The sequence below is a fragment of the Thunnus albacares genome, chromosome 14 (assembly GCF_914725855.1).
Source record: "Thunnus albacares chromosome 14, fThuAlb1.1, whole genome shotgun sequence".
NCBI lineage: Eukaryota > Metazoa > Chordata > Actinopteri > Scombriformes > Scombridae > Thunnus > Thunnus albacares.
The window spans coordinates 29,397,220-29,541,398 of NC_058119.1; the positions used below are offsets into that span (position 1 = coordinate 29,397,220).

A 144,179-nucleotide genomic window follows, 5' to 3' on the forward strand; every position below is an offset into this window, starting at 1 on the left:
ACACAGACTATAACGTCCCCCCCCAACACACACACACACATGTACATATTCAGAACATGAGAAAACACACACACACACACACACACTCAGTAATATGACAGTGCCCTAATCTAGTGTGAAAAGAAACACCAGGAGTTAAAGAGGCTTTAAATCCAACACGCTGCTCACATTTCTGCTGCAACACCGTGTCCTTCTGCACTCAGACCTGAACGTATCACCTGTCCCGTAAACACGGTGACACCCGAATGTCTCACAGCTGAAGTGAATCCTTGTGCAAACAGCAAGAAAAGAAAACAAGCGTGATGATGGTGAACTAACTGTTACCAGGAACTGAAACCTGTTGGTTCATGTTTGTCATGTGATTGTTATCTATTATACCAGCCCAACTGTCTTTTAAAATACTGATTAGCAACCTTTTCAAACGGTCGGGAAACTATCTTGACTCTTTTGAGAGTAATTATTCTCTATTGTTATTACTTCCTGGTTTGTGTTTCTGCAGAAGTTAGTTAGAAACTGGCTGGTGAGGAAAGTTATAAATATCTAGCAGCTGTGTTTCCCAGAAGGCTGATAACATGATGGAGAAATCCATTTAAGAAACCTTCTTAAGCTGAAGAAATGTTTCCTAAAAGCATCGTAACTAAAGACGCTCATAGAAATGATCTTTCTCCCCATTCGTAGGAGGTTGAGATCGTTTTTTCCTCAAGTTTTGTTTATTTTAAGTTTAAACTTTTATCCTGAGCACTGATGGTCTTTAAGTGACGTTTGATATAAGATGAATCATAACCTGTAAATTAAAATATAAGAAAACAAAACTAAACTGTTTTATTCTCTCTCTTTCATAATATTCATGTTCGTCTCTTCTGGCTACTTTGCTTTGATATTTTAAGGTCTCATATCTTTTCTATTTTTATATATATATGGTGTTTACATTGTTTGCTGCATGCATATGTTTCTATAATACAGTAACGCATCGATCAGCAGCAAAATCAACCAGCTTCCACACAGGAACATGAATCATAAAGACTGTAGTTAGTTGTTTACTGCACATGAAGCTTCAACAATTCCAAGTAGAAAACATTTCTTTGTGTCATTTACAACACTTTGTGATCTGTGTATTTTAATGTAAAGTAGCAGAACTTACACACAGTTAAACATGCAAAGTTACTTTAAAGCGATCATCATCATCTTCATCACCACAGAGAGCCGACGTTAAGAAGCTCTTAACGGCGTGTTTGTGAAGTTCTGCTTTTGGGAACCGTGCGAAGAAATCAGAGCGTTCATAGAAATAATATTAATGTATAGAACAAGTTTCTAAAACAGGGTTAATAAAGAGAATAAAAACAAAATAAACCATCGAACAAAATAGAGACACAACTGAAAATCACAACCGAACAAAAACACAAGTTTAATACATGGATAAAAGAACACAGTCAGCAAAAAATGTGATTTAAAAGATGAGCAGGAACAAATAATGACTCAGCTTAGTTAGAACATGACTCAGATCTGCTCATCGCATCATCAACATTTCAGCTGCTGTTTCTCTGAGTAAAGCCTGCACGTCTTTATTTTATCTCAACATTATCTCAGTTTCTGTTTTTATTAAAGCTGCAATCATTCGGTTTTTGTTGTTGTTGTTGTTTTGGCCACCAGGGGGCAGAAAACAAGCTGACAGATCATGATCACCACATTCAGCTGTTTGCAGCCTAATATTCTCTCCCCTTTTAGCTCTAGTTTGGTCTCCACCAACTCCTGAGAAATATTATAGTTTATATTGAACCTTTTTTTTTAAAACAATTATTTCAAAATGCAGCCGCCAGGATTTTAACAGGCGCCAGAAAACAAGAGCACATCACAGCCTTTCAAGCATCTTTACACTGTCAATTTTAGGATTCATTTTAAAATGTTTATTACATTAAAGCCCAGATGGTTCTGGCCCTCCGGCTACGTTTCAGACCCTTTAACTCCATACGTGCCGTCTGTTCTCTGAGGGTTCACAGAGCTCTCCTGGCTGTTCAACAGTCTAGACTGATAAACAGAAGAGACAGAGACGTCGCAGTCAGTGGTTCAGTCTGTCCGGCACGTATGGAGTTAAAGGGTCTGAAACGTAGCCGGGGGGCCACAACCATCTGTTAAAATCCTGGCGGCTGCATTTTGAAATAATTGTTAAAGAAATAATAAATAAGATAAATTATAATATTTCTCAGGAGGTGGTGGAGACCAAACTAGAGCTAAAAGGGGAGAGAATATTAGACTACAAACAGCTGAATGTGGTGATCATGCTCTGTCAGCTTGTTTTCTGCCCCCTGGTGGCCAAAACAACAACAAAAACTGAATGAAAACAGCTTTAATAAAACAGAAAGTGAGATAATGTTGAGATAAAATAAAGACGTGCAGGCTTTACTCAGAGAAACAGCAGCTGAAATGTTGATGATGCGATGAGCAGATCTGAGTCATGTTCTAACTAAGCTGAGTCATTATTTGTTCCTGCTCTGTGCTGATGGCTTTAACCTTGACTTCTGCATAACCTGCACACACACACACACACACACACACACACACACACACACACACGCACACACACACACACTCAGCTGTTACTGGTCTCACTCCCACCTCAGGCTCAGTGTACTAAACTGGAGCTTTTTGGCTTTTGCCTGAAGACCAGTTCCAGAAGTGGGAGACTGAGTGTGTGTGTGTGTGTGTGTGTGTGTGTGTGTGTCGCCAGCTGAATCAGCTCCAGAAGTCAAACTGTCGAGTCTGACTGGTCGTCGCCTGGAACATCAGTAGCACACGTTACTGTTGTCACTTTTTGAAAAAGTCAAGTTCAAACAGATTCAAACTAACAAGTAATTTGTTCAGATTAATTCAAACGCAACCCGTATACCGTAACGTGTCGGAGATACAGTTTGCTGTGACTGTCGTAAGCACATATATGGGCACAGTCTTACTGTTCAGTATAATCTTTATATTTTCTGCTTGGTGTCATAAAGCTGTAGCAGGTTTGTAGAGTTGATGCTGCTCCGCTCTGCTGTCTCACCTGACAGGTAAACTAGCTGCTGATTCCTCAGATGTGTTGTCGTTGTAGAGTACCGAAGCTGCTTTTTACAAAGTTGCTTTTCTTTGTTGGTAATTTTGCAACCCGGTCGCTTGAAGAAAACGTTGAATATATACGTTTCAACACATGAATTACGTATCATATTAACATTTCTATCCGTTGAATAAAGATGTTTTATGATGTGACAACGCTGTGGTTAAGGTCTGGTTAGGTTTAGGGGGAAAGATCATGGTTTGGGTTCAAATAAAAATAAAAAATAAAATAAAAATGGCCGATGTCTCACTAACAAAAAGACGGTTTTCTCGCTAGAAAAACAGCTGCAAATGTCCCGACGTCTCGCCAAAAACACCCGCTTTTGTCGGTTGAAACAGGAAGCGGACACTGGTTTCGGTTTCGAGGTGGTCTCGAACCGTGTTCTCTGCCAAGAAACTTACTAACCATCCACCTGCTCCTCCTCCTCCTATATAGGAACGATCAACTCATACTGATCATGTGAACTACGTCACTTTAGAAATGTTGAGATGATACATATTTCACGTGTTGAAACGTAGATATTCAACGTTTCTGTGAAACGTACAATGCCAACGTTTTATTCTGGCGACCAGGCTGTAATTTTGCCGTCTACGATGTAGAACCCAAAATACTGAACGCCTGGGACACACTGGATGCCTGAACTTCCGCAGTGTTTGTGTGTATGTCGCTGAACCGCTGCGTCTCGCATACACAGGAAGCGTGTCTGCTGCGGCGTTTCTGCCACTGGCGGCTCTATTCTGCTTACCTTGCACGCACCACGTGGAGAAAATAGGCGAGACCTTGAATCTCTAGATGGCGCGAGGCTGCTGCTGGGCTGCGTCTGTTAACATGGGCGCCGAAATGAAAAGCAAGAGGTTCCTCGACGCACACACGCTGCTCAGATGCTTCGATGTCATGATTATCCAATCAGTGCGTCTTTGCTCACTACTGTCCGTGTCCATTTTTATTTATTAGCTTAGTTTACTGGCAGGTCAAAGAGCTGCGATGGTCAAGCTGATTTAAAGAGCGCCCTCTGCTGGATCAGAAGTTAAACTACTTCAAATGGTCTGTTGTGTTTATAGAATAAATTTGAATTTGAACAGTTCGAATATTTAATTTTCCCCTGCATTCGAATGAAAGTTTGTATTTCAAATTAAAAGTGACGCTATAAAGCACACACACACACTCAGCCTCCATACTGTTCATTAATGTAACGTCCTTTAAAACTGATAAAACTACCTGTAAAAACAGCGACATCACCGCCCGCTGATACATTTTTGCTGTGACAGTCAGACTGATCTGCAGTACCTGCAAGAACCTGCGTTCTAAATATAGTAAACAGTATTCAGTTTTGTATGCACAACAGTTCAGACTCAGTTAAAGCTTCAGACATTCATAGAAAATAAGACAGATTTCAGTTAACGGCTTGTCAGTCTGAATCCTGAAGGACGCCAATCCCAACAGGAGCCAGGAGGTCAGAACGTACCGGAACATCAAGTACATACAGCACGCCTCAACACACACACACACACACACACACACACACAACCTGCATCCCAGTATACAGCCCTGTACATCGTCAGCAGGGATTGAAATCAAAGGAACAGCTGAAACATGAAAAATACACAGAGACATAATGTAATGTTACACAAATAGATGTACAGAACTCTCTAACATTTTACTTCCCTCTCCGTCGCTCCGCATCCTTTTTACTGGCGGCGTTATGTGTCGGACTTCAGAAAGTCACAGCTCCCAGCCAAAATAATAGTCTGACATGTTAACCCCCCCCCCCCCATTAGAAACACAGAACGTTGTTTTTACGCTGCAGTTTTTGAACAGATTAAACAAACGATAAATGATGTGTTAGTGAGTGTTAGAGATGCTGCCTTGAGGCAGTCTAACTGTTTCCTCCTGACTGTTTTCAGTCTTTGAGTTAAACTAAACTAACTAGCTGGTGACTTTAGCTTCATATATGAGAGAGGTGTCACTCTTAATTTAAAGAGTTTAAATTTAGGGAAAATGGGAAATAAACTATTATTATATTTTAGTTTTCAGGACAATAAGACCATTTTTAAATGTTAAAAAGGAAGCTGATAAAACAAATTGGATATTAAAATGACAAATTTTGAAATTAAAGAGTAAAGATTAAAATCCTGAAATGGACCCAAAAAAAAAGATTCAGTTTGTCTGATGAAGAGCTGAAGATCAAAACACTGTTAATACATTTAATTTATTCAGTTTTTATCTGATGCACCTGCAAGAACACAGAGAAAAGAGAACATGTTGTTGCATGTTATCCATTTCCATGTGACGTTTAGTATTATGTAAATGTGACAGTATGCACACAGACATAATCCACTCAGCAGTAATGTGGTGGTGCAGTAAACATTTATTTTTTAACCTCCGGTAAACAATTTGGCCCCTTGTGGACAGTGGAAACAAGCTGAGAAGATAATATTCATCACTTTTTTAAGTTGATATGTTGAACTTGTTAGCAAACAGTTGCTTTATTTCCACATCCAGCAGTTACGGAGCAACATTATCATTCATGTGGAGTCGTGTTTCTGTCCACCTGGTGAATGTAAGTCCAATATTCACTCTCTTTTAGCTCTGTTTTTACTCTCTACCAACTCCTGAGGGAAATATCTGGCTCTTTATCTGCTAAATGCTCCACTATGTTCACCAGCTAGTCTACAGCTAACTGTGTCTGTTTGGTGCTGAGCAGGTAGTGTAAAGTGACTTTTTAGAGATTTATCTCTGAAAACAGCTGCCTGCTGCGGCCCAAAACGACGCTATGAGACGCTGAGAGTGAACCAGAACAGTAAAGTTGCAGCCGGACAGATAAACAACGAGCTGAAACTCACTATAAAGCTCCGTAAAGCCGAGAGGAGCTGCAGAGTCTCTGATAATTCTCTGTAGGTTCATCACTATAAGCCACAACCAACACATTACACACTGACAGATCATATATTGTTATATAAATATCAATTATAGCCTCTTTAAGATTAAGTTCTCATCAGATTACCTCAGATAAACATGGTTTGTTTGTGTTTGGAAGCTGATTTGTTCTGTTGTTCTGATGACATTCATGATATCAGTGGATGAGATGGCTGATTGAAGGACATCCCACGCAGCTCACTTTTTAAAATTAGCTCCATCTTTCCGGTCTCGTTTCCACTGCTGGTCTTTAGGACAGCACACACCGCCGGGAAGCACGGGGCCGCGGTTTTTCTTGCTCTCGCTGTCTCTCTCTGCCAGGGGCCGGTGTTGTGCTGACAGCCGGGGACGCTGACATGAAGCTAAGATGATCGCTCCTGTAGAAATATTTACTATACACAACCACAACACACACACAACCACCTCCCCCACACAGCCACACACATACCGAACATATCTCCAAACACACACACACACATACTGTATACAAGAAACACAAGAGTGTTAACATGGCCTTTTAGAAGAGTGTGGTGAAGTTTTTTGTTAGATCTGTATGTGTGTGTGTGTGTGTGTGTGTGTGTGTGTGTGTGTGTGAAATCAGTCTTCAGGGATGATCACAAAGAGCTGTAAAGGTAGATGTTGATGAACCACAGACTGTATATAAAGATGGACGACATCTCCACTTCCTGCCGCTGTGCAAAAGTGAAGCCGATATATCTCGTTTTCAGGAGCTGCCATCTTGCTTGGGAAGGTTGGAGAGCAGTTGTCACAGCTGTCAATCATGATGTCACGTCCCCTTTTTATATCATCAAATAACTAATTAAAAACAAACGTATCAGAAAAATGAGCACTTGAACAAACATCAGCGCGATAAGAGATATTTAAAATGATAGAAACCATCGTTGGGCAAAATGTATTTGACGTATACTTTGATATTTTAGTTTGGCCGACGTCCTATCAGCTAACACGGAGGGGGCGGGACTTATGACCTATACTGCAGCCAGCCACTAGGGGGCGATCAAGATATTTTAGCTTCATTTTTGGGGAGTTGTCATGTCCTCCATCTCTATATACAGTCTATAGTACAAACAATAAAAATTCTGCATCGTTGAATAAAAATTTTTGGTTAGGTGTTGACAGCAGCTGGGGGAGGGAGTGTGTCGGTGTCTGTGTTTGATTGACAGCAGCTGGAAGAGGGAGTGTGTCGGTGTCTGTGTTTGATTGACAGCAGCTGGGGGAGTGAGTGTGTCGGTGTCTGTGTTTGATTGACAGCAGCTGAGAGAGGGAGTGTGTCGGTGTCTGTGTTTGATTGACAGCAGCTGAGAGAGGGAGTGTGTCGGTGTCTGTGTTTGATTGACAGCAGCTGGGGGAGGGAGCGTGTCGGTGTCTGTGTTTGATTGACAGCAGCTGGGGGAGGGAGCGTGTCGGTGTCTGTGTTTGATTGACAGCAGCTGGGGGAGGGAGCGTGTCGGTGTCTGTGTTTGATCGACAGCAGCTGGGGGAGTGAGTGTGTTGGTGTCTGTGTTTGATTGACAGCAGCTGGCAGGCTACCGGTGTAACACTGACAACAGAGACAATGTAAACAAACTGCTGTAGCTACAAGTCATGTACAGACAGCGTGTTGAGGTATGTTTACATGCTGTATAATGTGCTGCCACTGAGCAGCCAGTTAGCTATCTGGCTGCCAACTGACGTTAGCGGTACATTCTTCCCTGGTGAATGTTTGTTTGTTGGCTCGTTCAACAAGCTAAGCTGCAGGACAAGACGTGTGTTCATGTTTGTAAGTTAGATAAGAAGGAGACTTTAGCAGGAAAGCTAATGTGAGTTGTTCAGAGTCTTGTGTTGTGTAGCAGGATGCAATCAGGCTCAGTGTGACCGTCTGCTCTGACTGTGTTAGAGCGATATGTTATCATTTTCTGCTGTATGGAAATAAGGACTCCAGCTAAAATATAAATGTCTCCCTTTTGCAGAACACACGACAAGTGATTTACAGAGCAGATATGTTGCTGTAGGAGACAAAAAAAGGCAGTTTCCTTTCAGTTGGAGTTCAAAAAGTGACTCAAAACGATAAATGGATTATCAGAATAGTAGGTGATTCATTTTCTTTCAGTCAGCTATTCAACCAATCGTTGCAGCACTACATGACAACACAGTTTAAAGTCCAGAGTAGTTCACAGACATTTGTGTTTCCTCACCTGTAATATCAGTCAGCGCAAAGGTGGAGGACTTTGTTTGCACACATACGGTAAACTGTGTGTCAGAAGTGTCTCTATTATTCTATTCAAGTGTGTCAATTTGTGTGTTAACATGTCTGCATCTGCTGTGTGTGTGTGTGTGTACACGTGGTCTGTGTGTGTGTGTTCACACTCGTCCCTATATGCTTCACTGTGTGTGTGTGCGTGTTTACACTTGGATGAGCCTTCTGTTCGGCGTGCAGTCGCTCTCAGTGAGCTGGGTTTTTAGGTCGCAGTGTTCTTTCTGCCGCAGCCACACACACACACACACACACACACACACACACACACACACACGTCAGATGAAGATGTTGGGCGCTATTAGATTAGTCGCCGGGCTGCCGAGTTTGGGTGGGTGGGGGGGGGGGGGCGTTTTGTGTGTGTGTATGTATATATATGTGTGTGTGTGTGTGTGTGTGTGTGTTTAGGGGGTCCCAGAGGTCTTGTCATGCATACGGGCACAGAGCCAAGCTGAGAGGCTGAGTGTGTGTGTGTGTGTGTGTGCGCGTGTGTGTGTTTGTGTGATGCTGGAGGGTTTAAAGCCTCCACTGCTGTGTAACATGTCGACTCTTTTTAGTAATGTCATCCAACACACACACACACACACACACACACACACACACACAGCTCCATGAGATAACAGACAGACACACACACTCAGTAAGTGAAACAATAAGCAGTGAAGACTCTCTGATTCGATGTGACAGCAGCAGCGTACAGTCTCAGATGCATCCAGGCTACAGCACGTATATTAGATACATTACGGTTATCGAGTTCATACTCGTCATCCTTTACCCTATATTACACTCTGTTTAGCCACATGGGTCTCTGATGTTACAGTCTGCACATTTAGTGATGTAACTGGCTCTGCGGCGGCCATGTTGGAGGTCTGGGAGCAGCTGGTTGTGTTTATGTTCGTCTCTGACTGGAAACTGATGATCTTACCTCTGATCCATCCGACTGACTGGTTTCACTCCGGTAAATCTGAGCCGGGTGTGTCGATTCTGTTGTGGGTGTGACATGAATAGCACATCTACTGACCCACGTTATGTACAGCAGATAGAAAATACTGTCTGTTATAGCTGTAGGGGCGTAAGTAGTTTAACACTGTAACGTATGTAAAGGATTTCACTTTTTAGGTGCTCCAGTAGAACCAGTTGAACATATAGTTCTCAAATGCCATTAAAATGAAGGTTATAATCTAAAAAAACTTATATATATCTAGACTGTTCTGTTAGCAGCTGCTCCAACAACTAACTGAAGCTTTCAGAAAGTAAAATCCACAAGCTTCTGCTGCATGAAATCAATTTTACTTTCATAAATTTCCACTAAATCCTCGATTGAATTCTGCTCAGCATGTCGACAAAGGATCCTATACAAAGCAAAATCCCACTTTCACAGTATCATGTGTTTCAGATTGTTATGCACTTATGCATTTCTCCTGATTACAATGACAGGAATCATGAGTTTGATGATTGAAAGTAATTCCTGCCGGTTTAAATGACTCCAAACAGCACTTTCACATCCAGACTGTGGAGGTCGGACAGAAGTTACGTTCATGTTATTTTTTTTAACAAAGACTGCGTCATAATTCATTTCAGACTAGTGTTTTAAGACTGAACATCTTCCAGATTCACACAGACGACCTTCATTCACTTTCATGGCAGCAGCTCAATGTTATCCACCGAGGCGCTGCTTTGGCCAGTCACATACTTTGTAAAGTGAACGCCGTGTTTCTGCTGTTTAGCTTGCGATTGTCGTGAGGAAAGATGAAACAGTTGCCGCCATGATAACTTTCCAGAGCTGTAAAATCCTGTCTGTGAGTATTACAAACTGCTTTGTGGTGCTTTGGCGTCTGATAAGCCTTTAAACGCATTAATCTGTAGCTCCAACTAAACTTCCTGGATCAAATTTCATTGTGTCACCAGTACCAACACGCCCCGACCAACGCAGCCCCGTGTGCATTGTCTGAACACGGCCTAAGAATCTACAGCTAAGCTAGCGGCTTTTTGAGGCTAACGAGAGCATGCTAAGCTTACACTGACAATTCTAGCATGATGGTGGTTAGCGGGTGTAATGTTTATCATGTTAATAATCTTGAGTTAGTGTCACAGACTGTATATTAAGCTGGACGTAGTGAAGTGTGACGTCACCTGCAGCTTTTGGTCGGCGGCGTCTTTTCCGTTTGGAGTCAGGAGCTTCTGAATAAGGAGTGCGGCACGTTGCCTTTCACGCTCTGGAAACATGCCCCGCTACCTCGGACCCAAGCTAACGCTAGCTAACTGGGAACACTGAGCAGTTAGGTGACATTAAACTTGAAATATTAGTCTGACTCAGTGCGAGTCCTGGAGTCAACTGTCAATCACAGCTGTCAATCAACACCCACACGGCAGACACGGTAAATCTCCAGATCTTATTAATGGCGCAATAATTTCCAAAATGACCACCAGCACACTTATTAGAGCGTCTGAATCTAGAGATTGAGACCATAATGACTCGTATTTCTAGAAAAAAGTTGAGGCTTTTTGACTGGGAGTCAGTTGGAGCAGCTAGCGGCTGTCTTTAACTTTAAGGTACATGGTAGCCGCTGTTTGGTTAGCATGTTAGCATGCCAACATTTGCTAACTGGCACTAAACAAAGTACAGCTGAGGTTGATGGGAACATTTTTAGTTTTGCAGGTAATTGGTCATAAACAATAAGTCATTAGATCAGTTGTCCTTATATTTACTTCTTTTTTAAAGTCCATTTCACCTGCGTGGATGAATAAATAAATATCCAAATTAAATAGCTTTGCCCGAGAGCTCATGATGAATCTAAACTAGCAGGAATTTCATCGGTCAAAATGATGTTTTCTTGGTTTGCAAGATGTAACAGAGGACATAACTGCTTGTTTTTGTGCAAATATCTTGCATGTGTGGAAATAACAGATTTAATTTACAGATTTAATTTGTAATATTTTAACTGTCACTCATATAACGAGGCACGCACTGTTTTAAAACCATTATGGAAATCTTGTTTTTCTGTTTGTATGACACATAATCCTCCTCATTATTGTTCTGGTCAAAAGTGAACATGTCACCAAACACTACGATGTATTCATGTATATACACACACACATTTATTTAGAGATACAGATGAATGAGGCGGCGTTGTATGGTTGACTTGGCTCAGTACAAATGTATGTATGTAAGTGTGTGTGTGTGTGTGTGTGTGTGTGTGTGTGTGTGTGTGTGAGGATGTGTTGCCAACCCTAGTTACCAAATTGACCTTAATCAAAGGACACAGGAGCAGTGGGCCGCTATAATACAGACAAATCTGGAGGGTGGGAGAGAATGGACACACGCACAGTGATCACTCACACACACACACACACACACACACACACACACACACACAGCTGAGTATTAGCCAGCGGGAGTGTTTGAGAGGAAGAGCAAAAGAACATTTGTCCGGTCAGTTGGTGTCTGACTCCTCAGAGTCCAAACAGGACACAGCATGCCAGTGTGTGAGTGTGAGTGTGTGTGTGTGTGAGTGTGTGTGTGTGTGTGTGTGGCGTGAGATGAAGGATGCTCATCCTTTTTATCATTTTAATATAATCAAATAACTAAAATAAAATCCAGTTTATTTGTGTAGCTCAGTGTTTTATATATATATAAAGTCTTAATGGTCTGTAGAGCCAGACAGCATCACAGACTGTTGAAGAAGAAAACTCACACAACATGATGGGAAAATGTGTTTTTTTAATGTTCACTGTTGGTAAAATACGTGATACTGTATGAACAACAGTCTCAGTTTTAACAGCACGCTACAGTAACTCCCCCTCAGCCACAAAACGCTCTCGTCAGATCAACCTAAACATACGTTATCTCAGGCGTTTGAACAACCAACGCTTCTGGTTGTTCTCGTGAGAGAGCACAGACTCACAAACTGTGTTTACATAGATCACAAATTTTAATGACCGCAGCCCAACGAATACATATAATGATGAGCAGTCGTGCAACCAGCTATGAGTTACTGTAGTGCTCTGTATGTCAGTCACTAGAAGCATATTTATGCTTCCTGTGTTCGTACCTGTGGAGTCGGTCCTCCCAAGCAAAACCACAGTCACCCAAAGGCGAACTATAGGTACATTTGAGTGACAGCTGCCATCTAGTGGTCGTAGTAATTGTGACCCGGAGCAGTGGTGCAGTTCAGATGACGTGTATATATGTGGACACATTTCATCATTCAGAGGAGGAGGATGGATGGAGGCTTTAACCCGACAGAGACCGCCGTTCGTTTCCTGTTTCCAACCGTGAGTTGGGAACTAAAAAGCGTAACTACGATCGTCCCCCAACCTGAACCACGTGGTTATTATTGTAGCCATGACGACGAAGGTGGCCTAACTTTAAGGAAGTAGTAACAAATGATTTTATTCTGCTGATAGAGACGCCAGATTAGAGAACGCTCCTGTGTGTCGTTCTGGAGTCACATGATCAAACAACGTACTTGGTTGTTTAATTTGGAGGATTTATTGCACCTGATGTGTTGTAACTGTGAGAGACTCTCCCAGTGTGTGTGTGTGTGTGTGTGTGTGTGTGTGCCATGTTGTTGATCATGGTTAACATACTGTTCATCCACCCAAATATCTTGTCATAGCAAAGTTTACGTTGGGGCCAGTGTGTTGTGTTTACTGTCACAGAGGAGGAATAAATCTCTTGTTCATTTACAGTCTCGTCTACAGTACATGTCAGCGCTTGTGAAGGTTTGCTAATATAACATATAATAATATCTCGATGGCTGAAGAGCAAAACCTCTGATCTGAAAAATGCGCCTTTTTGAGAAAACTAAAAAAAACTTGTTTTGTTGCAGAATGCTATTTGTTAAGGAATATCCAAAACATAATACACTGTTTTTGGACTATATTATTATATTATGTGTTATAGATATTAATGCCTCACAAAGTGCAGATAGGAGCTTTTGCACTTGGTGCAAGTTGGAAGAGGTTCTACAAAACGATGCTCTAAATTAAGTTAACAATTAAAATTAAATTAAAAATAAAATTAAGTTTGTTTTCGGGTAAAAAGATGTAGTAAATGTAATAGTTACATTGTAGTATACTAGGAACAGAACTCCTTAAATTCAGTGTATTTGCTTCCTCGTCCGCTGGAGATGAATGTTCAGTGATTCGTGCTGCAGCCTCTCTACACATCAGGGACTCTGTGTTGTGTTTTTGTTTTGTTGTGTGACTTTTCTGTCACAATGAAGGGCGGGATTATCTTACAGACAGACTGAATATGAGCAAAACCTTCCTTGTTCTCATCATCCAAAGTGAAATCCGCCAATCAGAACATTCTGCAGACGGAAGGTTTTGCGCTTTGGCCATCGATCTGGTAAAAACTCAGTCAGCCTGTGTTCTGTTGCTTCCTCTTTATCGCTTTAATGACAAAATATCATTTAAAGTTTATCCGTGATGAGACAACAGAAAATCTTCCTCACCGTCAGTATTTTCCTCCGATACGTCTCATGCAGCAGTTACAAAACATCACACAACCATTGTGGCTCTTTCTGTAACTAAAAATCCATCAGTTCAGCAGACAGATGAAGGCAGCGATGTCACATATTCTTTATTTGAAACAGACATTTGATTCTAATCTCAGTCTATGTTGTTCACTTCTCTGCAGACCAAAGAAAGATACTCCACACCCTTGATATAAAAAGGCAACGTAACACAGTTTTTACAAATCTCTTCTTCTGAAGAAATGACAAATATTCACAATAGTTGTAGTATTATTATAGTTTGACCTATTGACCTCTCCCCCTTTTAACAGATTTGTGAGAACCATCAACTTTCTAAGTAAATGTTAAAGATTCTGAAATAACATTTTTACATACTTAGAGTGTAAAATGAGCTCACACAGGAGGACATGATGGTCTTTAAACCTCTCAACGAAATGCACAACATCTGGAAAAACAAGCTGTTTTCCACCATAATATAAAAGCGTTTTTTTATAAAAGCACTGGCATCATGTTGACAGGTGTTCTGTCTTCTGTCTGTCTGAAATAAATCTTGTCGTCAGGTAGAATCCACCTCCCCGCTCTGCCCTGGCTGTGACCCAGCCCTCTGACCTCAGCTAAACCCGGCAGGTAAATCCTGAGCTGTAGGTCAAGGAGCTAACGCAGCGAACAGTTGGTCCCGCCGCGCCGCTGCAGCTGCACCATCATGAATAAGTCAGATACTGTACCGCCTGGCTGGTGACGATCGAAATGCCCCAGCAGCGGCGGCGCAAACGTTCACGCCGTGATGCATAATTCACCGTGTCCATAATCTATATTTCAGAGGAGAGTATGGTGCTTCACACAACCGTTTAACTTTTTCATTTTCTGTTCGGTTACTACAAGAAACAGCACAGAGAAATTCACACACACATATACATGCAGCAGAATGTAGAGTTTTGGTGATTAGTAACGTGTTAGTTAAGAGCTGTAGAGCTGATGTGACTCTTAGTGATCACATGACGGTGCAGACTGACACAAGATCCTCAAAAAAAGACACTTTTTAAATGCATTAATCATCCCATGTCCTCCAGACACTGCAGAGTTATGCTGTGCAGCTTCTGCAAGAACATTTTCATATTGATACGGATGTAATGTCTGAAATTGTTCACTTTTCACTAGTCCACTATTTACTGTGTTTGCAGTGATTCTGCAGGGTTTAAAGATCCCCTCCAGACATGTTTTAATCATAGACTGTATAAAAATATGGACGTAGTTACCGTGACGTCACCCGTTGGTTTCTGAAGAGCGGTTTTAAAGCTCAAAGTGAGCCGCTCCGGCCGTCGCCATCTTGGCAGTGCGTGACTCTGCCTAAATCTCAGCCAATCAAAAATGGGCAAAGAGGCGGGCCGAACGGCTGAAACAAGCCATCTAGCGGCTGGCAGGCCTGTCACTCAAAGCAGCCATGTCCTTCATTATGCAGAACTTTACGGCTTAATAAAAAAATTAGTTATAGAGACCAAAACCGTTGTTTGTATCAGACTGTAAACATGTTTATTACTGCTGTAAAGTTGGACATTTTAACATGGAGGTCTATGGGGATTGACTCTCTTTTAGAGCCTCAAGTGGTCGTTCAAGGAACTGCAGTTTTTGCCCCGGAGGTTGCCGCTTGGTTTTAATACATGTAAAAGATGTAAGTTTTCCTGTTAGGACATGAAATGACTCCTTCATTCTCAATATTTGTGCACTGGAGGCTTCAAGTTTACACATCACACTTAAGTGTAAGTTGCACACTGGACCACGATTGGCTCCAAACTAGTTGGTGATATTTAAGTCAAACACAGAGACTGAATGTGAGAACAAACTCTGCACAGAGAAGAGAACAAACATCCAACTGAAGGAACAAGAAGAAAAAAACATATTCTTCAAACCCACAGATACCAAAATATGACAGATTAATTTAAGGGGAATGTGTATAAAACAATGCATGTGCATGTGTAGAATATTATAATTTGATTTAATGGTGCAGCAGTGCTGCCTATTGTCACGCAAAAATCAAAATAATCCTAAAATAGCTTTTGTGTTTTTCATGGCGTCTCCCAGCAGTGTAGGCAGAAATCACAGTGTGGGCGGGCACAGAGAAGGTGGACCCGGCCCGTCCAAGACCCGTCGTACTTAACAGGTTCTGAAACGCATATGTTCACCAAAATAGGCCGTTTACAATTATACAAGCCTGAATGCACCACTGTTTAATCATAGACGCCTCATACATCATGAGAGGTGATGTTATGGGCACCAAGACGAACATTGACAGCATCACATAGCCTGACACAGCGCTCACACACACACACACACACACACACACACACACACACAGCTGACAGATGTCACAGCATCATTAATCAAGTGTATGAATAGAGGTACACTGGCAGCAACATGCTCACACATACACACACACACACACATACAGATGGCAGACCAAGCAACATCTGCGTTAAATCGATTGTACACCCAACAAAAACTACACCTGATAACCAATAATATGAAATAGATAACAGGCTACTACAGTCTGATACTGTAAATTAACTTACTTGCCAACGGGACTTATTGGTGTTGAACACTGAAATTATTTCATTATAGTCCGTCAGGTCTCTTTCGAAGGAGAACAGCGACAAAGAGTTCAGTCTGTATGTCGTCATTGATGCTCTGATGACAGTTTTTTATCCGACTGACAGTTGAGAAGAGTCAGTGCAGCTTGTTATGGGTGACGAGGGGCCCGTAGGAGACGAAACATTTGGGGAAATATGTCAGCTAGCTAGCAGGAAGTAGCTTCTGCTGAACACAGAGTGACAGAGGAGCAGCTGCCACTCAAAAAACCTGACCTATCGACATCATCATATGGTAAACAAGAAGCAAGAAATGTTTTATTTTTATTGGTCACGTAGTCATATAATTGAAACAGTATTCATTGACTGCTGATTGGATGAGGCCGGGCCCACCGAGGCCCACCCACACAGCTGAGTGACAAGCTAACGTACCTCTAAGACAGCCTCACCTTTATCCATGATTTATTAGCTCTACTAACAAATCCAAAGGGTTTTCACACATTACCTCTCAGAGCGTGTGCGGCTTTATGAGCTTTACGTCCCCGTTAAAGTGTTGTCATCACAGGCAGACAGTAAACTAAAGGAGACGCTGCACATGACGCACTGAACTACTACGAAAAACAAGGAAGGACTGAATGTTACAGGTATCGTACCTGTGTGACTTGAGCTGTTTTCACATTTTATTTACTTGTTTTTATGACAGATTTCTGCAGTTTTGTTATTTTATTGTTCTCTTCTTGTTTGCACCTCTGTTGTGTGTGTGTGGTGTTCTTCTGGTTCTGTGTTTCCATCTCTGTTCCGTCGATAGTGTTTTCCAGTAGAGCGACTCCGGCTCTCCCTCCTCCCTCCGTCTTCGCTCGGCTGAACTCTGCCTGAACCTTCACTTGAACCCTGGATGAACTTAGCTAAACTGACCCATTAATCTACTTTGGGTGTAAAGCAGGCTATACGGTGGCGCACGAGGTACACCTCGAGCCAGTACAGAGTGAGTCAGCGGCAGCAAGCAGCAGCAGAAACACCTGCTAATCACTGAACACGTGCACGTCAGCCGACAACACACAATAGCAGAGCGGATTGCATAAGAAGAGGAGGAGGGGGGGAAGATGAAGGACGGAGGAGAGAGAGAGAGAGAGAGAGAGGGGGAATTAATTTACTCTATGATGAGGCATGAAAACAGTCAACTGAAGCACACAAAAGCTGATTTTAAATCTCAGAAACGTGTGATTCAAATGGTCTCTGGCTGTTTTAGTTCATCTCTCTTCCTTTTGTCTTGCACAATAATACATCTGAAAGTTTGTTATTTGTTTTAAAATACAAATTAGGATCATTTTAGCAAACCACTTCATATTAATAACCACTGTAATCCAATTACAGATAAGCTTGCTAGCAGAAACAGCTACAGAAATGTATGAAATACAAATTATCACACTATATATATATATATATATATATATATATATATATATATATACACATATATATATATATATATATATCTAAGTGTTTAAGGATGGAGGCAGGAACTATAGGTGTCATCAATCTTTCTGCTAAATGTTATAATTTGTTTATTTCTTGTTGAAGTTGAATGAGCAGCTGGGAGGCGGTTAGAGGGTAAAGACTGTGTTCAACACAATATCACAGCAGTTCAGTTCAAATCAGATTTATTTATATAGCAGCAAATCAACACAGGAGTTATCTCAGGGCGGTTCTCACATAGAGCAGGTCTAGACTGAACTCTTTAATTTATAGAGACCCAACATTCCCCTCATAAGCAGCACTCGATGACGCCATCTGCCTTGACCAGTTGGGTTGAGAGAGAAAGAGGGAGAGAGAGAGAGAGAGAGACACAGAGCATAATAACAATGATAATAATAATAGAAATATGACTAATAATAATAATAATAGTGTCATATCAGTAATACTGGGTCTCTGTTGAAAAAAGTCAAGGCCAAACTTCTCTTTGTTGTTCAAAAATCAGGAGTTTCTGAGCAGCAAAAATGTACTTTAATGCCGGGCAATGAAGAAGAGCAATCCAGTGTTCATAATAGACCGCCCCGTTGCTCTGAGTTTCGGGCGTTGTCTTACATACCCTAGGGTCGGTAGAGGTCACGCCTTGTGTCCATCCTCTTCGTACTTGGCCAAACACACCATTATTATTTTTTTACGTCACCTGTTGTTGGCCCAACATCTCTGAGATAGGTTTTGGCCCGAGCTGGTCATATCTGGCATGAGCACTTCCATCCAGTTATGCTCTTTTATTTTTTATAACTGCTAAGGATCATATCATACTGTTATTGTCAGAGCTTCCCCTGGCTCTCTCTCTCCACTGCCATACTCGCCTCCTCACACCTCCCTCCTTTCCCACAGCCGCTTCAAAGTGAAGTTTAACACAAACATACCCTCCAGTTTATCCAGTGCATTAAGTGAGATTCTTTTGATTGATTATATGTGGTCTGTGAGCTTATATATTCATTATAATGACAATTCAACACACTACTACTTATTACTAATGATACTTGTCATAATCATTCTGCGCCATCAGGTTCTTTTCTGTTTAGCAACTCATGAGTCTTTATAAAATTACACCACAATAGCAGATGTGGTCGTCAAGCAGGTCCTTTGAAGCCCAGTATCCGTAACTAGGACGGTGGAAAAAGTAACAAAATTTAATCTATAGATTTGTGTAAATAGACACGACTTTCAAACTAAAATACTTCAGTTGGAAGTAAGTTTCGTGCCTGCACCAGGTTTTTTTCCTGTTAGTCGAGACTCAGCAACACAGAAGCCGTATTGTTTTTTTCTCATTAAAACAGTTTAATCACAAGATTTTATCCTTGTTTTTATTTCTTAATTTGACTTTTATCAGTGTGATGTGCTGATCACAGTTATATCTGCAGGAAAATATTAGTAGACAATAAAGAGAACAACACTCGCATGAGGCCGTCCGCCATTGTTGTTGTTGTGTTTTTTTCTTCTTCTTCCTTTGAAACGTGGCGACACCGCCACCGTCTGTTTTGTCGCCAATATGACAACATTTTACGTTTAACTTTTACGTGAAACCAGCCTACTTCAGTGTAATATGTTACCACATCATCACACTTACATATATCCCACTGAGAAATAACGGATATGTGTGATCGAGTCTCTAAATCGGAGAAATTAATTAGTTCAGGTGGATGATTTATGCGTACACGTGGATTCGGATGACATCAGAGTCGATCTGCGCATCACTACAGATCAACTACAACAAATTTTATATTCACAGATCCAAATTCTTTAGCAAAACTCTCCAGAGCTGACTGCTTATATCAAACAACACATTTCTTCAGTGTTCAAATGTACAAACATAAAAGCTGTTAAAACGTAAAACCACTTTAAGCTGTACAAAGTATTTATTTAACTATTTCTTACCTTTGTCTTTATTATTAACCTTTAGTCTCTCTGCAGTATTTGTGACTGTCTTCAAGTTGTATCCACAAAGTGTTGTGAACGTGTTGTTGTTGTTGTTGTTGTGTACACTTGTAGTTCTATGTGTTGTTATTGTGCATTCTCATTTAATAAAGTTATTAATAAATACTTTAAAAAAAGTTAATGGTCAATGACCTGTGGACCGGGAAGCATATGATCACTGTCAGCTGACATCCTCAATATCTCTCAACACAAAAACATTACTTCACCTTTGATTCAGAGAAATAAAGTTTTTTGTTCTTGATAGCAGAATGTCAAGGAAGAGCAGTGTATTGTGGGTAGATGTGGCGCCTTCGACTACTGTTTCGGGTTGTCTGCCGTCGGTCGGCCACAACCTGAATCCAAACGCCACGATCTCTGTTAATAAAAGGTGTTTTATAGTCTGTGATTGTAAAATGTGAAGTTGCTCATTTAATCGCCACGTCATGAAATTAAAGCAGTGGTCCCCAACCTCCGGGCCGCGGACCGGTACCGGTCCATAGGTCATTTGGTGCCGGGCTGCAGAGAAAGAATAAATAACTGACATTATTTCCGTTTTATTTATTATCTAAGTCTGAATGATGTTTTATTTTGAAAAATGAGCGGATTCTCTCCATTACATCCGTCTATGTCATAGACGTTGCAGAGAAACAAGCTCAGGGTTCCCACTGATTCAGCGTTATGTCCAGTTGTATTGTTCATGCACTTTATATTTGTTTTTGTGGTGTATCTTATTTTGAAGGCATGTTTAAATGTTACCATAGCGACCAGAGAGTGTTGGAGGGAAGAGAGGATGTTACTCATGTGATGTTGTTGGCGCAATGTTATGAGGACGCTGCTAATAAAGTTGCATACGAGTTCACAGTGGATTTATTATTATATTTAGAAAATATTGTCTGAAATTAAACCGGTCCTTGGCGCAAAAAAGGTCGGGGCCCTCTGCAATAAAGCACTCCAACATTGTTTGTGTGTGTGTGTGTGTGTGTGTGTGTGTGTGTGTGTGTGTGAATCTTGTACCATGGTAATAAAGACGGGATGAAGACGAGGTTTTCAAACTGGACTTCACATTTCACATCCCTCATTTAATCCCTGAACTTGTCACTTCCACATATTTCATTGTACATCACGTTCAACCTCCACTGTTATCTACATAATTTAATTATTTATGCACATGTCACACTTCATTTCTTCGTCCGTAACACGGTCCATATTTCCTTTGTAGAGTCAATATTTCATTTCAAGTTTTATATCCCATTTCAAAACTGTTACTATTCCTTTTGTGTAAAGAGATTTTTAAATTTTAATTTAATTTTATGTAATGATTTAATTTTAATATTACTTTGTTTATTTAATTATTATTAATATTACCTTACTTTTTTTTAATATCTTTTATTCTCCTGTGTTGTGTTTTTTGGGAGCCGACACCAAGACATTCTGTATGTGCTTGAACTGACTAATAAAACAGGTTCTGATTAAATGTCATGCTGACGATGATAAAATCCCAAAAACCAAGAATCATAAAGATGTCTGAAGATTCTCAGTCATCCAGGTCGTGTTCATCCAAGGAGGGTTGAATAAAGGACAACTGGACTTCTTGTTTGTAGACACTTCAGGGGCTTCTTCAGTTCTAATTGGCTGGTGGGGAGTCTCAGTTATTTAACCTCCGTGAGGTTAAACAATCAATCAAGATCATTGATACCACTTGGTTTGTTAGTGCTGCTGGCTGTTATAATCACAGTCGTTGGAGTCACATGAGGCCAAATGTCAATGGTTGTTAAATCTCCTGTGAAGGGATGAAAGGGCAGCGTTGTAAGCGGGGGATAAGTGGCGTCAGAGCCCTCCCCCTCTGTTGAGGGATGGTTTCTTTACTATTAGTAGACAGTGTAATAATAGTCGATAGTTGTATTAATAGACAAACCATGATTGCAGTCACAGCCCATCGTTGGTTCTACACTGAGTGTCGCTTGTGCACCAAGTGAAGAATAAACCTCATAGATCTCTTATTTTATTGTCTTGATCCCAGAACTGCTGTCAAAGCATCATGGGAGCTGTAGTTGCTGTGTGTCCATCACAGCACAGGTTACCAAATACAGTCAGTGAGCACAGGTTTTGGTCAGTGGTACCAAATTTGGTAACCTCACTGTGATGACAAAACCTCAGGAAGCTGCACTAGCATTCAAGTATTTAGGTTTTAACATTTCTTGTTTGTGTATGAATTAAACAAACTAGATATAACATGTTAATCAGTGAGCTTTAGAGGTGTTGGTAGGTGTATTTTTTAACTTAGGACAGATCCAGGTTAGCTGTTTTCTCTTGCTTCCAGTCTTTATGCTAAGCAAAGTAGAGCTGCAACGCTTAGTGGAATAAAATAATGAATCATTTTTTAAGTAAAAATGCCAAATATCTGCTAGTTCCAGCTTCTCAAATGAGAGGATTTGATGCTTTTCATCATCATACATGATAGTAAACTGAACATCTTTTGGTTTTTGACTGATGGTCGAACAAAATAAGACATTTAAAGATGTAACCTTGAACTGTGGGCAAAATCATTAATCGATTTATCAAGAAGATATTCAGCAGATTAACCGATAATGAAAATAACCATTAGTTGCAGCCCTAAAGCTAGCTCTGTACTGAACACACAGACATGAGATTGATGTCAGCTGCACATTTGACTCTCGGGGAGAAAGCAAATAAACATGTCCACCGAAACACTGAACTATTCCTTTAATGCTGTGTTTTGGCAGCACTTACTGTGACCCTGGTAAGATTAACGCCGCAGCAGGTTTCACTGCATGCTGTCACATCTTAAAGAAGTCTTAAAACACACACACACACACACACACACACATGCAAACATTTAAACACATGTACACAGATGCACAAACATACACGCACTCGCTAACCTGGCGCCGTCTACCACACACACAACCTCACAATCCTGATTTCATCACTGTTTTGCCAATGTAGGTCAGTGTGTGAGCATCCCAAACACACCAGAGGGAAGGGGGGGAGGGGGGAGGAGTGGGGGGAGAGAGGGGGGAGGGAGAGGAGAGGAAAGAAAACATCCCAGAATGAATCAACCAAATGTTTTGATTTGTAACGGACGCTCCGTTGTCTCTGCCTCGTGGCAACGTGGGAGCTCTGTCGCTGTGCCAACCAGGCCTGCCTTCCTCCTTCTCCTCCTCCTCCTCCTCCTCATTCTCTCAGTGACAAGTGTGTACATTTTCCCTTTCACTGTTGTGTGTGGGAAAAGCCTTGAGGGGGGGATGCTGCATGTATGAGTGTGTGTGTAGCTGTGGTATGGGAGGAGCGGTGTGTGTGTGTGTTAGGTGGGTTTTTTTTTTTTTTTTACTCTAACACCCCGTGCTATTAATAGCTGTAAACTCTAGGTGACCCCGATGCTGCCGGCGAGTCAGCCTGATTTAGTTTGGCGTCTCTTGGTGCAAGGTCTGGGGCTGTAATAATATCGCAAACATGGAGGACCAGGACCCATCTCCTCCCTGCACTGTACTCTCCAGAGGGAGTTACCACGGAACAGTGCGGCCGCCTCGCTCTTAACGTGCTTTGACAGAAAGTAAGTTCCTGTCCACTGTCCTCATTCCTCCTCTGAGACTCCCTCCTCCTCCTCTTCCTCCTATTTTGTGCTGGATCACGTCATGCCCGATAAGCGAATATGAAACCGTTCGCCGACGATGCTGTCATATCTGTCACAATCTGTTTAAAACCGAGGCGGGTGACAGACGGGCGTAGATACCTGAAAAGAAAAAAAAAAAAATACCGGTCCAGAGGTCTTTGTCAAATATCCAGCGAGGGCGTCTGTGATCCTGGAAGATCCGGTTGGTGGACGACGACGGAGGCTACGACGGCGCGACCTTCAAAACTGAGATGACAGAGGTCAATCAAAGACCCGACACAGAGGTCAAAGACGTGGCGGTGGAGTTTGAGGAGGCAGCTCATGCTTGAAAAACAGCGTCAGTGATCCCTCATACTGACAGACAGACTGTCAGATCTCATCATAGTTTTCCAAAAACTATCGATGAATTACTTGACATCACTTCCCTTGTTTACAAAATAATGTGGCCTCTATGAAGAAAATCGAGGAATCTTTAGAACAATACTTCTAAAGTTTGATGGCATTCAAGTTTCTATCACTTTGTAGTCACAATAAAGTTCCCCATGAGTTTTTTTTTCTGATAAATGTTTCATTAAAAGTTGAACTGAACCCTCAGAAAGCTGCATTAAAGTGACATTCCACCCAAAAATGAGTTTCAAACACTCATCTCTTGCAGGCTGTGAGACGTTTGTAGTTTCTGTTGAAGCTGTGGGGAATAAAAATGAGGTTTTGTGGATGAAGTTCTAAAGTTTTTAAGGAATACGGTCAGTAAAAGGTAGTAAAATATGCCCGCTTTACCACTGATGGCTAAAAACACAGCTATTCTTTTACATGTTTGAGCTTCAAGAAGGGTGAAAATGTATTCTAATAATGTATTCACCATATTTTGGTGGAGTGTACTAATTATATGGACTTTTTTTTATTGTAAGGAACCCTTTAAAGGGCTGATTCACAATTTTTCAAGTCTGTCTTAAAACAGCTCCAACAGTCAGGACACCAAATGAACACTGAAACCTGTTTTTCTTACTGTAATCATCCCTCCTGTTCACACTGACCATTAGAAGATCCCTTCATAATCCACATAATCCTCCTTCTGTGCAAAAAAAGTATTTAAAAGTTTATCTGAAGCTAATATGAAGCTTCAGCGTCCAAATGAGTCAAATCAAGTAGATATCTTTCAACGTTACAGTCTTTTTAGTGCCAAAGTCCCTCTTTTTGTTACTATACTTCCACCTGCAGCTCAACAGGGAAACACTGTCTGAGGAAACACAAAGAGGGAATTTGATGCTATAAAGACTGTAAATGTGTCAGATATCCACTTGATATGACTAACTGATAGGTAAAAATTACCAAATAGACTGAGGTTGGTTGAAGTCAAGCGTCTCTTTAATCCAAACCAAACATATATTGTAGACACGGAGAGTACGCAGAGTCTCTGTGGAGAATTCTGACAAGACAAAGGAAAGTCACTAGTATATATTGACGGCCTTGATGCCCTGGGGAGGCACCTCTAGTTGTTTACAGATTCCTTCTAACAGACCTAGACAAAGCTTTACAGAGCTCTCACTTTCACATGATGACCATGATGTCCATATGTCTATTATAGTGTTCCCCTCAAGGCCCTGCCGCCAAATACATACATACATATGACCATATCTACTTAACTAATACATGGATTTTTCTATCACTAACTCAGACTGCTGAAGCTGACTAGAAGCTTCGCATCAACTTTTAAAGAGAGAGTTAATGTTCATGTTCACGCCATGTAGGCTGGATGAGGAAGAGTCCCATGTTAACGATTCACATCATCTGACAACAGAAGGAGGTTGTATGATAACTGAGTCGGTCTTGTGAGGGTTTGAAATACTGTGAATTGATAAAATTACATTAGATCCATTAAATTTGGGTTTCATTACATTGAATGAGGCTGACATGAGGTGTCCATGTTTGTTTGGTTTTCAGGCACTTCCATATTAAATGCCTATATATATATATATATATATATATATATATATATATATATATATATATATATATATATGTATAATATACCATAGCTTTTAGAAAATGTTTCCCAGTTGTAATAACGACAAGTTGGGAATTCGTAATTACGATATTTCCAGTATTACAAGAACATTTCACTGGATACTTTATGTAACTACCTCTGTGTTCAAGATGTAACAAGATAATTGAATAACGAACACAAGAACATTTTATTTCACTGTTTCTTTAAGGGTATAATGTTTTTTTATGCAAGCATGTACAGTTTTTGTCGTGCACTGTGCATCGGTCCCTGCAGACAACTGAAACGTTGCATGCGATTTATTTGCATTAAACTGAAACGTTTTGCGACCAACTTCACACAGAAGCCATCGCGGTCATGGATTTTATGTCGCACACTCGCTTGAAGCCAAAATAAATGGACATAACAGATCTGAGGCGATACATACTTAACAGGATGTGTATGTAGTTTGTTGGATGTTTCATACAAGCTGCCAAAACATATGAAGGCTGAGAGACACTCAAAGAACCAGCTGGTCTCAGTGGGAACTGGGCCTGTAATCCTGCCAGTGTTAATGCCTTGCTCTATCCATTTAGCTCCACTTACACGTGTAGCCCTCAATATATATACATACATGCGTGGGTGGCTGTGACATCATTATTTTATACAGTGATATCATTATTTTATAAGCACATTAATGATTTACTGGTACTACATTGCACACACACACACATAAAGAAAGCTTTTCTGGCTTTAAGATATTTGCAGCACAAGCTTTTTTATTTTTACGTATGTGTTCTTTGAGTCAATCAATTGTTTCTTAGGGTTTTTTTTTTTTATTTCAAGTGAAAGATTACTCTGCAGACCAACATGCAACTCTTAAGCACTTAATCCAGGTGATGTTGGAGTTGCAGAATGACGTAAAGATCTAATTTCTGGACCCCATTTCCATCTGGTATTAACATGTGTGATCTGTATCTGTGTGTCTTATCTGGATAAGAAAAACCTCACATCCATGCAGGTGTAAATACACGCAGAAGACAGATAAATACCATGAGGGGATTATTCCAGGACAGATGTTGTTCAAAGACAAGGAGTCAAAATAAAATGACACATCAAAGTAATACTGAGCCAAGAACTCCCATAATGTTCCCATGATGATAAAAAAAAAGGCCAGAAAGTCTATATAAGAGTAACTGATAAAGTACATTAGGCACATACTCTAAATACACAACTATGAAAATCAAAGCTGCATCTCGAGGGACCGCTATGACGTGCAGAACGGGGGGGTCACGTGACCGGTGAGGTAGCAGAGCTAGCAGCAGTACTAGCTAGCTTCTCCACTAGCTCTGATTACCTTCTTTTACAGTATTTAACGTTAGCCTAGTTAGCAAGGCTAGCAGCTGCCTCCAGTGAATCTCACATCGCTGCCTTTGATCTGAGTCCGTCTGCTCCCCCTTCCTCACCTGCGTACTGAGATCTGATGACAGTGGCGGCAGGATGGAGATAATGAGAAAACCAGGTGTAAAAGCAAAATCAGATAGTATTATAAAGGCTCTGCAGTTATTCGAAAAGTAACTTACACTGATATAATGTCACTCATATCTATTCATTCTTTCATGCAGGCTGCCTTCATACTTCAGCTCCTCACATACGAGTCTTAGAGGTCCAGTAAGGCTGTGTTACATGAAAACTGCAGAACTGTGGACATGATGTGACTCCTTCATTTTGTAACAGAGTCCTTTAACTCGAGCATAAAAAGCTGCGATGGTCAGGTGTGAGTGTTCATTAATGAGTCTTGATATCACGACTTTATCTGGTTCAGTTTTGAGGTTTTTCCTTCCTGTTTTAGGGGATAGTTTTGCTCAGAACAGGCACGTTTAGTGTCGTTTCATTGTTTCAGTGCCACTGTTTCATTGCAAATCAAGCACAATGTTCTCATGTTTCCCCTCGGGGCAAAATGAATGTGTATTTGTCAGTCCAGTCATCCTTAAACACACAGTTTTCAATGTCATCCTTGCCTTTCTTTTTTTTTTGGCTAGTTTCCAAACAAGCCATTTAACAACAACCTTGCTAACTGCAGTGACTAGCGGGTAGCTGAGTGATGACAGCTGAGTTGATGTCATAGTGATATATCACTCAAAAGCAGTCTGGGTCACGTTGTGGTGAAAGTTCGCTGTGTGGGGTTTTATATTTCATAAGTGGAGTCGGCATTGTTTCACCTGCAGTTTGAAGTGATGTAATTAACCAAACGTGTCCAGTTTAGACAAAACAAAACGACTGAAGTGTTGGAGGAATGCAGCTGGTGGCAGGTATAGAAGAGAGGAAGCTGGTGTAGAGAAGAAGATGTTTTCTCAGGTGGATTGGCCCATTTTTACGGTGGCCCTGAAATGCCAATCACAACGGCAAATAACAAAACACGACAACAAATCACAGTCAAATTTGTTATTTTGCTGTTGTGTCTTGTGATTTGTCGTTGTGATTTGCACTTCAGGGCCACCGTACATTTTGGCTTCATGATACAGGGAGAAAAAAAAAAGCTAAATGGAAATACAGTCGGTTCACTTGAAAAATTGTCCTTTAATAAAAACCTTTTGTGTATTTATACTGTGTACAGATCAGGCAGAAAGTGTTTATTTATTCATATCTGCATTTATTGATATTCTGATTGTACATTCATTGTTTAATAACCCAGATTATGATGAGAACATCTTATAAACTACATCAGTTATTTATTAGCAAGCAAGCAAGCAAAGTTTATTTATATAATTCACAAACACCAGTTACAAAGTGCTTCACAGTCAAAGAAATAAAATAAAGTGAAATAAAAGCAGAATAAATAAAAAGCAAAGACACCAGATAAAATACACAAGCCGAGCAGATAAAATGGACAAATTAGGATAAAATATCACATACTAGCCAAATGCCTGTCTGAATAAATGGGTTTTTAAAGGAGTCTACATTATCCAAGGACCTTCAGCTTGTTGGAAGACTGTTCCAAAGCTTTGGGGCTGCTGACTGGAAGGCACAGTCATCCCCCCCCCCCCCCCCCCGGCTTGTGTTAAAAGCCGAGCAGCAGCAGCAGCAGCAGCGTTTTGGACAGTTTGTAAGTGTTATATGGAAGATTTATTAAGACAGGTAAAAAGAGAGTTACAGTAGTCCAAACGTATTAACATCTCCATTTCATTTCCTGATACCACAGACTGGAGTTTGGCTGTTTCTCAGGTGAAAGAAACATGATTTAGTTAACGTCTTAACATAACGTGCTTCAAAACTCATTCTACAGAAAGTGGACATTATGTATAGTTTCTACTGACGCTCAGGAAGTTTCGACTTCACTGAATAGAAATGAAGATAAAGAATTAAAATATGTTTCTTACTGACAGTCAGCAGACTCTTCTCATCTCACTGACTATAATATCATCCATCATCAAAGTTAATGTGGGAAATAACATCATGAAGAGAAAAATCTTCCTAATGAATGAAGAGACTTTCACTAATGAGACCTACGTTTTTAACTAGATGGTGAATCAGAACACAAATTAAATATAAAATTTGGGAGCAATAAACTTTTTGTTTGTCCACTCCGCAGCATCCAATCAATAACTGATTTACAAGAAAAAAGGTGATCGAGCAGTGAAAAATGATCCAATAAGAAAACTTGCATGTAACCGGGGAAACATGGGAGATATTCAGGGATGTACCTTGAATCTTTAACTCTCCTTCCTTCCAGTGTCTCCTCTCCCTGATGACTAAATCGGATTTAACAGGTGAAATCAATAAGAGACGAGCGCTTCACTGAGACTCACCTCTTCCAAGAAAACAGCGGTAGGTCCTGAAGTTCAGAGGGAGGTGTACTGTAAAGAACTGTAAAGTGAAAGCCAGGGGGTGGTTGCATCAGGTTTCTGTCCCCCCTCCTCGGCGGAGAGAGCTTACGAGAACGAGGAGTCAGCCAAGTTCATGTTTTGTGAGAGCAGACTCATGATAATCTAACTCTTAAAAGCTGCTTATAAATACTTGCGCTGTTTTGGCAACAGTGCTGTAATCTGTGCAGCTGGTCGGCGAGCTCAGCCAGCGGAAAAACTGACACCACCGACCGACGCTGAAACTGTCCGACTGTGGAGATGAAGCAGGAGCAAAGAGGAGAAGAAGAGTTCTGCAAGGTTCTTCTGTCGGAGCAGAAACACAGAAAACTCTGATTTGGTTTGTTTGAGCTGCTGTGGAGCAAACGAGACAGACTCGGTCTCAGTCAGTGATGGAAAGTTACTACATCAGTACTCAAACCTGCAGAAAATGTACTTTTGTCATAGTAGTGAACATGACACTCACACATCATCAGCTTTTTAAGTTGGTATGTTGAACTTGTTAGCAAACAGTTGCTTATTTCCACATCCAGCAGTTACGGAGCAACATTATCATTCATGTGGAGTCGTGTTTCTGTCCACCTGGTGAATGTAAGTCCAATATTCACTCTCTTTTAGCTCTGTTTTTGTTCTCCACCAGCTCCTGAGAGGAAATATCTGGCTCTTTAGCTGCTAAATGCTCCACTATGTTCACCAGCTAGTCTACAGCTAACTATGGGGTCCAACGGATCACAAAACTCTCGGTTCAGTTCGATCACGGATTTCAGTCACGGATCGGATCGTTTTTCGGATCAGCAAAAAAAAAGAAAAAAAAAAGGGGTGACAAAACTTCCATATATCTGTAAAATACTTAGGTTACAGCAAGAAACATTTGCCCATGGTTCTAAATGAAGACAACATTCAAGATGTCCGATGTTAAAATCTTAAAATATATAAAATATTCAAAGCTCAATTGTTAAATTGAATTGCAACATGAAACATGATACCTTCCTTTTAAACACGGTAGTGAATGAAACAACAGTCTGTGTCCACATCATCAAAACTTCATAACTTAAAAATGTGAACACACGTCTTGTCCTGCAGCTTGTTGAACGAGCCACCAAACAAACATTAATCAGATTAAAAGTGCATCGCTAACGTCAGTTAGCAGCTACGTAGCTAATTAGCTGCTCAGCTGCAGCACATTAAACAGCGTGTAAACATACGCTGTCTGTCCATGACTTGTACTTACAGCAGTTTACTTTATTTTAAATGAGATATTAAATTTTGCAATTAATCCGCTGTTCACATGTGTGCCAAACCATGGGGGGGGGGGGGGGGATCCGTACTGATCACGGATCAACTATAATCTGTTGCAACCCTACAGCTAACTGTGTCTGTTTGCTGTTTGGTGTTGAGCAGGTAGTGTACAGTGGCTTTTTACAGCTTTTACTCTGAAAACGACGCTATGAGACGCTGAGAGTGAAGCAAAAGAGTAAAGTTGCAGCCAGACAGATAAACAATGAGCTGAAACTCACTACAAAGCTCCGTAAAGCCGAGAGGAGCTGCAGAGTCACTACGAGCCACGACCAACACATTACACACTGACGGCTCAGACTGTGGAGGTAAAATATCGATTGATTGATTGATGTTAGCATACTGATGTTAGCATTTAGCTCAAATCAGCTGCTAGCCTAGTCTTGTTTTCACATCAAAGATAGTTTACTTTTAAGAGGAATTGTTGTTCCACTATCAAACCATCAGAAAATTAGTAAAACATCTTTCATGATTAACTTCAGTTCTGCTTTTAGAATCAAAATTTCATCTATGGTGAAAAATCGTGGGAATCCCAAGAAAAAGTGTGACATATTCTCTGGAGGTTATCATTTTAAACTCACCGGAAATCCTTCAGCTCAACTCAGTTGAATCCAAACGTCCAGACTTTCCCGCTCTTGTGGGCTTGCGTATCTAACTGATGCGTTCCCTGGAAGTCTGAGAGTGTCAACGTCTAAATCCACAATTCCTCAAGTGCACAAGAGACCTGAGAGTCTGCCTGAGCTGCAGACTTCACTCTGAAGATTACACATAGTTCATAGAAGGTGTACGGCAACGTAAAAGTTAGAGTCATTTCAAAATATAATATATTTTTTACGTAGGCCTGTAAGTTAACAGATGCAGTGAGGTTTATATTGCATAAGTCAGTACCACTAAAAACATTCAACAACGTTCTTTCAAATGAATCACAGGGTCATAAAATTTTGATTGATCGTAATGGAAACGAGTGAAGTCGTAGTGAAACAGAAGTTTGAGTGGTGTGTTTAAATCAAATACTTCACATTTAATTGGTTAAATGTTTAAAAGTGTTGAGTTTGGTGCGATACTCCGCTACAGAGGACAGACCTCTCTCACCTGTCGTTAGATCAGGAGGACGACGAGGGAGACGTGAATGAATCAGACTTCAGCAACATTATCTTGCAAATGAAACACAGTTTTTGTTTCTCTGATATCCAAACACACATCTCTTCCCGTCTCTCTCCATATTGCTCTGTTAGCTGCTACGACTCACAAACAGTACAGTGCTGTTTTATGTTATATGATGCTTGCGGTTAACTAGACTCACATTTGATTGGTAGAATTTTTGAGTTCAAGATGAGTCATCAAACATTTGAAAAACATTTTATAGGAAGTGAAAAGACAGAGGTTGCTGTAAAAACACTGAAAAATTATTTATTGTACATATATGTGTCATATAACAAGAGATACATGACCAGTTAATACAGGGACACAGGATTAGAACTGGGAATATGTATTTTCCTTCAGCCCCCGACTAATAAAGCCTGTTATGGCCTCACAGACGGTGAACACGTCACAGCACGTCGGTCTGCGAGTCTAGACGTTGGGATTCATCCTGTGTCCTTCCACATGTGTCGGGGTTAAACTCTTCCTCTCATCCAGTAGGTCAGACCCCCCCCCCCACCCACCCACTGCAACCCTGCTCAGGATAATCAGGTAATGACAACGGATAGATGAATGGAGTTTCCCCTTATGGTGCAAGCTTACAGTGCAGGCTGCTTACCTTATGGTAAGTGGTTAAGCCCATAATCATTAATGTAAGAGCACATTGAGTCCTATAAGCAACATTTGTTGTCATTGTCTGTTGAGCGTCTTTTTAAAGTTACCTTCTCCATCCTGTTAATGTTCACCGACAGATCGTTCCAGATGACGAGACGACGTGTAACTCGGGTGTTATTTTCCTCACCAGGTTAATCGCTGAGATCTGGCAACATGCTGACGTCACTAAAAAGAAGTCTGGTGGGTCCAGCAATGTAATCAGATGATCAGATCGGAAAACCAGTTTGTTTGGAGGTTGAACTGAAAGCTCTGAGGACACGAGTACAATTACGGCAAGTACAGTAGGTCAAAGTTGAAGCAGGAAGTGACAGATTGGGTAAAAGTTTTATTGCACATTTAAAACCAGGTGTTGACTAAACTGCTTTACAGAGAAATTTAGAAAATAAGACAAGTTTAAAATAGTTTTATCGTTATAGTAACGATTAAGGAGACTCAAATACAATCATATTCAGTTGGGTCTTTAGCCGGGATTTAAAGGTGCTAATTGAAGGGGAAGATCTGGCAGTTCAGGGCAAACTGGTCCACAATCTGGTGGCAGAAATGGAAAAAAGCTTTTGGATTTTGACTGGGAAGATGGAAGAGAGAGGAATAACCGATCAGAGAGTCTGGAAGTTGAATATGGATTGAGGAGATCAGAGAATCTACGCAGAGCGTTAAAAACAAATAAAAACATGTTAAAATCAGTTCTATATCTCAGTGGGAACCAGTAAAGGGAGGCCACGCTTATTGGTATCAGTGAGGACTCCAGCTGCTGCATTTTCAACCAGCTTCAGGTGAATTATGGGAAAGACTGAAACATTAAAGAGAGTTAATAGAGACGACTCTCCAGATCTCCAAATCGACCTAATGCAGGGAAAGCCACTGCTAATGCTTATTTATATGTTTGTCAAATTTTAACACAGAGTCAAAAATGACAGACATGTTTCTCTTTAGTGATGTCACCACGTTCACAGATCACAGATATTAAAGGAGACATATTCTGCTTTTTGTGGTTTTCTGTCATTTATATCCTGTTATGATGTCAGATGTTAAACATGGTTAAAGTTCCAAAACTTGAGGTGCCTGCAAGTCAAAAGTCGGGGCTTCAACCTGACCTGAACGCTTCGTTTGTGTTGTTTTTTTCTACCTTCCTGAAGCTGACCAATCAGAACAGAGCGGGCTCATCAGGAGGGGGGCATTAAAGAGGACCTATTATGCTCATTTCAGCTCTAAATTTTTACTTCTGGACTCCGTTAGAGTAGCTCTGCATGATTCAAAAGTTAAAAAAAAACTCCTTATTTATCTTCTACTGGTCCTTTATGCAGCCCCTCAGTTCAGCCTCTGTCTGAAACAGGCCGTTTTAGCTCCTGTCTCTTTAAGGCCCCGCCCTCCTGATGAGCCCACTCTGTTCTGATTGGTCAGCTTTACGTATCAGAGTTGTGTCCAAACATTTCCTGCTTTACTGCTTCAAATTAAAAGCTTTTAATGACTAACCAACTGGAGACTTTTATTGGGAAGAATTTACAGGAAGTAAAAACGTGTTCCTCACTGACTGACTTAGCGGAGCTTCGTTAGTGGCGCTAAAAACCGCTCGAAAAAACGACATATGGAGCTATTTGGAGTTATTTGTTGAGCGGGTCAGTTAGAAATAACGCAGGGAGGAAGAGTAGAAGCAGACACAGCCACAGTGATGATGATGTATGATGAAGAGCTGCAGACGACCAGCACACCTCCAACAGGTGTGAACTACTTATTTTACTTTGTTGTGGTGTGTAATGGCGTCGAGGCTCTGTGCAACTACTCCCTGAGCAGAGCAGCGAACTCGTGCATGTAGCAGATGTCCATATAAAGAAATCCGTCACGAAATGACATCAGCTCGGGCTGAAAGTAGAAAAAAACGTTGGAAACTTAGCGTTCAGAGCAGTCTGAAGCTCACAGGGATTACTGCTACATACGTTTACCTCGTTATTTGACACGTCAGCCACTTTTAACATGAACATCCGACATTGTGACATTATATGTATGTCTGAAAATAAGGAAAATACTAATAATACGTCCCCTTTAAAGAGACAGGAGCTAAAACGGCTTGTTTCAGACAGAGGCTGAACTGAGGGGCTGCATAAAGGACCAGTAGAAGATAATTTTAACTGGAAATCATGCAAAGATATTTCAGTAGAGCCCCAGAATATACATATATACCTGTAAATGTGCAGAATATGTGTCCTTTAAACTGGTGAAAAAAGTGTTATTATTAGTGACAAAACTACAAAAATCCATCTCATAACAAATCGTATCAAATTGTCTTTAATCTCATGTTTTAGGGTATCAGAAGTAGTGTGTGTGTGTGTGTGTGTGTGTGTGTGTGTGTGCGTGTGTGTGTGTAGCCCAAACAGAGCCTTTGTTGGAGGTACAGATCTGGTTAAAGTTAAACAGAAGCACCATCTGGCACTAAAACACAGCAGAGATTTAATACGGCAGATTGGAGGAGGAAGGCCTCGTGTGTGTGTGTGTGTGTGTGTGTGTGTGTTCGCGTGTGTGTGTGTGTGTGTGTGTGTGTGTGTGTGTGTGTAATCTGGATTTCAGCTTTGTTGTCATACAAAATCTGCAGTGAGTGCAAACAAACAGTGATCACGGAGCTCAGTGTGTGAGACACTGAAGGCAGTTTGTGAAATCTGTTCAAATTTTAACAACATGTTTTGTTTCAGATAAACGTTTTTTTTTTTTTTTCTTGCGACTCCAAACTGTGAAATTAAACTGAAAAATTAAAAACATCACTTAAAAAAACTTTGGTGTGATTTTAAGAGTTTTGATCTTTGACTGATGAACCAGTGACATGAAACTGATGAAAGGAGGAAACATCACAGAGGAGAAGCTGCAACCAGGAGAAAAAAATGACAAATATGTGATTTTTTTTTAAAAAACTGCATTAAACTGGAATTTATGTAACAAATAAATATAAATAATTGTGACTAGTCTGTGTTACTGTCAGTCAACAAACTGTATTTTTTAACTGTAAAAGGTGAAACTTTCTTTAAAAACACAGTTCAGTTCAACTAAAGGATGAAAAGTTCTGTCAGGTTTGTTCTTTCGGCTGCGACTCCAAAAAAAAAAAAAATTAAATCATTTATTGTGTTTTGGAAAAATATGTTTAGAAGAATGTTTGCTGTTTATTTTAACTGCCTAAAAGTGCTTCACTCGCCTGCAGCCAGCAGCAGCAGAGCTGGATTAACAAGCAGGCAAATCTCCAGGAGCCCTAAAAGCTGCAGGCTTACTGTAAGTCTGCTGGACTCGCTTAACTTCACTGGAAATTTGGGGGAAAATGAAGCCATAAAGCAGGACATGAATCAATCAGTCGATCGACAGAAAATCAATCGGAAGCTATTTTGATGATTGATTCATCTTTCTAAATGAGTTTCCAGCCTCTCAAACGTGAGGAAACAAGTTATTTGAATACATAACTTTTTCATTTTCAATACTTCCTGATGTTTTATAGACAAAAATGATTAATTGATAACATGATCGACCTGCTAGAGCTGCGATTAGTCGACTGATGGTTTTATTCATCTTGTAAGGAAAAATATTTACTGGTTGCTTCTTTAATAAACTGAATATGTTTTATATGTTTTTTGGACTGTTGATCAGACAAAACAAGATATATGAAACCATCACCTCGGGCTCAAAACCATTGACTAATTGAGAAAATAATCTGCTTTAATTGATGAGTAAAAGGCTTTAAGAGTCGCTGCGTCAAAATCGAGTTTATTTACCTTCATTGTTTAAGTTTTGTGCTTATATGTTGCATATTTCTACATTAATGTTTAATCTGGGTGTGTTATTCCAGTTTAGAGACACAGAGCAGGGAGGTGAGGAGGGGGTTAACGGGGGTCCAGCAGCTCTTTTATGATCCATATGTTCAGTCTGGTGATATAATATGAAATGATGTAAACAACAACAATCTGAACAGCCGTAAACAAACCAATACAGACAACAAACTGCAGTAATACATTCATTAAAAAAAAGTTGTATTAAATCTGTAGCAGAGCGGAGCCTCCACTTTAAACACCTGTACTCACCTGCAGGACACGCGCATGCGCCGGGCGGTGCGTTGAATTATCGATGGATGAAGTTATTGACTCCTGTGCAGAGGTCACGTGACGATGATTATAATGTGTATTATATATGAAAAAACGTACCGATTCATTAATAGTTGGGAACAAAGAGATGCACGTGCTCAAGGCCTGCCCCCCTCTATATGGCCCGCGGGCCCGGCCGAGGACGCCACGAGACCGCAGCGCCGGAGTCCTGATCCGGTTTTATGATTTAATATTCACGTATGTAGGAAAACAATCTGAGACGCAACGTTTTAACAGGAAGTTACGTCATGTTTAGATAAATAAAGGCCTAAAGAAAGATTTTTATTTTAGAATGTCAGCTACTAACAGCAGCTTAACACTCACACACACACACACACACACACACACACACACACAAAGTTGATATTTTAATTGATACATTAAATGAGGACGATGTAAATATAGAAAATATGTTAAGTGCCAACATTATTTAAACTCTCAGTCACAGTTTCATGTGGTCAAGTTTTAATAATAGACTTGTATCTTCCACCACTCTAAGAAGTTAAAAACATTCTTTTTACATTATATTAGTTCATTTAACTGTTCAGATTTATTTTATATAACGTCTTTATGTTCTAAAAACTGTTTCCTCACACAGCCTGGAATATAATTCTGCTGTAGAATCACTAATTCTCCTCATTTTATTGTCATTTAACATATTGTTTTGCATTAAAAACGCACCTTAAAACCAGCGGAGTAATTTATGTTTTATTATAAAACCTCAGTATCTTCAATGGCAGCTAAAGTGCTAAATATGGAGTCCTGAGTTTGACTCAGTGTAAACATGTGACAGAATATGTGACACTGAAACACTGGAGAAAGTTTTTTTTACTGCATTTAAAACCAACTGAAGGAAAAAAATTAGGAGAAAAATCAGGTTTTAAGAGCTTAACGAACAAGATGGATCATCTATAATAATAACAATGATAATAATAATAATGATAAATTAATAAGTATAATTATTATTAAGTTTACTTACAGCAGTCAGAAAATAAACAGATTCATTTGTAATCCTGACTGCTGCCAACAGGAGGCGCTCTGGTTACAGCGTCAGACCTGCTGCCTGTGTGTGTGTGTGTGTGTGTGTGTGTGTGTGTGTGTGTGTGTGTGTGTGTGTGTGTGTGTGCTTGCGTGCCTGTGCGCGCGCGCTCATGCTTCCTGCCTGGCACAATGATTTTTATTAGTAGACAATGCTTCACCCCGCCTCCTCCTCCTCCTCCTTTCCCAAAAACCACACACATGAGCGCACACTGACCGTGCACGCGCTGTGTTTGCCGACATGAATTCAAACTATTATTGTCGTTGAGAAAACAAAGCCGAGGAGGCTGCCTGCCCCGAATGCCTGCATGCGCGCTTTTACGCACACGCACAGGCGCGCGCGCACACACACAGAGAGAGAGAGAGAGACGTGCGCTTTTACGCACAAGCTCAGGACGGGATTTTACGCACACATGCGCTGAGAGGAGGGTGATGCGTGACGCACGGCACAATTACAAGAGCGAATTTAGGGGGAGAAGGTGCACGCGCGTAAACACCGACGGGAAGAGGGGAGATTAAAGAGAGCAGATAAAAATGACAGGTTTGTGTTTTTTGGAGACATTTAAGGTCGTCAGAGTCTCCGTTTGAAGACGGAGAGACGGAGAGGAAGAAGCAGAAAAGAGGATTTGTTGACAAAATCACCAAGTTGGAGAAGCTCCTCCTCTCCGTGATGTAGCCGCGAGTCGGAACCTCCTTAATTACTAATTTCTCCACATCCAAGCCACGCTCTCTCTCTCTCTCTCTCTCTCTCTCTCTCTCTCTCTCTCTCTCTCTCTCTCTCTCTCTCTGTCTCTTTTCTCTCTCTCCACTCCTCCATCCATGCATCTCTCATCCTGACCCTCCTTTCTCTCTCCTGTCTGTCTCTCTTTCGTTTCCAGCCCGGATAACGGAGGTGGACGAGCTTGGAGTTGTTGTTGTTGTTGTTGTTGTTATTTTTTTTATTATTATTTATTCCTCGTATTTTTTGGGAGACCTGCCACCGGGCATGGAGGATGTAAAAGACCCGCCGACCGTCCACCGGTCCTCCTCCTTCAGCATCAAGAGCCTCCTGCTGCCCTCCAAGTGCGACAGAACGGACTCCGCTGCTGCTGCTGCCGCCGCCGCCGCCGCCGCCGCGGTCATCGGCATCCCCGGGACCCTCTCTCCCTCTCCGGGTTCTGACTCTGAGAAGTCGCTGGACCCACCGGAGGTAGACTCCACAGCCGGCGCGCTGGACCCGGAGAAACCGGGCAAGGAGGAGCAGGGGGAAGAGGAGGAGGAGGGCGGTGGGGGAGGCGGAGGAGGGGACGGCGCCAAGGCAACACCGGAGCAGAATAATAACGGCAATAATAGCGGGAAAAACGGGAAATATGACAAGCCTCCGTTCAGCTACAACGCCCTGATCATGATGGCCATCCGGCAGAGCCCCGAGAAGCGGCTCACGCTGAACGGCATCTATGAGTTTATCATGAAAAACTTCCCGTATTACCGGGAGCACAAGCAGGGCTGGCAGAACTCCATCCGGCACAACCTGAGCCTCAATAAGTGCTTTGTCAAGGTGCCCAGGCACTACGACGACCCGGGGAAGGGGAACTACTGGATGCTGGACCCGAGCAGCGATGATGTTTTCATCGGGGGGACTACCGGGAAGCTCCGCAGGCGCTCCGCCACCTCCCGGGGCAAGCTGGCGATGAAACGCGGTCTGCGCTTCGCTCCACTCGGCTTGGGGATTAACGAGCGGGCGAACAACCCGCTCTACTGGCAGATTTCTCCGTTTCTCTCCCTGCACCATCACCACCACCATCACCCGCACTACAACGGATCCTCACCCGGATTTTTGAACCAGGCTGCCGGCTACGGGTCGCTGCTGCCCGCGGTGGAGCAGCTGAGCAACGGGGACCTGGGGCGCTCCATCCTCGGCGGGTCAGCCGCCGGGGCGCTGGGCTTGACGAACAGTTACGGGATGAGCACGTCGCCGGTCGGGCTGCTGTCCGGACAGACTGCCGGGTATTTTGTCTCAGGGACCCAACACGCGGCTGCAGCGGCACCGGGGCAGCCTGGAGGAGGGCCGCCGCATCCGCCGCATCCGCCGCCGCCGCATCTCCAGCAGGGCGCACCGGGATACGGCGGCCTGGCGACCAGCAGCTCGCCGCAGTCTCTGCTATCGGACTCGCTCAGAAACAGCTCCCTACCGGCCTTCTCCCCGGGCGTGTCCGCGGGGTTCCCCGGGGTGCTGTCCCATCAAAAGAGGGTGACCCCAAACGCTTTCCTAAACTGAACTCCCCCCCCCCTCCTCCTCCTTCCTCTCTCCCCTCCTCCCCCCTCCTCCTCCCCCTCACCGTCACCTCTCCGTGGATGGCACCGGGACGAGGACGCACAAAAGACGTCATGTTAAGGGCAAATAATAAGTGGTAAATATCAAACATTGATCGCAAAAAAATATATATATGAAGTGAAACTTTTTTGGCCATATTCTGCCCCGAAGTGCAACGGGGTTATTTTGATTATTTCTTCGCATTTTATTGAAAAAGGGACAAACTTTTGTTACCCGCGGGTTGTACAACTGTAAACTAGACTTGCCAAAGGTAACGCTATAAGTATATTTCAAGCTATTTATATCTTGTACAAAGATTTTCAGTACTTTCTTTGAGTCTTTTATTTATGTTTTGTATTTATTGTACAATGTATTTAAATTCTATTTGTTAGTGTATACTCATCAGTATTGAGGAAGCGGTGGGGGGAGGGGGAGGGGGGGAGGGAGGGGGGGTCGAAACAAGACATACAGGGTTAATAATTAGCCTATTTATGAATTTTGAGATAATCAAGGAGAGAGAAAAAAAAAGACAATCAAAACTTTTTCTTTGCTCTTTTTCTTTTTTTTTTTTTTTTTTTGGGAGGAAGTCAATGAACAAATAAAGCCTTAAAATCAGCAGAAACAATCAGGGGTTTGAGAGGAAAAATAAGCCTACAAATCATATCTCTACTCAGGTTTGACCCCGGAATATTCATAATAATAATAATATTAATAATGATGATTTAAAAAAAAAACTTCTCTCTGTGAAGAGTTTCCTTCCAAAATGATAATATCCAAAATATGAACTTTTTTCAATGTGGGAGAGCAAAAAAAAAACAAACCTTACTGCTGCTTTTCAGCATAAATAATAATAATAATGTTTGACTTTAAGCCCCTTTAAATAAATACATGGATATATGTATTTGGAAAAGAACTCTTCATATGTAAAATTATGCAAAACAACGCAGCTGAAATAAGAGTTTTTTTGTGTTTTCTGTTCATTATAAGCCCACATTGTCCCTTTCAGTTTTAGAGTGTGTGTGTGTGTGTGTGTGTGTGTGTGTGTGTGTAGGCCTGTATGAGCATGAAACCTCCTGCGCATGTGCGCCAAGTGCCGCTGTATGGGCTAAACAAATAACCTCCTAATTATTAATTTTTATTAAAAAAAAAAAAAAAGGAAGAAACAACAACAACAACAAAAAAAACAAAAACATGACTTTTTGTCGTCTCCATCCCGTTTTATTTTTTTTTGAAACCTCCGGTTTCCCGGTAAAAGTTGTGTAACAGTGACCGGAGGAGGCCTCGACATGCTGGGACGTAGTTCTGCAGGTTTTTGGGGCTTCAGGCCTTCAACACACACATACAGCTGCTGTCAGGATGAAAACTTCTAACTCCAAAACAAATACTTGTATTTAAAAAAAAACACACAAATATAAACAGTTTTATTGAGTAAAGAAAAAAGTAATTTTTTGGGGGGGAAAAAAATAAAAATCTTACTTACGGATTCTTTCCGGAGCTTTCAACCTAATCTCACGGTCTTTGACTCACTATAGAGTTGCCTCAAGTCGCTCACTTTTAGTTCAGTTTCATTTTAGATGGATTAAAGTGCATATTTTTGGAATTATCTAAACAATTTTATTCACTTGAGGAGCTGAAAAAATAAATGATCAATCAGATCTTTGAAATGTTTCAGTTTGCACTAAAATCAACAAATAGAAACGGAGATAAGAGGTTTTCAGCCAGCTGGTGGCTTATATGTGCAACATTTAAATTAAATGTAATTTAATTTAATTTTTTGGGAGTAAAAGGTGCAGCTTGTGTATCATCTTTATAATGTGCATCAGCTGACATCGACAGGCCGCCATATTCAATCTGCTCCCGATATTAATGTTGTCATGTGACGATCTGATCGATACCGCGGTCTGACTGAAGACACGACTTGTTGTTTTAAGGTAAAAAAAAAAAAAAAAAAGGAAAAATATGGTTTAAATAATAGAACTTTTTTTTTTTTGCACATTTTTGTTTAATGAAGTGTAATTTTAGCTTCATTTCAACATGCGGCAGGTTTGTAGCTCAGCACTTAAAACTTATTTATTATTTTTATACACAATTCATTTTAAAAAAGTCCCCAAATTTAAACATGCAGCTGAAGATGCTGAGTTTCACCACATTCATGTTCATTTGGAAATGCTGCTTGTATCAATCTGAGTTTTATTTCTCAAACTGATAAAAAAAACAAAAATTCCTCAATAAATCATTTAAAATAATTTTTAATTGGTAACATTTGAAGTCACATGACACTAACTGGCCTCCGTAACAGATTAAAAGCACAAAATAATTCTATAAAACACCAACAAGAGACAAATAAGATCAGATAAACACACAGAAAACATGTTTTGATGCTGATTTTGCAGATTTTCCTGATTGTTTACAAAGAAAAACATAAAAAAATATTAAAGTGCAGAAATGCATTTTTACATCATTGAGTCTTGCGACTGCGTTAAAATAACTTGTCGTACATCCAACCAGCAGCGTTTTTGACTATCAAAGTATCGATCGCTGCGGTATCGATCGATCGGTTTCCCCCTCAGATCTCAGTCAGGTCAGTGATGTCTGAGCTCTGCAGCAACACAATCAAATAAATGTCGCCTCTGCAAAAATAAAGCAAATCAAACCTCCGAGAGAGAAAACACGACGCAGCAGATGATGATATTTTTTACAGAACAGACATTTATGGTCGATGTGCAGACGAGCAAATGAATAGATTTAAAAAATTGGGGAAAAAAGTACAATTTAAAGGAAATAAAGACTCCAGATACTGGATGCTGGCATGAATATGAAAGTGCACTGATTATTGAGTATTATTAAAACTATCAGCCACGTTGGGCCTTTTATTGTGAAGTAAATATCATCTGCAGCTTGTGGGTTGGATTTAATTCAAATATATTTCATTTTGAGTCTTTGAATTTTTTTGAGAAATGAGCCTTTTTCTGTATTTGTTTGTTGATATTTTAAACAGCTGAGCATGCAAACTGCAAACTGCTGAATGGTAGTTTTTTTTTTTTCTTCCCCACACCCTCATTTTTTACAGTGTAAATCAGAAAACCTAAAATAACCTCTGACCAAAATAAAAAAATAAAAAAAAAAACCTCCTCAAGCTCCACAAACAGGCTGAACCCCGTCAACACACGTTCAGATATGATTATAGGCCCATAAATAAAAACATTAATACATTTTTAGCAGCAAAATAAAAAGCGGAAACACTCGAAATGTTTAAATCTTCAGCAGAAGAAGTGAAAACAGGAAGTGATCCAGACTTGTTTGTTTTTTTTTTAAATCGCTCTCCGTGTCACTTTTTTTTTTTCCAGTTTGGTTTTTGTATAAATTACTTTTTGGGAGTTTTATTTTGTTTGTTTTGATTTTTTTTTGCACTTTTGTTGTTAGCGTTCACTTGTATGAAGTCTGTACTGTCTGTTTCGTTGCTGTCTGTTTGTTTTTGTTTTTGTTTTTGTTTTTTTTTTTTGTTTTTCAGAGAAACTAAACTTGATTAAAAAGGATGAAATAACCTGAAACTTTTTTCTGTCTGATTGATGTTTGTTTGCAAACCAGCTGAAGACATAATTCATTCATTCATGTAGAAAGACTTTAAAACATATTTTTATCATATTTTACACACAACAGAAACTTTAAGTCTTGTTAATGAATTTCACTTTATGTATTTTTTTTGAATTACATGAATGTTTATTTAAGATATTTAAAAGTTTTTAAGTGACTTGTTTTTTTTTTCAATATTTATTATTTTTCATTTTATTATAATTAGTATTTGTTGTTACAGACTTGCTATTAGTGACTATTTATTTGTCTATTGATTATTATAAACAGCAGGTTTTTACTTGTTTTGTGACTTTTTAGGATGATTTTAAACGTCTCGTTTTCAGATAGATTTTTTATTTTTAGGTTTAATGTGAGCAACTCGTCTCTTGATTATCAGTCTAACATACGTCTGTTTAATCAATATTATTTTATGTTCTCAGTATTTCAGGAGTATTTAACGTTTCACATATTAAGTTTGATTTTTAGAAAACTCACCGTATGACAGATGATTTATTCACATTAATGGTTATTATGAGAGGAGGTGTTTAATAGCTTCTTACAAGGTTTCTGAAAGTGTTTCTGAAAGAATATCTACATCTTTAATTTTAGAGGTTTGCCTTCATACTGGAATATTTGTGGAGGTTTATTAGATACATTTTACTCACCAGACTACTGTATCGTTTTATTATTCATCTAGATTTGAACGTGTGCTTCGGTTCAGTAGTGAGAAGAAGGTTTTTTTTTTACATTTCCTGCAGGTCTCATCATGCAGCAGCTTCACTCTGTGTGTCCACACTTTGCGTCTTTGGCTTTTTTTTATAATTATGATGATTGAAAGAGTTTGAGGTTAACGTCAGCAGGTCTTTGCATGTTTTGTTCCTCTGCTGTCTGATTTCAGTGCTGTCTGTTAAAAAAAGTCCAGAATGAACTGAGTGAATGTGGAGATTACACACGTCGAGCTCTGCTGCTGCTCACACTCAGCAGCGTGTGTGTGTGTGTGTGTGTGTGTGTGTGTGGCGTCACGTGATCGACATGTATGTGTGTTCATCCACCAACGTTCAGCTGTACTGACCTAAAAATAAAAAACGGGCTAAAATTAGATGAAGTCCTGCGTAAAAATACGAACGTGGCAGCAGATGAGTTTTACTGAAGCAGATACACAAACCTGAGAGCTCGTCAATTAAACCTGATTATTGTCGTTATTATCACAGTTTTATGAAATTTTCCTTAAAAATTGTAAAATATTTTAGCAGATAAATATTCACCAGATCAACCTAACGCCACTAATTCAGCATCACTTACTAATTCATATTGTTAATTTATCATATTATTACAGCTAATGTCTCCAAAACTGTGCCTGAACCTTCATAATATATCTGTAATATTAAAGTTTTATTCATTCTCATAACATTTCTATCATCATATATTCAATTACTAGTTTTATATGGATGTGATTTGAGGGTTCAGTGAGTTTTTGTCCTCTTTTATCCTTAATTTAATATTTTTTACTGTGTAAACGGTATAAAAGTAAAAATAATAATAAAAGTAAAAAGATGCAGAAGACAAACTTCAAACAAGCCAAACTATCAATCATTTAATCAATATTCCATAATTTGGAGGATGTGAGAAGTTATTGGTCGTGTCAGACCGATGATACCGAACATCTCACAGTCCACAAAGTATTAATAATAATAATAATAATTGGTTATTGATCAGAGTTTGCTGCATTTTCACACCAGAATCTACAAATCAAAACCAGGTTTCGGTGAAAAATATGATAAATATAATAAGAATGAAGACGCTGTCTCCGTCTGTCGCCTCTATATGTCTTCCTGTGTCCGTCTTTGTCTGTATTTTTCTGTCTCTGTCCGTGTTTTTGTATTTTTCTGTCGGTGTTTTTGTATTTTTCTGTCTCTCTCCGTCTGCGTCTCTTCAGTCTTTGTCTCTGAACGTCTCCGTCTGCGTCTCAGACTCGACGCTCGTGTCTCTCCGTCTCTCAGTGGTGTCTGTCTGTCTGTCTGTGTCTCTGCCGCTTTAAGAGCAGTCTCGCTGGGAGAATTTAGGTCAGGGCAGCGCCTCGGTCCGCTCGCTTGTTTTGGCAGCTGGGGCGGCCCAGACGGGCGGGGTCAGGCCAGGAGGAGGAGGAGGAGGAGGAGGAGGAGGAGGAGGAGGAAGGGGGGGAAGGATTTGTGGTGATGTAATTTTGTGGCTGAGACAGTGATGTCACACCCACCCAGAGAGTGGTCCCAAACCAGGCGGGAAGCTGCGGGTCTGACAAATGAGGCCAATGCGGAAGTGACTTAAACCGACTCCAGCGGTCCGACTGTATGGAAGTCGACGTCTCACTTCATTTATTACCTCAGTAAAGACTTTCCTGATGAGTTTTTGGTCTCAATCGCGAGTTTCAAGTCTTCTTCAATACAGCATGATGTTCATTTTATAAATTATGGTCCAATTTAGAGTAAAAGAGACAATAAAGCAGGGTTTCGCTACCACGGCAACCACGTTGGTTGTCACCATAGACTGTATAAAAATATGGGCGTAGTTACCGTGACGTCACCCGTTGGATTCTGAAAAGCAGTTTTGAAGCTCAAAGCGAGCCGCTCCGGCCGTCGCCATCTTGGCAGTGTGTGACGCTGCCTAACTCCCAGCCAATCAAAAACGGACAAAGAGGTGGGGCCGAATGGCTGAAACAAGCCACCTAGCGGCTGGCGGACCTGTCACTCAAAGTAGCCATGTCCTTCATTATGCAGAACTTTACGGCTTAATAAAATTTAAACGGGTGAGTTATAAAAAAATTCACCCCCCGTACAGTTGTCATGAAAGAGGAAATTAACTACAGAGACCAAAACCGTTGTTTGTACCAGACTGTAAACATGTTTATTTCTGCTGTAAAGTTGGACATTTTAACATGGAGGTCTATGGGGATTGACTCGCTGTTGGAGCCTCAAGTGGTCGTTCAAGGAACTGCAGTTTTTGGTACTTCTGCATTGGCTTCATTTTTCAGTCCTGGATGTTGCTGCTTGGTTGTTACGTAATGTAACGTAACCCCAGATTAGCAGTACAGGCGTAACTGTCACTATTTTAGTGTGTTTTCAGTTCATGTAACGTTTTGGTCGCCTAAAAAAGTTTTGTTAAGTGTTTGATTGAACTAAAAGACCCTCTAAGGACTCAGATGTTCAGTTTTTATGGTGAGTACATTTTGTTTTAAGCCTGTTTTTTGCTAGCCAAAATTAGCATTAGCATTAGCAATATCACAGTTAAATGTAGACTGTACATGCACCGTGCTAACTAGGCTAGCTGTTAGCGCTAGCGTTAAGGTCAGCCCCACCCTCTCATCCAAATATGGTCACATCTAGCTCCAAAAAATCAAGATGGCGACGGTCAAAACACTGAACTCAAGGCTTCAGAACGGGAGTCCACAAACCAACGGTTGACTCGCCATTAAAAACATCTTTATACTTTTCTTAATATTTATTTCTTTACATTTAAATATACATTTAACGGTAAAACTATATTTTCTATGATTTGCATCTCTCTATTTGATGTTTTAAATGTGGTTTCAGAGCCAGGATGTCAGGATTTCTGACTCAGTGTGTTATTTATTAACATGGTCGTGGCCTCACAGTCACACTGAGTCATAAAGACAGTATGACATGAATTACAGGACTTTCTTTGGTAGGAATTGTTTGCACCTTTTTTTTTTACTTTATTTTCAATTGCCAAGGAAAGAATGAAAAACAGCTGTTCACAACACAGATGTATCCAGCAGTTTTTAGTTTGGGGGAAGATCACCGCCTTCAAGGCTCAATGCTACGGAGCAAGAGGGTCAAATAAGGAGAAAAGAAAAGGTTCAGCAATTAATCTGCCCATTATTTTCTCAATTAATCACTTAATTGTTTTGACAGATGATGTCTTTTATAATTTCAAACAGCCCTGAGGCACATTCTTCTTTCATTCAACCGATGACTGAAGACACAGATCATATATGACAAAGCAAAGCATAAAATCTTCTTATTTAGGAGGCTGGAACCAGTGAATATCTGGCGATTAACTGACTAATCACTGCTCTAGTCTAATATCAGTATTTTATGATAAAGGTAAAACCTTCATCAGGGCAAAACGTTGGACAAGACGAACTCCCGGAGCTTCTAGACCTGAGCTTTGTCATGCAAGTACACATAGGAGACGTTTCCAAGGTCCATATATGTTTGTAGGAAACCGTATCACCAGATACGGGTTGAAACCCGGCTGTAAGTTACAACAGGGAGACTCAGTGTGTACAACATCGCTTGTTAATGTCTTCTCTATTGTTAAGGCTTGGTTGGATTTAGGTATAAAAACTATTAGATTAAGGTTAGAGAAAGATTGTGGTCATGGTTAAAAGACGCCAACATTGACCACGATAGGAAACAAACTACTTTCTTTCTTTCTACTTCTGCCTGTTGAGAAAATAGTCTTGAAATCTTTGATCTTAAATATATTATATGTGCTGTTTCATTATAGAAAGGCAGACAAAAAAAGTCATTTAAATTCATCATTTCAGGAATTTATCTGTTGATGATTCTACAAAACCTCCAAATTACGTTTAATAACAACATCTTTGTGATGTCATTTCCAGCGTTTTTACAGTTCCTCCTGTCTACAGTATCTGTGTGTGACTACACAAAAACTACAGTACGGCTACAATACGGTTCAGGTTAGAGAAAGAATGTGGTTTTTAAAAAAGAAAACACTGAAGGTTGGTGGTGAGACCCATCCACCATCCTGACATCCACCCGTTAATTTGTCTCAATACATAAAGGAGTCACTCATTCCTGTATTGACACTGTGAACGTTGGTATTCAATATAAAATCATCCAAATCGTCCATAACTCATAACTAAAAGAGCTGCTGAAGGTTTTGAAGCCACAGAGGAGAGAGAGTGTTTGTTGGAACATGTGAATCAGCAGACTGGAGACACTGTGTGTTTCTCACCTGACAGTGATGGCGTGTTGAGAATGGCGGGAATGGAGACGCTGCCACCCTGCAGGGCTGATAAGTGATGGTGATTGAGCGTTTGGACCGTCACTGTCCCCTGCAGGAACGCAGTTTTACACTCAGTCAGCACACACACACACACACACACACACACACACACACACACTGTGCTCTCACCAGCTGCTTGCTCCGATGTAGAACCAGACGACAGGACAGGATGTGGACGACAAAACGCTGATCTGATCGACTCTCACTGACGGCTGTCCTGATGATGTGCGACTCTCCCTTTAACACAACAAACATCTAAATGTTTGAATCACAGAGCGTCCACACATCCAGAGAGACTTCGGGTTTTTCTGTATGACATTTTGGAGCAAACAAGATGGAGACTGGCGGCTTCGATGAGGTATTTCTCATTAAAGTTGAACTCCACAGATGTTTCCAGGTGTTTTCTGTATAAGAAGTCATATAAAGTCTTTTGTGTCTCCAGAGGAAGCTGTGTGAGATGTGATAAATTGACTCAAGTGATGTCACCTGAGACTACCAATTTGAAAAGTTAAAAAAAAAACAATCTGAGGGTGAGGAGTTAGAGAGAAGTGAGGTTATCAGACCTCTGTAGCTCCTCATGTCTGTTAGCCGCTACTAGCATAACGTACCAGAATCTCTACAGTTGATTGTATCGAGTCCAGTTGAATTGTGGGTAATGTAGGAGCCAGATTATAACATATTTGCAAAAAGTTTTCACATAGACACACATGTATCCCCAAATGCTTGGCTGAGGCGGAAAACTTGAGCTGTGTCTCAAATCATATACTTCTGTTAGTACACTGTGTACACTATGTACTTACTGGCGTAGTGTGAGAATTTTGACAAGATAGTGTCGTTTCAAATCAAACACAGTCATTGTGCACTTACCGGAAATGACGATTGCAAATTATCATTAGCTAGCGTTAGCATTTGTGTTATCGTTAGCGCTACCAAATCATCACAGACTGCTAAATTAACCCAAAAAACATACTGACGGCTTATATCCAACAGTATAGTGGTACTTAGTGCTAAAAACACATGTATAACTTACATTTGTATAATGTGGTGATGTTCACTGTAGTTACAACATACTCGGCCACCATTTCCCGTTTGAAAGGTGGTCTCTCCCCTTCTGCTACGTAGCCAAGATGGCGACCATTGAGGGCGAGAAGTGTCCATAGTTCCAATGTAAGTTATACATGTGTTTTTTAGCACTAAGCACCACTATTCTGTTGTCGGATAATGTCTGTAATGATTCAGTAGCATGAGTGATAACGCGAATGCTAACGCTAGCTAATGCTAATTTGCGATCGTCATTTCCAGTAAGTGCACAACGGCTGTGATTGATTTGAAACAAAGCAAGTATTTTTGCTTTGTTTTTGTTTTTTTATCAAGGTTATCAGACTTTTAGATGAAATTGGTTTAAGTTACAACTTCATAAAATGGACGTTAATCAAATCCAATTTTGGACTGACAGTAACTTTGCTGAGTCTAAACTGAATCCAATCACTGCTGTAATATGTGTCATTATGTATATATTTGTGTCATTATGCCACAAAATTAAATCACTCCGCAGAAAGATAAATACAAATATTTGTCTCAGTCTATGCACAGTTCAGAATTTTCCATCTTTAAGTAAATAATTGTGGACTAAAACCACAGAAACGTCTCAAACAGAGAAGATGATTTTATTTCACCTCCACTGACAACACTGAGCTGTAAGGAGGTAAAACTCGGCTGCAGCGATGAACTAATCACACACACTGACCTTTGACCTCCCTACTGTTGGCTGTCATGACTGCGGTCCACAAACTGAAGCAGATCCTGCATCACCAACGTCGGGTCCTAAACGCACCATAACACCCATCGACAGAGGAGACAATGCAGTGCAACTTTATTTTCTTTTTGGTGGTGGTGTGATGTTTGGTGTTACTTCTGCATAAGAAAAGTTTATTCAACATCCAAATAAACCGACAGAAATTATTAGTGATAGACCGTTGTGATATTAGCCATTCAGTATATTTAGATATAATAGTTTTCATTGTTAGCGGAGTCTTTCCCGCTGCCTTCAAACGATGCAGCGTTACTGTTTAATGTTCTCTCTCCTGACGCTGTATCAGAGCTGTTTTTAGTTACTGCTGATGCAAACACATTTCCTGCATGAGAACATCTTTGCCCCCAGTTAAAACCATGTTTGAATCAACCAGTATTTCCACAGACTGCGCTCAGCTTTTCAGCAACAGAACTACAAACAAGGGTGGCAGTTGTAGCAGCGGCGACTACTACGTTAAAAAAAAAACAAGAAATCAAAGAAAAACCGAGCCAATGATGAGTGATCGGAGAAATTAAGATAAATCAAATGATCAAATGAACTCTGGAGTAGCAGCTGCTCACCACAGACACAATATTAGCTCCTCTTAGTATTATTGTTAGGACTGTAAGGATTGTTTATAATGTTTCAGAGCCACAGGTGAATTAACTCTAACATTATGAATGTTATGAATAGAGACAGATAAAGACAAATACATCAATAAATAAAGGGAAGACATCAATATTGTCAAACTGTTTGATCTGAATCATTATTATAGGCCTGAACAGATAAACCTCTCTCTAGTAATATGTTTTTTTCTCTTCTTCATCCGAACTTATTTATTATCTTGCCACATTTTGATTATTGGAAGAATATTTTAGGGTTTTTTATTCAGTAGTTCTGAAACACTGAGGTTTGTAACCAGAGTCACGCAGGATAAAAGCTGACAGACAGACAGACAGACAGACAAACAGCCCTCATGCAGGTGGATTACAGCTACAGAAAGGCATCCACAGCCCTCATGGCTCAAATATATGAAGAAAAAAAAAAAAACTATTACATTCATATAGACCTTAAGTGTCTGTTTTATATATTTATAACTTATCTATAAGTTACATTAAGACGGCAGGAGGTCCCGCAGCCACGGGCAGCAGGCGGTCCGCAACCGAAGGTCACCTGCTAGACGAGAAAGCACAAAAACTCCGGGGGAAGAAGCCAAGTTAGTAACATGCATTAATGGGGCATGAATGCGTACAGATGGAGAGGAGGAGGAGGAGGAGGAGGAGGAGGAGGAGAGGAGGAGGAGGAGAGAGGAGCTCAGTGCACAGAGCAGTAGTGGAAGGAAACAAGCATGAATTCAAGTTTTCTTTTACCTATTTTCTGGAAATTAGGTTAAATTTTGCGCTATATTCAGATTGAAACCCATCTATAAGTTACGATAGGGAAACTTGGTTTGTACAACATTGCTTGTTAACGTTTCCTGACTGTTGTCATGACGTGTCATCTCTATTGTTAAGGCTTGGTTGGATTTAGGTGTAAAAACTATTAAGATTAAGGTTAGGGAAAGATTGCAGTCATGGTTAAAAGACGCCAACGTTGACCACGATAGGAAACAAACTACTTTCTTTCTTTCTACTTCCGCCTGTTGAGAAAATAGTCTTGAAATCTTTGATCTTAAATATATTATATGTGCTGTTTCATTATGGAAAGGCAGACAAAAAGAGACAAGAATTTATCTGTCGGAAGACAGATCGCTGCTGCGATGTTCCCATCGCAGCAGCAGTAAACAACTTCAAAACAATCAGACAATGAATAACAAGGAAGCCAGTGGTCAGAGGTCACCTGAACCCTGACCTTCTTACAAATTCAACGGGATAAATCCTTAAGAAAATGTCTCAAATCCCTCCATTCAGTTTGTCTGAACAATAACAACTGCCATATGATCAAAGCTCCCATAAGCCGCCTTTTACAACCAATCAGTGCTGCTTTCATTAGTCTCCACCTTGCTAATGTTATTTTAGGAATTAAGCTTATGATTATTTAGTTTTAGTTTACTACAGTCATAGTTTTCATTGTTAATCGTGTTAATGACAACCTTTTTTATTCATGATAGAAACTGGATGGAAACCGAGTGAAAAAGTAACCTGAAACTAGAATTATAACAAAATATATCACAATTTTTGTTAACAAATGACAATGCACTGATAATGTGAATGTGTTACATGAATTATCATCACTTCATGCATGAAAAACCTCATGAAACTATCAGGGATGCAGAAGAATTAACATTATCGTATGCATGCCTTAATGCAAGAACAATACGTTTACTAGGGGAAGATATTTCTTTCAATCATCATGATTTGTGAGTTATTAATGATGTTCATGTCTTCTTCATTGTTAAGTCTGCAGTTAAAATGTCGAGATAAAAACCTGACTTGTACATTCCTGATAGTTCATGAGGTTTGACGTGAATTAATTCATGCTTTTTCATGCATGAAGTGATGATAATTCATGTTCCCTTACTATAAAGTGTTACTGAAAGTCTTTATTAAACAACCTGCACCTGTATCTGCAGAATCACACCTTGTATCTCCTGATTGGTCGAACATTATCCTCTGACATACAAAACTATCTTGTGTTCAGATGTTAATTCAGCTGCTTGTCCTGTTGCAAAAATAAGCAGCATTTTGTATTTCAGTAACGTTACGTCTTTGCCAGTAAAGACGGCCAACGGCAACAACTGAAAATAAAACAAGCAGCAGCAACAAAACAAACGTGACAAACTTCAAAAACATGCAGAACACGCTGGCGTTTATAAAAAAGTAAGCTAACGTAACATTATCAAGAGTGGATGTAGTGGCAATATTAACATTGTTTTAATCTGCTATCTTTAAAATTGAGATTAACGAAGACATATTCTGAACATTTCCAGCTCTATATTTATATTCTGGGGCTCTACTGGAATATCTTTGCATGATTTCCAGTTAAAAACTCCTTATTTATCTTCTACTGGTCCTTTATGCAGCCCCTCAGTTCAGCCTCTGTCTGAAACAGGCTGTTTTAGCTCCTGTCTCTTTAAGACCCGCCTCCTGATGAGCCTGCTCTGTTCTGATTGGTCAGCTTTCAGGAAGCTTCCTCCGGCTCCGGAGGCTACGTAAACAAACTATAGTAGCAGGATTTCACTTCTTTTTCTCCTTCTTTACTCCAAATGTCAACTTCTCAAATCCATCCGTACATGTTGGAGCTGAATCACATCTGAAATATGAGAGCGGACAACACATGGAAACACCTTAGCAACCACCTTAGCAACAGCCTTAGTACCCAAGGCTACAGAACAGATGGCCATTTATGGGCATGTGCGACGAACCAACGTCAGCTTGTTGGCAAGGTAGAAAAAAACGTTGCAAACGAAGCGTTCAGAGCAGGTTGAAGCCCTGACCTTTGACTTGCAGGCAGCATTTCTACATACGTTCACCTCAAGTTTTGGAGCTTTGACCGTGTTTAACATCCGACATCAGAACAAGATATAAAAACAGAAAACCAGAAAAAAGCAGAGTATGTCTCCTTTAATGTGGGCAGTCAAGCTTTTAAATCCTTTAAAGTAGCTGAAGTGGATCTTTTTCATAACGGATATTTAGATTTGTCTTTGTAAGAAAAGTACAGGTGTTAAATGATCACATTAACAGCGTCTCTGTTCTATTCAAGTGTCCCATTAAACCATGACAGTGTGACAGTGAGCCAGCATGAACAATACGAGCACCCAGAAAACTCCATCAATCATTTTATCAGCTACACCTGTGCTTCTCCTACTTTCCCACTGTTCAAACAGTTTGTGAATGACAACTTTAGGAACAAGAACAACGCCTGTAACCATGGTAACTGTAACATATAAGGCTCAGAATGCTTAGAGGACATAAACATTAAGCATATATGACAGAAACTAGCAAAAATCGTTAGTTTTTGATGACTAAAAGTGTTTTCAAACCTGTGTAAGTTCAGTCTGGTTGAACGGGACTCTGGTTGGTTTTCCTTCTTGTTGTGATTCGTTTCGGCAGATATGAACACAGCAAACGGACCAAAACAACCGCACAGAGACCCTTTAGAGGAAGTCCAGTCACAAACCAATTCTGGAGCGGTTCGTTTATGGTGGGAACATGATCCGACCTCCATCTGACTGACTACATGGCTGCAAGTTTGAGCTGCAGGACCTTCTTCAGGACCTTCTTCCTTCCTTCAGGTGAGGAACGTTCTCACCTGGCTTTTTCTGATGCCTTTTGGTTCACTTAGATTTTTTTTTTCTATGAAAAGAAACTGAACCACAAGTCTACCAAGTCATCCACAGATTCAGACCAGAACAAACAGACTAGAGCTTTAAAAACACCCTGAAACTAAAACTTAATAGTAACCAAATGACTAACGTTTGGGTAAAACTAAGAGTTGTGAAGGAGTTGCTGGTTCCTGCAGTGGTTCTCCATGTTCTATACGTTCTCCTCAATAACGTAACAAACCTGTAGGTTTATGTTCGACCACCAGTTTCATTTCGGAGAATGCTTGTTGGTCAACCACTGCACTAAAAAAACTACCATTTTAATCTGGAAGTACCTTGATGAGAAGAGGGGATAAAAACAGCAGGCTGGGCTGAGATTGACAGGAAGTTGACGTGAAAAATAGGGTTGAGCTGAATACTCGGATGAAACGAGTATCCGGTACGGATAATGGACTTTTTACATCCAAGTAAAATGTGTCAATATCCATACTCATGATGAAGGAAAATCCTCATTGGGTAGCTGTGTCCATGTTAGGGGTGTGCCCAAATACAAATACATTATTCGGTAAAGCACAAATAGTGGTTTTCATTATGAATATTTGTTTCATACAAATATTTAAAAAATGGGAAGGAAAAAAACATGCTAAATACCAGCATGCACATCAGTTACATCGCTATCTCAGTGTCTCTCCTCTGCTCCGCTGTTACGTCTATCAACAGGTCTTAACGAGGGGAGTCACATCCACCTGCTACATGACGCACATTTCCTAATTGGCTAAGAATACTGCGATACCCATGAGCTTCAGCTGCTGTTGCTATAGAGAAGAAGCCAGACAGAGATGTGAATCAGAGCAGTAATGAATTTCAAAACGCTTCGTTGTTTAAGTTTTAAACGAAACGTGACACCACAGATGCTGAGTTCACTCAAAAGTGACCCAGAAATTAAAACTGAACCGACTCATTTTTCTCAACATCCTTTTAATTACTACCTACCGTTAGCAGCACATGTCACCAAATTTGAAGCTCGGTGATTCCCCATCAACATCTTCTCTAGTGAACTTCTACCTCAAAGTTTTAATGTTAACAGGATTGTATCTTCGACTTTTTTATCAAAGAACCAGATATTTTCTGACACAGTTGTTCATCTCTTGTACTGATGATTCAATCAGGAGAGTTTCCCGTAGATCTAAGCTGTCCAAGAGCTCCAACTGTGAGTCACGTTAACATTGTTTACCGGAAAAATGAATGAACTTTTACTACAGGAACCAGTGACGCCTGAAATATCTCCTCTCACTTCACAACTCCATATGCATTATTGTCAAAAAACAAAACAAAAACTAAGACAACGATGGATTTGGCTGAAGGGGGTTTTTGAAGCTGGATGCCAACTTTGCATTAACGCTGAAGACAAATTCATTTTTCATAAGAACAACACGCTTCGACAGGAAGAAAAAGGAGTCTGACGTTGCCATTAGATTTACAATTTTACTCTCCATTGAAACCCAGAAGACTGTAATAACAACAATCTTAACAATAATGAACAGAAAATTATAGCAATGATCGTATCAGAGCTTCACTCTGCCCGTTGAGCTCAGCAGAATAAAAACATCATGTGAGTTCAGCCCACATTTAGCTCTGATCTGACACAACAAGACTACAGAGCATCAGGTTTGGCGCCCGGTTTGACCTCCCTCAGAACTTGATTCTCTTTTGTCTGCCATCATGTCAGGTATTTCCGCCCGTAATCTGTTTGATAGGGACGGTTTCAGAGATCAAAACATGCGCCTGCAGACATCGTCTCTGCTCCTTCCTCGACACTCCCGACGTTCACGCCTGACTGAGCCAGAAAAGCCTCCGGGACAGACGCTCACATCAACGGGATGACAAAGTCCCCCCTATAGAAGCTCTTGAGTTTGAAGGGTAGTCAGGGCGTCGCTGCACAACACGACTCAGGTGTTGTGTGTGAGAGGAACAGTTCAGACGACAGACAGGAGAGTGACCAGACTGGAGGATTCAGTGTTTTAAAATGAAAAGAGGTCTAAATGAAGTCTTTACACTCCGAGACAGTTATCAGTTAACACATGCTAACGAAATCTGCTGGGTTTTTTTTGTGCATCCAAGACATTTAGGATTTAACTTAACCTGTTGAGAGAAATATGAAATATTTGTGCTGTTAAGGATCAATTCCATTGTAACTGGTGTTCTGTTTTTTTTTTTTACGTTAGCTTCCAATATTTTCACGACATGTCAAATGGGCTCCAAACACCAGAAAGTCGATCTTCAAGTATAACACTGTAGTTAAAAGACGTAGGTTTGGTTTTATCTTTTGTAGGGCCATTTTTTTTTTATTGGATGTCCAAAATAAACTGTTGTGTATGTGCACTTGCATGTTCATATACACACACACTGTATTTGGTGATATAACTTGCTTGAAACCAGACTTGTATCATAATTTTTTTTCTCTAATTTCAAACTAATATTTCACATTTTTTTAAAAAAATGCATATAAATCTGAGATTAAAATTACGGTTAGATGAAAATAGATGTATGATAAGGTGAAGGATTCTGCAGCTGTTCGCTTCTTTCAGATCGTTGATTTGGGCAACACAACAGAGACACAACAATACTCAAACACATCTTAAAGGACTAAAACAATAGTCAGGTGCTGTTCAAATGAGTCAAATCAAGTAGATATCTTTCAACGTTACAGTCTTTTTAGTGCCAAAGTCCCTCTTTTTGTTACTATACTTCCACCTGCAGCTCAACAGGGAAACACTGTCTGAGGAAACACAAAGAGGGAATTTGATGCTAAAAAGACTGTAAATGTGTCAGATATCCACTTGATATGACTAACTCAGACTGATGAAGCTGAATAGAAGCTTCACACAGACTTTTAAATGACTGTGTGGACACACTGTGGATTTTATCCTCCATCACTTACACTGAAAGCACATTTGAAGGATCTTTTAATATCCAGTATGAACAGGAGGAATGATTACAGTGAGGAAAACCTGTTTCAATGTTCATATGGACACTTGACTGCTGGTTTAAGACACACTTAAGATATTGTGAACCTGCCATTTTACATATCAGCTAGTCGACAATGCATGATATCCCGCTCTTTCACTTTTTATTATAATAACACACTATTCACAGAAAACACACAAGTGTGGCAGCTCTGCAGAGATCTTACCGGTAACACGATGTGTAGTAAGAATGTAAAAATATTGGTAAGGATGTTCCTGCTGTCTACACCCAAATCTACATCTATGCTATAGGAAGAGTCAAAAATCTTGACACAATTTGAGGACTTTTGGAGCTAAATCCTCTAAATTTTGGGGGGTTTAAATTCAGAACAGCCTTCCAGAAGATGTGACATCTTTGGGTTAGACAGGTGACATTTAATCCTCGTTATTCCGGATACTTGATGTGTTATTTTTCCAGCATTTTTTTTCCTGAACTTCCTTTTGAATTTAAACCAGTTGAGCAGCGTGATGATATTATGTGAGTGCAGCGCGGAAAGACATGATGCTGAATTAATACTGTTGTGATGTGATTTTTTTCTGCTTCAGTGGAACGTCTTCATCACTTTCACCATTTTTAGGAGTTCATCAAGAGGTCAGTCCCAACACGAGTTCCTCATGCAGCCGTGTCGGATTTCAAATTGAAGATACATCTGTCCTGTGCCGAGCAGAGAGGAGACAGGAGATGTTGTCTGCTAGTAATGATCAGTATTAAGAGTGTGAAGGTGGTGATGATGGTGCGTCGTCTCGTTTGGTGTCTGGTTTCTGGCACGCTCAACTACCTTTTATTTACCGCGCAGCCAATCTGACGGAAAAAAAAAAAACCCCCACAACAAACACACGACACACTCGACTGCAACAGTGAACATGACGCGGGCAGACAGTCGATAAACAGCAGCTCAGACGTAACGTTAAAGTAAAGTTGAAGCCGGTGAAGATTTGGGTTTTATTCTGTGTCTGTGAGAGCAACAGGCTGTGTCTTGTACACAAACGAGATTTATTCCTAAAATATCAAATCATCTGTTTGCTAAAGGCTGGGAAACGTTCATATATATGTTTTATATGTTTCTGACGCTCATTAACTCTCACAATCACACACTGATAGTGATAAGCTACCATGCAAGGTGATGATACAACCATTGGGAACAGTTTGGGGTTCAGTATTTTGCCAAAACACCAAAGGACACCTGATTAGTGGACAAACCACTCGACCTCCTGACCACAGCCGCCCCCAGCGTAACGTTAGTTGAATTTACGTTTTCTCTCAACATAACGAGAAAATGTTCTTTGACGTATTCGGCAAGTTGCAAAAATGTTGATGAATGAAATGTTCAGAGACAACGTTGTTCTTTTTTTTCCATCCAAATATCTGCTGATAGTGACTACAGCTATAATAAACTTTTCGAAATGTCAACTTCTCAAATCCATCTGTTCACGTTGGAGCTGAATCAGATCCGAAATATGAGAGTGGACAACGTGAACACACGGAAAAACCTTAGCAACCACCTTAGCAACCAAGGCTACAGAACGGACAGACGTTTATGAGTAGAAGCCCTGACTTTTGACTTGCAGGCAGCATTTCTACATACGTTCACCTCAGGTTTCGGAACTGTTTTTGAACAGTTTTTGACCATGTTTAACGTCCAACATTATAACAGGATATAAATAAAACAAAAAAACAGAAAAAGCAGAATATGTCACCTTTAAGGTTGGGAAAGATCATGGTCGGGTCTCCATCCTCCACCTCCTTCTGACTTCATACCGATATATAAATGTAGCTTCATTCATTAGGAGGAACGTTGCCTGTGAACATAATACAGACAGCAGTTACATTTACCAACACAATGAAATTGGGAAAACAACATTCTCAGTCGTTCTCATAAAGATTTTTGGAAATGTTTGATATTTGCAGCCAATGACGTCATTTGTGTGTCACCTGAAAGAGACGTAATAAACAAAAGAAGAAGAAGAAAGGTTTGTGGTGTGAGAAAAAAGGAGTGCAGTGTTGTCTATCTGTATGTTAGTCGACATATTGGTTGTAACGACTCTGTTTTAATAGGGCAAGAATTTTGATTCTCTTTCAGACTGTATTAAAAAAACATATTGACCGATTGGTTGATTGATTGGTCACAGTGTAACAGCCAGGATGCTTCTTTTGAGTTCAGCCTTTTAAGCTGCTTGTTTGCAGACCTCTGTGCTAAAAAAACTACTATTTTGATCTGGAAGTACCTTGATGAGAAGAGGGGATGAAAACAGCAGGCTGGGCTGAGATTGACAGGAAGTTGACGTGAGAAATAGGGTTGAGCTGAATACTCGGATGAAACGAGTATCCGGTACGGATAATGGACTCTTTACGAGCACAATTAAAATGTGTCAATATCCGTCCTCATTGGGTAGCTGTGTCCACATTAGGGGTGTGTCCGAATACAAACACATAATTTGGCAAAGCACAAATAGTGGGATTTTTTTACGAATATTTGTTTCATACAAATATGTTAAAAATTATTTGTTTTCGGGAAGAAAAAACCTCATGTTAAATACCAGCTTGCAGGTCGGTTACATCACTATCTCAGTGTCTCTCCTCTGCTCCACTCAACGAGAGGAGTCACATCCACCTGCTACATGATGCACATTTCCTTATTTAGACATCACTCCTGGAGTTGGGGGTGTTCCCCAGAGATAAAGCTGAGATACTGACACAAGCAAAGTGCTCCCAAGGGACTCTCCATAACCTGTTGTTCCCCTTCCCCTTTCCACAAAGTTAGGTTGTAAAAAAAATAGACAATAAAAGAAAAGTGCAAAGCAATAATTGCCTTTGAAGTTCCTCCCTACATGTTACACACTGTGCTGTCTCTGTGTTATGGGTGTATAAATAGGTAGAGGTCTGTTTAAAATGAGGTGATGAGTAAAGTTTTATCTCAGTAGTCAGTGCAGTCGTCTATGATCTGGGAGACTCCAGTTAGAGACCTGGTGTGGGGACGTCCTTCATAAGGTAGTTTATTCATGAACACTTATTGTAACATTTTAATTTTCTAAAATTAAAAGTGTAATAAAAACAAAAACAGGATTTTTAAGCCTCTTATATGACACTAGTCTGTAACAGGAAGTAATACCTGTTTTTTTAAATCTACAGTATATAATGATGATATGATTTCATTGGTTCACCGTCATAATTTGTTTTTTTACAATATCCACCAGGGGTGTGCCCGAATACAAATACGTTATTCGGCAAAGCACAAATAGTGGGTTTTCAACGAATATTTGTTTCATACAAATATTTTTTAGAATTATTTGTTTTTGGGAAGAAAAGAACAAAACATGTCAAATAGCAGCGAGCAGGTCAGTTATAATCACTATCTCAGTGTCTCTCCTCTGCTCCGCTGTGACGTCTATCAGCAGGTCTCAATGAGTGGAGTCACATCCACCTGCTACATGACGCACATTTCTTAATTTGGACATCAATTTAATTTTCATCTAAAATTAAAAGCGTAATAAAAACAAAAACAGGATTTCTTTCCACTTTTATTCAAATACAAATAGAAATATAAAATAATTTTGCTGCTGCAACAAATACAGACACAAATACAAATACTGGGTCCAATCAAAGAATGGTTAAATTTTGAAAACATTTGTTAGTCTTTTAGTTGTCGAAACTTAATGACGCACACGATTCATGTCATTCATTCAACTTCTGCAGCAGAAGAAGATTTTCTGGACTGGCAAAAAAAAAAAAAAAAACCCAGTATAAATAATCCAGTTATAGTTTTGTTTCCTTGATGGATGCAGAAAACATCACAGTGACTCGTCAAAGCTCATTTACCTCGATGTAAAGTCAACGCTGCGCCACCGTGTTCGTCCAAACCGTCACAGCTACACAAAGAAAAAACTTAACAAAGAATAAAACTTGACTGTTTCCTGCAGCTGGTTAAACAAACACAGATATGAAACAAAAACTATTATTTCAGAAAAACATCCATTTACATTTGTCTCCTCACATAATCAACGTCAGTCTGGTGCTACGTCGTGTCAGCATTTGTTAAAGCAGTGTGCAACATGCTGCTGATACTCTGCAAAAAAATGATAACAAAAATCAAATTAGCAACGACATTAAAGTAGGTCATAACTCTCTGGAGTCCAGGTTCACTTTGGTTAATATCTGCTGACTTTCTGTACTTTCATTTTTGTCTTTTACGTCCTCTCACCACATACATGGTGTCCTTTTTATTTGCACAAACTCAGTTATAAAGTTTTGTTAATTTCATAAAGTATGAAGCTTCCAGGAGCTCAAATTGTAAGAAAAATGACAAAGACGCCAATAAAAATGTACAAATCTTTAGTTCCAGTTCAAGTAAACAATATTGTTTCACTGTTTATACACACAAATACAACAGAATAATGTGAAATAAAACTGTAATATTGTCTATTTACATGTACAAATAATTTTTGTTTGGTTTTTTTTTCCATTGAAAGTATGCATATGTCACTGTAAAACACTGAAAATATGAATAAATCACAGTTTAATTCACAATGTGAAAACTTCACATCAGCACTTTACACTGGGTTTTCTCAGCTTGTCTTTACATGAGTATTTAAATAAAGTTATGTGAGTATACAGTAAATAAAACAGTAAACAGACTCCAGGGGCTTTACAGTGTATAAAAACATACAGCGTTGTAATATTGTTACAGATATTTGCTTTTAATACTTGTGCTGATACGATACCAGAGATCCAGAACCAGTATCTAAACTTTTTTGCAATATTTTAAAATGTTTTCAGTGTTTTTTTTTGTAACAAAAGAGTCCAAAGTTCTCAAATGTTAAATGTTTTCTTCACACGAGCAGCTCACGAAAACTTTCTCCAAAATAAACTTCAAACTGGCAAAAATGAATCTTTAAATCTTAAAACTGTCTCATCAAAAAAGTAAATATCTGTGGAGAAACTTTGTTCGGCGGCGTGAGAGTGTCGAGGTGTGATACGCTGCCAAACGCGTAGGTGTAGAAGAGTCAGAATCAGATTTTGGAGGTGAGTGTGTCCGGCGTTCAGGGTTATTTTGGTCAGCAGCCTTTTGAGCTTCCGTGTTAAGTGGCGTCTAATCTGCTGCAGAGCTGAAGTTTAAAGGGTGAACGCTCGGGCATCTGACCCCCGTCCCGCTAAACAAAGTCCTTCACAGGTCATTAGCACCATCTTCCACTCTGCTAATCCCGGGCCGGCCTGCGCGGCTCGGCGCTCCGACGGACACCAGTGAGGAGGACCCGAGAGGACGAGGGCCGGAAAAGTCTGGAGATCAGAGAGAGAAAACACAAAAACATGAACAAACCCTCGAAAGCTCTGTGAAAACAGAATTATAAAATGTTAAACTTTTCTAAAATGGGACGAACTGTTAAGTTTTAATTCTGCTGGAATAAAGAGAAACTTCCCTTCCAAAAGATATCCTGTCTTCAAAGTGTTAGCTTAAAATCTCTTTAACTTTATTGTCTTTAAGAGGAATTTTATCTTCGAGCCAAGTTAAAAAAATACAGAACTCACACAGACTTCACCATAAAACACAATAAAATACATAAAACATAATAAAAGTGTGTAAATTTATGTCTAATATCTGCTGAAACCATCCACACGTTACTGTTTTTTTTACAATCAGCTGTTATTTTGATCATGTTTGTAATACTGTAATATTTTTGTATTTCTCTCATCAATCTGCAAACTGTAAGAAAGTGAGAAAGTCTTAAATTTTGCATTTTTGTCATCTTGAAACTCAAAAAGTACAAAAAGTAAAATAAATCCAACAGAAAATAGGTCAAATTTTACTTTAAGTCCCACAGTTTAGCATCAATATTCAGTATATAAACAGTTAATAAATGGTTTATAAGCCGATATAAGAGTTTATTAATGTAAAGTATTTGTAACTTCTCGAGACATATTTTATATTATCACAGCTGTGTTTTACTATATTATCATTAATCATCTGTTTAAACAGCAGCAAACACTTCTGGGTGTCAACAAATACATTAATAAACACTTAATCTGATTAATATTACGTTACAGTGTGTTATAAACCATTTATTAACTGTTTATACACAGATATACAAAGTTTTACACTGTTTCAGATACTGATCAGTTTATGTGGCTGTAACTTTGATCCAGAGCAGAAAAACATCATTAAAGTTAAAATTATGAAGATATATTTAACCATAATATCCAACCAATCCATCTAACCTTTAATAGTACAAACATACAACTGTTGATTCATACTGAGGAATAAAAAATATTCACCTGTCAAATAAGATCAATATAAAGTTACTGTAGTCGTTAACATCATGTTTGAATATTTAGGTTAAATATTATTATTTTGCTAGTTTATTTATTGTCTTATTCCTGTTATTTAATGATCTATTTTTGCACTTTTGACCCGTGTTTGTGCAGGTGTATTAACTAGTATTTTGCATGTGATAACTAACATTTTAAATGTCTCTTTGTGTTAAATGTTGTGTTTTTGCACGGCTACATACACCGACCGGATGTTATTATTATATTATTGCATGAATCTTTTCTTCCTGTTTGTTGTTCTGCATGATTGGTGATCATGAAAACGTTTATTTTGTTCATCATTTCATGTGTTTCACAACATCTTTCCAGTTAAAAATGCACGTCGGCTGTTTTTTATTAATGTTCTTTATAAATAAAGAATGTTGAGACAAAGAGAAGAGACTCTGGTGTCGTCCTCACTGTGTGTTCACACTTACACACGTCTGGCACGTTCACTTGTTTTGTGTGTTTTTTGTTGTTTTTTGTTTTTTTTTTCAAATTCTGGATTCATTTCAGTTTAAGAGCCGAAGTTTCACAGGAAATAAAAATCATCACCTCGCCGTCGCTGCTGGTGAAAGTACACAGAAGGTGAAATATTCCAGTTTACTGAGAAAAACAAACAAAAACAAACAAACACACACAAGATATTTTTCCATCGATGTGAACGAAAAGGAACAATCTGTATTTTTCAAACACTGTTTTATGTCTGAAACGATCCAAGTGTTGAATTAAAACTGATAAAAACAGAATTTAAACGTTTAAACTCTCTGCTCATTAGAGTCAGAATCAATAATCTGATGATGAAAAGTTATTTTCAGACTCTTTCTGGATTATTTATATAAATCCTACTCTGTGGTATTTTTCTATTTGTGCATTATTTCATCTTTACCGGTTGTTTTATTGTCATTTCAGCTTGATTATATGGATATAATATATGATATATGATATATGGATGGATATGAAGTCTAGAGCTGCAATGATTCATCAATTAGTTGCCAACTATTAAAAGAATCTGCAACTATTTTGATAAATGATTAATTGTTTTGAGTCATTTTTTTAAAGAATTAATCATCTTAATTCCAGTTTCTTTAGTCGTGTGTGACAGTAAAGTGAATATCTTTGAGTTGTGGACAAAACAAGACGTCATCTTGAACATTTTTCACCATTTTCTGACATTTTATCCACCAAACAACTAATCTATTAATGGAGAAAATAATCAGTTAGTTGCAGCCTTAATGAGGTCTCATCTAAACATCAGTTAATATAATATCAGCTGTTAAAAATCTGCTTTAGAAGCAACAGCAAAAAAAAAAAAAAAAAAAAAAAAAAAAGGAAAAATACGCAGAATTTGCAGATTTTTCAGAAAAAATTCTCACTGTAAATTTACATGTTGTGATTTGGGGATGTTTTAATATCACATGAAGCAAGTTTGTGTTATTTATGTGCATATAGATAAAAACATTAAAGTATTAGCAGAAACGGGCAGCCTGCCTGTTTGTCAGGAGCTCAGTCAGACGGTCTCGGTGGTGGTGATGTGTTTGTGAAATTACACGACAGCTTGAAGGGTCACATGAGGTTTTTTCACCTGAAGAGGAAAAAAAAAAAAAAAAAAAAATCCCTCAGTTTGATCAAAAACAAGACAAATCCTCCAAACTGGGAGCGACTGAACTGCTGTGAAACAACATTGAACTAGTTTTACAGTGGAAATGATATTTCAAAATAAAAGTAAAACACTGAATCACTGCAAACTTCCTATAAAACATCATGAGCAGGCGGTTTGAAGCAGCAGCAGCAGGAGTTCATCGTCTTCTTCAGCTTCTTCATCATTAACACACAGACAGACAGACAGACAGACGTTAATAGCATGTGTCACATCATGTAATCTCCATGTTTGTTTGTTGTTTATGATTGACGTCTGCAGAGCTGTAAACACCCGGATGGATGTGCAGCTTTTTAAAGATGTGAAACCCAAGAGAGAGGAGAGGAGAGGAGGTGAAAAGAGGACAACAGCAAAAGATTACAGGTAAGAAAACACGTCTACGCTTCTCAAAATACTCCTAAAAAGAGGATTTTTATCCTGTAGGGAGACAAAAAAATGGGTTTTTGTTGATCAAATGTCAGGATTAGAAGATATTTTCACTTGTTTTCTTCCTTTTTTTTCCACTGCAAAGAGTCTGTGTCTCATTTTAGCTCATTTAGTAATTTGAAAATGTCCAAAACATCCACAACTTCCTCGAGAGACCCGCCCTTCCCCGAAAACAAACACTAAATACACTAACCAGTATCAAAATCAGATCATCTGTCTTGTTTTTTAGGAGGAAAAATAATCTTAAATGTTTTTTTTAAATGATGTAAGTGAAGTTTATCTGCCTTTCTGGATCAGGAGGAGCGCTTCATTTGTTACAGAAAAGTCGCTGAAAATGGATGAAAATGGTTCCAAAATGGTGAGAACAACAGGACAGGAAATGGTTAATAGTAGGAAAATTCTTCATGCTTCTGCTGCCAAATATTCATCTTCCAAACGCCAGTTAAAGTATCTGCCTGCAGGGTGAGACTGAGATGGTTTCAGCTGATTTTTGTTGCCGTGTAGAGTTTGTTGTCTGAATCACGCACGCACATCTTGTTTTACAGCAGTAAAAAAAATATTCTGACAAACGTTGAAACTGTTTTCATGCAACAGCTGGAAACACGATCAGAAGCAGCAGGAAGTTTGATGCAGAGAACTATCAACCTGTTTTTATATAAAAAAAAATGTTTTTAACAGCAGAGCAGGACTGGAGGAGACACTAACTCATCACTTGTTGTCTAAATTTACAGAGATTTGTCAGGATGGTGGTAATTTCCCACCCTGCTAACAGTCAGTGAATGTCACACAGTCAGTAAAAGCTGATATTGGTAGTTTATTGAATATTAAATCATCTTTTATATGATGAATTAAAACAAATGATCCTCAAAACACTTAAAACCACAACTATGACATGTGTACATTTAATTTCCACAGTTAATTCTTTTAATTTTTGTACATTAATATGAATTTTAATGAGTTAATCTGAGTTTCATTGTATCGTTTTTGGCTTTTTAGGAAAAGTTTAAAATACACAAAAGCTCCTAAATGTCATCTGTCAACCGTTAAATCCCTGAAATGCAAATTTTAACCTTTTTCTTCTGCACTCAGCTTTTCCCTCCTCCATGTTTGTGTTTGTGTTTGTGTGTTTTTGGTTTTGTTTTTTTCTGTAAAGCTGCTGTTGTTTTAGTGGGCGGAGTCTGATGCTTCACATCCTGCAGACGACCAGTCGGTTAGTTTCAAACAGACACTAAAGTGACTCATAGCTGCCAAATATAAATATAAATATAAATATAAATATAAATACAGTAATACTGAGCAGCGATTATTGTAAATAAAATATAAATATGTGTGTTTATGTTGAATTTTGCAAATCTTGCCAAAAATTGAGAGAAATGTTAACATCTAAACAGTAAAACATGAAAAATATTTAAAATTAATAAACAATTTAATTTTCCATCATCGTTTGTGGCAATAATGTGACTAATAAGATACAAATTATGAATATTTATATGTATTTGTTCTGTTTTTATCAGTTAAATGTCTCATTCATCGATATGATGAGGTGGTGAAATCATCTAAATATATATTTAATAAATATAAATCATATTTCCTTTGCAGCTGCAGCTTTTGTTTTAGTTCTGAGTTGAATTTAAAACATTAAATGTGAAATTAATTTGCAGCAAAAATACATTTCAGTTGCAAAAATGCAAAAAAAACTGTGCAAATACATGGAAAATACAAAAATTTGCTGTTTTACATTCACAAATGTTTCAATGTGACACTTTAAATGAATTTATCTTATTTGTGTAAAAGAAAAATGTGCAAAAGCTGCAAAACATTTAAATTTAACTTATTTATTCATCTTAAAAATGACCGAACTTTATAAGAAGTCAGAAGAAACTAAATCATTGATTCAAAATACATTTCAAACATATAAATCTGGCTTTGAAAATGTAAATAAAAAGCTTTTAAATCTTTAAATATAAAGAAATAAAGACACAATGAATGACAGACTTCACATGTCTGTAAATAGAATATAACTTTTAACATTTTGCTTTTAATAAATTAACATAAAATGATCTTTAAAGGAACATTACGCTTCATGTTTTTGTTTCCTCTGCGTCCACACAGAGAGAAATATTTACTGCAGAGCTGATAATCTGAGAGCCGGAGTCGCCCGACGACTGAAGCAGCATTTTAGACTTTAATGCAACCAGGAGGAATGTAGACCAACACTAACCCTCCCCTCCCCCCCCATCACACACACACACACACACACACACACACACACACACACACACGCAGCAGCTTTAACCCTGTGAAGACGCATCTTTAAATAACTCAACGCTGCTTATTCTTCTGCTCTTATGAACGACTCATCAATCACAACACAAGAAGAAGAAACAAGCAGACGTGATCAACTACAAACATACTTTATATTGTTATTTATTGGAGGGAAAAGCATGAAATCTCATAAATTCTTTGATTACTACTATATTATGTGGTGCAAACATTTCAAACTGCATATAAATGTTAATAAAATTGCCTTGATGATCTCTTGTATGCAAACATTCCTCAATATAAAGTCAAGATCTCCTTTAAATCTCCTTTAATTCAGCAGATTAGACGACCGGCTGCTCAAATCAACTTTAATTGAAGTCATTCAAACCTTTAATCGTGAACTTTTAAGGGTCAGATTCTCTTGTTTTTGCCTCTTAAAGTTGCTGATTTGCATCTTTTATGTAAATATTAAAATATTAAAGGGCTCATATGGTGTAAAATTCAAAGGTTTTCTTGGCTAAAGTAAAAAGGTTCAATGTGTGTTTGTGTCGGTCTGAAGCAGTTTTGACACATCAGAGAGGTTTCGTTCTGTCAGACTGAACGTTTGACGGTTTGTGACTCGTCGGTAAGGAAACGTTTTGAGTGTTGGATGTATTTTGGCAGCGTCTGACAGGCCTGCGTGTCCCGCTTTAAGGCCATCATCATCATCATCGACTTCGGTCGGAGCCAAAAAAAAAAAAAAAAATGCTGCAAAACTGTGCTGCAGTATTTTCAAACAAACAACGCAGGAAGTGAAAAGGAAGGGAGAAAAAAAAAAAAAAAGAGCTCTGACCCGGCTCGCTGCGGCGCCCGGCGCACACCCCGCCCCCCGGTGAAGATCGCGTGCAGAATCCAGGCAACCCAGAGCGTGCTGGGGGAGCGCTCGCTCACTCGCTCGCTCGCTCACCGCTTGCTGCTGCACACCCAGGCGACGTGACCTTCCCCTTCCCTTCCCTTCCCTTCGTCAAACAGCCCAGCGATGCGGGGGCTGCCCGACTCACTGAGCATGCTCAGTAGCATCCGCAGCGTTTCGTGACAACACTAATAGTCTGCATGGATCACTGGCACGCAGAGTCACTTCTAATTAGAAATATCTCAATCTTCCACCAGGGTTTTATGTTTTTTTTTCCTCTCGTAGTGCGACGGCATCTGAGTGGCTCGCCGAGGTGCCAGTTTCCTCGCCGACTCCGCCCCCCCTCCCTCCCTCCCTCCTCCTCGCCTCTTAACCTCCCTTCGCTTCCTGCTCGGTCAGAAGGCCAGCCTTCACGCCTCCTCCTCCTCCTCCTCCCCCCCTTCTGGTTTCTACTCATGAAACAAGAAAATAAAGGAGGGGAGGAAGAGGGGGGGGGGGGGCATCCCCGACTCGCTCTTCATCCTCACCTCGTGGCTTCACGCTCTATTATGTATGCATGCTTTCATCTCTGCTGCCGTGTTCGGACGTTCTTCTTCTTCTACCTTTCAACCATCTGCTGCTCTGAAGCTGCTTTTTCATGGAAAAATCGCTGCACGTTTTTTCCAGATGTACAGTAAAAGGCGCAGTCGCTCGCCATCCTCCCCCCCCCCCGCTGACCCACCTCTGAGAGATGTCGGCCATTTCTAACCCACTTTCCTGCCCAACCGCCCCCCCCCCCCTCCTCTGACTGAGCGTTGGGCTCTGCAGAGCTAAGCTGCCGCTGTGCCGGGACGTAGCAGGGGGTCGAATTCGGAGGGGAGGTGGAAAGTGATGGATGTCACCCAACCAGCTCAGATTATAACCGGTAGCTCGTCCAGTAATTGACTTTATTTACGAGAGGAAGGAAACGACTTATCCTCTTTTTGAACTCTTGAGTCGTTCGGCTCATTTGACAGAGAGGAAGAAGCTCTTTTCTCTCTTTTCTCTCTTTTCAGAACCACTTTCGTTTGTTCTTTTTGTTCTGATATAATCTTTCGCTGACACTCGCCTCTAAAGCGACCTGCAGCCAGTCACAAAAGCACACAAAGAAGCTTTAACCTGCAGGTCTCTGGCCTTTACAACTACGAGGTCAAAGGTCACAGCCTGACAATAGGTGAAAAGCTGGACGAGGAAGACCTGGCTTTTTTTTTTTTTTTAGATGTTTCAGTTTGGTTGAAATTGACGGTAAAAGTTTAGCGGACTGTCTCTGAAAGAGGCAGGAAGAGTTCAGGAGGGAAGGTGAGAGCGGATCGGACTGACGGAGCTCAGACAGACAGACAGACAGACAGACAGACAGCGAGGACGAAAGAGACAAGAAAAGAGACGAAAACATGGAGTCAGAGAGACGGGCGGTCAGTCAAGCAGACGGACGGACAGACAGGTGCGAACAGACTGGTAGAAAAAAAGGACGGAGAGATTTAAAGAGGCAGACGGACGGAGAGACAGGTAAAGACTCAGTTCAATCTGCACAGTTTAGCCTGGAAATCAGAGCCGAAGCACCACCCAGCTGTTGTTACTGGGTTCTGACCACATGCTGCACTGGGTGACATGTTCCTTCATCATCATCATCAACACACACACACACACACCGTCCTGCTGCCAGAAACACTCACTAGAGCACCAAACGTGGATTCATCCACCGCTGAAAATAGTTCCCAAGAAAACTACAAATGAAACGACAGATGTGTGAGCTACAAACAGAGGAAGGGGGAAAGTGTTGAGACACGTCGTTGGTTTTGGATCAATAAAGCTGCAACGACTAGTCGATTATTTAATTAGTCGCCAACTATTAACATTAACGTCATTATCATTTGTCTCTTATTCTCTGATTCAGCTTCTTAAATGTGAATATTTTCTGGTTTCTTACTGACAGTAAACTGAAGAACTTTGACTTAATAAAACAAAACATTTGAAGACGTTGTCTTGGAACAAACGATCGATACTTTTCACCGTTTTCTGACACAAATAGACCAAACAACTAATTGATTAATCCTGAAAATAATCAACAGATGAATCCATAATGAAACTTTATCCTTTCATTTCTTTTTGATTGGTGAGTTTGTGGGTGAAGCCAAACGAACAGAAACATCAGGCAGCAGCTCTGAGTTTCATACATCACTACTAATTTGCATATTTTATTACCAAATAAAAAATAAAACTGTTTTTGTTGAGTTAAATTCATGAACACAGATTTGGTCCAAACAACATGAATCTGCATCTATTCTGATGAATCATTGAAGTCTTTTAAAATAAAAAGACAAACATTTTATATAATGATTTGTTGTTTTTCTCTGTTTTATATCGTTGTAACCTGAATATCTTTGGTTTTGGACTGTTAGTCAGAAAAAACAAGACGTTTGAAGGCGTCACCTTGATGAGCAAACTATTAATGAATCGATTAACAGATGATAGAAAGCGATCGATCACTGCAGCAGCAGATTGTTTCATTTCCTGAGTTCACACAGTCTTACAAAAGACTGATTCTTCCTTTTTTATAAAACTACGTATGAATTTATAGTGAGATCAGGCCTGAAAAGGAGGTGAGGTAGGAAGAGGAAGAGGAGGAAGAGGAGGAGGAGGGGAAACAGGGAGAAGATGTGAAGAGGAGAGATGGAGGAGAAGGTGGAGGATGGTAGAGAGCATCTAGCAGCAGGAGGTGGGCGGTGGTCAGGATGAGATGGAGGAGGGGGAGCAGAGAGGCATGAGGAAGAAGGAGAACAGGAGGAAGAGGAAGAGGAGGAGGAGGAGAGGCTGGCAGAGAAACAGAATAAAGGTGTAGTTTCAGTCAGGAGGAGGTGGTTTAACGTTGCTGTAGAGTCAGACAGACAACGTTGGTTTCATTAAAGTCTTCCTCCGCTCAAAATCAGGTCTCTCTTCTTCTTCCTTCACTCAGACGTTTCTTTGTTTCACTTTCATCTGCTGACGGAGGAAAGTTTCTCTGAGTTCACCTTAAATCTCAGTTTAACACGTGTACCTGCTGTACCAGCAGGATTTGTGACATCACAAACTAATTGGGAGCCAATCCCAGTCCGGTATTCAACTTACACAACCGTGAAATGGAAACTTGAAGCTTCCAGAACACGAACACGTCACAGAGAAGAAGAAGAGACATCTGGTGTTCAGCTCTTTGAAATGAACGAGATGGTTTTATTTGAAGGGTTTTAATGAGGTTGTTTCACTTTTTTTTTGTGGAAAAAGCATCAGATTCAAACTATATTTCACAGCAGAGTACTTTAACCTATATTAAAACATGTCTGTCCCAGTGGTGTAGGATCATAAACTGGTTTTACTGGGACGACACATAACCACAACACCCACAGTCTGAGGATCTTTGTATCACACCAGTGTTTCATGTCTCCCTCTACACTCTCATCTGTCAAATAAAAACCAGAAGGCCAAAAAAAATAAAAAATAAAAATCACACAGTCACATCAGAAAATGTGTTTTGTCATGTTGGAATAAAAAACTGAGCAGAAGGAGGGAAACACAGGAGGAGGAGGAGGAAGAGGAGGAGGAGGAAGAGGAGGAGGAGGAGGAGGCAACGTGTCTCCTGGAAATTACGTTTATTATAAAGTTTGTGGTAAATGAATGATTGCTGGTTATGTTGAGTGTTTGATTAAAGGAGCAGTTACATTTATTAACATTTATTAACCTTTTTTTTTCTTTTCTTGTTATAAAGTAAAAACTTTATGTATTTATGTGATAAAGTATCATTACGGTAAATTAGAATATTGCAGTAAAGAAAAGAAAAGTACCGTAAATCCTGTAATACAGGGGGAAACACACTTTACTCCATCCTGTCTGATACTAATGTTGTTTCTTTTCTTTTCTTGTTTTTTTGGTTGAATATTGATGTGTTTCAGTGTGGTTATGATCTGTATGAATACATGTCAGTGTTTGGATGTAAACATGTAAAATGTGAGTTTTCTGAATGTTTTCTGTGTGAAAACAACACAGATGTGTCACAGTTTGCTCCATAGTTGTTGTTGTTGAAGACTTTTGAAGACTCAGTATAGAAAAATGCAGGTAACCAATCAGAAAAGACCAAGATCTTCCCTCTAACCTCAACTCAGAGCTGTGAGCGACTAAACACGACCGTAAAGATGTTTAATGATGCTTCAGTTGTTATGAGAGGCTGATGTATCGCAAGAGTGCAAATTATAAGAAAACAAAAGAAGCAAACATCCTCCTCTTGATGAAAACATGATGAAGGAAGAATTATATTTCCTCTTAAATATGTAGTTGTATATGAACTTCATTTGTAGGTGACAGAGTTGAAGAAGAAGAAGAAGAGACAGAGAGGAAGAGGAGACAAGTGAAGAAGAAATACCAGACACGTTAAAGCTGCTGAATTTCTCTCGACGTAACGAGAAAATGTTGAAAGAAGAGAGACATGACGACAGGAGGAGGATGAAAGATGTGGAGGAGGAGGAGGAGGAGGAAGAGGAGGCGAATAAAAAGATGTTAGTGAAGCTATGGAGCTCCAGCAGGAAGAGGCCAGACGGGGGGGGTCAACACAGATAAACACTAAAACCTGCTGGGGTTAAACAGGGCGTGGCCTGTTTGACCTCTTTCCTCACCTCCTCCTCCTCCTCCTCCTCCTCCTCCTCCTCCTCCTCCCCCTCTCTCTCCAGCACCAGGCTCTCATGGGAACCAGAAGCAGCATCCAATAAGGATCTAGTGGAAACCAGGCTGTGAGCCAATGAGAAGGCCAGAAACCACACGATCATCCCTCCTCCTCCTCCTCCTCCTCCTCCTCCCTCCATTCTTCCTCTTCTTTCCTCCTCTTGTTCTTCTTCGGTGTATTTCAGCGTCAGCAGAGGCCCTTTGCGTGACCATTAATCACCTCTGAGGGTGAAGCGACGCCTCCGCCGCCACTGCCGCCGCGGCAGCTCTGATCAGCTGATCCACTCAGCTCGGCTCGTTGGTTAATAATGCAGCAGCCAGGTGTTTTTAGGGCCGAGAGAACATCCACTCGGCCTCTACGGGAGTCGCTGTCTGACAGGGGTCAAAGGTCAAGACCGGAGCTTAGACGCCGTAGTAAACAAAATGACTGTAAATGTTAGTAGAGCAGCTTCAGAAGCAGAGAGCAGAGAGATAGAAAAAAAAAAAGACTTTAAAATGTATTTATCCTTTGTTTTGATCTGCTGGGTTTTTATACTTTCAGCTTTACTTAAAGGGACAGAACAACATTTATCCACATGGTATCACTGGAAACCAGTCTGTAAAACACTCCTCTGTGTGTTTTAGGATCCTGATTCCCTTCTTTTCTATTTATAAGACTTTTTTTTTGAGTCGTATAATCCTTCAACAGTCGAGTCTGCAGTGCTGGAAAGTAGCAAGTACGACTACTTTATACTTCCACTCCACTATATGTCAGAGGGAAATATTGTACTTTCTACTCCACTACATTTATTTGACAGCTTTAGAGACAGTCAGCTCATATCAATTAAGAACTAAATCACAAGATTTTTCAGTCAACTGTAAATGTGATACATTAACAACGTTGGAAAGTAACTAAGTACATTTATAAGCATTGTACTTAAGAACAGTTTTGAGGTTCTTGTACGTTACTTGAGTATTTCCATGTGATGCTACTTTCTACATTTCAGAGGGAAATATTGTACTTTCTACTCCACTACATTTATTTGACAGCTTTAGTTACTTTTCAGATGAAGATTTGACACAATGGATAATATAACAAGCTTTTAAAATACAACACATTGTTAAAGATGAAACCAGTGGTTTCCAACCTTTTTGTCTTTTGACGTCTTACAAAAAGCAGTGTGTAGTCGGGGTCACATTTCACATGTCTATGAGTTGTTAACAGCTCCACCAAATAGTGATTTTTCCCTCTAAACTTCTCACATGCTTTCATTTCAATAAATGTTTGTTTTTTCTCTCCTCACGTCTCCTCTTTAACTGCATTATTGTTCACTGGTGACGTAACACTGATGGAAATTAATGCACAATACAAACAGGAGTCTATAAACAGATGAGTGGAAGGAAAATGGCTGCCGGGAACATCCTGTGTTTGAAATGGTTTGTAGTTGAGCAGCTAAAACCTGCAGAATGCTCCTTTAATAAAAAATACAATTCAAACTTCAACTTTTACTGTAAAGAATTGAATAAAATAAAATTCTTCTTATTGTCTATTTTATTAGTGTGTAAAAGCAACAACATGAGATCCTAAAAATATATTATCATTATTATTATTATTATTATTATTATTATTATTATTATTATTATTATTATTACGTTTGAATAAGTGAGATAAAAAGAAGTTCTACATAATAATAATAATAATAATAATAATAATAATAATATATTTACATATTGTTTTGACTTTTTAATGTGTTTCTATGTGTGAACAACTTAAAAATGTTTGCCTCATAATTTTAAACTACAGGATATAATATTACATTATATACGTTTCTAATGTAATCTAATTCTAATGTATTTTCAGAATAAAATACTATAAATAAAACTGTTTATTTTATAGTTTTGACACATCTGGAACTTTTTCTTTTAAAACTTTATTTTTTTTACACATGAATCTGTGAATCTGAGATGCAGCAATAAACATGTTTATTTGTTTATTTCGACATAAATATCTTGTTTTCTGATTATCAGTAAATCAGCGGAGAAAAGAAAACTGGTGTAAAACTGATCAGATGTGCGAGACAGTCGAGACTTCACCTTAAAGCTCCTCTATGTTTATATATCTATATATCTATACATATATACATATATATCTATAATATCTCTGTATGTTCCAGGTTTGGTTTCATGCTGTTTGTTCATTTTATGATCATTTCTTTTTAATTTCTCTTCATTTAACTCTTTTCGTGTTGTTTGATTTACACAAAACGATTTAATATTATTGTATGTATTTCCGCTGTTCTGCCTCATTAGAATAAAACAACTATTTCTACTTTTAAAAGTTAAATGAAAAATAAAAATCTTATTTTTTTATAAACATTTAACAGACGACGTGAACTTTAACCAACCGAAAAGCAGCAGAGTGAAGTTTTCATGAAGTTTCTACTAGAATAATATTTAAAAACATTTCATTAACTAATCATTTAAAATGACGGAAAAAACTTCAGATGACAGACGAAACACCTGCAGGTTTATGTGTTTTATAGGCACGTGCGGGTCAGATTCACTGAATGTCTGAAGAAAAAAACGCAGAAATAACATTTAACTTTATAAATTCTGCTTTATTCATCAGTCATCGAAATAAAATATAAATTATTTGCGCTTTAAACTCAAAACTTAACGTTTCCCAATGATGGAAATATTCTAATAGTGAAGAAGAAATGACTCATCATCATCATCATCATCATCATCATCATCACAACTCTGGGCGGGTAAGAGAGGAAATAAATGCGACTTTTTTCCTTTTAAAATAATTATCTCACCGACAAACACGAGTTCAGATTTGATTCTGTTTTAATATCTGATGATAAAAACACACATGACGGGATTTTCAGTTTAAACTGACAAACACAAACCACCCGGGACTGATTCTTCTTCTGCTGTCTGATTACTGAGAGATTAAACTACACAATAAAGTCTCAGGGTGGAAAAAAAAAACAAAAACCTGGTATTTTTAGATTTTAATCAACAACATAATACTTTTAGAGTTGTTTTTTTTTCTTTCTTGCAGAGCACGAGCGCAGAGATGTTATTCATGGTTTGATTATTTTATTCACAAACAGACGCAGGAAAAGTCTTTGTTTAAGCTTCTAATAAATATAACTTGAAATAAATCATTTATAACATCAGATTCATAATGTTTTAATGTGTTTCCAGCTGGTAAAATAAAACTTTATAAAAGAAAGTCAGATAAACTTCATTTAAAGCCTAAATAACAGCTGAGAGAAAACATTAACATTATTCTAAAATTATACATTTACTGTCATTTACATGTTTTATATGTGAATAAAATTAACTTCACTTAAATTGTTCATATTAAAAATATAACAATAGTTAGAAATAGTTTAAAAAGTACAAAACTCATTATTCTATTTCAATTAACAAACAGGTTAAAACAGTGAAATAAGGCCTCGATCTACATTTATTTTTCAAATGTGAAACAAATATTTTCATCTGGAAGGACAGTTTTTTTTAAAAAAGGTAAAAAAAAAAAAAAAAAACATTTTTATTTATAAAGCATTTTCAAAATAAAACTTACAAAGTGTTTCAGATGAAAAGCTTTTAATGTGAAATATCGAGCTGCAGCGATTAATCTATAGAAAGAAAAATAACTGGCAACTATTTTGATATATTGATCTGTTTTTTTTAAGTAAAAAGACAATAAAAATGATAGTTTCAGGTTCTTAAATTGGAGAATTTGCTGTTTTTCTTTCTGTTGAATTATAGTGAAATGAATAAATTCACTATTCACTATATAATTTCACACTGAAATACAAGAAAATTAGAAATTTACTGACGGCCATTTTTTTTTTTTTTGCAATTTTCTTGATGTTTTATTGGCAAAATGATTTGTGGATTAACAGGAAAAATTGATTAATCAATTAAATAATTATTGAAAATAATAGTTAGTTGCAGGCCTGAAGTTAATATATTTAAAAAAATAAGAAAAGAGCTTCAGATGAAAAGTATTTACAGGAGTGTGAAACATGAAACAGGCGATTTAAGATCATAATAAAAAGTTCAGGGTTAAACTTTATATATATATATATATATATATATATATATATATATATATATAATATGTGAGTGTGTGTGTGTGTGTGTGTGTGTGTGTGTTCTCTCATGTTGTGTGTGTTATATTGCGTAGGAGGCGTCTGACTGTTGGCTGCTGGTAACGTTGGCGCTCGTGTCACTGAAGCTTATTTTAGTGTCACTGTAGATAAAAACAACATCAGCTTTACGCCCAAACTGTGAAACGTTGGTGAAAACGAGAAGATAATTAGGCAGAAAAAAAAAAAAGAAAAAAAAAGCAGCAGTGACCAGCGGCCGTTTTTACTCACATCTGATTTCTTCTTTCTGAGCTCAGTGAGATCTGAGCAGACGCCTCAGGCTGCACTTTACAGTTTGAGACAAAAACACACTAAATAAAACAACCTGTTATCAAAACAGGACTCACATTTAGCTGCTGGTCTGACAGTCAGTGAAATCAATATGTGCAAACATGAGCCGGTTTTCTGCCCACAGCCATGACACTAATCTGTGATGTCATCAGGGTGGCATTTATCCAATCCGACCCCGAGGACTGATATGGTAAATACTACCATCCATCCATCCATCCATCAGTGATCCTACAGCAGGAGCTTACAACTAAACAAAAGCAGCTGCAGAACTCATCTTTATTCAGGAGTGACGGGTAGAGTTCGCTGCACTTCCACGCCAAAAACACGTGAACCCGTGATGAATCCGTACGTGACAGCTGAACATGTGGTTTCCTCCCAGCGTCGGTCTGTGATTAGTTATCGGCCTCCACGCTTCTGGTTTCAGGTTCTCCACCTGTTGTTGTTGTTCCAAAACGAATGATGAAGATGAAAAATGAAGTTTCCGAAACTTGAGGTGAACGTATGTAGAAATGCTGCCTGCAAGTCAAAAGTCAGGGCTTCGAGCTGCTCTGAAAACTTAGTTTGCAACTTTTTTTTCTACCTTACGGACGAGCTGACGTCGTCTTATTGCTCATAAACAGCCGTCAGTTCTGTAGCCTTGGTTGCTAAGGTGGTTGCTAAGGTTTTTCCTCATATTTCAGATGTGATTCAGCTGTAAGGATGGATTTGAGGAGTTGACGTTTGGAGTAAAAAAGGAGAAAAAGAAGTGAAATCCTGCCGCTATAGTTTGTTTACGAAGCTTCCTGAAAGCTGACCAATCAGAACAGAGTGAGAGACGGGATGTAAAACGGCCTGTTTCAGACAGAGGCTGAACTGAGGGGCTGCATAAAGGGCCGCTATAAGTTTTTAAACTGTTATAAAAGATATTCCAGAATATAAATAATCACCTGGACGATGTGCAGCTTCACTCGGACTCACCTGAGCGCTCCCGTGTCGTTGGGAAACAGCAGAAGAGCCTTCAGTTTATAAAGGACTCCCTACGCAGCATCATACTGGATGTTTGTTGACCATCGACTTGAGGTTGCGCCCGGTGCCAACACACGGGCTTACAGGTCACTAATGTTAGGCACTACTGAGGGATAAACGCTCTGTAATAACCTCCAAAGCAGATATAGAACAACAGCTCTTCAGCTTTGTGAAGCTGTAACGGAGGAGACAGATTTAAAGCACAGTGTGTGTGTGTGTGACAAACAAAACAAAGACAGCAAAAATGTCTTTACGTCTGCTTATAAGTGCATTAAACTATGTATTAAATGTTTATATGGTCCTTATTAATGCTGAATATGGGTGATAAAGTAACTTGAGTTTTTTAGAATAGAGATTAGGAGTTAGCTGGCCATGTAAGAAGATGACCGATTAATTTTCTAATCTTGCCTACAATGCTCTGATTGGTCGACGTTTTCATCCTCCAACCAGGTAAACATCTGACAACGAGCACCCGCACCTGCTTCCATCACTGGACAAAGCTGAGATGCGGACAGGAAGCTTGGAGCAAAGCCGCTGATTCAGAACAAAGTACTTCTGATACACAATGTTTAATAGATACTGATCAGCCAATCAGAAACAGGCCGCCTACACGGAGCCACCCAATCACAGGAGGAGGCTCCGACTGCAGACCCTCAACTCGCCGTCGCTAACGACACAAGAGGTTTATGTTGTCAAGTTTCATTCATGTGGATATATTATGTTAACCATCTGTTTCACGTGGTTTTATAGGCCTAACGTCCTCTCAGCTTTATCTGACTTAATGTCAACCAGGTTGTGTTTTTTTCTTTAATTTAGCAAAACACAACAAGAACAAATATTTATTTTTTTTACATAACAAAAACATTACAATAATTCTCATAAAGAGTAGTAAAATAAAGCTTATAATTCTTGCAATTTTCTATATTTTTCTTCTTGTCAACTAATCTCATGTTTGGATCCAAACCAACAATGAACTGATCCTCAAAGCCTGATATATCTTATTCCTCCGTTGTTGTCCAGAAACTAATTAAAACTAATTAAACTAATTATAAACACGTCAGTGAGTCACACCGCTGCACTGGGTGACATGTCCCTTCATCATGAAGAGTTTGGTCACGTTAGTTTGTTTAGAAACGGCTCCAAAGACTAATAACAGCATCATGTTTTCAGTCTCTGGAGAGTAGTTCTGTGTCAGGAGGCTACTGAGCATGTGCAAGGATGCGGTTCTGTTTATTATAAACACTCACCATTTTTTCAGGCTTGTCGTATTTATCAGACACAGACGTTGTGATATGTAGCACAACAAGCTAACGAAGCTGTAAACAGAACCACGTTCCTGCACATGCTCAGTAGCGTCTGCCTTACACAGAACTACTGTCTGGAGACTGAAAACGTGATCAATCTCTTTATAATGAAGGAACATGTGATGTCTCAGTGCAGCGCTGTGGCTCACCGATGTGTTTTTAATAGTTTAATATGTTATTATAAGATATATCAGGCTTTGGACACAAACACAATACCTGTTAGTAGATCAGTTAATTGTTGGTTTGGATCCAAACATCGCCGGCCTTTATCCTTTAATGCTGATGCGGTTGTTTGTTGGCTCTCTGTGTGCTCAGGAGAGTCAGGCTGTGTTAACATGCTCTCTGTTGGGTGTGATGATTTTTTTTTTCCCCGGTTTGCTCGCTTAAACGCTGGTGAAGTTTTTGCCTCCTTTTTGCAAAAAAACACAGTGTCTAATGGAACTGTCTTGAAGGTAGGCCCGCCTTTCTGGCTTCACTGCTGGAAACAAGTGGTTTTTTTTGTGGCTGTGATATATAAATCTTAAGGAAACTCTTACGAATCTTTTCATGGAAACTGTGCGTGAGTGCTTAAAGCAAAAATATTTGTTGGCCAGTGGGTCAGTATAGCCGTACCTATCATTAGAAAGCTCCGCTACATTAGCGTAGCACCGAGGGAACATCGTATTGTCTGTTTACTGCTCATTAACCTGCAGACCGGCCGCATGCCAACACACAGGCTTACAGGTCACTAATGTTAGGCACTCCTGAGGGATAATGCTGCCAGATAACAGGAGGCTTTACTGCTCAGCTTAATCCCGTGTACCAACATTAAGAGCTGCATTTTGGTCACAGAGTTCACAGCTAACAGCTGCGCTAGCATGCAGGTTTAGCGAGGAGGGACAATGCGCATTAATCAGCATTAATTAAAATATACATGTGCCAGAGCTCATCATGATGCTGGTTTAATAATAATTAATGATAAAACATTATTACAGAGCTGATGTTAAAGCCTGGAAATGATTCCTGGGACATGAATGAGTTTAGATGAGAAACAATAAAAGCTCTGGCTTCAGTCTTCAGAGAATCATACGTTATTAAAATCTGATTAAAATGACAGTTTAGATCGTCACTGCAATCAATCTACAGTATGTTTAAAGCTTATAGTGCAGTATAGTAATATTTATTTCAGAGTGTAAGAGGTTTTTGTTGTTGCCGTCCCTCCAGGTGGTTTTGTCAACACTGTGTGTCTCCAACTTTTATTTTAACCACACGTGTGTGTTTAAAGAGGACATATATTCTGCACATTCAGGTCTATATTTATCCTCTGGGACTCTACTGGAGTATCTTTGCATGATTTAAGGCCTTTACATACTGAGGACAAGACAAATTTGTGAATATTTTGCATCAGAACTATTTTGCATACAGATTTGCAACAGAAACATGAATTTGCAAAAGAATTTACAACCGTTCATTCTGCTGTCAGTCGGCCTGGTGAAGGCAGTTTGTCGTCCTCTCAGCTGCTCTGATGCTGCCGCTGACAGACGGCTGCTTCTAGTGGACGCTGGAGACGCTGAACGCAGTCTTCTTCTTTTGTCGAATGAGGAGGAGGACAAGATCATCGTCCAGTTATGATGATGATGATCTCTGACCTGCCTTCACCAGACTGACTGACAGCAGAAATTTACTGAACCAAAGTAGTTTCTACGGGAAGAAATCAACAGTGTTTGTATTTATTGATACATGGTGATGATGCATATGATGATACATGAATCGATACATTGATTCATCAGCTTTATTTCCCCGCCTGTCTGCCTGCAGTGAAACAGGCAGCTCACAGACAGACTGGGAGCTGATCGATCAATATAGATATAGTAACATACAGTCGTATTTACTGATATTTGTGTCTCGCATCAACATGATAACCAGCTGTCCATACAGGTTTGTGATTGGTTGCTCAGAAAAATCAGCCTCGTTCTGGAAATAAATTACGTCTCTTTTTCACTGCATCATATTCGCGTTCTGTGTGGAAGCACAAGGACAAAAACAACCGTTTGAAAATATATGACGCATGAATTAATTGCATGGGGAAAAAAAGCCCCTTTACAGTAAAAAAACTCCTTATTTATCTTCTACTGGTCCTTTATGCAGCCCCTCAGTTCAGCCTCTGTCTGAAACAGGCCGTTTTAGCTCCTGTCTCTTTAAGGCCCCGCCTCCTGATGAGCCCACTCTGTTCTGATTGGTCAGCTTTCAGGAAGCTGCGTCACGGCTGACTCGGGAGGGTTTTTCTCCTTCTTTACTCCAAATGTCAACTGTGGTTTTTACATTTCTGTTTGTGTACGGACAAAAACAAACAAACAAACAAACAAACAAACTAGATATATTTGGATTAGTGTACTTTAAAAGTTTTCCCCCTATTTCCAGTCTTTATGCTAAGCTAGGCTAACCACATCCTGATCCCAGCTCTGTACTGAACACACAGACATGAGATCACTCTCAGAAAGAAATCAAATAAGTCTATTTCCAAAAATGTTCAACTATTCCTTGATGACCGTCCTGATCAGCTTGTTGGTGCTGCAGTATTTCCTCTCATATAAAAGTTTTATAGGAGTAGAAAGATCCCTTCATAATGACTTTACAATGGAAGTGATGGGCGACAAAATCAAAACCTACCAAAAAACTGAATCGCTTTAATTGTTGATATAAAAACAAAACTCAACAAGTACACATTTATCTTTGGTGATGCTTTTTAAGAACAAATACTCTCCGGTCGCTGTTTAAATCCTGGTCGAGGGGAAACTAGAGATTAGGATTACAGACACACACTCCCAGGCTCTCATATAGCCGCCCATACATCTGGCATGAGGGAAAACCCAACCAGCCCAAATCCCTGGCGTGCTTGATGACGTGTGATGTAATCGAGGTAACGACGCGGCGTGGGAAGCAGGAGGAGGAGAGCTTTATGGGACCGGGGGGGGGGGAGAGCGGGAGGAAGCAGCAGGAGAGGAGATGGAGGACAAGAACAAGAGGAGTAGGAGGAGGAGGAGGAGGGCAGGCCCGGCTACCAATCAATCAGGTTTATTTGTCACATGTAATCATATAAGGTACAATCACAGTGAAATGACCTTGACCTCTCCTCAGGGGTCGGGTGAGGAGGTTAAGCAAACAGGTCGTCGGCTTTGACAATAATCCCGGGCCGGTCGGGCGTTCCTCGGCCCCGGGTGTCAGCGTGCCGCTCGGCCGCTATTCAGCAACACTCATCAAAGAACACTGTTGTTCTAAGGAAGCTGGGAGGGAGTCTGGACGCCCACCAAACCCCTCCCTCCACCCCCCGTCCACCCCATCCACCACGTCCACCACGTCCACCATGCTCAACATGCTCAGCCTCCGTTAGATGACATCTCCCACAGAGAGGTCATTTAAAATTATCTTCAGAAAATGTGAAATAATGCCAACCAATCACACGCCACATATATGGTTTAATGTTATAATAAAAGTTATTTATCGCAGCAGGAATGTTCTTTTTGTTTTTGAATCTTTTTTTGTAGCTGTTTATGTGCGTGTGTGTGAAATTCAAACATCCTGGAAAGCACTCGTATGAGAAGTTTTGTTCTTACAGCAGCTATAATTGATATCTTTTATAATAATGTCTGATGTGTCGGTGTGTGATGTGTCGGTCGTGGCTCGTAGTGATGAACCTACAGAGAATTATCAGCGACTCTGCAGCTTTATACGGAGCTTTATAGCGAGTTTCAGCTCATTGTTTAACTGTCTTTACTGTTTTATTTCACTCTCAGCGCTCTCACAGCATCGTTTTTGGGCTGCAGCAGGCAGCTGTTTTCAGAGAAAAAGCTGTAAAAAGCCGCTGTACACTACCTGCTCAGCACCAAACGGTGAACAGACTAGGGACGTGCCCGGATACAAATACATTATTCGGCAAAACACAAATAGTGGGTTTTATACGAATATTTGTTTCATACAAATATTTGAAAAGTTATTTGTTGGGGGTGTTCCCCAGAGATAAAGCTGAGCTACTGACACAAGCTAAGTGCTCCCAAGAGACTCTCCATAACCTGTTGTTCTTCTCCTTTCCACAAAGTTAGGTTGTAAAAAATAGGCAATAAATGAAAAGTGCAAAGCAAGAATTGCCTCTGAAGTTCTTCTACATGTTACACGGTGTGCTGTCTCTGTGTTATGGGTGTATAAATAGGTAGAGGTCTGTCTGCAGTTAGGAGATGAGTAAAGTTTTAGCTCAGTAATCAGCACAGTCGTCTATGATCTGGGAGACTGCAGTTAGAGACCTGGTGTGGGGACCTCCTTCATAAGGTAGTTTATTCATGAACACTTTAATTTTCTAAAATTAAAAGTGTCATAAAAACAAAAACAGGATTTTTAAGCCTCTTTCCACTTTTATTCGAATACAAATACAGATACAAATAATTTTGCTGCCTCAACAAATACAGATACAAATACAAATACTGGGATCTCTGCACATCCTTAGAACAGACACAGGTAGCTGTAGACTAGCTGGTGAACATAGTGGAGCATTTAGCAGCTAAAGAGCCAGATATTTCCCTCAGGAGTTGGTGGAGAACAAAAACAGAGCTAAAAGAGAGTGAATATTGGACTTACATTCACCAGGTGGACAGAAACACGACTCCAAATGAATGATAATGTTGCTCCGTAACTGCTGGATGTGGAAATAAACAACTGTTTGCTAACAAGTTCAACATATCAACTTAAAAAGCTGATGATGAGTCAGTGGACAAAACATCAGTTAACGCAGGTTTAAGCAGCACGTACGAGTGATTGAAGAGAATTTTTGTGGTGTGAATGAAATGTTCGATACGAGTCATGAAGTCTGAATTTCTTCACAAGAGTTTAAATATGACACCAAATAAACTAAAACATAATATGTAACCAAGACAAATGTTATGCAAAATTAATATTGTGTTCATCATCAACATGCTGCCAGTTTAACTGACAGGTTTGTTTTTTTTTTTAGATGTGATGATGTTTATGTCATTAGTAGTAAACAGCTGTTCAGCATCATGTTGTGTTGCAGCTGACGGTGTAACATCACCTACTGGAGGCTGTAATATTCTCTCCTCTAATATCTGACTGTCACATGACGCCTCTCATATTAGTCACCGAGCGCTTTGCTTTATTTCTGTCACAGTGCAGCGTTTCTCTGATGGATTCATTTATTTTCTAACAGTTTCAACTCCTCTGACTACGACGACTGACACTGATTAATGTGTCTGCTGGTGTCTGACAGCAGCGACCTCAAATTCTTCTTTTCACTCTTTGGGAACATTGTTGAAATTAAATCTGAGGAATGTTCACCTCCTCAAGTGAACAAGTGAGATTCAAGTTTGTGACGTCAAAGAGAGTTTGTTGGATCTGACTTCAAACACTTGTATGAACAAACCTCACAGAAAAAGGTGAGAGAGGATAAGTGGAAGTAATTAGATCATTTTTCTGGGATGTAATAATTACAGATGCACTGTACGCTGCTGCTCCTGTCATTTAAATCTCAAGCAACGTCTTTGTATTTTAACCCATAAGAACCCCATGCTGACACAGGTGTCACCAACCCCTTTCAATGTTCAGCTTTATCCTTGATTTGAACTCATGAAGTCCCTCAGTGACATCTACTGAACATCCTGGTGCAGTCATGTGACCATGTGTGAATCTGTGAACCTAGCTAATTTTAAAGGTTTCAACCCATTTAACAATTCTGATGCTTTAATAAGACATCCTGTATTACATTTAACCTGTTCTGACTGTTTCTTGAACAAATTGATATAAAACAAATTAGGGAAATATCGTTATGACATACATGTGACATTACAGATCTTTGACACTAAAGGTAGAATTTCAAAATAAAGTTCAGAAATGTGTTCCTTGTGGCCCATTTGGTCTGTTTTATATTCCCCATAATTTTCCTTTAAGGAGAAATGGGTTCTTATGGGTTAAAGTAGATCTCTAAGTTTTTTCCTTCTACTACAAAATGCACCAACACCAACATATCGGCCTATTTGAGGACCAACATGAGGACAGAAAAAAATAAAAACCATCAGGAGAGCAAGGCCCCATAAAAGCTGTGAGCTGCAGGTAGGTACTGCTGAATCAGCTGTTAGCAGTGTAACATGATGTACAGACGACTAACTAAAGAAAACTTAAACATGATGATCGTCAGGAAAGTTCTGCAGCCTTTTTTTTCTCCGATTTCTACGTAGATTTATGGATCTCAAGTTTTTTCCTTCTACTACAAAATGTTTTTGCTAACCTCATAGATGGAAACATGCTAACACCAGCATATCAACAACAAAAATAAATAAATAAAACTACAGTATCAGGAGAGCAAGGCCCCATAAAAGCTGTAAAAAAAAAAAAAACCACTGATTTATGGAGGTTTATTGGTGCTGGACATCAGATATAATGAATCCTCGGGAATTGTAAGTCACACTGAATGATAATGATATGTGTGTTTCATGTCTGTTGACTGAGTTATGACTCAGAGAAGGATTTTTTACTCCTCACACAGTATCTTTGTCTCACCTTCACCCCCCCTCCCTCCCCGGGGCTGAATGTCCACGTCTGTTACAGACCATTTCCTGTTATTTCCTCAGGGTTGAAATGCCGTCCAGAACCGTGAGTTCAATGATTGAGGAGCACAGAGGATATTTCATCCTCCCGTTGCAACAGCTTTGGTTTAAAGTTATCGAGTGTTTAACATGCAGGTGGATCAGTAGATGATGTATGAAACCACTCAGTACTGTTGGACAACTGTATAGAGAACCCAGTTAGTCCTCTTATCAACATCTCAGTAATATTGTTTTGTATCAGTGAACTGAAGCTTTTTCGTCTCTTCTCTCGAGGTCGAACCCACATGAATTCTTTTACCTCCCGGTTTAAGTTTTTCTTCCTCCCTGAACTGGAAACGAGGTGTGCCAACACGGCTTTACCAAGGAGGTTAAAAGCAGGATTGTAAAGCGAGTGAAATGTGAGAGTTTTTAAGGCGTATCGTCGCTACGCTACACTGAGCTGACTAACTTTACTAATGGTCTATCTGGCCTCTCGCCAACACTTTCTCTCCTCAGCCGTTTCCCACTTTTCCTACTTTTCTTTCAGCTGAGTCACTTAGCGTTGCGAGGCGTTTAGCTTGACCTCTGCCGCTTTTTTTTCTACTCTTCTCTTTGTATGTCTCTCTCTCTCAATTTGACTTTCTCTACCAGCCCTTTTCTTAGCGTTATATTGCATTAAGTTTGACCTTTGCCCCCATTTTCTCCCCTCTGTCAGCTTCCTTTCCTTTTCCTTTCTTCCCTTCTCTTCTTTTGCCTAATTGGTGCCTGTTCATCTGTCTGCTGTCTGGACAGAAGAGGAGGAGGTTAACTCTTCCTGGATTAGGGACCCCTGTGGTTCAGTAAAGACATGAAAGAACAAGGAGGAGATATTGAGATCGCTAAGAGTCGTGAAAGTTTATCCTTTAGATTGTCTGAAGCCTCTGAAGAGATGCACAGATCCATGTAGTGATACTTTTGGGAACACAGATATGAATAAAAAGTCACAGAAAGTTTAAACTTAAAGCAAGCGTCCAGATTTTAACCTGTCAACCCTTTAACGGGCCGACGAAGACAGTAGAAGGTGTTGAGAAATGTATATGCCACTAAAATAAATCACATGATAGTATTCAGAGTTATCTTTTATCTGTGTTCAGGTTGTTATAGAGACAAAGCTGATACATCCAGGGGTTCAGGAGTAAATCTGACCTGTGAGCTGAAAGCCCGGTCATGCTCGTCCTGTGATCATGTTCTCTCTCCGTCGGGGGCTGGTCCAGAGCGGGGTGGCGGCGGGGCGGCGGTCACGCCTGGTCAAACCTCTTTATAGGCTTTTCTCTTGTTCAGTCAGTGGGTCAATTCTCCAGGACACAAGCTGTTTGTTCAACCCTGTTGTTGCCAGAAAATTACCCAAGTTTAAGATTCATTCCTCAATGAGACATTGACTTCATCATCGTCATCATCTGCACACCTGTTCAACCATCACATTGAACACAATTTATTGGTCATTTTCCATTTATACTGTTTTTATACTATATAAACTAGGGATTCATGATATTATCGGCACGTCTTCAGTATCGGCCAATAATATCTCTAAAATGAAATATCGGCATCGGCCGTTTCTGCCGATTATAAGAGGCCGATATGTTGCCTTCTCCTCCGCCGCCTGACTGTGTTTCCCTCCATGGACTGTTTCCCTCTGACGGTCCCGGTGTTTCCTCCGCAGGCTGCACTTCACTCAGCTGCCCGTCAGACCTGCTGCTTCTTCCCACTTTAACCTGAATAACAAACCGGGGCTCGGTGCTCCGGTTGGATCCACATGCAGAGCCGGGGCTAACGTTAGCTGGGAGGCTAGCAGAGGCTAGCTGGCTATGCTTCCCTCCAGACATGCTGCGGCTAACGCTCCGCTAGCCTCTCAGCTAACGTTAGCCCCGGCTCTCCATGTGGATCCAACCGGAGCGAGTGAAGTGGAGCCTGCGGAGGAAACACCGGGACCGTCAGGGAGAAACAGTCCGTTGAAGAGGACTAATGCTGAGCTCCTGAACTCCAGTCTTCCTCAGTTCTTCTCTTATATATTGTCTATCTTGATCATACTTAGTACAATCTATGTTTGCATGCATAATAGTTTCCTCAGCCAGCTGGAGAAAAATCAACATCGTCAATCGGCCACACTGAGTCACTAAGGTGTCTCTCTTTTAACCTGCTACATCACCATGGTAACTTATACCGCAAACATAACCTGGTCCGGAGCAGGTTATGTTCCGAGTTTCGGCTTAAATTGGTAATAAAAAGCGCCGTCCTTTAACTAACTATCGGATTTGCTGTAAAGTCAGTTTAACACTGCTGCTTCTGCAGCTATTAGAACATTGATTATGTCATATTGTAAATGTGTAATGGTGCGAGAGGTTTGGGTTACTGGCGGGACGGGATTTTGTTACAATATATCAAATTGTATTTCACATAAAACAAACAAACAAAAAAAAACACTAATGAAGAAACACTTCGAACAAATAAAAAGATTGCTATTGGTATTGATCACAGATATAATATTCAATCTATAATATTAATTTCCACTGATCCTCCATTATAGGACAGAGTCAGACCTGAATGCACTTCAAGAGTATAATGTTTAAACCTGCTGCATCAAGTTTAAAGTTTAAGAGCTATGTATATAAACTAATTACATAATTAATAAATTAATGGATTCGTTTTTTAATGAAAAAATTTACACGATCGGCATTTTTCTGCCAGCATTCCTCTTTTGACTTATTTGCAGCAACAGCGTTGCTTTTTGCTGTGATAATGTATCTATATTATTCATATCTCTCCGTTATAATGATCTGTTCCTCCTGACTGAAGTAAGCGGCACATGATTGGTCCGTTTTGTGCAGAAAAAAAGAGTCAAATGACGCGCCGAACGCCCCCCCTTTTATGGGGACGCGCACAGAGCCTGAAGCAGAAAGTCTGAGTTAACAAAGAAAGTTCACAACCACCGTCGTGATACCAGATATCTCTGATCACGAGCCTGGATATGTTGAACCTCTGGTTTGCACCTCTGTTTAGTCCTTCTGGTCATGTGGGTTTTCTTGTTATATCTGGGTGGTGGGTTTGGACTGCCTTTTGTTTAGACTGGCGTGTTGTATACTTGGGTTTTAGGTTCGTGGTGGTTCTTGGACGGGTTGGTGTGGGTTGTATTTAGAGTGTTGTGTTTTCTGGGTTTTCTGTTGTTCATGTTCTCCTCAACACCTGCTCTGCATTTGGACTCATCAGCCCTGCTGCCTGTGTTTCCCTCAGCCAATCAGCTGCCTTTGTTTCCCTCCCATCTCCCCACCTGCACCTCATCTCCTCGTTAGTTCAGTTACTATTTAAGTCCTGGTTTTCTGTTCGGTCTCTGTTGGATCATTGGTTCTGTTTGGTTTCACCCTGTGCTGTCTTGACCTTTGCTTTATTAAAAGAAGATTTCTGTCAACTCTGCATTTGGGTCAGTTCCTGCTAAACCCCCCATGTCACTAACTTTTGACTGTTCTCCTCGATTCTGATTCTGACTTTATGTGCCGGCTGCAGGAAACTGCTTCTCAAAGACAAGCTGACGTCACAATCCTAACTAAAACAACTACAGCAAGAGTATGGATGCAGGTTTTTATGATGGCAAATTATGAACAAATTTTGCTGAAAATGAAGAACTGAACGTGAGCTCAAGGTTCCCTCCAGTTCGACCCTGATCCTCAAGGGTCATGTGGGAGTAGAGGCTACTTTTTGAGGCCTTGCTAGTTGCTTCCTTTACTGTAAAGCTTGTTCTGCTAGAAGTAAAAACCCTTTGCAATAAGACAGCGGTGCCAGAAATTAGCTACACTTCCAAATATATATATAGATTTTTTGGACAAGGTTGACCCTCAGGCAGACCTGGGACTACGACTCGGCCTCAGTTTGTTCAGGCCCAAATGAACATTAACAGGATGTTTTTACTACTTTTTCACTGTCACATACTATATCTGTATTGATTAAGTCTGTTTCAGGCAGGTAACTGGAAGGGAAGCAGGTTTCCACTGTAGCAGCTAGATTGAGTTTGTGTAGTCGGTGAGTAAACCAGCGTTTGTGTGCAGACGGACTGAAGTTGAAGCATACGAGGAATAAACTGAGAACCAAGAAAAGTCAAAAACATGTTTCTCTTCTTGTTCCTGCAGTTGGATGTTTGATCTCGTCTCTGTGTAGAGTTTGAGGAAAGTTTCTCTGAGTTCACCTTAAATCTCAGTTTAACACGTGAACCCACGAGCAGGATTTATGACATCACAACTAGTTTGTAGCCAATCGCGGTTCAGCATTCAACTTACACAAGTGTGATGTGGAAACTTGAAGCGTCCAGTGAACAAACACTGAGAATGAAAGGAGGAAACATCTGAAATGAAACAATATTTACAGATTCAGAGATTCTGGATCTTTTTTTTTTTTTTTTATTTTAATGAAGGAGGAGATGTCCTTTTAAGAATTTTTAATGAAGTAATTGAACTTTTTTGTGCAAAAACACAAACAAATTATTATTCAAAGCAGAATATATTAATATGACTTAAAGTGTCAGTGAGGTGTTTGGCAGCTGCCAGTTCGTTATAATTCAAGTTTTGCAGACTAACGGCCTTGAATTAATTTTGTTTGTTTATTTGTAGGTAACAATGCAAATTAATCATCAACATTTTAAAGACAACAACATAATCGTGCTGTCGTTAGCTCAACAGCTAATTTGTGCTCGTTGTCCCAACATGACTAAAAATTGGCTAAAAATGTTATGCAAAGTAAAGTTTATCAATATAAAAGAAGAAAAACTGCTCCATGTATCACAACACTATCCAAACAAACACACTCAAACAGACATAAAACACAAACAAGTTAGTCATTCTATAAACGTCACTAATGAGCACATTTAACTGTTTTATATTTGGTTTTTAAAATGCTGTATGCAACAGTTTCTTATTTCCTAAAGATTTACAGCTGATTGTCCAAGTTTGCTGCATCTATATGAGACAGTACAGTCGCCATGGCAACAATTTATCTCATCTTCTGATAGATCAATAAGCGAATCAGTGATGTTCATACTGTTGACTCTAATTTACTGCAGTGAATCCTGCATTTACACACATAATAGGAATGCTAGAGCTGTGGTGCCTGACAGAAAATTAATCATCGACTATATTGTTAATCGAATAATCGTTTGAGTTATTTTATTGACCAGACAGCTAATTAATTAATCGGGAAAATAGTCTGTTTGCTGCTGGATTTGAGGGTCGGAGGGTGTCGACCTTCATGTAATTATTAATTCAGCTTATAGTCAAATTATCAATGATAAGTGAATATTGACGATATGGTTTTGCAAGAAAAGCCCATTTAAAAAAAAAAAAAAAAAAACGCAATTGTCTGTTGTATTAAGAGCAAAATGCATCTTTTGTCCAACAATATTGAAATAAAATGGAAATGACTTTTAACGAATCAATAAAAAAATCAAATTTAAGTTTAATGTGTTTTTTGTCTGAGTCAGAATTGACAGTTTTTCGGCCAAAATCCAGCAGTTTGAACACCTGGTTTAATGGATTTTACACCAGGTTTTCACATGTTCATGATATGAATAAGTAGCTAACAGTTCACTTTTATACACACTCAACTATAAACTAATCACACACACACACACACACACACACACACACACAGCTGCTGTCGGTGGGTCTGTAGCTGGTTTGGCCTCCGTCCTGCTTCCACTCCTCATTTCCATAAAAGTGACTTCACCTCTGGCGGTGCGTTGATGGTCTGTTAGGCAGAGATGAATTTCTGCTGCAGTGTTTCCAAACGAACACGCACACGATGCTCCTCTTCCAGGAAAAACCAGCCGAGCGGCGTTCAAACGCTTTCCAGCCAGAAGACCGATTAAAGGCTCGAGACGTAGACAACAGCAGAGTCGCACTGATGTTTCAGATGTTTTTCTTTTGATTTAAAGTTTTTTGTCTGGATCAGAGTTTGATGAACTGGAAAATATCTTTGTCACTGAAGTTTTTTTTTGATTTTCTAAAGTACATCTGCTTGTCATATCTTGTGGTCAGATTATATCATTTGTGTTGTAAATACGAGGTTGGAAGCTGGAAGGAGATGTAATCACTAACAGGACATCAGCAGACCTCCTTCGTAAAGCCTGTCAAGTATTAGTTTCAATTTTTTGAAATTACAATACCACACTGATTACAGCGCATACTGAAGCTTGATTTGATTTTGAGTTTTTTGACAAACAACAGCGTATCCATCCGCCCGCCCCGCTACTTCTGTGCAGCGTCTTCGGCCTGTGAGAAACAGGTTTCCACGACTTCCTGTTGTTCAACAACTGTTGTTCTACAATTTGTACAAACACGGAGCGCAGAGAGCGACCGGTCGGTAATCTCATCCAGACATCCCTCAGCTTATGTGATGTGAGATGATGATTTTTGAGGCTGTAAATTGGTTTATATAAAGTATGTATGTAATGTATGAAATTGAAAATGACATGTGATCAGATGAGAGTGTGTGTGAAACAGGATGAAGCAGTTCAATCCTCATCACGCATCACGATCAGGTTCTATGAGAGAATTATATATAATACTTTTATATTTTCAGGTATTTTGATGATGTAAATGTATTGTGATGTTTTTCAGCTTTAATAAAGTCTCTTCCTGCCAGAGTGACGTATCTGAGATGCATTCAAGGTAGCTGATGTCTCTTTAACACAGGAAATGAGCTTCTAATGTTGAATCTATGTTCAACAAGTGACTGCTGTTGAAGATTAAAGGAGGTTTATGGTGATAAAGGTGAGTTTTTACTAGTCATCAGCTTATAAGTTCAAGCAGGAAGACTGTCTATTATTCATTCCTCTCTCTCCCCAAACTTCTCCTGCTCTGGTATCAGCTGATTAGAGGCGTCACTCAGCTAACGAATCAGATTCCGCCACGATTTCTATCAGCCTATCATGTCTCAGCTGCCAAACTTTAAATATGTTCTTCTGTCTGTCGCTGTCAGCTGTCAGCAGCAGGTCCGAGATCACCAGAAGCAGCTCCTCTTCTCAACATCCAGATCCCAATATTCACCACCACCACCACCAGTGTCTACACTCCATCGGAGGATACGATATCCTACTCTACTCTCGCCTTTACGTCCCCATTATAAATATGATGACATCACAGTGGGGTCTGATCGCCAAAGACTTTTTACATTTTCATCTTGTTACACATGTTCACTTATAAAGTTGAAATATCTCCTGATTGAAGTGAAAATAGTCGTATAAAAGGCTGAACTGCAGATCTTCCAAATATCACAACGCGTCTTTCAAACCTACATGTAAATCTAGTAGATTGATCAATACAACTCCATGACAGGAAAATAAAATAAAATGTGAATGTTATACAAGTTGTATGTACAATGAAACATCCCCGGTTGACTTTCTGAGACCTTTTTATGCAGAGTTTTTGTAAGTGTGCAACAGACTCAAGGGAATAACCCACAATGCACCGCGTTTAGATGTTGAAACATTGAAGGAGAAAATGTTCCTTTCAATCATAAGCACTCATTTTGCTCATCATGTGTTTGTATTTATTTCTCTCATAATGACAAAATCACATAAATCATATGTTGAGTTGGTTTAAAGGTACTGGGGGTGTAAATAGCAAATAAAATACAGTCTGAAATATCAACCTCACACTTTACTGTCCAAAGAGATGTTTCTGTCCAGGTAATTTCATAAAATGTTGTCCCTTCCCTCAAACAGCATTTTGCAATGTACTTTATATGGGGGTTAGTGCGTCCTCCGTTGCACGTCTTTTAACTGGCACACAGCTTCACTCACCGGCTGCCCGTCCATTTTAGGATTCATTTTAAAATTATTTTACTTGCTTTTTAAAGCCTTGAATGGCTGCTGCACCCCGACACTCCCCGCCGCTCTCTCAGGTCAGCTGACCAGCTGCTCCTGACGCTGCCTAAAGTTAGGCTAAAGCTCGGAGGTGAACGAGCATTTGCTGTTGCAGCTCCAAAACTGTGGAATGGATCGCCGCTGCACATTAGACGGTCTCATTTTAAATCTCTTCTTAAAACCCACCTCTTCTCTCTGGCTTTTGACACCATGTAGCGTGTTGCATCTTGAGTGAGCAGTGCACTTTATTTTATTTGTTTTTATCCTATTGTGTCCTTCGTTTTATTGTGTTCTGATGTGCTATTTATTGTGTTTTTTATCTTGCTGTGCAGCACTTTGGAAACCTTGTGTTTGTTAAAATCATACAATATAAATAAAGCGGATTAGATTTTGAGCCCTTAAACCCTCCTTCACTCAATAAAAGTGACGTCACAGGTAACGTTTGCTAAAGTCTACGTGGACACACATTGTATTCGCTGCAATTATGCTTGCATTTGCTTGCGGGAGTGAAGTAATTTTGTTCAATTTTGGTGAACTTTGACCTGCACATACATTTTGTTGACCAATAGCAAACCATCTCGACAGCGCTGACCTTTTGAGGGAACGGGGATCTGGCTATCGTAGCTTATTAGCTGTGTGTTAGCATTCACTTTCATTTAACCTCCTTTTTGTCAGAGTAAAAACTGTTCCACAAAAGAGACGTTGGTTAACAGATAGTTATGAGACAGGTGTTGATCGTACAAATACGTCTTTTGAATAAACTGTCACAGTGAGTAGCAGGAATGGACCCAAATGCAGAGACAACGACAATCTTCTTTATTCTCGAAGTGGCCGAGGACAGAACAGAACAAAGACTGCTTCCCAAACCAAGACTTAAAGACTAACTGGACTAATAAGGGAACGGGGGACAGGTGACTAGACACAAGGGCAGGCTGGCAGTGATTGGCTGGGAAGGACAGTGGTCAGTAAGGCAGAGCTAACGAGCGCTAACGAGGGAAACCAGAAAACTAAAAACACAACAAGCACAGACTGACCAACAAAGGAAACCCAACTGACAGAAAGTCCTTCAAAAAGTCCAACTCAGAACAGGAAAAGTTTGGACAATGACAACCAAGGAATTCAAAAGAACAAAAACACAAAGTGTCCAAACATAACATCATGTCCTGGCAGGATGTGACATAAACTGTGTGAAGTTATTGTCCCGTTAGCAACCGAGCTAAGCTAACGAATGAGCAAAGTTTGGCAACTGAACTTGTCGGCTCGGAGCTTTATTTTCCCTTTTCAATATGTTTTTTATTGAACAAAATGCAATGGTGAGCAAAATGCCAAGAGGAGAAAACAGAAGAGTAGAGAGAAGCTCCAGGAGCTGTTTTGTCTGATTAGCTTAGATTGTGTTATCTTGCAGGGGTTGAAGTCTTTTTTTTTTCTGCATCAAGTTCAACTTTGGTGAACTTTGACCTGCAGATAAATTTTGGTGACCAATAGCAACCCGCTTCGACAGCGCTGACCTTTTCGAGGGAACGGGGATCTGGCTATCGTAGCTTATTAGCTGTGTGTTAGCATTCACTTTCATTTAACCTCCTTTTTATCAGAGTAAAAACTGTTCCACAAAAGAGACGTGGTTAACAGATAGTTATGAGACAGGTGTTGATCATACAAATGTCTTTTGAATAAACTGTGTGAAGTTATTGTCCCGTTAGCAGCTAAGCTAACCAATGAACAAGTTTGGCAACTGAACTTGTCGGCTCGGAGAGCTTTATTCCCCCTCTTCAATATGTTTTTATTGAACAAAATTGTGTGCAATGGTGAGCAAAATGCCAAGAGGAGTAAACAGAAGAGTAGAGAGTAAACAGAGAGAAGCTCTAGCAGCTATTTTGTCTGATTAGCTTAGACTGCGTTATCTGTTAGCTCGCTAGCTACAGCCGTTCACCAACTAGCCCTGCAAACAGTCACTATATTACTAGTTTTTGGACCCACATGAAAAATGTGGACTGTTTTAGAGGGAATATTATCCAACGTCATCTGTGCTTCTAGAGGAGCTTCATCAAGTCTGAGAAAATAATAGTGATGCTCATTATATTTCTCTCTGTTGCTTTGATTTTTACTATCCTTAAAGCTGTTTCTTTCATGTCTCTGAACTTTATGGAAGCGTTTCAGTAAACCCTTTTAATCTGTGATTATCACAGTTAGCAGAGACGTTAGAGGAGGAGGAGGAGGAGGAGGAGGAGGATGATGATGAAGTCAGGCTGATGATGATGACACACTGAGACACTGAGATGCTGCTTCATAGTGACAGTTTGTTGTCATCCTGGTGGACTAGCGGTCTAATACGCCACCATGTACTGTAACCTCAGCCTCCGTTGTTAAAAATAAAAGCAAAATGTCAAAAAAAAAAAAACCATCTTGAAAGGACAAATAGGCTGTATCAGCACTGGAGGGGTTTTAATGTGACGCAGGCCTAATGTCAACTGGTCTGAAGCTAAATTTGTGTTTTTTTTTTTCCAATAACAGAAAATGGAAAAACTCCACTCTGCGTCTGCTCTTTGCTCTTCTCTAATGTCCCAGTTTCATCACGTCTGTGAAACCAGCAGAGAACATTGTGTTCTTTGGTTGGTCTGGTCTGTTCTCTGCTTTTATCCGCTGTTCTCAGTTGCCTCTTTAGTTTCCATCTGATTGAAAACACATCAGAGGGGCTTAAAGCCGTTAACCCTGCGGACCTACTGTACGTACCTACCTCCGCTGATGCTGATACGATCTGTCTCACAACTGCTTCGCTCAGCAGTAATCCAGAGTGGCGCTCGCCACCCGACCAGCTTACTGCTACCAGGGAAACCTCTTAAATCCAACTTTGGGTGATTCTACTGTAATGTTGGAGATGAAGGATTTCATGCTTCCTCTGTAGTTTCAGAAATCTCTTTGACTACTTTGGTGTCTAAAAACAAACAAACAAATCCTGACCATTTACACTTCTTCGCATTTGGATTTAAGAAAAAAAAAAAGCACACAGTCTGTCGTAGCTGCCGTATTTTTCCACTTGCGTCTTGTTCTGGGTCTCAGTGTACATTAATGCCTGACCTCCTGGGTGCAAATCCCACAGAGACACATCTGGATCACAGGCTGTATATTTAAAAAAAAAAAAAAAAAAAATGTCACATGCAGCCATGAACACACAGAGCATGTGTTCACAGCAAAGTCTGCTCTCTGTTGGCAGATTCAGCAGAGTCGAACAGGAGCGAGCAGCAGGACCGGACTTAATGATCCCCCTTAAAATGTGCTTTCAATGGAAGTGATGGAGGCCGAAATCCACAGTGTGTCCACACAGTCATTTAAAAGTTGATGTGAAGCTTATATGAGGCTGAGTTAGTCGTAACAAGTGGATATCTGACACATTTACAGTCTTTTTAGCATCAGACAGTGTTTCCCTGTTGAGCTGCAGGTGGAAGTATAGTAACAAAAAAGACTGTAACGTTGAAAGATATCTACTTGATTTGACTCATTTGGACGCTGAAGCTTCATATTAGGATTATTGCATTATGAAGGGATCTTCTAATGTTCAGTATGAACAGGAGGAATGATTACAGCAAGAAAAACAGCTTTAATGTTCATTTAGGGCTCCTGACTGTTAGTTTAAGACAGACTTGAAAAATGGTGAACTCATCCTTTAATACAAACTCAATCAAAAATGTACCCGTTAAAACTTAAAACCTGTTCATTCTGATGGGATGCACATTCTTAAATCAGTATTTCTTATAATCCCAAAAGGAAAATGTGGTATTTTGTCTGAATTGCAAAAAAATGACACAGAACCCCAAAACAGCAAACCTTTTTTTATAGAGCATGCAAAGTATATATATATAAAAAAAAAAAACACCATGAGGTTAAGAGTTTACATATTTAGGATCAGTTACTAACAGCCGTCATCTGTCATGATCTGATCTGCGGCATTATTTAAGAAAAGTTCAGTCGGTTCAGACAGACGTCAACATCTGTCTGCAAAGGATTTACTGTCAAATCACAAGTCAGGCGGTTCAAACAGAAACATTCACACTGTGACGCTCCGAACACTCGGCTCAAGGATGCTTCGACCGGAAACGACGTAAAGACGGATCCTCATTTTTAAAATAATCACACATTCATCCAAACAGATGCTTTTAATATTCTGGGAAACTCAGATGACATTCAATACCAGTGTGTTTTAAATTCTCACTTCCTACAACATCTGTTTATGGCAACAGTTTAAACATAGCAGCTAAAACAGTTGCTGCAGGTTAATAAAGAGACGTTAACTGCAGGTTTGTGACTGGTCTCCTGTATGGAAGTTGACTCATCCACCACTCTGACCTCCTTCTTTCATTACCGTCATGACATTAAAGGTTTTCCTGCCGGCGGTGAATGTATATTGTGACGTATGTAGAACTGTTTAACATTTCCACTGTTACTGGGCTGATTTAGCAAATACTTGTAATGTACAGATGCAACAGGAAGTGTTTCCCAACAGTAACATTTATGTTTTATAAGATGCTTGTCAGGCAGTTTGAATCAAACTAGATACGATCATATTTGATGTTAATTCCAGTCAAAATGTCACAGACTTTCTACATGATGTACCTTTCATTTCACACATATTCACACTGACCAGTTATTATTTATTAAAACATGAGGTAGTTTTTGATGATCTCACTCGAGTCTGATGCACAATTTTATTCTTATTACTGGTATGTCATGAATGAATTAATCTTTTAGTTGTCAGAAAATAGTGAGAAAAGCCCTCAGACCCCTAACAGCCCTTCATGTTGCTTGATTTTCATGATTAACAGTCTGAAAACCCAAATATATTCAACTGATGATCATATAAAACAGCAAACTGTCACATTAGAGAAGCTACAAAAAGCAAAAGTTAATTGATTATTAAAAAATCAATTGATTATCTGCTGATCAACTAATCGTTTCAGCTTTTGATCTCAAGATAATCGCTGTTGTTGTTGACAAAACATTGACAAACCATTCTGGAGCTTTCAATCATATCACATGATCTTCATCAGCAGACAGAGTTGCACAGTTGTAAATTGTAAATATTAAAATTTCCTTTTTTTTTTTTTCTGAGCATTTTAAGGATTTCTGAGCTTTAAAGTTCATTCTTGACCTCAGAGAGAAGTTGACTGTACAGTCTCACCTCGAGGTCCATTTAGTAGATATTCTGGAGCTTTTAATCACTTTTCTCAGATCCAAACTATGTTAAAGTAAAATTTCAGTAATTATGGTGTTTTCTTGTGATCATGACATAAATGTGTAGTGATTAAATAAATGTCTTCTCGTGATAAGATCATGAATATTTACCAGTTCAGGTTTTCTTGGTCATGTTTCTGCTGTTTGGTATATTTTTGGCAGGACGGCGTCTCTGCTCCGCCAGCCAGCGTCCAGTCCAGAGCATTAATATCACCATCTGTCCCGCAGGGATTTACTGTGGTTTACTGATCAGGATTTTACAAGCTGTTTTCAATAAACATATTCAAACATTTTCTAACAACAAACTGCGACCTTTCTGCTCATAAAGCCTCCAGTGAAACGCAACCTAATGCGTCTGCGGCTTGAAACCGACGGTCGAACGTCGGTGGGCGAGTTTCTTGGGTGTAATTACAGTCACGAGTTTCCACAACGACTCCGTCTCCAGTTACAAAGTGCTGCAGGAAGCAAAAGCAGCAACTAATCAGCTGTAATACAGGAAAGAGCCGCGCTGCAGATTAAAGGCAGCTCATGATCGACGCTTATATACGTTTGTACATGTCATCACTGTCAATGGAAAACCTTTAAAGTCATTTCATCTGAGGAAAGACGTTTAATGTTTGACTTCTCTTCAGAAGTTTGGTCGATGTGATAAAACAAGTTCAATATTATTTTGGGGACACAAGGTTTTTATGAGTGATTGAAGATTGATTTGTTTTGTCTTCATTTACTTGGATTTTCTGTTTTTTATAATTTGAATATTTTTATTTGTCTCTTTTCTTTTGTTCTGTTTTCTTCAGTCTGTGCTGTAAATCACTTTGGATCAACTGTGTTGTGTGTAAAGCGCAATATAATTAAAGTTTTGCTCTTTTGCTCTCACTGAGTCATGTAAACTAGTTTATGCAGGAGAACTGAAGGACTGGATGTTAACGCTGTGTCGTCTTACTGTCTGGACACCATCGTCAGGATGAGAGAAGAGGATAAAAATGGTAGATATGCTCATCTGAGTCAGTGAAGCTTAACGAGCAGCAGCAGCAGGTTTCACCTCTCAGGCTCTTACTGGTGGAGAATGAGTCCATCCCAACACCTGTACTGGTGGTATTTGCAAACAGTCAAGTAACTACTTGTATTTCCTGTACTGTCACAAAGCTCAAGAACCTGTTAAGACCTCAGAGTGGAGGTTCATAAAGTGATGCAAACTGACACATTTTTATATCAATGTGCTGTTATGAGGCTGTATTCAGGCAGCATGATGGACCAGTGCGTTTCAGCTGCAGGCGTTTTGGCTGCAGCAGCGTCGCATCGGACTGCGGCCTGAAAGTTGAGGCAGAATCAACTTTTGGAGAAACGCGACCCGACGTCACTGCGGCTGAAGTGACCGAAGGATTGTTTAACGGATGCTGCAGATAAACGTGCGTATTTATTGAACACAGGCTGAGTTTTACAGTCTACCCGGTAACTGATGAATCATCAGAAGCAGAGGGGGCGTTCACTGATAATCAGACATCTGGAAACCATGACAATCAGAGGACGGGAAGAGCTCAATCACGGAGACAGGACACGCACGCTAACATGTATTATTACTGTTCACGTGCGCTACAGAAAATATATTAATATGCATGAAGTTACACACAGATAGAAGCATGTAAAGACACAATCCTGCACACACCTGCTGCTCCAATAAAAAAGCATTAATGCAGATACAGACAGTATGGAAACAGTGAAGTAATTTCCCGTCTTGTCTGATGGTTAATAATCATAACGAGCCGTAGCAGGAGATCAGTTTCACAGACCAGGTCACATGATCACACACTCAAGACAAACCACTTTAACCACCAGCGACAATAAATACGCCGGAAACGTGGCGGTAAAACATGCAGATTTATCATAAAAGCTGCAGCTGTCGGACTGAATCTGAGTCACTTCATCATCTGTACTTCAGCTCTAATCAGATCACATCACCGCTAATGATTTCTGTACTGATCCCCCCCCCCCCCCCCATGTGCTGCTAAAATTAGATCAAACTTTATCGATTTGATCCCATGGAGGTTTGAGGTTTTATTGTATTATTTTAATGCAGAGTTGTTTTCAGTCTGAATGCAACCTTATTGTACTTTCTACTCCACTACATTTATTTGACAGCTTTAGTTACTTTTCAGATGAAGATTTGACACAATGGATAATATAACAAGCTTTTAAAATACAACACATTGTTAAAGATGAAACCAGTGGTTTCCAACCTTTTTGTCTTTTGACGTCTTACAAAAAGCAGTGTGTAGTCGGGGTCACATTTCACATGTCTATGAGTTGTTAACAGCTCCACCAAATAGTGATTTTTCCCTCTAAACTTCTCACATGCTTTCATTTCAATAAATGTTCAAATGATCCAATATTTCAGCAAAAATCAAAGATTAGAGAAAAAGTCCAAAAACTGAAAACAGATTTGTGTATCAGAACTTTGTTTTTTCTTCTTTCCTCTCCCATTAATCATCTCACCACCCCTCAGATTTATCTGCTGACCCTTTGGAGGGGCCCGACCCCTAGGTTGGGAACCACTGGACTAAACTAGCTAACTGTATATAAAGTAGTGTAAACTAGCTCCACCTCCAGCAGCTACAACAGTAACATGCTGCTCTAACACTGATGCTTCACTATTAATAATCTAATGATGTCATATATAATAATATATCAGTCAGAGGGACCAAACCACTACTTTTACTGCAATACTTTAACTACATCAAGCTCATAATACTTATGTACTTTTACTGCAATACTTTAACTACATCAAGCTCATAATACTTATGTACTTTTACTGCAATACTTTAACTACATCAAGCTCATAATACTTATGTACTTTTACTGCAATACTTTAACTACATCAAGCTCATAATACTTATGTACTTTTACTGCAATACTTTAACTACATCAAGCTCATAATACTTATGTACTTTTACTGCAATACTTTAACTACATCAAGCTCATAATACTTATGTACTTTTACTTAAATAAAAGATCTGAGTATTTCTTCCACTGCTGTCAACCACTGATGTTCAGTGTGTATTACTCATTCAAATACTACTTCTGCGTGTCATCACCATGACGACTACTACTACCTCCATTTCTAAAGTGACGACAGCAGCTACTAAACCTTACAACAACAACAACAACAACAACAACAACAACAACAACAACACTGGTATTGTTCCTGCAAGAAGAACTGTGGTGATTCAGAGTTTGACGGAGCAGCGTGGTGTGTTCAGGGTCATGAATCAGTCTGAAAACTTCAGTTACAATCAGTTCAAGTATGAACATGAAACAGCCGGAGATACAAGGTTTCCACCTGACAGCAGTAATGGACGCCAGACAGTAACACACACACACACACACACACACACACACACACACACACACACACACAGATGGAGATGTTCTTTACCTCGGCCTCAGGGAAACGAGACACACACTGCTGCTCATTTATGCGCGCACACACACACACACACACACGCAGAAGGCGTGATGACACACAGCATGTCTTATCTAAACAGAGGAAGAATTTGTAGGCCAAGAAATAACAGATGAGTCCTCTGGGGCAGAAACAGACAGACCAACAACACTCTATGCTATAAATAACTACATGTACTACTACTACTACTAATACTACTGTTAATACTACTACTATTCCCACCAATACGACTATAACTAGTGTAAGAAGATGAGACCACGTGCTGCACAAGTGTTCACAAGTTAGAGAGTCGAAAGACTGATTGTTGACTTAAAGGAATAGTTCAACATTCTGGGACATATGAGTGTGTGTGTGTGTGTGTGTGTGTGTGTGTGTGTGTGTGTGTGTTTTATACAGTGAAGTGTTGTCTTTTCATGTCATTCAGGTTTCTGTATTGTTGTGTTAAATGTGATTGTTGTGTTTTTGTGCAACCTTTATATATTTCCCTTGTTGTCGAGTTCACAGTGGACAGTTAAAAAAAAAAAAAAAAGGGTGAAAATCAACTCAGAGGAACCAAAGACATCGATGTTTTTATTCCATGTGTTCTTCTTCCCTGTCAAAACTTATCAACTACATTACCCACAATGCATTACCCTTTCCCCACTGCAGTTCAGCAAGGACACATTGCAATCTGTCACTCAGTCACTATTAAACAGGTTTAACTTTTGTTTTAAGTTAAACTAAAAAATGTTAACTTATCTTAAAGGTGAACATTTCCAGCCTCTATATTTATATTCTGGGGCTCTACTGGAATATCTTTGCATGAATTCCAGTTAAAAAACTCCTTATTGATCTTCTACTGGTCCTTTATGCAGCCCCTCAGTTCAGCCTCTGTCTGAAACAGGCCGTTTTAGCTCCTGTCTCTTTAAGGCCCCGCCTCCTGATGAGCCCACTCTGTTCTGATTGGTCAGCTTTCAGGAAGCTTCCTCCGGCTCCGGAGGCTACGTAAACAAACTATAGTAGCAGGATTTCACTTCTTTTTCTCCTTCTTTACTCCAAATGTCAACTTCTCAAATCCATCCGTACATGTTGGAGCTGAACAACACATGGAAACACCTTAGCAACCACCTTAGCAACCACCTTAACAACCACGGCTACAGAACAGACGGCTGTTTATGGGCATGTGTGACATCAGCTCATCATCAAGGCAGAAAAAAACATCACAAACGAAGCGTTGAGAGCAGGTTGAAGCCCTGACTTCTGACTTGCAGGCAGCATTTATACATATGTTCTCCTCAGGTTTTGGAACTTTGACCTTGTTTAACATCTGACATCAGAACAGGCAGAATATTTTTATGTTGAAACAACTAAATGTGTTTTTTTTTTCAAAACAGTGTAGAAGAAAAGTTGTTTATCTTCTGCAGACTGTGAATGTCTGTACAACATTTCATGACAATCCATCCAAAAAATGGTTAACACAGTTTACTCTGGACCCTGGTGTTGGACCTACAGATCAATATTCACCCCTAGAGCGATAATAAACACACACACACACACACACACACACACACACACACACACACACACATTCATTTATGGCTCGGTGCCAGAATTTTCAGTCGAACCAGCCGTTAATGACCAGTGAAGCGCTGACCACCAACGGACTGTTAATCAAATCAGAACTGACTCAAACAATAGACGACGCTTCTGCACACAACACCCCCCCCCACCCCACCCCACAAAACACACACACATACACACACATGCACACACGCACACATGCACACAGTTACCCTACAGTCTAATGAAACAAGATGGCTGCTGCTGTAGCATCAACACAGAGGTCATCGGGTGTGTGGAAGCTGTTGGGTTACAAAAATGAAAAGAACAAAAAGAAAAAGAGCCTGTTGGGGTGAAGAGGGTGGGGGCGGGGGGGGGGATGAAACCACACACACACACACACACACACACACACACACACACACACACTCAGTCTCTCTCTCTCTCTCTCTCTCTCTCTTTCGGGGTGTGTTTTGGGGCAGGTGTCGCCTCTTTCGCCAAACAGATGAAGGCGAAGATGGCGGCGAGTAAGATGGGAAGTTTTAACTTTTCTCGAGCAGATTAACTGTTAACAAAAAAAACAAAACAGTTTCAGGACACAAAATGGCCGCTGCGGATGACGCATTATCATGTACTATTGTCATGGTAACGCCATGAAAGGTAGGTGATCCCGTCGCTTCCTGAAGCCTGTTTGTATTTCTTTTGGTTTTCAGTTCTTCCTGGTGTTTTTCTGGGGATGCGTTCAGGATTAACGTCTACGTTTGACATGATTGTTTCTGTTCTTTGTTTTGGCGTCTCTCACTGTTGATGATTTGCTCCACACGTTGCTCTCAGAGGCATAAACGTCACCTTTTTATTCAGTTTTTCTTGACGCATTGAAACATCACAAAAAAAGAAAAGTAGAAATAACCGTTGTAGTTTAGTCTGTCAGACAGAAAGTATAAAACAAGTGAAAAATGTGCTGGTTGGGTGAAATTATGACACCAGATTAAACACAAATCAACTATTTTTCAAAAGTCAAGTGTAATTTTCTCAGTTGTAGCGCAAAGATCGAACATATTCTTCATTTTGTTCTTCTGGGAACCAGCAGTCGGAATCATCTCAAACAAGCAGAAATGTGTTTTTAATTTAAGAAAACTTAAAAAATAACAGACTGAGTGCATCACATTACTGTTAAAACTCATTATTAAAGATCCTCTCCAGACACGTATCTGCTTGGAACAATAATGTGTGTCTGATAAGGTTTTTCCGCAAAAAAGTATAATTAGCCTGCCGCTTTAAAATCCTTAAAATGACCTCTCCTCCTTCTCCCTCATTAAAAATTCCAGAATCTACGAATATGCAAATATAATCATGGCGGCGTGCAGCAGTGCAGCGGCGTCTCTGGTTCCCGGTTATGGCGTAAAGAGTGTAAAGGGATTCTTCTCTTAACGTGAGTTAAGTGTTGTGCAGATAACACGACCACGACCGGCGCAACTCAACCGAACTTCTTATCAACAACTCACCCGCCGCCTCACTTCCAGCGCCGCAGCTTAGAGCGGCGCCTAGCAGACTGCAGCTCTCCTGCGGCGGCGGACCGGCGTAGCAGACTACAACGGCTCAGAGGCGACGGGAAGCGGTGAGGAGTGCTGAAGCAGAAGGGCGGTTAGCGGGCTGGCCTGTTAGCTAAGCTAAAAGCTAACGTAACCAGGCCAACCGATCCGATGCGACTCAGACTCAGAGCGTCCTGACGGAAACTTTGCTAAACAGCAACATGCTGGACTCGACGGGTTGCTACTCGTCAGCGTAGATCGGACTCAGCTGTCGGAGGGAGACTCTGCGTATGATTATCTTTAAGTATAAACAGTTGGTTCCTTTAGATTTGTGACGTAGGAAATCCCACCTGACTGAATCGGTGTTTTTGAGACTGTACGCGGTACGCTGCAGCGTCGCGTCGCTTATTTCGCTCCTGACTTTAGAACATTAGAAAAACACCACATGGTTAAAAACTTGATTTTCATCGAATGGGTTTTAAAATCACACTGTGCAGGTTTAAATACCTGAATTATTGTCAAAATAATCATTAAAACTAACTAGAATATTTGTATTTTCTGAAGAAAATAGCAGGAAGCTGTTAGCTGCTGCTGACCAGTAATGACCACAAGGTGGAGCTACTGGTACCATGTTTTAATATGTTCAGCGTTTCCACCTGGGACACCCGTCCATAAAATATGAATACTTAAACACTTTTAGTTTTTTAGATTGCAACTTTAAAACATTCTTCCCATTTTAAATTTTAATACTTTACATCACATTTTAAATTATCTATCTATATATACAAAGTACTGAAAAATATACAGGAGAGAATAAAGTGTGAAGATAACAGCAGCAGCCTCAGCGTGCAGATTAAAGAACAGTAAATTCTTTTTTTTTTTTATTATTTTAATGCATCATGACCTCATCAGCCTTATGTAAACATGTAAACATGTAAACATGTAATTACACTGTGCCTGCTTGTGTTTGGTTGATTATTTACACTATTAGATAAATAACTGCTGCAGTTGAATTGACCTGTTTTTTTATCTCTGTCTGTCTTAAATTTAAAATAAAATATTTTAAAAACAGATATACAAATGAATTTTGAAGTGATTTGTATTGTAAAATTCTAATCACAGTGAATGATTGATTAAATTCAAGAAATTAATTTAAAAAAAAAACACAATTAAAAAAGTGAAACATGACTGTGATTGTTTTTAAATGACATCGTATCTATTTTTATTTTAAAAATTCTGTTCAATAACAGTGTATTTTATTTTTGTTCTCTTCTTTGGGATTTTACACCTGAAATGAATTTGTCTCATTTAACAAGTGAGATTATATGAATTAAATTAAATAAATAAATTTATATATATATATATATATATATATATATATATATATATATATATATATATATATATATATATATTAGTGCTTCCACAACAGCAATGTATTTTGCTCTTTTGTTCAAAGAACCAACAACAATAAAAGATGCGTAAAAAATATTAAAATTACAAACATAATATATTTAAAACTAATAAAAACACCAAACAAAGACAATAATATTAGTTTGTTTTTATGACCACATAAACTGTTTTTACATCCCAAGTTTAATTATTTTCTCCAACTATGAATCTGTTGGAAACATTCGGTTTTTAAAATTATTTACATTAAAATGCATCTCAAAGCCTGACTTCTTATTTTAATTATTATCTTTTTAATTCCTCGCGCTGCATTTAAAAACCACTTTGAGAATGAAAAATGTTTCACAGAATACAAATAAAGCTTCATGTTTACAGAAAACATTAAAAATGTGGCGACAGCTCTTTCTTAAACATTATTTATTTTTATTGATGCACGTGCAGCCTCGACTTTCTCACCTTTTATGTGTAATGTTTGTTTATTTTATAGATTATTTCAGATAAAAGGCACATTTTTGACAGAAAACAAAAGACTCACAAGGATTTATTTTTCTATTTAAGCCAGTTTTTGAGTTTTTTATGAAAAGAACTGTGTATATATTTTTTATTGCTTCCACATTTTAATGCTATTCTGCTTCTTTTTTTGTTAGAAGAACTTATTGTTTGTCCTGCAGGAATCAGATAATACTGCAGTAATTTCTAAGACAACATTGTTTGCTCGTCCAAAATTTAGGCAGAATTTTTCCTTGTTGAATAAATCACCTCAGGTTTGCTGAATTCTGTTGTAAATTACAATTATCATCGAGTGTAGAATGACCAAAAAGTTAATAGTCAATACTTGACGCCACACTTAAAATATCAGTAAAAGTAAGAAAGGTGACAATTTCACTAAATAATAATATTATAGTTAGATAAACCAGTAAAAATGATGAATTCAGGTAAACCTTTAGTGTTAAACTTCTGTAAAAAAGAAGCAACAGTGTGTGTACATGTATGTGTGTAAAAATGTCAAATATAATGTAAAAGTTGTGTAGTTATAAACAGAATCGGTAGTAAAATGATAAACTGAGCTCAAACTTCCGGTCAGATTTAAATTCGTCCAGACGTCATTCATCGAAACGCGTTCGACCAATCAGATCGCTCGGTTGAAACGTGGTCGTTGCATAAAACCTCGCTCAGGTTAAATTTAAGATTATTAAAGTGGAAACCAGTTTATTGACTCTGAAGAAACTGGAGAGGTCTGCTTCCTGGAGTCCAGCTGTCAATCAAACGTAGCGGGTGTGACATCATCTGTCAGCAGGTTAAATAAATAAATTTCTACAGTAGACGTTTAGTTTCTACTTACATGAAACAGTAACGTTCAGCACGTTCTCTGTGTGTTTGTGGTCATATTTTACATTACATACATTATAACGACAGAAAAACTGCAATCAGCTATTTTCATTTTATTATCAAAGCTTGAGGCCTTAAAAATGTTGTTTTTAAATCTTAATTTCAGATTTAAAAACACTTTCTCGCTTAATGCTGCAGTTATCAGTTTACAAATAAAACAAAATGACAATTCATCATAAATATTATGATGTTATCATGTGTAAAATATTTATAACAACATCTATACTGTCTCAAATGATCCAAAAGGTCAAAAATAGAAAATGAAAACAAGTAAATTAAGAGCAAAAGTACTGATTTAGAAGAAGTACTCAGATTCTTTACGTAAGTAAAAGTAAAAATACTGTAAAAAATACTCAAAATATTCAAAATATCATTTAAGTAAAAATAGAGAAAGTAGTAAAAGTACTCATTATGCAGACTGGCTTCTTTTATATTATTATAGTATATTATACTGTTTGTTTTTATCCCTATTTTAATATTGTAGTTCATCATATGGAGCCAAATTTGTTTTTTTTTTTATTATAATATTACACTTTGTTTATGTTGCACCTTTCACACACTGACTCTACGTGAAATTTAGACAAAAAAAAAATCAAAGAGCAGAAATTTTGAACAACAGTTAGAATATTAAAATATATTATATTTATGTCAAATCTTCATCTGAAAAGTAACTAAAGCTGTTTTAAATAAATGTAGTGGAGTAGAAAGTACAATAAGGTTCAGACTGAAAACAACTCTGCATTAAAATAATAACTTGAGTATTTCCATGTGATGCTACTTTATACTTCCACTCCACTACATTTCAGAGGGAAATAAAGTACAAATACCTCAAAATTGTAGTGAAGTACAGTAGTTGAGTAAGATCTTACAGTGTTATTATACATTGAACATTACGTCCATACTGCAATAAAGCATAAATAAGAGCATCATCATAGCCAAACATTTGTTTTTATCATTTGAAACAGTGTTTATGTTACTGTTGTATATTTCAGTGTTTCGATGTGTTTGACAGATTTATTTGTTGCAGCAGGTTTCAGCGTCTGCAGCTGCTGCAGTTTCTGTTTCTGTGTGTTTGTTTGTTTGTTTGATCACTCAGGTTTAGATTTTTTGAGGTTGTTTGCATGTCCTGCAAAAAACAAACAAACAAACAAAAAAAAACCCTGACACATGTAATAAAGTGCAGAAACCAGTCTGCTGTGTAACACACCAGTAGAGAGGAAACCGTCTCCCAGCGTCATGTCGCCCCCTGGATGCACAAACAGGAACTAACCTGCTGTTTAAACTGAGGAGCTGAAGTTTGTAGAGCTTCTCATGTTTTAGTTTTTTTTTTTAGGATCCTCATTAGCTACAGGAGCTTTTCTTTACATTATGACACATAACATAAACATAAATAAACAAGACAAATATTTAAACACACACACAAACAATACAATCATCAATATATCTGAAATGTAACGTCTTCATTTATAGAGAATATCCACCAGCGTTGGGTAACATTCCTTTATATACTTTTCTTTTACAGTTTACTTTGCAATTTTAATTAGCATAATAGCATAATTTAACCTGATTATATTATTGATTACTTTAGGATTATTAATCTCACTGCAGTATATTATTTATTTTACTTATCAAAACCAATCACAAGTTAGTTTCTACATTTCTTTTAATTAAAACACAAGTTAGATACAATCTGTTACCCAACCTGCTCTGTAATTAGTCATAATTATGAGCTAAAGAATCCTTATGTATGTTTACTCATCTATACATGTTCATACACACATAACTTACCAACTGATTACAATTTAAATAACATGATAATAATAATGTTGTTATTAATAAAGTCCTAATACAGAGTATTTGTTTATATAAATGTGACTCACCTTTACACTCATTCTTAACGATCACATTTGGAAAACGTGGAAAACGACTTCTCTCAGCTTTCGTAGCTGGTTTCAGATAAAACGACGTGTTTCAGTCCGTTAGACGCAGACAAGAGTCTCCACAACACAACCAGACTCTCAGAGTCCACAAGACCACAAGTTCAAATATACTTCCGTGTCTTGTCGTCCTGCATGTTTCTGTTTTCATGTTGTTGTTTTTTTAGATCTTTGAGCTGGTTTCTACTCTGAATGAACACACACACACACACACACACACACACACACACACACTGCTTTAATTATAGCAGTTAAAACAGTGTTTGATCAGCTACTGTCAGTAGTAATGAACATTTTTATTATCAGATGATGTTTGAAGCTGCACGAGGAGGAGAATATACACCAGAATCCATCAGAATAAGTTATTATCATTATTATTATTATTAAATGTGAGTGAGATTCACTCAGCAGCAAATTTCAATAAACAATTAACAACTGTTATTTATGAGACAAACAATAATGTCTTTTATTAAACTTTTCTCTAATGTTTCGCTTTTGTTCTTGTAAAATATGAAACTATTTTACCTCCACAGTGTTACATAATCAGCAGTGAAGTGGAAGTATATTTACTTACAGTACTTGTACAATTTGGAGATACTTGTATTTTATGCACATATTTCTATTTTCTGCTACTTTATACTTTCTAAACTACATTTAACTGATGGTTCTTTTACATGTTAATATTTTACAGGCAGCTGCAGCTCAGTTATTACGTGTGTGTGTGTGTGTGTCGTCTGCTAAATGAATGTTGTGTAACATATAAAACATACGATACAGTAAGATAGTGTATATATATGTATATTTGTATATATATACTGTAGTCATATAAAGTAGAGCTGTAATGATTAGTTTATTTTGATAATCATGTCAGTAATTTTTTAAGCAGAAACACCAAAGAATTGTTGGTTTCAGCTTCATGAATGTGACGGTTTTATGTTTTTCTTTTTTTCTTCCGTGACGGTAAATTAAATATCTGAGAGTCAAACAAGACATTTGAAGACGTCAGTTTGGGTTGTGGGAGATTATAACGGCCGTTTTTTTACTATGTTCTGATATTTTATGAATAATTGTCAATCATGAAAATAATCATCTGTAGTTAAAATTGACATTTAAATGCTGCTTACATGTTAATATATGAGTAATATATAATATATAAGAACTTAACACTGACTTTTGATACTTGTAGTACATTTTGCTGATAATACTTCATCAGTACTCATTTAAATGCACAACTTTGACTCGTGTAGATGGTCTGAATTACAGCTGATCCACAGTTTCTGCTTTTCTTCGTCTTATTTTGTAGTAAATTGATTATATTTGGATTTTTGGACATTTGATGACATCATCTTGAGCTCATGTAAAATCGTGTTTTTTCACTGTTTTCTGATGGTTTACAGACCAAAATAATCAGCAGATAACGACACTAAACGTTACTCTGAATATTATTAATAAACTGAGAAACGTCCAGTCGCTGCTCATGAAGACGAAGAAATAAAAAGCATCTTGTCTTCATCAGCTGACAAAACACACGACCACAGGAAACAACAACAACAACAACAACAAAGGATTCTGGGAACGTGTGTGTGTGTTGGATGTATAAAGCTATAATTTCTATAATAACTCCAAAACATGCACAGTCTTTAAATGTGGAGATTAATCCTGATGGTACAGATGTAATCCAGGACGTAAACATCATCCGACTCTGCAGGATCACCCGAAATGAGATTTACACCCAGAACGAAGAGTGTGTGTGTGTGTGTGTGTGTGTGTGTGTGTGTGTGTGTGTGTGTGTGTGTGTGTGTGTTTGGAGGGTAAATGGATCTTTGATTAAAAAAAAAACACAATAACGCCTCCTGTGATTCTTTCACCTCCTGTTTGGGGCCAAAATAATGAAAATACCAAAATATTCTGATAGGATGCCGAAGGCTCAACAAGCGTCTGTAATCTCATTACAACTAAGTCTGAAAATTGAACCTGCAGCGAGCGAGAGATGTTTTTCTATCTGCTGCGACTGTCTGAAACTTTTGGGGACATTTTATTATAATTATTATATTTATTGGTTGTAATATTTCCTCATCAACACTGACAGACACAAACTGGATCCTCCAGATCAAATCAACACCTGACAGCAACAATATGAGCTTCAACAAACTGCTATGAAGTGTTTTACATGATGTTTCTGGTTTTGTCTCCATCTGCAGTGATGGAAACGTCTTACAAAAAGCAGTGTGTAGTCGGGGTCACATTTCACATGTCTATGAGTTGTTAACAGCTCCACCAAATAGTGATTTTTCCCTCTAAACTTCTCACATGCTTTCATTTCAATAAATGTTCAAATGATCCAATATTTCAGCAAAAATCAAAGATTAGAGAAAAAGTCCAAAAACTGAAAACAGATTTGTGTATCAGAACTTTGTTTTTTCTTCTTTCCTCTCCCATTAATCATCTCACCACCCCTCAGATTTATCTGCTGACCCTTTGGAGGGGCCCGACCCCTAGGTTGGGAACCACTGGACTAAACTAGCTAACTGTATATAAAGTAGTGTAAACTAGCTCCACCTCCAGCAGCTACAACAGTAACATGCTGCTCTAACACTGATGCTTCACTATTAATAAACTCATCTGTCACATCGTCAATCAGTCAAATTAATCACCAACCAAGTAAAATACTAAAGCAAATAAACTTCACACACAGCTCAGTGCATTCGAAGTTATTTCAATAACTGAAACAGTTAGTCGACAATACGTTGATCGTCCTCTGTGATATTAAACTGACAAACGATGTCAGCTTGGAACTTAAAATCTCATCCAGACATGTTGAAGATATATAAAAATACTCTGCTTTGAATAATAATGCGTCTGATACGGTTTTTCAACAAAAAAAAAGTTCAATTACCTTATTAAAAATCCTCAAAATTCCATCTCCGAGTCTCTGAATATGTAAATATTGTTGATTTGTAAAGTTTTTCTGCTGGACATCAGATGTCTCGTCTTGCTCATACGTACACGTGTTAAAAGAAGAGAACAAACATCCAGCTGAAGGAACAAGAAGAGAAACATTGTTGATTGGAAGGAGACTTTAACGGACATTTTATAGACCAAACTTTTAATCAGGGATGAAGATAATAATGTGAGGTTTAATGCAGACGATCACATGATAGATATTAGCTGACGGGTCGACGGGATGTGTTACTCGTTAACTCATTTTAAAACGGCTTCGGTTTGAAAGTTTTCGTTAACTTTACGCTCCTGTGAAACCGGCGAGTATTTAAACACCTCCCGGTCAAACCTGCGGGGTTGTTGTGTTCACGAGGTTAATCTCAAAACTCACTTAATCCCATCAGCAATGCCAGGTGGGAGGGAGGAGTGATGTTACACACACACACACACACACACACACACACACACACACACACACACACACACGGTCTGCTTTACTAAACCTATCACTGTTTTTATGATTTAATTTCATTTTTTTAGTTGATTGTCGTGTTTTTTTCTTTGTAACTGTCACTTCTATGACTGAAAAGTGCTTTTTATCAGTAATAATGTTTTTAATGGTGTTACTGGTCAACGTGCACGTCTCCCAAACACAACCCTTCACGTCAAACAAGCTGTGGATGATCCAACTTCCTGTCAAGAGGAAAATAAACATTCAAGTTTGTGCAAGTGTGAACACTAAGTGAATGTCTCATGACAACACCAGCGCACGTTCACTGACACGCAGACAGGAGATGCATGTTGATGCATGTCTAAAAAAACCCACTATGATCAATATTTTTATAGTAACAGTTCATAGTAGTGATGAATCTACAGTGACTCTGCAGCTCCTCTCGGCTTTACGGAGCTTTAACGGCTGCAACTTTACTGTTCTGGTTCACTCTCAGCGTCTCATAGCGTCGTTTTCAGAGAAAAAGCCATAAAAAGCCGCTGTACACTACCTGCTCAGTTAGCTGTAGACTAGCTGGTGAACATAGTGGAGCATTTAGCAGCTAAAGAGCCAGATATTTCCCTCAGGAGTTGGTAGAGAGCAAAAACAGAGCTAAAAGAGAGTGAATATTGGACTTACATTCACCAGGTGGACAGAAACACGACTCCACATGAATGATAATGTTGCTCCGTAACTGCTGGATGTGGAAATAAGCAACTGTTTGCTGACAAGTTCAACATATCAACTTAAAAAGCTGATGATATGTCAGTGGACAAAACATCAGTTAACGCAGGTTTAAGCAGCACGTACGAGTGATTGAAGAGAATTTTTGTGGTATGAATGAAATGTTCAATACGCGTCATGAAGTCTGACTTTCTTCACAAGAGTTTAAATATGACACCAAATAAACTAAAACATCATATGTAATTAAGACAAATGTTTACTGACAGGTTGTTTTTTTTTTAGATGTGATGATGTTTATGTCATTAGTAGTAAACAGCTGTTCAGCATCATGTTGTGTTGCAGCTGACGGTGTAACATCACCTACTGGAGGCTGTAATATTCTCTCCTCTAATATCTGACTGTCACATGACGCCTCTCATATTAGTCACAGAGTGCTTTGCTTTAGAAAGACGTTTATTTTAATGTTGCTCCGTAACTGCTGGATGTTGGAAATAAGCAACAAGTTTGCTAACAGTTGATCTGAACTATAGTCAATGAATCAGAAATAAGGATTATAACATATAAACCTTCAGTCAGGTGATGAATCTGACAGGTGGATCAGGAAATCAATCAAGGCATTTGTTGCCCAAACTGTGTGTTATCTTTACTGTGTATATACTGTTTTATACTAACCAACCAGACGCCAACCAGACTGTGACTTATGAACGTGTCACATGTCTAGAAAGGACGGTCACATGTCAGGAGCCCAAATGAACCCTGAAGCTAATATGAAGCAACGTTACAGTCTTTTTAGTGCCAAAGTTCCTCTTTTTGTTACTATACTTCCACCTGCAGCTCAACAGGGAAACACTGTCAAGATACAAAGAGGGACTTTGATGCTAAAAAGACTGTAAATGTGTCAGATATCCACTTGATATGACTAACTCAGACTGATGAAGCTGAATAGAAGCTTCAACTTTTTAAATGCATGAACGCAGCTTCAACACCTGATTTAAAAAATCAGTGTGTGTCTTACCTGAGAGTCACACATCTGCATCTTCATCCTCGTTGTCCTCTTAAGGCGCCATCGGTTACTCCGGTTTGGTTTCTGTTTCCTGTCTGCCAGCCAATCAGAGCGCAGCAGCAGCAGCAGCAGCAGCAGCAGCTCCAGGGATGGGTCAGCCGGTTGGTGCCGTTCGGATCGTCGGTCCGGCAAACTCCCTCCGATGTGCTGCGGCTCCAACACGAAGGACTGAAGACACACACGGAGAGAGAGAGGGAGTCCAAACACAGACACCCTGCCCTGTCTCTCTCACACACACACACACACACACACACACACACACACACACACACACAGTAGCCCCTGGGAGTGTGTGTGTGTGTGTGTGTGTGTGTGTGTGTGCAGGGGGCTCCTCTGAAAAAAAAAAAAGATGAAGAAAGAAAGAAAGAGGCCCAGGATCGACTGCAGCGTGGAGAGGAATGTCTTAATGACTGTCTGTCTGTGTGTCTCACCTTACAGTCAAACACATTCTGCTCATTTAGACTCAGACTGTAAGAAAGAAGAGTGAGAATCACAGAAACACGGTGAAGCTGTGAGATTTAATAAGATGTTTCCTCAAAACGGTATTTAAATGCATAAATGTCTTCGCTTCAGATATAATCTGTTAAAGAGCTTTAAGGTGTTTTAACAACATCATCTTCATCAGTGAAAAGCTGCAGTTATGGAACAACTTAAAGGACACGTTTGGGTTTCTCTGAGTCTTAATGAAATCCTGACATATACGTGGAAATGAGTCTCGGTCGCCGTGACGATTCTTACTCTCCAACGCCAACAAATCATCCGTACGTTAAACCAGCAGATACGTGGTTTGATCATGTGACTCCAGATCGACTCACGGGAGCGTTTTCTAACCCGGCGCCTCTGTCAGCAGGACGTCATCACTTCTGGACGTCACATGATCAAACCGCGTATCAGCTCGTTGCATTAGGAGGACTTGTTGGTCGTATCTTACTCTCAAGATCTTCATGTTGGAATGAGTTCAACAAATGTTGTTTTTTTATATAAAGCAGCTAAATTAAAAGGTACTGCGTATTGTAAAATATCAGAATCAGCCTTAAAAAACTTATGTTATTATATGTAACTTAACTGTAACTGTAAAATCCCAGAAACATTAGAGAGAATCAGACTTATGGCTCTAAATTCAAGTTAATTGTAATTAAAGACTAACAGATGTGTTCAGACTGTATTCTGTGTTACAGCAGAAACAACTCTTATTATTTTACACTCTGCACATATTTTCAGTATTGTATAATATATAATATGTACCTTTATGTGTCTGAAATCAATTCTTAATATGTTGTATGGTATAAAATTTAATATATATATATATATATATATATATATATAAAGACATTGCGTTCAAAGTTGACATGATGGTGTGATGGTGGCGCTAAATGATATATATATATATATATATTTTAAAATGATTCCAATAAATCAGCATAAAATAATAAAAGTAACTCATGCAGTACAGTATGAGTGTGTGTGTGTGTGTGTGTGTGTGTGTGTGTTGGAACAGAGGGGGCGCCGTCGTTGCCGCCCCCAGTCCGACGAGGGAGACAGTTTGGAGGGCAGCCAGGACTGACCGGGGCCCTGAGACGTCCCAGAGAGTGACCTGGAGACCCGGCTGTCGCTCCGCATGAGCATCAAACACACACACACACACACACACACACACACACACACACACACACATATACACACACACACTCACACACACACACACACACACACACACACACACACATATACACACACACACTCACACACACACACATACAGGAGCCAATGGGGTTAGTCAACTGTGGCGATAAGTGTCTGTGTTTGTGTAGCTTCTGTGAGTGTGTCTGTGTGTGTGAGTGTGTGTGTGTGTGTGTGTGTGTGTGTGTGTGAGTGTGTGTGAGTGTGTGTGTGTGTGTGTGTGTGTGTGTGTGTGTGTGTGTAGGGGTGCAGTCGAAGGTAAAGGAAGCGCTTCTTGTTTCCTTACACTTGGCTCCCTCTCTTGGACTGAACACAGACGAGCAGACGGAGGTTTTAAGAGGAAGTTAAATTTACAGTTTAGTTCCGACGTCTGAGTGGAAAAGAAACCAAAAACCAGGCGGAAAAGTTCACCAACTCATCCAAACCCCAAACCAATCAGAGGTTTAAAAAACACCCTGAGTTTCTACAAATCTGTCACCTTCAGAGTTCAGCACCCTGACCTGAGTCTAGACTCCCATCAGGGTCAGGGGTCAGGGGTCAGGGTCAGGGGTCAGGGTCAGGGTCAGGGGTCAGGAGGATAAACAGAGTGTAGCTGGTGTGTTAGCAGCATTAATGGTGGGAGAAGTATTCAGATCCTTTACTTAAACCTGCATTGTGAGACTTTTGTCTCCCCCTTGTGGCAGTGAGAGTAATTACAAAAACACTGTTGAAACTTGTTTACGTCATACGCTCCTCCGTCGCTGCAGCTGTTAAACGGTGGATTAATTGTTTTGAGCGTCACACAACCGCTGTGAAATGACTCGTTTCACTGTCAGAATTTGACCCATTCGGTCCGATAACATTTGGAAAGTGTAGAAGAGTTGCTCTCAAGCTAGCACAACGCTAACTGGAAGTTAGCCGGCTCCCCATAGAGCATGCTCAGCGTGGGAACGTCAAACCTGACACCAGTTAAAAACCTGGTGTTGATTGGTTGAATCAGCAATGTAACGGACGTTCATTTATATATTTCATTTATTTATAAAAATACTCCATTACAAGTAAAAGTCCTGCATCAAAAATCCTCCTACAGTAAAAGTACATAAGTATTATGAGCTTGATGTAGTTAAAGTATTGCAGTAAAAGTACATCAGTATTATGAGCTTGATGTAGTTAAAGTATTGCAGTAGAAGTAGTGCATCAGCTCTGTCATCCTTCACACATGCTCATTCATAATTTCCTGCCTGGGTGTCAATTGAGACGTCAGCTGGTCACATCTGTCCAATAGCGCGCTGACACACCTGTTATAGTCAGCCTATCATCTTGTGTCTGTCTTTTTAAATATGATCTCTCTCTCTCTGCCTTCAGTGCGTTTTACGCTGCGTTGTGGCAGCTCGCCGCCTCCCCGTCGCTGCTCAGTCTCTGCAGATTCATCAACCTCATCAGTCTTATCAATCTCAGCAGAAGTCATCAGCCAGAGTCTGGACTCCATGAGGGGATTTATCTCACTGCTGCTGATGTCCTCCATTACCAAAATCTCAGCGCCAAAGACTTAATCATCAATATCTGTATAATAATCAATTATCTGCTTCATTCACTCGTCTCTCCTGACTGATATATTATTATATATGACATCATTAGATTATTAATAGTGAAGCATCAGTGTTAGAGCAGCATGTTACTGTTGTAGCTGCTGGAGGTGGAGCTAGTTTACACTACTTTATATACAGTTAGCTAGTTTAGTCCAGTGGTTCCCAACCTAGGGGTCGAGGCCCCTCCAAAGGGTCAGCAGATAAATCTGAGGGGTGGTGAGATGATTAATGGGAGAGGAAAGAAGAAAAAACAAAGTTCTGATACACAAATCTGTTTTCAGTTTTTGGACTTTTTCTCTAATCTTTGATTTTTGCTGAAATATTGGATCATTTGAACATTTATTGAAATGAAAGCATGTGAGAAGTTTAGAGGGAAAAATCACTATTTGGTGGAGCTGTTAACAACTCATAGACATGTGAAATGTGACCCCGACTACACACTGCTTTTTGTAAGACGTCAAAAGCCAAAAAGGTTGGAAACCACTGGTTTCATCTTTAACAATGTGTTGTATTTTAAAAGCTTGTTATATTATCCATTGTGTCAAATCTGCATCTGAAAAGTAACTAAAGCTGTCAAATAAATGTAGTGGAGTAGAAAGTACAATATTTCCCTCTGAAATGTAGAAAGTAGCATCACATGGAAATACTCAAGTAAAGTACAAGAACCTCTAAACTGTACGTAGAGAAACAGACTCAGGTTAGACGTTGGCTTGTTATAAACCTGATAAGCCGGCATGAGCTCAACCAGTGAGGCTGAGCTGGATGATAATATTATATCAAGATATTATCATGATGATGGTTCTTCTTCTTTTCTTTGGGATGAGACCAACCGGACCCTCATACAGGTCCTGTTCCCACCTGTAAACCCTGCTCACAGCCTGGATATGACTCAGGTTGATTCCTCCTGAACGTGTTGATTCATAGAGGATCCTGAATCCCTCTCCACCACGATCAGGTGGCGGTTCTCGGGGGGAGGGGGGGGTAATGTGTTGTTGTGTGTTTAGGTGGATACAGTCATTTGTTGGCATCCCTCACACACACACCCAGTACCTCACAGGGTCGTATTTTCAGCCTACTGCTCATTTGAAACTACAGTTTTGTTGCTTTTTTCAGTTTCTAATCCTTCCTGTCGCTGGTTTACAGAAGCTCTTCCACATTTAATCAAACTAAATCCATCAAATAAACCCAGACGTGCATGCTGTGAAGCTGAAAACAAGGCTGTCGTTTTCATAGTTTTTGACATTTTTGGATAAACACGAGGCTGCCAGACCTCAGCGGGAATCAAACCTTCGACCCTGGATTGTTAATGCCTCGCTCTTCCCGCTGAGATTAATAGAAACATCATTTTATCTGTGCACGTCGAAACTAACACGTACTGTAAGTGTGTTGCTTCCAATATGGACTCTCTGGATCCTCTGCTGTCACCAGAAATTGATAAAACGCACCTGTATTGATTAGTCCGACACCAACATGGCGACGCCACCCGATGGCCACAGCTGAAATGTCTCCAACAACATGTGATGTCTCGTGTTTGCAGGTTTTTAATAATCTTCAGTTCTGTTGCCAGACAAACTAAATCATATCAACCTAAACAGAAATTAAACAAGACAAACATTCAGCTTCTTATTTCAGGCGGCTCCGACCTTCAAACCGGCAATATTCAGATCACGTGATGGTTTTTCTGACCTCTAGGTCTTGTTTACCCCTTCTCTCCATCCCCTTACTCACACACACACACACACACACACACACACACACACACACACACACACACACACACACCATCCCCCTCTGAGCCCTGTGGCCGTTTGCTGTTGTATGAAAACACAACTAACCCCGCTGCTGTCTGAGTGTTCCCGCTAAACCAACCAACCAACCCATCTGTCCATCCATCCTCTCACAGTCAATACAGTACATATTGTTAATGGGAGAGATGTACGTCAACACACACACACACACACAGCTGATTTATTACACTGTACATGCAGACATTTGAAGCTCAAACACATATTGACCTCCACTTGATTTTTAAAAGAGAGATGCTCAGAGATTTTTTACTCTCTCGTTGCATTGCTGCAGTACGACCAGAACTAACATGGTTAGTTATTTAAAGAGGACATAATCTGCACATTTCCAGCTCTATATTTATATTCTGGGGCTCTACTGGAATATCTTTGCATGATTTACAGTTAAAAACTCCTTATTTATCTTCTACTGGTCCTTTATGCAGCCCCTCAGTTCAGCCTCTGTCTGAAACAGGCCGTTTTAGCTCCTGTCTCTTTAAGGCCCCGCCTCCTGATGAGCCCGCTCTGTTCTGATTGGTCAGCTTTCAGGAAGCTTCCTCCGGCTCCGGAGGCTACGTAAACAAACTATAGTAGCAGGATTTCACTTCTTTTTCTCCTTCTTCACTCCAAATGTCAACTTCAGCGTGAACAACACATGGAAACACCTTAGCAACCGCCTTAGCAACCGCCTTAGCAACCAAGGCTACAGAACGGACGGCCGTTTATGGTCATGCGTGACAAGCTGACGTCATCTCATCAGCAAGGTAGAAAAAAACGTCACAAACGAAGTTTTCAAAGGAAGTTGCAGCCCTGAGTTTTGACTTGCAGGCAGCATTTCGACATAGATTCATGTTTAACATCATAACAGGAAATAAATAACAGAAAACCACAAAAAGCTGAATATGTCCCTGTTTTTTTTCCAATACAAAACAAGATTTTATAGAAAAAACCTTTCTAATTATTCATATTTAAAACACTTATTTATGAAAGCGAGGTCCTGAATAAAGATTAATTTTGGTACTGGAACTGGAGAATAAAAAATCATCTGCTCCGCTCGCTGTGATGCAATCTGAGGTCAGGAGACATGTGAGAGGTCACAAGCAGTCAGGCTTCACTCTGATTTGTTTGTCACATAAAAAAAACATAACTGTATAAATATATAATGATTTCTATGTGATCTATTTGGAGCATATTTGCAGTTATCCACATATTTCAATCTGCAACATGATAAAAATCTAATTACTGGACCGCGGTAAGAAAAGGTGGAGAAATAAAGGATGAGATACCAAATAACTAATAAATTAATACACTTTTATCTCTAGTGGTTGCAGTAGCACTTCTTCAGCAGATGTAATAAAACATTCAGTTGTAAAAAATGTCAATAAAAACAACAAGAACATCATCCAAACAAGAATTATCGTGAAATCAACAAACAAAAACAAGAAATTGTAGCAATGACAAGATCAAATACTGGAGTCAGTGTTCAAAAAAAACCACACACACACACACACACACACACACACACACACACACACACACACGCTCTGCATTGTTAATGGGAGAGGAGCACTCTGTGTTTGACTGTGGGTAAGCGAGGAGGCGGCCACACGTCAAACAGCATCAACATCAAACTCGGCCAAGTTCAAGTTCGGCTCGACGTCGCCGCCCTGCTGCTGCTGCTGCTGCTGCTGCAAACTGCACCTCATCTGACCTGAGTCCGCCCTCGGAACCTGGCTGTGACCTTTGACCTCCGACACACACACACACACACAGAGTGACGAGAGAAGAAGAAGAGTCAGTCAGTTTGAGGTGAATAATGTGTATGAAGAATGTTTTCAATGAATGAAATGAATACTACTCTGTTGTCTTTTCATTTAGGGTTTTTTTAGCCTGTTCTGTAAAAGCTCTAATTAGTTGCCATGGTGATGTAAAGATAATTAGCTGCACTTAGAAGTCTTATATTCTGACCCAAATTAATGATTGTTGAAATTTCCATCTTAAAACAATATTCATGTGCCAGATATAGACTGAAAATGTCATGAATCAATGTTTTGCTTCCTGATATTCATGCGTCTGTGCTGTAAAAGATGAAGGATCAACTCCAAAAACTTCTAAATTTCATCTTTCAGACTGTTATCATTCATGTGGAGTCGTGTTTCTGTCCACCTGGTGAATGTGAGTCCAATATTCACTCTCTTTTAGCTCTGTTTTTGTTCTCCACCAACTCCTGAGAGGAAATATCTGGCTCTTTAGCTGCTAAATGCTCCACTATGTTCACCAGCTAGTCTACAGCTAACTGCAGGAGGAAGAGGAGGAGGAGGAGGAGGAAGCCTGGACGTTCAGCATCATTATTTACTGTATTTCATATGTTGAACTTGTCTGACCTTTAATTTAACAGCTAAAAAAAAGACACATATTTAAATGAAGAATTTATTTTATTAGAATTTAAATTATATTTATTTGATTAATAGTTCAAATAGCTAATTTAGTTGGATTGTGCTGCGATTTTGACCTCACAAGTTGTTTAAAATACTTGCTGTGTACAACAATTAACACGCCCAATAATCAATCAAACCTGCATTAACTGATTGTTTCTGCTGAAAACTAGTGGATAAAACAAGCAGTGACCACAACACTGACATATGATCACCTTTTAAGTTGATATGTTGAACTTGTTTCCACATCCAGCAGTTACGGAGCAACATCAACCTCACATTGATAATGTCAATAATTACTTGTGGGGTTCCTCAGGGTTCTATTTTTGGTCCTTTATAGTTTCAATCTGGTTAAAGCTGCTTATATTTATGTTTTTTGTCCACTTTTTTGCTGCAAAATAGTCTGTCGACATAACTTCTCTCACATTACCTGCTTAAAAAGTAGCTGTGGCTAACATGTTAGCAAATAGCTGCCTACTTCACATCCAGCAGTTACGGAGCAACATTATCATTGATGTGGAGTCGTGTTTCTGTCCACCTGGTGAATGTAAGTCCAATATTCACTCTCTTTTAGCTCTGTTTTTACTCTCCACCAACTCCTGAGGGAAATATCTGGCTCTTTAGCTGCTAAATGCTCCACTATGTTCACCAGCTAGTCTACAGCTAACTGTGTCTGTTTGCCGTTTGGTGCTGAGCAGATAGTGTACAGTGGATTTTTTCTCTGAAAACGACACTATGAGACACTGAGAGTGAACCAGAACAGTAAAGTTGCAGCCGGACAGAATAAAAACAATGAGCTGAAACTCACTATAAAGCTCCGTAAAGCCGAGAGGAGCTGCAGAGTCTCTGTAGGTTCATCACTACGAGCCACAACCAACACATTACACACTGACAGTGAACACAGTGTTTGTATAAAATTATACTTTAATCAGATTAAAACTGCAAAAGTGTCAATCAGTGAGAAAACAGAAAGTGGGACTGAGAAGATGTGAGTTTATCATCATAAAACCAGAGATTTTCTGTTCTGTTTGCAGAGATAAAGATGTAGATGTGAAGTGTGTGTGTGTGTGTGTGTGTGAGTGTGTGTGTGTGTGTGTGTGTTGTTAGTAGGATGTTGGATCCAAACACACACACATCATCTCCATGATTACAACTCTGATTCCAAGTGTTTCTATTTGAACTCGGTGGATTAGGTCGCTGACTTTAATGTTCCCGCAGGGCTCAGTGTGTGTGTGTGTGTGTGTGTGTGTGTGTGTGTGTGTGTGTGTGTGTGTGTGTGTGTGTTGGATTAGTCTCTATTTGAAGTGTGAGGTCTGATCTAATCTGCAGGTCGCTGTAAACAGATGCAGTGATCCTGCCGGTCTGAACACAGTGTTCACTGCCAGCGTTACATAACACACACACACACACACACACACACACACACACACACACACACACACACACACACACACACACACAGATCATCACAGAGATTTGATTCAGTTTAACACAACTAACTGACACTTTGACTAAGCATGGTGATAATAATGATAAATATTTATACATCACTCCATTGGACGATCCAGGTGTCAGTGAGGTCACAGGCTCCGCCCCTCGGTTTTCTGCTCCAGTTAGCACTGCCGAGACCAGACGCTGTGACCTCAGTTGACCTCTGACATCATCGACATGCTGACCTCAATGACATCGCAGTGCAGTGCAGTCATAGTAACGCATAACATCTTTAATATTTGCTCAGTTTATTATGTATTTATTTACTTTTTCACACAAACAGGTTTCAGTGATGTAGAAGTCGGAAGCTTAAAGAAATGAGCTGTGAATCTTGGAATACTGAGGAATAATGAGGAATACTTAGGAATACTGAGGAATACTTAGGAATACTGAGGAATACTTAGGAATACTGAGGAATACTGAGGAATACATATATAATCTCTTACATTTATATACACTTAAATCATTCTACTTCCTCTACCTTTGCATGTTTTTCAGGTTAAAAGAAATGAATAGAAAGAATTAATAAAAGGTGGTGTGTGTTAAGAGAAAGTTATGGAAATGCAATAATCAGCGTCACACACACATTTACGTTAAAACAGTAACGTTACTGAACAACAGTTTTAGTCACTTCAGATGTTTAGATCCATGATGCAGCAGCATCAGGGGAGGCGTCTGATCATCTGCAGCCAGAGTCATAAAGATCCATCTTCAGTCTCTGATCTGAACATCACGGAGTCAGTCTGGGATTAACATGAAGAGACAGAAGCAGCAGAAGAAGAAGAACTGAGGCGACTTCTCCAACATGCAGGAACAACCGACCTGCCGAGAACCTGAAACACTGTTTTAAAGACAAAGCTGCTCACTTTACTTTTACTGTCTGTCTATATGTTTATGTATATTTGTGTGTGTGAAATAGTTTTAGTAGCTTGTTTATTATTTATTAACTCATTTATATATTTTTCCTGTATATGAAATGTTGTCTTTTAATGGCTGCAGCATGCGGGTGAAGAGCCCGAGACAAATGTCCTACTCTGTGGGACGATAAAGTTAATCTTAATCTGATACTGGATGTAATCAGATTGACTTCCAGAGACGAATTGTGCATCTGTGTGAAAGTATGTGTATGTGTGTACTTGTTTCTGATTGGACGATGAGCGGAGCAGCTGTTTCCTCTGACTTCCTCTCATCAGGTTAAAGGACAGGTTCACAATTTTTAAACCAACAGTCAGGAGCTGCTCTGTAATTGTTCCTCCTGTTCATACTGACCATTAAAATGTATTTACAAGTTTATCTGAAGCTAATATGAAGCTTCAGCGTCCAGATGAGTCAAATCAAGTAGATATCTTTCAACGTTACAGTCTTTTTAGTGCCAAAGTGCCTCTTTTTGTTACTATACTTCCACCTGCAGCTCAACAGGGAAACACAAAGACTGTAAATGTGTCAGATATCCACTTGATATGACTAACTCAGACTGCTGAAGCTGAATAGAAGCTTCACACAGACTTTTAAATGCATTATTGTGGATTTTATCCTCCATCACTTCCATTGAAAACACATTTGAAGGATCCTACAGGGAGGAAAACCTCTTTCACTGCTCATATAGACACCTGACTGCTGGTTTAAGACACTTGAAACATTGTGAACCTGTTCTTTAATGTGGGTGGTTGGAGCTGAGCCGTTGCTGCGGTGACGGCGGCGGCGGCCTCCACAGTGTGAAGCGACTGTGTCAGACTGACCCAGAAAGCTGAGACGCAGCACAGATCTCATTCATTTTCTGGGGATTTTCATCGCAGATTACAAAAGGCTCTACCCCATTTGTTTTGTAACAAGCATGTGAAGTCAACACTAATACAAACGCCCCGACTCTGAACTTCAAAATGCCAGGGGGACCTTTTTAGAGGCTTAGGGCCGTTGAGCACATCCGACGCTCGGGGAGCAGAAGCCCCCGCTAAGCTCCGAGGGCAAAGTACTTCTTTAATTGTTTGTTCAAAATCTCCTCCGAAAGCCACAGAACAAAAAAAAAAAAAAAAAAAAAAAAAAATGGAGGATGGATTATCGCTTGTTGGAGGGGAAATGAAATTCTTCAGACGAGGCACTTAAACAGGTTTCAGGATGAAGGAAAGGAGCTGATGTTTGAGTGTGTGTGTGTGTGTGTGTGTGTGTGTGTGTGTTGAGGGAAATATGCAGATATATACAACTTGTTAGATAATGAGTTTGTTTGTTTGTTTGCTCTGATCTCGAAAAACTTGGTTGAATTTCTTTTCACGCAGAAAAAAAATGAATCAGATGTAAAGACAGGAAGTAGTCGGTCACATGGAGGTCGGATCACGTTCCCGCCACAAGCTACAGGATTCATTTATGACCAGACTGAGACCACTTCCTGTTCATCAGGTAAACTGAAGTCTTTAAGGTCCACTTACCAACTCTCCACCACATCAGAGGTCCAGTAACGATGCGTTACATGATGATATCTCTGTGTTAATGTGAGATGTGACTCCTTAAAGTTGAGGATAGTGATCAGGTGAGAGTTCACTGTTGAAAATGTTTGATTTTAAAGGGTTAGTTAGTCATAAACCGGAACTTCAACATCTGACAACAACCTGCTGACTGTGACGATGATGTCGTCATGGCGACGTGTCACTCAGAAACAGTTGTGGTTAAATTTGGTTTCTGGTTTGGATTTAATTGTTCTTCAGCCTGGATCCAGACCAGAGTCCACCTGTAGGCTTTATTCAGAACTCAGTATATAATATGTGCTACACACTCATAGTAATGTGCAGTATGAAACTGTTATATCGGTTTAATTTGCAGTATTCCAGTCCAGACTCAGCCGGTTTCCTGGTTTGGAAAGTGGAAAACATTGGAGCAAATTTCCAAACAGATGTTATTTGGATAAACTGACCACATGTTGATAATCTAACTGGTTACATTCTCACCTGAAAACACAATAAAAACATAATAACAGCTTTCAGCTTCGCTCCACATCTCTGCTGCTGTCTGTCTAAAAATGCTTTGCATTGTGGGACACAGTAGATGAGGGAGACGGTCGGATTCATACTGTAAGACATCCGGGTATTGTTGACATGCTACATTCTGGTCAGATCAGCACGACTGCTGGTACAGCTGGTGGTTCTGGATGCAGCCTGTGTGAGGTTGTTCTGGTCCAATCAGATCGCTGCGTTCAGATCCGCTCACACAACCAGAGTCTCATGTTGGACTGAACAACGAAGGTTTGAAAACAGCCTAAAAGTGTCCTGAGTGACACCGGAGGATCAGCTCGGACGTGTTGAATCGTAGCATCACACCACACGGCCATAAGTATGTGGACAGTTAAACATTACAGCCACATGTGATGGTTAAACATCTCGTTGTAAAACCATTAATCTGCCCACTGATGAAGTTTCCAATTTATCATTTTTGAATCTTGAAGCTCAATTTAAAAAGTCGGTTTTGCAAAACGTTGAATGAGGAAGGAAAAGCCTTCAGTGTGACTGGAACACTAAATGTTCTGGTTTGTCACATTTTGGGAAGAAAACCTGTGAACATCCACGTCGTTATGTGACTGAACTCCTGAGAAAAGTGTGAACTTGATCTTCTTCTCCTGCTCAGAACAAACCCAGTTACTGATGAGTACTGGACCAGGAAATAAAAAAAAGAGGAGAACTTGGGCCCATTAGTGGTTTTTGGAGACTAGGCGGTCCTCCAGTATCGGGGTCAGGAGTCTGTTGGCCTCCTAACACGTTACGACTCTGCTGGACTCGCAGCTGTCTCCTCACCTCAGCCTCACTCGGCGGCGGCGGCGGCGGCCTGCAGCGCCGCTCATTCATTTGAATATTTTCTGGGGCTGATGAGGATGTGAGGGCAGCGGACTGTCGGCCAAAAGAATGACATGATTGTAGGGGGACAAAATAATGACCAGACGCTGCTAAAGTTGCTAAAGTGTGTCATCTATTATTATTATGCAAGCGGAGCAGCATGTGGCTGAAACAGAAACAAGAGAAGGAACGTCGTCGGGTTCATGACGTTTGCCAAAAGTGTTTCCTGTTTTCAAACGTGCTTTCAATGGAAGCGACGGAGGCCGAAACCCACAAAAATACATTTAAAAGTCTGTGTGAAGCTTCACATCAGTGGATATCTGACACATTTACAGTCTTTGTGTTTCCCTGTTGAGCTGCAGGTGGAAGTATAGTAACAAAAAGAGGAACTTTGCCACTAAAAAGACTGTAACGTTGAAAGATATCTACTTGATTTGACTCATTTGTTGTTTTAAGACAGACTTTACTGTGTGTTCACTCTGATGTGTGGCATTTAATGTCATTTGTAGAATTTAAACTCAAAGATTGTTCGTTATCGTGAGGGAATAAAGTCTTATTTTGTAGAGGAGAACATTAAAAATCACCAGTAATGATGCATTTTCAGTTTCTTTCTTCACATCACTGAACCACAAACAAAACAAAAAGACCTGAAACTGTTTTTCTATGACGTCGTCGTTCAGCAGGTGACGAACGAGACACACAAACAATCTCAAGGATGAGAAAAAAAAACTGAGGAGCAACTTTTCATGAGCTGTTTTTTTAATAACCAAATCCCAGTTTCTCTTTAAATAAACATACATGGAAGATGTTCTTTATTCTACTGTTCTGCAACACTCGGCTCTGTTCAGATTAAAATATAAATAAAAAAAAATCCCAGTAGAATACATGGAATGTTTTTTTATTATGAAAATCATTAAATGTCGCCTCCATGTTTCATCTTTACAGACTAAAACACTCTGAATATCCAACTTTTACCCCAAAAATCCTTTAAATTTGACTTGATGAGATTAAAAAAAAAACTGTTTTTGCAGATGATATAAAGGAGACAAACGATGTTTCCTGATTTGTAAATACTTCTTTTTTTTTTGTCTTTTCTTTCAACGAGAGGATTCAGTGTCAGCAGGAGACTCACTGTGAGCTGCAGGTGTTTCATCTGCAACCGTCGTGATAACTGAGTAACTTTTTCATAAACAAAACAAAATAAAAATAAAAAAAAGTGGTCCCAGTTTCTCAAATATGAACATTTGTGACATTTTTTTTCTTTTCTTATATGACAGTAAAGTAAATATCTGTCAGGAAGTGTGTTGTGTTGTATCTCCAATAACAGCTGTTAGACGTCTGTCACCTCTGACCTTTGACCTCCTGACTACAGTCAATCACTCTGGTTATGAACACAGCCTGAAATTTAAAGTGTAAAAGATGGATTTTCACTTCCTCTCACTGGGAATGTTGTTCGGCCACATAAAGTCATGTGACTAAATAAAGTTCGAACACGCTGCTTTCTTTCTTTCTTTCTTTCTCTCTTTCTTTCTTTCTTTCTCTCTCTCTCTTTCTTTCTTTCTTTCTTTCTTTCTCTCTTTCTTTCTTTCTTTCTTTCTTTAATAAAAAACAAACTCTAATCTTTCAGATCCACCTGCAGTCACCCTGTTGGTCCCCTCATCATCAGTAAACACCTCCTCTTCCTCTCTGTTTGGCTCTCGCTACAACATTTAACAGTCCGGAGAATCTGCTTCCTCCTCTGACATCATCATCAGGCGGCCATGACACAGGAAGTAAATGTTGTCGTCGTCCAGCCGGGACAGGAAATGAACGTCATGTATCTGAACGGAGGCGTAACTGATGACCTCACGCTTTCAAGTATTTGTAAAAAGGTCCAGAAGTTCTCGCCGCGGCGCCGCTCCGTCAGGGTCGGTACTGTCTGTACTGTGACTGTGGCGCCAGAGGGTTGCTGCTTCCGAACCGGAGCGGCGGCGCCGTCGACCCTCCGAAGGCAGTTCTGTAGCTCTGAGAGGAAGGCATCCCGGCCCCGCCCACACCCAGTCCGTACCCGGCCCCCAGTCCCTGCACGCCCAGTCCCAGCCCGCCGCCCGGCCTCGCCAGACCCTGACTCAGCATCCCCGTGTAGGGAGACGCCCCGTAGGCGAGTCCCAGGCCGCCGTACGGCCTGTGGGTGTGGTGTCCCGGAGCGGGGAGGACCAGCGGCTGAGCGTTCCTCCCCGGCGTGTTGAAGGAGAACTCGGGAGGAGGACTGCTGGGTTTGGAGGGCGTGGAGGTCAGCGGGTCCATCTCTCCTCCGGAGGACAACAGCAGAGGAGGCAGAGAGGAGGAGGAGGAGAGGGCGGCGGCGTAGCCTTCGGCGGGGCCCAGAGGGAGACCGGAGGAGGAAGAGGAGGAGGAGGAGGAGGGGGAGAGGGCGCCGGTCAGCAGCGGTCGGGTCCAGTCATCTTTAAAGATCTGGACGGTCAGCGTGGAGACCAGCGGCAGCAGCCGGTTGGTGACGTGAGCCAGAACCAGCTGCTCGTTAGCGTCACGGCGGATACGGACGTGGGCGGAGCCAGCCTGAGACAGAAGACACAACATATGATAAATAAATAAATAAACACACAGAACTGACGTCTGTTCACTCTGTCAAGATATTTTCTGCCAAATTATGTTTTTCTCTCAACTTTTATTCTCTGATTGTCTTGTTTTTATTCTGTTTTATTTCTTTTTGTCTTTACTGTCAGTAATATTTTAAATTGCTGCTGTTTCTCCTGCTAAAAATAAAAAGAATGAAATAATTACAAAGAGCTTTACAAAAAAAAAAGACATAAAACAACAGAGAAGACAGATGCTGAACTTCTTAAAACAATGACTCTGAATGATTAATTGATTATTAAAACAGTTGGTGATTAATTTCATGAATATTTGCAGGTTTATGAACAAGATTCTGTGAGTTTAAAATCAGGATTTAAGAAGCGTCAGCATCTCTTCCTGGAAGTGTTTGCTGTTATAAAATAACAGAATAAATCATCTTTATGTTTCTAAATGACTGATATTTGATTTTATAACATTTTATTTCTGCTCACTGATGTTTTGTCTTCATGAACTTCAAATAACACTAAACAGCAGGTTAAATAAAATAACCTGAAACGCTTTTAATGTCTAATTCTGAGCTCATTCAAATAGTGGAGTCAGTGTTCAAAAAGGCCACACACACACACACACACACACACACACACACACACACACACACACACACACACACACACACACACACACACACACACACAGAGCGGTCCCCCCGTGGGGCAGAAGTGCAGTCAGAGGGTCAAATCAGTTTGGACAGCTGTTCTGTTAGCAGTGGGCCAACAACCAACAGTTGTGTAACTGCAGCAACATCACTGACAACAACAACAACAACAACAACAACAACAACGAGGAGGACAACGAGAGGAGCAGCAGCATCGATCCAACAGAAATAAAAACAAACAATAAAAAGCAGCTTCAGGCCTGAAAGCGAGAGGACGGTGCTCCACCTAGAGGCAGCAGGAAGTACTACACACACACACACACACACACACACACACACACACACACACACACACACATTTACAGTCTTTGTGTGTCCCTGTTGAGCTGCAGGTGGAAGTATAGTAACAAAAAGAGGGACTTTGGCACTAAAAAGACTGTAACGTTGAGAGATATCTACTTGATTTGACTCATTCGGACGCTGAAGCTTCGTATGTTGTTATAAAAATATTGATAATATGTCACTGTATGACACACGTGCAGAACAAGAACTAAAAGGTCAGAGGTCATGTGAGTCAGTCCAGTTAAATAAACTATAATCAATCATCAGTATTTCATGTGTTTCTGTGAAAACACAGACAGATGTTTTAACGCGTGACCTCAGACGCCCCGACGGACAGCTGAGCTTGTTTGCCGTCGCTACGACAACGTGCATCACAGACGACGACGAGGAGAATAAGTGTCCCCCCCCCCCCCCAAAAAAAAAACTGGAGAGAAAGAGAAGGAAAGAGAGAGAGAGAGAGAGAGAGAGAATATCTCCGCATGAATGACTTGTTCCTTCTTCTCGTCTGGGTGAACAAATCCCTGCAATGACAGAGAGGGATGAACGAGACGAAGGAGGAGGAGGAGGAGGAGGAGGAGGAGAGAAAACTAGAAACAAACACAGAGACGAGCAAAACAAACAAACAGGAGGAGAGAAGAAGAAGAGGAGGAGGAGGAGGGAGGAGGGAGGACTGAGGAAGAGGAAGAGGAAGTTTGTGGATGAGAGACGTACCAGAGAGCCGAAGCCGACGGTCCAGAAGTGCTCGTTACGAACCTCCAGCACTCCGTCCAGAGTCGACACCTGATTGGACGACAAAGAGGAACCAATAAGAATCCAGCTGTCACATGGTGATTATTTATTTATTCATGAGTCAAATCAGTTTATGACCTTTCACACAGAGATTTATATTCTGTATTATTAGTTTCTGACTTTAATTTCACTTATAATCAATATTTACATTAAATTACATTCTCTCTCTCTTTAATCCTGCAGGAGACACGATCATATAAACACAACTTTATAAAGATTAAGACAGATTAATCTTAATCTGCTTTCATATGTTGTATTATGATAAATAGTTGTTGGGCTGCGATTAATAAATATTAGTTGTTTGGTGATCAATGTTTCCCAAAACCCAACATGACGTCATCAAACGTCTTATTTTTGTCCACAACACAAAGATCTTCAGTTTACTGTCATAAACTAAAGAAATATTCACATTTAAGAAGCTGCAATCAGAGAATTTACATATTTTTTCTTTAAAAAAAAAAGACTTAAAACAATTAATCAATTAATAGACTAATTGTTGCAAACCTGATGAAGTTTCATGTTGCTTTTATCTGTTTTATTTCATGTATTTATTTCCTTATTTCATGTTTTATAGATGAATAAACTGAACTATAGAGGAGACTAAAGTCTGAATATTTCAGAATTTCACTGTAAGCAATAATTAATTTATATCAATTAAAACCAGTCAGCTGAAGAATCTGTAAACTGATTTATTTTCATCATCTGTAACAGACGTATAAATAATCATATAAAGCTGAAGTTTAGAGCAGATTCTTCAGGATGAATTAAACTTTGTGTATATTAACTTTATATTCCTTCATTTTATTGTCTTTTTCTATTCTGATTTAAAATATTTTAATATTTGTTGATACATTAGGCTACAGCTGTGTTGTAAAAAACAGGAAAAACACATTTACTGTAGTACAATAATAATATAACAAGTATTTAAGATTACGGTTTATTTCTGATATATTTGATAGTAAATATGTAGATGCTACGTCTTTCCTTGTACATATGTGATCCTGTATGAATAACGACAGTAAAACAGCTTTTATATTAATTATGGATTCATATTAAAGACTTAAAATCTTTTCCAGCTTTACAGATTTTCATCAGAAATATTTTTTTCAACATTTTACATTTTAAAGCTCTAATCTGTAATTATTCCACATTAAAATGTCTAAAAACAACTAGACCTGTGTTATATATGTTGTTGAGTTGTGTATTTTCAAACTCAGAGAAATCTGTAATTTAATCAAAGTAACGGACCGTTTCATTTGGTCGCCTGTCGATGACGTCATACCTCCTCTACCAAAGAGTAAACACGCACCAGATGCATACGGCGGCGCTGTGTTTGTCCGCTACAATGGCGTCTACCAAAGAGTAACTTACACACATACAAGATAATACATCGGCGTTGTGGTTGTTCCACACAAACTGTTATAAATGGACTTTTATTCAGTTTTAAGACACATTTTCATGATAAATTTAGGTGGTTTTTAACTATATCTTTTAGCCGGAAGAAGGATTTTAGTCATTGGACGTCTGGATCTTAAGTTATCAGAGAAATAAACTGGACAAACGTTAGCAGCAGCTCGGCTAACAGCCCCTCCAGGAAGTCCGATGGTCACCAAACATCGTCGGAGAAACACTGATTTTTTAGGTAAAACAGCTTTAATTAATATTAGTCTTTTGTTATTGTTTTGATTGAGACGCCTAGCAGCTGAAATGACATGTTGTGTGTTTAACTGAAATCTGAAACTGTTGAACTGAACCAACAGGAAACACTGAGTCTCACCTCTCTGAGCAATTTGTCCAGCTGGCCGATGATGTGTGAAGGCGTCGTCTGTGGACAGGAAACATAAAATAAGTAAAAAAATAAATAAAAAAAATCAAATGCTACCTAAAGTGTCCTGACGTAGGAATGTGAATACAGTTGGTTTTTACCTGCAGCAGCACTTTACCGCTGTAAACACTCATGGGATACATGGTGCCGAAGGTCATGAGAGCGATGGCGACCGCCGACGCCGTGTCCACCGCGTTGTAGTTACTGAACACGGAAAGTAAACAGAGGAAATTATAAAAGTATTGAATATCTAAGACAGATATTAAATAAACACAAAACAAAACACAAAGGATTTTAAAAGTGTAAAATATGATTTATTAGATTAAACAGCAAAATAAAACTACAGTTAAATTCTTTTATTTTGTCAACAAACCTCATGTTTGTTTCAGTCAAACCAACAATGAACTCATCCCACTAACGATCCTCTAAAAGCCTGACATCTGCATAATTATGGTAAAATATGTTGAACAGAAGAAGCCCCAGGACGGACCCTTGAGGAACTCCAAAAGTCATTATTGTTATTATCCTGCTTTTATGCCGTTTTGCCATCAATTTAAAATAAACTGACTCATTTCCTGTCTTGTTCTTTCCATCATTTATAGTCCAGATAAAGATCAGGACAGCGGGAATTTCCAGCAGTAAATGGAAATGTGACATCACCAAAAAAACCCAAAAAACCCCAAAGACAGCAAACAGCTCTGGTTAGACGGAGCTGCACGCTGGTGAGTTTGTGTGATTGAAGCAGCGACTGAGACGTTAATCCTTACTTGATTTCTATGAGCATGTAGGTGATGCAGAGGGAAAGAGCTCCCGCCATGTTGATCAGGACAAACGGGTTCATACGAGGCAGCAGGACGCTGCTGAGACCTGGAATGATGCCGCACAAACTGGAGACACACACACACACACACACACAAACACACACAAACAAACAAACAAAACAAAAAGAGGATTAGTACGCATGATCACCTCCAGATTTTCCCACTAAATCACCTCCAACAGTTCACCACAAAACAGCAACAACATGAGAAATAAATCACAGAGCAGAGACATTAAAACCCAGAATATGATGAAAGTTTCATATTTAGATGAGCGTCACTGCAGCACATTCATCATAAACCAGTTAATAAACAACCATCTGTTTTACCTCTCTGCTTTATTTTTATCTGCCTTGTTGGTTTTACATTCTTTTTTTTTGGTAAAGCTTTGTAACACCGTTAAGAAAAGTGCTGTATAAATAAAGTTTATTATTATAATCAACAAAATGTAGAAAAGATTTGACTCCTTCAAAGATAATCAAACATGATATTTGTGTCTTTATTTGGCTGCTAGAATAGATAAAGAAGGATTTCAACGTGTTCCAAGAATTTAACGTTTATTAAAATATGAACAGAAACAGAAACGTGTTTAAATCTGTGGTCGTATGCAGGACGTCTCAGTCTCTTCTCAGATACTGTCTGCAGCTTCAGATACAGATGCTGCCTCATCAACAGGAAGCACTAACTTAATGCACAACTGATATTAAGGACTGGATGTCAAACAACTTCCTACAGCTTAATACTGACAAGACAAAGGTTCTCATTACTGCTACTGACAGTACAGCTGCCAAAGTAGATGAGAGTATTGACTCCCTTTCATCAGCATTTTCCATCTACAAAATATCACTAAACTCAAGTCGTCTCACAACCAGAACTAGAAACGATCATCCATGTGTTTGGACTGTTGCATCTGTGAACCGTCTACAAACAGCTGTTAACCAGGTCCAGCAGGATGAATCACATCTCTCCTGTTTTAAGATCTTTTCACTGGTTGGTTCGTTTTAGGATTCCTTTTAAGGTTCTTGTTATTACATATAGAGCTCTGCATGGATCTCATCCATCTCTACGTCTCCAGTAGGTCACTCAGGTCTTCCAACCAGGACCTGCTGGCTGTTCATCGCTCACAGCTGAAAACTAAAGGTGATCAGGTTTTTGTGTCTCCAACACAAACACAGTCATCTGTCTCTGTGTCTCTGTAGAAGCTCTTAAAAAACTACTGAAGACCCGTCGTTTTAAATGGACTTTTGTGTCTTCTTCAGTTGTTTGTTTGATTGTGTTTTTTATTTTTATTATTTTATTTTATTCTAACTTGTGGCACATGTTTTTACACTATGTATGTTTTTATGGTCTTATTTTCAACTCTTGTTCCTGTGAATTTCATTTCTGTGAAAGGTGCTGTACTAAATAAACTTATTATTATTATTATTAATAATGTTGGTCTCCCATTTGAAGATGACTCCTAAGACTTAAAGACACACCTGACGGGTGAAACGACCCCTTTAACATCCAATCACTGCTCACTCTGGAAGGATAATAAGAGGACGTCTCCACTGAGCATCTATTTCTCTTTATTTCAGAGAATTCTGACTGTGTGAATATTAAAATACCAGCTCGGTGTTTCAGTGTTTTCAGGGAAGATGGATGAACTGTGTGTCAGCCGGTGTTGTATCATTATAATGTAGGTTGTAGATGCAAATGAATGATGTTTAACTTCCCTCCATGTTGTCTGTCGGGTTTATATATTTTTAATTCAGTAACTATAATGAAATACAGACCAGTGATGTGTTTCTGTTAGTTCTCTTATCTCACATATTTTTATCTGTATTAGAGCTGCAACTAACAATTATTCTCATTATTGATTAATCTGCTCAACGTCTTGTTAAAAACAGTGATTTTTAATGAGTAACTGTCATTTTGTATTTGTTTAAATAAAGAGAGGGCTTCCTTCCTTTAACTGCACTGTAATTATTGTCTTTACTATTGAATAGATTTATCATTTCCTTGAGTCAAAGGTCAAAGTCTTTAAATGTCCAAAACCAGAGGACATTCAGTTACTGTCATATATGATGAAGAAAAAACATTAAATCACATTTGAGAAACTAAAACCAGAAAATGTTTTGGTATATTTGCTTCAAAAGTGACTAAAATGATTATTAGACTGTCTGAATAGTTTTCGTTGTAGCTCTAATCTGTATGTTTTGTATTTTTTTACACTCGTCTCTCCTTCACTGATTTCCTAACGAGGTAACGAGTCTTTTAATTATGTTGTGGGAAGATAAACAGAGGACGTGTGTCTGGAATCTGTGTGTTTGTGTTTAGGATTAATCCTTTTACCCAATCACGTCGTCATAATTGACTTTCGGGGACTTGAAGTGTGTTGATGGGATGATTGTTGTGGGTCTGAGGTCAGACTCACTGAAAGAGACTCTGTGTGTGTTTAATGACATGATTGGAGGGAAATCTCTGAACAAATCCACTGAAATTTACTGGAATTAAATCTTAATCTAGTTTACTAAAACTTTCCACTTCTAATCACATTTCTTTCAAATCCAAAATCAAATGTAGACAGATTTAGTTTCTAACAATCTGAAGTAACAAAAGTTAAAAAATAACTAAAATTAAAACAAATTCTGAGAGTAAAAACTTGGACTGAGACGTCAGTCCAGAGGAAACTGATCCTTTCTTTACCTCACATACTGTAATTTAATAGAAAGTTCTCATGAAGTGAAGAGTTGAAGAGAAACTACTGACATCACTGAGTTTTTACACCACAAAGTTTTAAAATATGTTGATTATTTGCTAAAGATTAGTGAATAAATGACTCCCATATATACTGTATACAACAATTATTCTCATTATCAATTAACTTGTCAATTATTTCTTTGTTTAATTGATTAATCTTTTAGTCTATAGAATGAGATCTTTAAAGGATCATTCTGGTGAATCTCAAACCATCAATGAACTGATCTACTAACAAGTGTTGTGTGTGTATCTACAGCCTGATAGATCTTATTTATTCCTCTGTTGTTGTTCCAGAAACTATTAAAAACACATCAGTGAGTCACATCGCTGCACTGGGTCACATGTTCCTTCATTATGAAGAGTTTGGTCACGTTAGTTTGTTTAGAAACGACTCCAAAGACTAAAAACAGCGACTGTAACTGTGAGGAGGAGGATCCTACTGGGGACGTGCAGAAATCCCAGTATTTGTATTTGTATTTGAATAAAAGTGGAAAGAGGCTTAAAAATCCTGTTTTTGTTTTTATGACACTTTTAATTTTAGAAAATTAAAGTGTTCATGAATAAACTACTTTATGAAGGACGACGTCCCCACACCAGGTCTCTAACTGGAGTCTCAGATCATAGACGACTGTGCTGACTACTGAGATAAAACTTTACTCATCGACTCACTGCAGACAGACCTCTAACTATTTATACACCCATAACACACAGACAGCACAGCCTGGAACATATAGAAGAGCTTCAAAGGTGATTATTGATTTGCGTTTTTCATTTATTGCCTATTTTTTACAACCTAACTTTGTGGAGAGGAGAAGAAGAACAACAGGTTATGGAGAGTCTCTCGGGAACACAACAAATAACTTTTAAAATATCTGTATGAAACAAATATTCATATTAAAGCCACTATTTGTGCTTTGTCTATTTGTACTCAGGCACATCCCTTGTTCCTACTATGGAAGACATCACGTTGTTCTTCAAATTCTCTTTAATAGATGTTAATAGATGATAATTTACAAGACATAACGAGGAGAAACCAGAGCAGCAATCTGCCTCAAATACTCAGCTGATTCCTCAAAACCCCAAACAAGAGACGACCCTGTTCTCTGTCATGGTAACGCAGCCGGTCTGGTCTTACTGGAACCAGTTAACAGGTCAACGATCGGACCAGCGCCGCACGTCAGATTGAATTTCCAAAAACGTCGCCGGCCGGCGCTCTGAAGCCACCGCGAGGTGTTTGTCATGAGATAATGTTCAAGAACAAAACAGTGAGACGGATGTCAACACGTAATTAACGTCAAACGTGTCATTCAGAGAAGAGTCACATGATCGCCGCGGGCAGGATGCTCATAAAAAAACGAACACGGAGGAGACGAGAGGAAGAAAAGAAACAAGACTTTCATGTCACTTACTCAAAAAAAAACAACAATCCTAAAATAGATTTCACATATGTCATTTCTAAACTATCGTCCAGCTCTGGTTTTAATTAGCGGCGTCTCGTTAAGCCGGACGGGCAGAGACACACAGCCAGAGACAGAGGCGATGATGATGTCATGAGAGACGGCTGCTCAGACGGTGAATAATGGAAGGAACCGGCGGGACGGTAGTGTGACAGCAGCCGTTACTGGGACGCTATGAGCACATGTTGTGATTCACCGCTGGACGCTGTGTGGCTTCGTATCAGAGTCTCCTTCAACCGAGTCATGAGTCACGACGTTTGAGCCGCCGGGTTTCCCTCCGCACATTCACTATGATTTACTTCCCCTGTAGGATACGTTCAAAAAAAATAAAGGTTTTAATTTTGCATCCTAACACAGACCTGTTAATATCTCAGCTGTGACGTGTGAAGCAGCGTCTTAATTCTCGTTAAAACAAAGCTGAGACTCATTTTATTTTATTTCGGGGGGATGATAACAGTCTCTGATGGAGGGAATGAAACCGGCGAACGTCACGGTGCCTTGCTCAACCCACTGAGCGGAGACGAGTAATGATGCACAAAGAAAGACAGAAGGAAAGAAAGAATAAAGTGGAGAGTTGAGGAGGAGGAGATTGACAATCCCAGCGCTCCCATAATCCCTCCTGATGCATTGATATAATTTGACATGTGACCTTGTGTGTGTGTGTGTGTGTGTGTGTGTGTGTGTGTGTGTGTGTGTGTGTTAATCCAGACACGCTGCAGACAGAAAGCGAGAGATTAACAGACTGCTGGCTCCACACACTGGACTGAATAATGAACATAAATAAATATATCAAGCACTGTTGTTGCCACGGTGATCGTCATACGTGAAGCTTAGTCTGTTTTCTTGAACATTTGTGCAGAAACTCTCGTATCACGTGGAAACTGTTCGCTAAAATAACCTCACTGTTAAAGGACGAGTCTGTGATTTTATTGTCGACAAATCTCATGTTTGATTTACTGATAAATATTATGAGTTTATCCAAAAACACATCTTGTGTCTCATTATTTATACGACTGTAACGAGATCTGATAACCAGAAACATAAATGATGTATTTCCAAACATTTCTTTATCTGTCACACTGATTTTTTTTTTTTCTAAATATCTGTCTCCCTTCTCCCCCCACTGGCAACACACACACACACACACACACACACACACACACACACACACACACACACACACACACACACACACAGGCTTGTGGCTGGTGAGGTCGGCAGAGCAGCAGGCTTTATATAACCCAGTTGGCCCCCCAGACCCTGCTGGGGTTAAGTGAGGACAGACCACTACAACACAGACAGTAACACACACACACACACACACACACACACACACACACGCATACACACATATATATATTACATGCAAACAAACACTGGAACATACACACATGCAGACAGGCTTCTGCGCACACACACACACACACACACACACACACACACACACACACACACAAAGTGCTTGCATCTCTCTCTCTTTCACACACACACAGTCAAAGAGTGGAAACTAGGCTGGGATGTCCTGTTCATTTCTGGCCTCTCAGCCAATCACAGCTCAGTTCCGCTGCAGAACTCTCCAGGCTGTCGCCCCCGGTAACCCGCACCAACTGAGCCGCTGACTGCGTCGTGCGTCTGTGTGTGTGTGTGTGTGTGTGTGTGTGTGTGTGTGTGTGTGTGTGTGTGTGTCGTATGCTTCACCCTCTTCAGACGTGGGATTACACAATGGGATATAATATTCATTACAACAGCCGACACGGAGCATCTCTCCGCTTTAGGAGTCAGTCTGTACGTTACCACGGCAACACAAAGAAAGCTGTAAAGCCGGATAGAGAGATGAAGTTAAACCAGAACATCCGGATTCTGTTCCACAAGTAAGAAAAACCTCATTAAACCCACCGACATGTTTAACCACACTAAGAAAGATCCAGAACAGGAACAGAGACAGTTTGTCGTGTGTCTCGCTGCAGGTTTAGAGAACTACGCGAGTTTTCTGAAAAACCATCTAATATTGTTGTTTATTCAATGTTTATGTTTTTAGCTGCTTTTAACAAACATCGTTTCCCATGAGTCCAAGAGGTTTGCGGGCTAGACGCATGGATGTATAATAAGAGCTGGATAGGGCGCCGCTGCAGTGGCCACTCGTGGTATTGCAGCGAAAAATCCCCCTGAGGCCCAAAAAGGGTTTCCCCCATAAACCACCTTTATAAAACAGACGTCTGTAAAACTGTTGACAGAACTAACTCTTTCTATTATGATCTTTTGATTCACGGAGGTTTTATGTTTGTAAAACTTTCCTCGAGCCGAGAAAAGCGATTTAAAAATCTGTGATGTCATCACAATGTAAAGTCTATGGACCAGAGGGAGCTTGTGGGCGGGGCCAGCGGGGGAAACACTACTGCGTACATTCAGTGGGCTGCACAACACGGAAGCAAACCAGGGAGCTAGAAACTTTTTTTGGCGTATGTGCCAGGCGAGCAGTTCCTATTGGACTGAATGGACGCCATTTTTAGTCCGGTATCCAGCTCTGATGATACATCCATGGCTGGACGTAACGGCTCCACAGAGGAGACGAGTCTATGAACGAGTGGCGGCGAGTTTATCTATCTGTCCTGCTGTAATAACAGCAGGACAGATACTTTACTCAGCTCAGTTTACAGCTGCAAACAGCAGCAATGACTTCAGAAGAAAACATCGCAGAGTTTTATGTATGTGGACAAAACCAAGTTATGGCGACCGAAGTATTTGCGCTTGTAGTTCTTTTAATGGGAGCTGTAGTTTTTCTGTGCGCACAACTAAAATGTTTTTTAAACTTACAAACTAACAAAGGTTTAACTTCCTGATAGCAGCTGCTGTCGTGGAGGCTGAGAACGTGGAAAATAAACACTTCATTTCTTTTTTCAGGATGACTGATGACAGAAACGCTAAACGTGGAGCAGACGCTAACAGGAAGTGATGTCATGACAGTGGTTTCCTATACAAACTCCCTCCATGAGTTAACATTTTGTCAAACTGAAACCGTTTCATTCATTGACAGATGAGCTGATTTAAATGTAGTTTATATTGTATAATTTGAGATTTTGAAAGCGTGTTTACTTTTGGACAGTAGAGTCGACCTCCGGTCACTTTTTCTCCTTGACTGACATCAAACTCTGCAGAACATTTGCAGTTCTCTGAGGGAAGATTTTGCATCAACGTCAGAATTTAAGAGATATTATATTCTGGTGCAAAGTATCAGCTTCCAACTGCAGATATCAAGTGTCCACAAACTGTCAGTGTTCAGACTGTTAACCATCTGCAGGGAAGGAAACAGTCATAGAGTCAAGACAGCGTCCAACATGTGAAGTTCACTCTTTGCATTAACACTTCCTCTACATGTGGATTCAAAATGACAGAGATATTCTGAATAAAAAATCTAATCTAGATGTCTTTGTCATCATTTTGTGCATAATTTCATTCACATTTCCCCCAAATTCTGCCTGGTTTACTGGGAAAACTTAACATCTTCACTATAGTTTAACATTTTATAGACTGAATTATTAACTGAGAAACCGGGCAGATTAATCAATAATGACAATAATCATTAGTTGAGCTTCTGTAGTTTG

The 144,179-nt window shown here is 39.5% G+C and overlaps 2 protein-coding genes and 3 long non-coding RNA genes across 8 annotated transcripts in view; 2 read left to right on the forward strand and 3 right to left on the reverse strand.

Annotated features, from left to right (window-relative positions):
• Positions 1-31,928: 31,928 nt before the first annotated feature.
• Positions 31,929-53,176, reverse strand: LOC122996675. 2 transcript variants are annotated; one of them, XR_006407044.1, is made up of 6 exons: positions 51,309-53,176; positions 50,151-50,227; positions 48,533-48,640; positions 48,353-48,452; positions 32,780-32,887; positions 31,929-32,536 (listed from the first exon to the last, which is right to left on the reverse strand). It is a non-coding gene; the product is annotated as an uncharacterized LOC122996675 (long non-coding RNA). The 2 variants fall into 2 exon arrangements; XR_006407043.1 differs by having other exon boundaries at positions 31,929-32,608.
• On the forward strand, positions 37,750-41,187 carry foxg1b (forkhead box G1b). Its single transcript, XM_044372214.1, has one exon. The coding sequence runs from the start codon at positions 38,495-38,497 to the stop codon at positions 39,764-39,766; it is 1,272 nt and encodes a 423-aa protein (XP_044228149.1). The 5' UTR covers positions 37,750-38,494; the 3' UTR covers positions 39,767-41,187.
• A 1,150-nt stretch (positions 53,177-54,326) lies between the features above and the next one.
• Positions 54,327-80,072, forward strand: LOC122996681. Of its 3 annotated transcripts, XR_006407052.1 has the most exons (4): positions 54,327-54,429; positions 65,708-65,809; positions 67,026-67,082; positions 67,985-68,840. It is a non-coding gene; the product is annotated as an uncharacterized LOC122996681 (long non-coding RNA). The 3 variants fall into 3 exon arrangements; XR_006407053.1 differs by lacking the exons at positions 67,026-67,082; positions 67,985-68,840 and adding an exon at positions 79,622-80,072; XR_006407051.1 differs by having other exon boundaries at positions 65,708-67,082.
• On the reverse strand, positions 62,273-78,946 carry LOC122996692. Its single transcript, XR_006407064.1, has 2 exons — positions 78,107-78,946; positions 62,273-62,760 (listed from the first exon to the last, which is right to left on the reverse strand). It is a non-coding gene; the product is annotated as an uncharacterized LOC122996692 (long non-coding RNA).
• A 50,566-nt stretch (positions 80,073-130,638) lies between the features above and the next one.
• slc30a6 (solute carrier family 30 member 6) overlaps positions 130,639-144,179 on the reverse strand; it is a 64,016-nt gene continuing 50,475 nt past the window's right edge. The window contains exons 11-15 of the mRNA XM_044372188.1: positions 136,328-136,447; positions 135,662-135,764; positions 135,513-135,560; positions 133,658-133,726; positions 130,639-131,931 (exon numbers count right to left, since the gene is read on the reverse strand). Coding sequence (XP_044228123.1) covers positions 131,275-131,931; positions 133,658-133,726; positions 135,513-135,560; positions 135,662-135,764; positions 136,328-136,447 — 997 coding nt within the window. The 3' untranslated portion in view covers positions 130,639-131,274. The remainder of the gene's footprint in view (positions 131,932-133,657; positions 133,727-135,512; positions 135,561-135,661; positions 135,765-136,327; positions 136,448-144,179) is intronic.

Excerpts from the sequence above, each read along its gene's own strand:
- foxg1b (XM_044372214.1), top strand. The coding sequence starts at position 38,495 with ATGGAGGATGTAAAAGACCCGCCGACCGTCCACCGGTCCTCCTCCTTC.